Genomic DNA, 144,179 nt, shown 5'->3' on the forward strand with positions numbered 1-144,179 from the left:
GCAGCACTGGTAGTTCAACAGGAAGTCCAGAAAAAAAGGTCGCCGACTATGGAGTGAAGAGTAGCCGACTGACTTGATATAATTTCTGGCAGTCCGGTCACTAAAGGATTGCTTAGTAGTAATAAAAAAAATAGGGCTGTCTTGAGGTAGAGGATGCGTTAAAAATTAAGGGAGTCACGCCTGCAAATTGTAAAGGAAGGTCACTATTTCAAAAGGTATGCATTTCTCTGTGAATATTAGCAAAGTGAAAGATATGTGTGCGAACAGATGGTAGGGTAACTTATTTTTGTGACAATAAGACTGTTGTTCATGTCTTGTGCTTCAAGGCCGGAATTCGCTGCCAGATGGAAACATCAAGGTTCACATGCAGGGGTAGATAAACTAAATTCTTAAAGGGAAGCATATGCAAAGCGATTACTACCGCGTACATTTTGCCGTTTAAAAAGTCATAGTAATTCTCATTACATGAAAAAAAATAACCACTGTTAAAGAATAAGGGAAAAGTCGGCAGTATAGCAGGCACTGTTGTATCTTTGAAAAGACAGGGAACATTACAGCGCTTTTACTTAAATAAGTCATGTGATTGAAAGTGTCTGCATGTGAACGACTAATTACATGTTTGAGTACAGTCATTTCTATAAAGATTTAGGGGCAGATTAACATACTCCGTGCGGCACTTTTGGTTCACTTGTCACATGTTAAAAGTGATGCTAAAGTGGTGTAAGGGGATTGTAAATCTGCCCAATATTTTTTTGCTGTGTCAAAGGCATTTGTAAGTGAAAGGGAGTGAGTTAGTTTTATGGCTATAGGAGGTACTGAGCCGCTGGTATCTATTTATGTGAAGAAATGTATAGAATTTAAAGAGTGACAAAACGGGAAAGGTAGTCTAACTAATTCGTGCATTAGCCCTGTTGCAGTTGTGGCTTCGGATAATAAAAAGGGAAAAGTGTTTAGGCGTTCAATGTGGAGCATTGAAAAAAAACGTGTGTTATGGAAAGGAAACGTGGTTTGGAAAGGAAATGTATATGTTTAAAGCAGGGGTGTCCAAAGCGGTCCTGGAGGGCTAGATGCATGCTAGATTTAAACATTTTTAACATGTTTTTCAATGGGGTTATCCAAAAAATATGGCATGCATCCGGCATTTTAGAACCGGTTTGGAGACTTCTGGTTTAAACAGAGAGGAAGCATTAAGATAGTTTCAGGCCTTTAAGCTGGCTGGGTGTGTTCGAGTTTCAGCACATGCAGTTCCTTAAAGGTAGGCTTGTTGTGTATTGGGCTGCACTTCTGAAGCCAGGCATAGGCAGACTTTTTAGTTAAGATGTGCAGCTATTAATCTGTGTCAAAGGTATTAGTACTTAGTTGCTGTAGGTATGATGTTACGTGTTGTACCATACCTATATGTAAAAAAATAGAGGGCAAAATGTATATATTTTAGTGTGTCTGGCTCGCTCTCTGTTTCTTTGTCTACTGTGCAGTTTTTATGTATGTTGCGTATTCTTTGATTTTTACCGTTGCTGTATCTTATACATTTTCTCTCTATGCAGTTGTTGTTCTCCCTCACATGGGCCTTTAATTATGAAGGCTTACGCCGCTGGTGCATTACTTTTAACATGGGAAAAAGTGATGTACCTGTGGCGCAAGGCTTTCATAAATGAGACGTTTTGTGTGTTATTCTTTTTGTTTCTCTTGGTGTCTTTGTGTTGGTTGAAGTTTTCACTATATTTATTCATTTCTGAGATTGTTTTATTTTTGGCCTGAAAGCACTCTTACCTTCACTGTCCCTTGTGATACCTTTGTCCTTCTCGTGCTCTTTTTGTATGCCTCTCTGTCTTCTGTTCTCAGTGTTCCTCCTAGATTGTCTGTATGGTGGTGTATTTCTCTTTTCCTCTTATTCACTCTTCTTTTCTCCATCTTTTTCTCTCTTCTGCTTTGTTTCTCCATCTCTGTGTTGCTTCTGCTCTCTCTCACCCTGTTGTAGTGTTTAGCTGCTGTCCTCTCTGTGTCTGTACCTCCTGTCTTTTGTCTTCTTTGTTCTTTGTCTGTTATTTCCACTTTGTGACTCCGTCTGTATGGTCATCTTTTTCTGTATTGTACCTTCCCTTTCTTTCTTGAATTTTTAGTGGCGGTGTTATTTTTCTGCTTATCTGTTTGTGCTTTGAATGCTACTTTGTCTCTTTATGTTCCTCTTCCTGCTACTGTCTCTCTCTTTCCTGTAGTCTGTATCTCTACTGTTCTGTATCTATTTTGTACTATATTTGATATTTTATTTTATATTTAGTTATGTCATGTGTTAAATAAACAATTATTTAACTTAGTTAGGCATTAGGATATCTAATAGTAGAGAATCTTGGGGAATTTATCTGTTAGGCTTGTTCTTTGCTACAATGGCTCTATGTTGTGTAATAAATATGTCTGTAATATGTGAATTATATTTTATTATTTTCTTTTTTACAGTGTTTGGTGCTGAAAAGCAAAACCTGCCTTCTACTTGCAGAACTTCAGAAATTATATTCTTTTTTTCAGGTGAGTTGTTATTTTTGAAAGGCAAATTTTTGGGATGCACATTCAAATAATAAAGAAGATTTTTTAAAATGTTTGTAAATTTCGGTTTGGACCATGGTTTTATGTTCTATTTTTCCCATGTCTGTATCTGCTTGTACTAGATATGTCTTTTAAGATATTTCTCCAGTGACAGTTGAAATTATCTATTTATGGACCTGGTGCATGTGTTCTTTTTGATGGAGTTCAGGTTTACCTATCATTTGAGTATAATTTTTTCCGGTTTCTATGAAATAATTCTTGCAAAGTGTTCATTATTTTTGAACTCATGCTGTATTATCTTTGGCAGTATTTTTTCTTTATTTACAGAGGGGTATTATGATATGGTTTTCAGTGTCATGGGCTTCTTTCTTGCATATCTCTGACTGTACTATCTATAGGCACTGTTTTACATATATTTGCAGAGCTGGATTAGGATGTGGTTCTTCATGGTTAGCATGAAATTTTGTATATGCTATGACATTCACATGCTGAGTATGCTGTTTAAATATAAAAGCAACTGTCTCTGTGGGAAGTAGTAATCTGTTAAGTGAATGTTATGGTTTGTACAATGTGAGCCTTCTCTTCAGAGTGTATATAGTTTGCATAGCACTTTGTAGTGGTGAACTCAGAAAATGGATCTCTAAAAATTAATTATAACGTTTATCAATATTTCAGATATCTAGAAAATCTAAAAACAAATTTTACAGTAAAATGTCTTTTTACAGCAGTAATTATTTAATGCAAAAAAAAGAATCAGTGTTAATGTTTAGGTTATACTGCCAATTTGTTTTGAAAACAAGAAGAAGGTGCTATCTTAATATATGTCGTTAATAAGTTAGAAATTATAAAAATATATGTAGTTTAAAAATTAGTAAAGGTACTTTTAAGTTATATATTTATGAAAAAGATATAATTTAGTCTTTATATTTTTTTAAAAGGATACAGAAGAGGAAAAAGAATATAGAGATGGAGAATTCTTCTCAAGAGAAACAAATTCACTTTGAAATTATAAATGAACTAATGGAAGAGATATTAAAATCAGTGTTTGAGGAGGAAATAGCAAATGAAAATGATGATTTTATGGACATTTCCTTGGACTCTGCCTATTTAGAAATGGTGGAAGAGGATGAGGACTATGAATTAGAAGAAGTCCCAGATGAAGTTATGCTGGAAGTTCTATTACATTATGAACTTTTAAACGAATACAATTATTTTTCATAGTAAACCCTATTGAAGACACTCTTCTTGTCGTATTCGTCGTTCATCTGCTTTATGAGACTGATAAGACATGTTCTCATGAACTGTAAAAGAGATTGTAGCAAAAATGATTAAAGCACTAGGATGACCGATAGTTTTTGAAAAAAGTGTACTGTTTGTATGCTTTGAAAAATTTGAATTAGAAAATACGTCTATAATGTTAACACAGCTATGGACTCTCATAAATTTAGAACCAACATTTACTACAGGATTTCCTACTCTATTCAGAGAGTTTTATATGTCTTTATCCTACTTAGAAAATTAATCTGTGGTTTAAATTTGTACATTATATGCAAGTAGCCAACTATAATATGTGTTATGTTTGTGTTTTACAGATCATCATTTTCATCAGATAGGTAGACAACTATGCCGACTAGAAGTGAAAAAAGAAAGCTGTATAAACGGACATACAATTTGAAGAAGAAAGAAATTGAGGAATTATCAAAGCAACAAAGGACGGATAAAAGGAAGAGTGCTCCTGGTAAGAAAACCAAACTTTTTCTAAGAAGAATATGTCAAACAAAAACTGTTATCGATAACGCTTAAAAGGAAAAACAATTGTCAGTATTAAGAACCAGAAATGGGACAAAACATAAAAATGTTTCTGTAATCAACAGAGAGGAAAATCTTTATAGTAAAACTCGGACAAATCAGTTTACACAAATCAGGAAGCGTATGTTTTATAACAGAGTGGTTTCGAATTTATTAAAAAAGGAGAAAGTTTGTAAGCGAAGATCTGCTTTTTATAAGAAAAAAGAACATATAGAGGGTATTGTTCAGCGCGCGTTTGAGACAAAAAGAAAATTATTTATTTTAGTACTTAATAGAATAAATACACTAAATAAGGCAATACGAGTTTTAAAAGCTAAAAGTAAATGGAAGAGACACATAAATAGAAGTAATTTTTGTAAAGTGTTTTCTGGGAAGTGGATGCATACTTCAACTTCTGAGCCATTTTTTAATGAGGAGAGTTACTTTCAAAGTAATGATTTGTTGCATGCAGTTGACACCAGTGGTCGAGCATATGAGGTGAAGGATGGTTCTGTAATTGAGAAAGAGAAAATTGTGGTTAGAAATGCAGAAGAGGTGATGGCTGGTGAAGTTTTAGAGGGACGTTCTAATGTTCCTGTTTACAGTTGGAAATGTAGTAGCATTTGTAGTGTACGACAGGACTCAATTGATTTATTTCGCTATTTCTCACGTAAGTATACTAAGGAAAGTCTTAAAAAAAAGATTGTAATGTTGCAAGAATTAGATCATTGCAGAGTGCGAGAAAAAATAGGTCTGCAAGGCCATTCTCTGGCTTGTCTTTCTAAAAAAATATGCCAGAGTGTGTTTCATCATTTCAGGATGTTAGCAGTACATCATACCAAAATGGGAAAATTAGTGAGAAAGTTGTATTATGCAAAAAGTCCAGCACTTAAACTTAAACAGTTAAATAGTGCTCTTTTGCATGGATGTGAATTAGATGTTAAAAAGATTTGTGGAGAAATTGAGCTAAGTTATTTTGGTCCAGAGGAAGATAATGTAGAAAGTGATATAATAATAGAAGGAAATGTGTCAGAAAATGTTGGAAATTTAAATATTGGACATTTTGAACAGGAAATAACAAAGTTCAAGGTCATTGCAGGTGAGAAACCAAATTTTCCTTGTGTGTGTTGTCGACGCATTCATTACAAAAGTCAAACTAGGTTAATTGATTTATATTTAAAAAGTGAAGATGAAAGTAATAGTCAATGGAAAGATTTTGCAACTTATTTGTTGGTGGAAAACTATTTTGATTTGGGTTTTGAGCAACGTATTTGTAAATATTGTTATAATAAATTAAATGAAAATAGAATGCCTGCTAGAGCTGTACATAATAATCTTGAGTTGATAAATATTCCATCTGAACTGAAGGATTTAAATACTTATGAGACTATTCTGATTCAATGTGTACATCCTTTTCAGGCTATTGTTCGTATGGAGCCTAAGACTGGCAAATTAAATCCTTCAGATTTACAAAGAGGATTAAAGGGTAGAGTTGTATATTTGCCACTTGATTTAAAAAAAATATGGAAACAATTGGTGTTGAAAATGTGGAAGAGGAACCTCTAGTTATTCTAGTTAATAGTGTACCTACAAAGAGTAAGAAAATTTGGCAAGATTTAGTGGATGTTAGAAAAGTCAAAAAGGCAACGTTGTATTTAGTCCAAAATAATAAGTATTATAAAGATGTATACGTAGAAGAAGAAGAAGTAAGTGAAGAAGAGGACAATGATTTGTCTATTGGACAAAATGAAAACGTTGACTTCTCCAGAAGTGAAGAAATTTATGAGCATTACAGTGTTCATCCACTGCATTCCAAAGAAGCAATAGGGAATGCAATTGAATTATTTCAAATGAAAAAAGCAAAAGGAAATCCTATTAGTGTGTGGGAAGAAAGTTTGGAAGGTCGTTGTTTTCCACAGTTATTCCCTACAGGTGAAGGTACACGATATGATGATCGACCAGCATCTGTGTACCGGACAACAAGATTATATGCAGAAGATCCGAGATTTCGCCAATGCATTCCATATTTGTTTCATCTTCTGTTTGAGAGTGACTTGTCTGGTCTGTCTTATGCAGTAAACCATATTTTAAAAAGTGGAGTGCATCTGCAAAATATTTCAGCAAAGGACTTTATGAATAAAGTGCAACAGAAAGACAGTGTTTTGGATTCACATCTAATTAATTTAATGGCTTGTCAGCGTAGTACTAATGAGTACTGGTACCGTCGTCATGGAGATTTGAAGTGCATGCTTAGAAACTTAGGAGCACGTACATAGTTTTTAACTCTAAGCTGTGCAGAATATGCTTGGGAAGATTTACTTGAATTTCTTCGGGAGGCGGATGCAAACATAGAAAATATAAACTACAAGACACCTGGAGAACTGTGTTCGTTAGATCCGGTTAATGTTTGCAGATATTTTAATCATAGATTTGAAGCTATGATGTCTCTTATTACAAACAAGAAAAATCCGCCTCTTGGTGAAGTACTGGATTTCTTTTGGAGAAAAGAATGTCAAGCAAGAGGTGCTCCTCATACTCATATGCTGTTATGGATCAAGGATGCTCCTAAATTTGGAACAGACTCGGATGAGACTGTACTGCCTTTTATTGAACAGTATGCCACTTGTGACATACCTAATAGTACAACTGATAAGGACTTAAGAGGAAAAGTGTTACGCTTTCAGAGTCATCATTGTGGAAAATATTGTCGGCGAAAATTCAAATCAAAGAGTAAATTCTACACCAAATGTCGTTTTGGATTTGCACGACCGGTAATTTCAAAAGGAAGAGTCAACAATTTGATGTCATCTTTGCGACATAACATCAGAAGAAGGTCACCTAAAAATACGTACAATTTAAGAAGAGGTGAAGAATCCAAATATATAAATGACTTTAACCCAGTCATTTTGTCCATGTGGACTGCTAACATGGACATACAATATGTTGCAGACAACTCTATTGCTTTGGCTCGATATGTAAAGTCTTACATCACGAAATCTGAAAAGACGGAACTGAAGGAGATGTGGGAAGACATTTCTCATGAAAAGAGCCTAAGCAAGAAATTGTATACGTACAGTTTGAAGATGTTGTCTCATCGAGAAATTGGAGCATATGAATGTTGTGATCGGTTATCATCAGCAAGTCTTTATGCAAAATCAAGGACTATTCTCTGGGTGAGTTTGGGTCTTGCAGAAACACGAAACCGTGTTCTGAAACCTGTGCAAGAAATTGAATATTTAGCCCAGAAAGACCCAAACAGTACAGACATTCTGAAAACAAATATGTTGGATACATACTATCCAAATAGAAGTTCTCTGCTTGAAAACATTTGTCTGTATGAAATACTTCAAAACTACACTTTTAAAAGGCATATTGCAGAGAATATTGATAAAGGTGTACACGCTGTAATTGGGCATGAAGGATATCTGGTGAAACAAAGAAAAGGACACTTGATTAATCATCGAAAACTGAGTTGCGATACACCTGACAAAAGAGAATTTTACTATTTTGCACTTTTGCAACTCTTTAAACCATGGCGTGGAGAAGAGGAACTACTTGGTCAATTTGATAGTTATGAAGATTCATTCAACGCATCTAAAAGTACTATCGAATGTCCAGTTTTTAGTAATTATCTCCAAATGTTGAATGATGAAATAGAGCAAGAAGCAACAATTGAAGCGGAGATTGCTAGAGATAGTTCACAAGGTAGTCAAAGTTCAGCTTCATTAAGTCAAGATCCACTGGGACAACCAATTATCCAAAATGAAGCAGCCACTGCCATGGATGAGGTGGAAAGAGCAATGCAGCAAGGTCAAGAGGAAGTAATAAACTTAGAAGAATTAAAGAAGCAATTTAATCTTGAGCAAAGACAGATTCATGATGAAGTGACAGAGCACATTGAGCATGGCTTTCGTCATGAGAAAAAAGATTGCTCATGTATGTCGTTTGAACCTATTCGACTATATGTAAGTGGAGAAGCTGGAACTGGTAAAAGTTTCCTAATTAAAGGAATTACTACATATCTACAGCAAATAACTCAGTCAACACTGTCGTGTGTTGTTACTGCTCCAACTGGATTGGCAGCACATAATATTAAAGGTATTACTTTACATCGTTTACTGATGCTGCCAGTTGAACATGAAAATAAATTACAATATCACAAGCTATCTGGAGAAGCTTGTTTTGAAGTTTCTAGAGTCCTTAAAAAAATGAAACTTCTTATTATTGATGAGGTAAGCATGGTATCCAATGTAATGCTTGCTTTTGTGCATTTAAGAATGCAACAGATACTTAAGACAGAGTATGATGTGTTATTTGGAGGTAAACATGTCATAGTTTTTGGAGATCTACTGCCGCTAACTCCTGTCACAGGACAACCTGCATTTGAAACTGTTACGCATGAGGAGACCAGAAAGTGCCTGGGCAGTATTGGAAATGTTAATATATGGTCACATTTCAAATATACTGAACTGATTCAAAATATGCGACAGGCAAAGGATACTAAATATGGAAATATGCTTCAAGATATAAGGATTGGAAAACTAACTGAAGATGGGAAAGATACTCTATCTACGAACACGATTACTTTCCAACCTGTTTCCGAATGAAGATAATGTACCTGAGAAAATATATAGTAAAGAGGTAGCAGATAAGTCAGTCATATGCTTGATGCCAACTCTGAAAGAATGTTCAGTTTTAATGAGAAAATGTTGAATTTAGAAAATCAAGAAATTAAGAAACTGGAAGCTAAAGATAGAATGAGCATGAAGGTAGTACTATTGTTTTGTCTGAAAAGTTGAAGTTAAAATTAGATTCTCTTCAGAAATCTGTATCTAAAACTGCTGGATTCAAGAAAATCTGTATGTATGTTTAAATTGTCGGATAATTTTACGGAGAAATTTACATGTAGAAAAAGGATTGGTAAATGGAGCAATTGGTGATGTTGTAGGTTTTGTCAATTACTCAAATAGAGATGAGATTTAATTTTTAAGAATCAAATTTGATGGAATTGAGGAAATTCAACAAATTAGTCGCTGTTCATCTTGTTTTTTGTTTGTGAAAGACTTATATGTCTGTCGGGAGCAATTTCAAATTTGTTTGGCTTATGCAGTGACTATTCACAAATCTCAAGGTTTAAGTGTAGATTGTGCTTTGGTAAATATTGGAAGCACTGTATTCAAAGAGGGTATGGCGTATGTTGCTTTATCGCGAGTTAGAACTTTATGTGGACTTTATCTAATTGATTTTGTGGTTAATAAAATTACCTGGTACTTAATTTCTATGCGGTAAAGTTCAATAAAATAGCTCAATCAAAATAAGAGACACAGAGTCCGTGGCATCTGAGTTTTAAGGGGTTTTATTCCATAAAATGGAATTGGTCCGGACCAGGTAGCATGATCCATCACCACGAGGGTTCAGGAAGGGAATCATGGACATGTACAATGATTTATTAACAGTACACAGTATATATAGTATCATTACAGTGGTGATGGGTTCAGAAGGCATAACAGCTGAAAGAACCAAGATAAGAAACATGTGCGTAACAATATGTAATCAGAAGGCGTGCACAAGGGTGTACACGGAGGTGGGTGCCAGAAACGTCACATAGAAGAAAAAACATTTCAGCATTTCAGCCACAGAAGTGACGCAAGTGGGTGGATCCCTAGAAGAATCCTACAGTGTCAGCAGAAATATATGGCAGAGATGCGCGCGCAGCAGCATGATGTGTGACTGACGTGGGACTGGAGGGTGAAGGGGACTTGACATTTAGCGCTAGGATTAGAGACAGAAGTCTGGTGGGTCAGATCGACTTGTTCCTAAATCATATCTGGTATTTTGTGTTTGGAGAACTGTATTATCTAGAAGGAAAGGTCTCTCGGGCAGAGGCTATTCTATACTGACTGCTAATGCGTGCATATGTGTCTACGTGTAATGCGAGGGGCCATGGGCCTACCATGGTAACAGGAGCTATGAATTACTTACATGGAGACAGAAAAGCCGGGGCCCTTTACTCTGCAGCTGGGGGAATGTTTACCTAAACTACTGGACAAGAATGTATTTTTGAGGAGCGGAGCAGATAACTTGAAGGCTGAATACAGTTTTGGCAGGCAGTCAGGCAGAGCCGGGCACCACTTGCCGCGCAGGGAGTAAGTCAAAGTTCAGGGAAGCAGATGCTCTGAAAGCTGCAGCTTTCAGAGGCAGATACCGGAAAAGGCTCGATGGCAGAAATCAGGGCCTTCGCCAGAGCCATGAAAACATGAAAGTGCACCATGTAAAGACGGTGGCACGGCATACTTAGGAACTGAATTATTGATCCATTCATGGCGGATCTGAAAGAGGACATGTTAACGTTGGACGCAAATGTATTTGCGTCTTCATAGCTAGTTGTGGAGGGAACATACATGTACTTGAAGCACATACATGGCCGTTGGGGTACGTAGTAGGGGACACAATTGAGCATAAAAATTCATATTACCTCATTCCCTCCTTGTCCCCTACTGACCCTTCATGATATATCAATCTTCATTAATCCATCTATTTGTTCATATAACATCATTTGCTCTTCCTTTTTCTGACGGGAATTTGAACTTGAACTTGAATGGGGAATACATGATGTGGCGCACAAGCCGCATATCGCCGGCCCACATTTGTAGACATAGGCAACAACTGAATACTATGAGAAGGGCTATTCCTAGGAAGGATAGGACTTTCCTTTCCCAGGCTGATAACGTGCTCCAGAACCAACCGGACCAAGTCCAGGTGCCTGGATTCTGGTGTATCTGACTTGCAATCTGGTGAAGACGGGTAATGGCTTTATATACTGAAGGTGCGTTTTGTGGAATGAAAATACAGCAACTCGATCCGATGACTCTACAAGCTCCGCCCCTATCGGCCAGGATGACGTCAAGAACAAGACGATTTTGAAGGACAACAAGTCTCATAGCAGACTGTTCCTCTGTTAAGTTGCCTAGGGCGGAAGTAGTTTCATCTATTACTGCTTCAAGGGTTCTGGTTAAGTGTCGTATCAGTTTACTATTCGATACAGTGCCTAGATAGGGGAAGAAACCTTTATTGAAGTCTGTGTATTGCTCCCATGCCGTTTCAGTATAGTCGACAATCGGGAGTTCTCTCTTGTGTCTAGTATGTACTAGGTGGGAGTTCCTATGATAGTCAGGAGGAGCTAGGAAAACAGGTGGTAGAAGGAATGCAATGTAACAAGTGCCATCCCAATCTAGAGGTAAACGTATGTATGCTGTATGGCCACAAACAAAATAAGAATGACGGGAAGCTTTGAATGTAGACTTGCCTTTATCACTGAACTCGACTACAGTAGTACATTCGCTGTGACCTAGGTGTACTGAACCATTCTTTCTGACACATAGTTCACCCTTAGCTGGTAATACTGACATAGAGGGTAAGTCTGGCTTGATTTCGGACTCGACATTCAGAATCATGAGGTTAAGTGTAAAATTACCTAATCCATATACTTCGTTTTCTAGATCTGTCCCTGTCCTTTTGGGAAAACCCTCCTTGTCAGGGAAACATACTTTGTGCAGAACAGTGTTCAGATTTCCCCATACCCAATTGCCTTGGTAAACTGCAGAATCAGAATCTAAGGAATTAATTAAACTAAACCATGAACCACATGAACCGTTGTGTGTGAACGGGTACGGAAAGAGGGGCAGAACTCCCTTGTACTTCTGATAGGGAGGGAGTCGGCCACATATCCAACAATTGGTAGCATTGCTGGTCTGATGGGAATGGTGTAACATACTAATGAATGTATTGTTGCGCAGCGCAAGTCGGTAAGACAACTCATGCGGGGGCAATTCACTGAAAGTGTGCTCGACAGTGACATTTGAAGAAGAATGTGTACGCTTGAAAATAGGATAGTACATGTTTAACAGTATACTTGCAGTAATAATCATAAGACTCAGAAAAAATATAATCAATAATGTCACTATACAGTGACTGCGGAGAGTTTTACAATATTCATGTTTCTTGAGCTGTTTCTGTCTATCTCTCTCTCTATTGGGGTCTAACGGGTACATGTCAGAATCAGGTTTAACCGATTCACCTAGGGGAGGACTTAAACAATTAAACTGTCTGACTTGCTAGACCTTAGTTTGGATTTATACTCCTCGGACGGAGTTTTCTCTATCAGGGGAAGTTTAGAGTCACTGAAATCTGGGCAGTCCTTAGAGGGGGAGTGCTGAGAGTCTGTAACTGGAAGCAGTCCATGAAATAACTTGACGTGGCTGGAGTGGAGCCACCCTTTGCGGCCCTCGACCTTGATTGCAGTCCTCGTGGTTAGCAGGACAAGTTTCGGCTCCTGCCAACGGGGCTCCAGCGGACTCCTCCGATCAAAGTTCCTGACGAGAACAAAGTCCCCCGGAATGATCCCATGAGGCTTTACATCGGTGTTGTCGGGAAAGGCTGCAGCAACCTGTGAACGACATGATTGTAGTGCAGACATCAAGGAAGCAAGGTAATCTGTCAGCATATTACTATCAACATCTGTGATTTTTCTAGGCAGAGGCGTCCCCCACATATTCGGTGGCCTGCCAAAGACCACCTCATACTGGGATAGCCCTGTTCTCGAGTGCACTACCATCCTCATATAGAAGAGGGCAACGGGTAAGGCTACTATCCAGTCTACGCCCTTTTCTTTACAAATCTTGGCGAGGCGAATTTTCAGAGTCTGATTATGACGTTCCACGAGACCTGCTGCCTCGGGATGTCGGACACAGTGAAACTTCCATTGATAGCCGAGCAGGAGTGATACCTGTTTCATTAACTCGGACGAGAATGGCTGACCGTTATCTGAGTACACGACACGGGGCAAACCGTACCGTGGGAAAAATTCACGTACCAGCTGCTTGGCAGTGGTCGGAGCAGTGTAATCTGGGACTGGATATGCTTCTGTCCAACGGGAAAGTGCACAGACAACTACGAGGACATATTTGAATCCTCGACAACGTTCCATCTGGATATAATCCATCTGGAGGACTTCAAAAGGGTGATCGGGAACATGAAATCCACCTTGCTCTACAGGAATGCCTTTACCTGGGTTGAACTGACAACAGATCATGCAAGTACGCACTTTCTGTTTTGCTGCTGCTCGTAAATGTTTATTGAACCAAAGGTTTTGAATACTGTCTAACATGGCTTTTTCTCCTAAATGTGCAGGACTATGTGCTGTGGTAATAATAACTTGAACCATAGAGTCGGGGAGAAACCATGTGGCTTTTCCCTTCGTCCTCCATCCCTGTTCTGTCTGGATCCCTCCTAGTTCAGTCCATTTCTTGATTTCGTCTGGTGTAGCATGTGTCTGTATGTCAATTACATCTAAGGCGGGATCCCTGACTGTCATGCAATGAGTTGGCGTCGGGACTATTGTCTTTGTCAAGTCAGGTGTGTGAGTCTGTGCTGTAAGCTTGGCTGTTCGGTCTGCCAGGTCATTACCCTGGGAAATGGTGTCAGTAACTTTGATATGTGCTTTACACTTCATAATGGCTATTGCTGTAGGCAAATGTATTGCTTCTAACAGAGCTTGAATGAGAGGACCGTGCTGGATCTTGGCACCGTGTGAAGTTAAAAAACCTTGTTCTTGCCAGAGGACTCCGAAGTCGTGTACAACTCCGAATGCATAACGGGAATCTGTGTATATGTTAACTTTCTTGTTCTTGGCTAGAATACAGGCTTGGGTCAGAGCGATGAGCTCTGCTGCTTGGGCTGACAGGGTGTCAATACGATGTGTTTCTATGACATCAGTTTCTGTTGTTACTGCATATGCAGCCACTAACTCTCCTGTACTTGTTCTCATACATGAACCATCCACATAAAGTGTCAGGTCTGGATCTGGTAATGCGGTGTCTGTCAAGTCTTGTCTGGGTTTCGTCGTAATGGTAACAACTTCAACACAATCATGTGCCAAAGGGTCTGTCATATTTAATGGCAAAAGTGTAGCTGGATTCAATGTGTTACAGCGTCTGATTTCTATGTGTGGCTGAAACAATGTCAATTCATATCCTGTCAGTCGTGCTATAGTCAAATGTTGAGTTTGTGTTCGGTTTAAAAGAACTTCCACGGAATGTGGAACTTGTACTGTCAATTGGTGTCCTAACACTATAGAATCACTTTGTCTGATTGCTAGAGCTGTTGCTGCTACTGATTTCAAGCACGCAGGCAAAGCCTGTGCTACTGGATCTAATGTACTAGAAAAATAGGCACACGGTTTGTGTGAACCTGCTTGGTCTTGAGTGAGGACCGACAATGCAGTGCCTTCACGTTCTGTGACAAAAAGTGTAAAAGGTTTGCTGTAACATGGTGTCGCTAAAACAGGTGCTTGACATAAGGCTTTCTTCAAGTCGTCAAAAGCTTGTGTATGTTCCTGAGTCCAAGGGAGGACAGTCGATGACGCTGCCTCCTGTGTTGTCAACTGTATAAGTGGCTTGGCTAGAAATGCATACTGAGGGATCCATTGTCTGCAGTAAGAAGTGAGGCCTATAAAGGCCCGTACCTCCTTTTGTGTTCTGGGCTGTGACATATTTACAATTAACTGGATACGGTCGGGTGTTAGCTGTCTCCCCCATTTGGACAGCAAGTGTCCAAGGTATACCACTTGCTGAACACAGAATTGTAACTTCGAAGGGGACACCTTGTGTCCCTTATCAGACAGGAAATTTAAGACTGTCAGTGATGCATGTTCACATTCGTGTTCACTTCGAGCGGTGATCAATAGATCATCGACGTACTGGAGTAGGGCAGTGTTGTCAGGCATGTGGATACTGTCAAGTTGTCTTTTCAATGCTTGGCTATAGATGCTGGGGCTTTCTGTGAATCCTTGAGGTGCGCGTGCAAATTTGAAGCTTCGACCATTTAAACAGAATCCGAACAGATATTGGCTATCCGGATCAATGGGGACGCTAAAGAAGGCGTTCTTGAGATCAATTACAGTAAAGAACGTGGCTTCTGGATCAATAGCTGTCAATAATGAGGAGATATCTGGAACCACAGGATACTGTGGCACAATACATTTATTCAATTCGCGCAAATCGATCACTAATCGATAAACTGGTGGTGCACTTGGATCAGTGCGTTTAAGAATCGGAATGATAGGGGAATTACAGATATTGGAGTCGGTCTCTACAACCACTCCTTGGGCAATGAGCTCGTCAATGATTTTCAGTAAAGCCACTACAGCATCTGGGGGTAACTTGTATTGTCGGATTCGGGGTAAAACAACTCCTTGCTTGAGTGTAACTCGATATGGTGTAATATGCATACAACCTACATCTGTGGGGCCTTTTGCCCATAACTGGGCAGGAACATTCTGCAACCTGGGATCAATATCTCTCAACACATAGTGACCTTTAAAGTCACGTAAAAATAGTTGTACTCCCTCCGGAGAACAACATATGACTGCTCCTAGAGCCTTCAGTGTCTTGATACCTAACAAGTTTTCTGGACATGATTTCGTAAGCAATAAGTCTGTAGTTCGTGATAACGGACCAACTGCTAGAGGAACAGGTTTCGAAACTTCATTAATAATAGGTTTTCCTGAAAAACCAAGGGAAACATTCTGTGAGCCTGAGAGGGGTGCCCCTGGAACCTCGTCATGACTGATAGTCGTGCGACTTGCCCCTGTGTCAATTAAAAACTTTCTATCTTTCCCTAATATCTGACTATGTACATAAGGACCCTCTTGATCTACAGGAATCTCAATGAGAGGCAAGCCTACTTCCCTCTCTAGGCTGTTTCATGTGTATCGCTGATACTCGGGATAATCAGTTTGTGCATATTGGTACATCTGCTGAGTTGCATGTTGTGTTGCGGCAATTGGCTGTGGCTGGGGTACCGCTACTGTCTGTTGTGGAGCATGCATAGGCTGTACATTCTGTGGAACTTGTTGCTGGACCTGGTCCTGTCTAGGAGGACGCGGTCTCTCTTTAGTTTTGCCTGTGGCTATATTGTATTTCAAAACAGTGCATTCATTTATGTAGTGACCTGGCTGTTTACAATAGTTGCATGTCCCTTTAACAGGAGCTGCTGAATTATTGGACTGTGTCATGCCCTTTTTCTGACTGTCAGCTGGAACTGACTGAGCAACTAACATTTTCATTTTCGTGTCTTTCATACGTCTTTGTTCGTGATCATGTTCTTCCCTGATTCTGTTCTGGTGGTACTGTAACATTTGTAACATTTGGGAAGGCGTATTTGCTTGCCATGTGCTCTCGACTTTCAATACACAGTTCTTAACTTGAGGCAGGGAATTCTCAACTAGTTTTGTTACAAAAAGATGTGGGTATGACTCGCTACTTGGTTTTAGGCCACTATTAATAATAAAACATTTCTCAAATCTGGAATAAAAATCACTAGTGTCTTCATCGGGTTTCTGTTTGCAGGCTGAGATTGCATCCCAGTCTTCCTTTTTAGTTGACAATAATCTTGGCAAAACCTGTACTAATAATCCTGGTAATGCTTTAGTTTTGTCCCCAAGCCCTAGACCTGGGGTTCGAGTCGTTTCTTCATTCTCTAATGCAGCCCAATCAATCTTTTGCTCTCCCACCTCCCAGTCTTTTTCTTTGAGTTTCTCGTAAATACCAGCAGGCAGTAATACTTTCAATATTTTCATAATGTCGGGATAGGTATAGTCTCCCATAAGTAACATGTCTTTTATTTCACGGTGAAAACCTGCTGGATCTTTATCATGACTAGGTACTATTTTCTTCATTTCCAATAATTCCATTTTCGTTAGGGGTGTGTACACAAATACACGTCTAAGGGTATCATCGGCATTCTGGACTGGATGTACTTCTCGTAAGGGATTCTGTCTATCGAAGTAAAACATTTTCCTTTCTGGGGGTGGGGCTGAAACAAACTGTGGATTCAAGAAAGCACTATATCTGTGTCGTTGTTCAAGAATTACTTTAATTAAATCGGTACCTAGACCTCTCCATTTATTCATGAGTAGTTCTATTAGTACATCAGCTAAGGGACCTGGATCAGAACGTTGGCTTTTATACAACAAAAGAAGATGTTGTATCATGTATATACCAGCTAGTCGCTGTTCGTCTGGGGACAGATTCAAAAAGGTTTGCGCTACTGTGTCATCATTATACATACTAGAATTGTCAGCCCATTGTACAGCTGATCTGGCTAATTCTTGTTCATCCATAGAATTGAGCACATGGTACCCCATTCGATGTTGAAGTACTTTATCGGTAGCCTGGAATAGATGTTCAGGTGTTTTCGGATTCGACATAGCAGAATGGAAAATTCGCTTTCCTTCTGGACGTATCCCTTTATTAAAAGGTCTACCCTTACCTACATAGGCTAGCATGTCTCGACTTGCTAGTTGCGAAGTCTCTATTGTTTTCTCTGTTTCATCCTCTTCCTGGGAGGAGGCTAGATCGTCTGATTCGAGTGGCTCGTCGGTTTCTCGACGAGCATGTATATCTAAGATTTCTTTACGGATCTTTCTAACCATAGTATGTATACTTTTCTCTCTATCATGTTTACCCTCAGCCATGTTCTGACTCCATCTGTTCAATCTATCCATCTCACTTTGTGGAAATCCTGCCTGATCTTGTTCTCTTATCAAACAATTAACCAAAAATCGCATAATTAAACCTTTGTTCTCAACTTTCTGACGTGACATGGCGTCACCAACACTCTCGGGTCCTTCTCCTGTTCTAATAAAGTGATACATTTTGTCTAGATGTTCTGGCATTTCTGGTAACATTATCAGATAATCTGTAACTCGTCTTAAGCGTAAGGATGCTAACAACATGGGTCCTGACGCACCAGGCACAGTGTCGTACCTACAATCTGTAAGCTGTTGTCTAAGCTGTTCTGCTGTGGCACCCTTAGGTGTCCGTGCCATTGCGAAATCTCTCATTGTCACTCGATGTAACTGCGGCGGGGTTCGAAAACCTCCTGATGCGCCTCCTGAGCCGGAGGCTTGACCATAACCTGTCGGTAACTGGGTTGGGACCTGAACTATGCCAGTCCCAAAAGGATTAAGCGGATTAATAGGGGGTACAGGAAGCTGTGTAGGATTCGGGACAGGAGCCGGGGCAGGAGGAATCTGCTGTTGCGGACCCGGGGGCTGCTGATTATGGGGTACAGGTACAGGTACATGTGGGACGGGTACATGAGCAAGTGCATTAGTATAAGCTGGAGCTACATCATCCAAATAGGAAGAAAGGAAAATCTCTGCTACGGTCTTGTGACGTAATTTAGTTGGAACCAATGGAGAGGGCAGATCTTTCGGTACTTCCGGGGTCGCCTTGGGCAGGCCCTCGGCCCGAACTGGATACATGCCATTATTAAGCGTACTTTGTTGCCGGTCTACTTGTTCTGCTCGAACTCGTATACCTTCCTCGACTAGATCGTTTTCTCGAGTCTTTTCTGAGTCTTCTCTATGTTTCTCTGCTTTTCTGAATTCTTTTTCTGTGCGTCTATGTGATTCTTTGCGCCATAATTCTATGGCATCTTTCTGTGACTGTCGGGCTTTCTTTTTCCATAACGCTTCCTCTACTCTCATGATGCACTCGGCATCCCATGTTCCTGAAACAGGCCATCTATATTTCTCGTCTAAGTGCTTGGTGTAATCGACCCACAAGTCTAAGTACAGTATGGCATCTAAGCCATGCTTGTGGTACATAAAGTGCCCTGGAGTGTCCCTAGGTGGAACAGGCACTGCTTCTTCTAGAATCCCCTTTCTAGTTCCTATCTGTCGTAATTTACTGAACAGCGGCATTTTTGAACCTTGATCCTTGATACTTACTCGAACTCGAACACCATAAATACAATATACACAGTAATGCAGATCAAACAATCACTCATACCACGACATTAAAACACATTTAAACATTTCGAACAGAAAACCACATATTAACTAGTAACATTTACTTGATGTACTGCTAAACAGCACAGATACACTGCTAAACAGTGCAGACTGGGTCTGTGTACCCAAACTCGTCTTGACCGGGGCAAACTAATGCACCCGTCTAGATGCGTCCCCAGCAACGGTACTCACCGGGAAGCACGGAATCGGAAGGCCTCGGAAAACTCGACACTGGACTGGACCCTGGACTGGACTCGACTCGCGACGTAGATACTTCGGAACTTCGGAACTGGTGGGCCTCAAGACACCTCGGACCTTGCACTCTCGGCTGGACTCGGGTCGGGATCCTCCGCACTCCTCACCGCCTCGTCTGGGTGTCAATCGCAGTCTCAGTCACCTCCGTTGGCCTGAGGGAGATACAGGAAATCCTGCGGATGTGCATGAGTGTCCGTACGGCTGTGGCAGAGGACTAGGCCTGCAACGCACCGCCGGCGCGTAAGGTGGGGGAGGGTCCCATCTGGGGTGCCAATTTATGTGGTAAATAAAATTACCTGGTACTTAATTTCTATGCGGTAAAGTTCAATAAAATAGCTCAATCAAAATAAGAGACACAGAGTCCGTGGCATCTGAGTTTTAAGGGGTTTTATTCCATAAAATGGAATTGGTCCGGACCAGGTAGCATGATCCATCACCACGAGGGTTCAGGAAGGGAATCATGGACATGTACAATGATTTATTAACAGTACACAGTATATATAGTATCATTACAGTGGTGATGGGTTCAGAAGGCGTAACAGCTGAAAGAACCAAGATAAGAAACATGTGCGTAACAATATGTAATCAGAAGGCATGCACAAGGGTGTACACGGAGGTGGGTGCCAGAAACGTCACATAGAAGAAAAAACATTTCAGCATTTCAGCCACAGACGTGACACAAGTGGGTGGATCCCTAGAAGAATCCTACAGTGTCAGCAGAAATATATGGCAGAGATGCGCGCGCAGCAGCATGACGTGTGACTGACGTGGGACTGGAGGGTGAAGGGGACTTGACATTTAGCGCTAGGATTAGAGACAGAAGTCTGGTGGGTCAGATCGACTTGTTCCTAAATCATATCTGGTATTTTGTGTTTGGAGAACTGTGTTATCTAGAAGGAAAGGTCTCTCGGGCAGAGGCTATTCTATACTGACTGCTAATGCGTGCATATGTGTCTACGTGTAATGCGAGGGGCCATGGGCCTACCATGGTAACAGGAGCTATGAATTACTTACATGGAGACAGAAAAGCCGGGGCCCTTTACTCTGCAGCTGGGGGGATGTTTACCTAAACTACTGGACAAGAATGTATTTTTGAGGAGCGGAGCAGATAACTTGAAGGCTGAATACAGTTTTGGCAGGCAGTCAGGCAGAGCCGGGCACCACTTGCCGCGCAGGGAGTAAGTCAAAGTTCAGGGAAGCAGATGCTCTGAAAGCTGCAGCTTTCAGAGGCAGAAGTCAGGAAAAGGCTCGATGGCAGAAATCAGGGCCTTCGCCAGAGCCATGAAAACATGAAAGTGCACCATGTAAAGACGGTGGCACGGCATACTTAGGAACTGAATTATTGATCCATTCATGGCGGATCTGAAAGAGGACATGTTAACGTTGGAAGCAAATGTATTTGCGTCTTCATAGCTAGTTGTGGAGGGAACATACATGTACTTGAAGCACATACATGGCCATTGGGGTACGTAGTAGGGGACACAATTGAGCATAAAAATTCATATTACCTCAATGAGACAAAGAATAGTGTAGATTTAAATTGTGTCAAGGAGTATAATAGGTTAAGAAGAAAATATGCTCCAAGTTTACCTCAATATCCTTTAATTGAAAGGCGTATGGTTGGTCAGAAAAGGAGAAATGAGGAAAAATGTACTGAAGTAGTCGAGAAACGAAGAAAAAAAGATGTAGCTGTCATTGGTAGGCATAAGACAAAGGTTAGTATTGAAGAGATTGTTAGATTTAAGTTTGAAAATAGGACTGGTGTCAACTGCTATGTAATTGTAGTAGTTAATGTTGTTTTTTTTCTAAAAAATGTTAAGCAACAGATTGTTGAAAATCAGGAGCAAACATTTTGTTCTTCATTACATTCTGTATTTGAAAAATGTAGCAGTGGTGATAGTGAAGTATCAAGTGTTTCAGAACTAAGGAATGTTTTAGACATATGTGCAGGACTAAATCAGTTTTCTCAGAATATTCAGCAAGATTGTCAGGAATTTATTATGTATATGTTTACAGTTTTGGAAGATGAAGGTGTAGATATTGATCGTCTTTTTGGCCTTTCTTATAAATGGGAACATAAGTGTGATAATTGCTCATTTTCAAGTATTACTAATATACACAGTGAAAGATTTATATATTTAACATTACCAGACTGTAAAGAAGTGCCTTTTAATAAACTAGTTAAAGATGCGCATCAGAACATGGTCTGTTGTCAATGTAAGTCTGAAATGTTATCAACTTTATTTATCAGCAGAAATGGAGAATATCTCATTTTAATGTTTCAACGATGCAGAGCTGATGGGAGTAAATTGTCAACTTTAATTAAAAATGTTGTTGCTTCTCAAGTATCTATTTCTAGAAGAACATTTGTAACTGCACCCATTATTTTTCATGAAGGGCCTTCAACATCATCAGGACATTATACAGCTTATTTAAAGTGTGCAACAGGCTGGACGCTTTGCAATGATAGTCAATTGATTTTTAAGAAACGTTTGCCTTTTGACCTATCTAACTCTTATCTGGTATTTTTGCAACCCAAATTTCAGTAAAATGACTTGGTGTAGGAAGATTAATACTGTAAAGATATGAAACTCTGTTGTTTAGAAATATCATGTGACTGAGGGTGTGCAAATCTAGAAATGAAATTTGTATTCGGCATAGTGATAGCATCAGGTACAACTTTACTTAATGTTTGATGGCACAGAACAAGTTACTATTTTTAACTGGTAAGATTGAGAAAAGAAAAGATAAGACTAAGATTAAGAAATTTCAGAAAATAACTACTTAACTCATACTATTTGGCCATGCGGAAAAATATGAGACAAGAAAATGAGTACTTCATATAATTATTTTAGAACATATATGGCCACAAGTTTTTTAAGAGATATTTAAAGGATAACGAGTTAACTTATACCACTTGGCCACGCGGAAAGGTATGATAGAAGAAATTGTGTACTTAAGATAGATTTTTAAAGAAGGTACTTGCACGGGTCTTTGTTGAGATGTATTTAAAAATAGGTGGTATAGTTTAATTACTTTGTAACTGTGGAAGATGTACTGTGCTTACTGAAGAAATTGCGAATTAGAGAAAAACATTTAAGACATGTTTTTCTCAGGTATTTATATTATATATGGAGATGTTGTATGGGTTTTTTTTTCCCCGCTGTTACATGATGATTAATATTGAAATCACTGTTAATAGTGAAAATCAATGTATTCTGAGGACAGCAAAAATAAACCATGTAATATGTTGTTTAAGTTATTTTGTTACATTGGATTTACAAATATGTATTATAACAGATTTTTTTACTGTCTTCCACAGATATTACATTTATAAGGTAAGTACAACTAATAACATCCGAGACTTTTGTCTGCCTCTCTCTTATCCTTATTGTTTTAATCTCCTTCTTTTCTCAGTACTGTTTAGTCACGCTTCTTCTGTTTAACTCATTCACATTTTGTGTTGTTTAATTTTTTCTCCTGTTTCTGTAACATCTTTTCTGCCACTATCTTATTCAGTCTATCTATCTTTTCAGTTTGTTTCTACTGTTGTCTCTTGGTGACTCACCTTTATTGACCTTCCATCACCTTTGTTTGTAGAATCTTAATTTGTTTCTCTTAATCCTTGTGCCACCGATGCATCAATTTTTGACATGTTAAAAGTGACGTATGGGCGGCACAAGGCCTTCATAAATAAGGCCCATACTTTAGTTCTCTTACCCTACTTTATTTCTACTTATATGTGTCTTGCAGTGCTTGTCTATTTGTACTCTGTTTACCTTCTGTTACTGATCCTTTTTCACTCTGTTTCTTTTACTGTTTTTCCTTTATTTTATTTATCTCCTTTAGATATTCCTCTACTCTGAATGTGTTTCTTTAAGAGACTATTTACTTCGTGTACTATCACTCATCATACTTATATTTTCTCGCTCACTTTACTTTCGTTTAGACACTCATTCTTTCAGTCCTATTATGTGTTTCAATTAATTATGTTACTTATTAATTTAGATACTAGACATTCTGTCTCTGTCTCTTTCTTTCTCCCTTAGTTTTTTTTTTCTTTTACTTTCAGTTTCATTCACTCCTACTTTTTTTTGTTTTATGAAATGTACATTATAATCTCATTTTTACTTTTCTTCCACAGATACTATATTTTTAAAAGATTTTTTTTTTTAGTTTGTTACTATTTCTTGGGTAAGTATAAAAAATAAAGAAACTTTTCCATCACTGTGCCATTTCTTTGTCTATCCTTGTTATACCACTGTCATGTTTTATATAAGCAGTTCCACACAGGATTGGGTAGATTGTCATAAGGTGTGCCTTAAAAGTGATTTACTGAAATCAGCGACATTTCACTGAGTGAGTTCAGCAACACTGATATATCAAAACATTGGTGGTAAATAATTTTAAATGTTAAATGGTGTTCTTTTCAGGACTTTAGCTTCTTTGCAGCGGTGGCAATTTCGCTTTAGCATTAGGGGGGCGGGGGTGAGTGGCGTTCACATGCTCATGATGGAGCCACTCCTTCACAAGCCGCGGTTGAGCTGTGCTGATGACAGAGTGGTTCTGTCATGGCCCTGCTCAGTGAATACAACGTGCTGCGCACGCACAAAATCAGTGCTGCGCAAGCGCAGCAGCAGAGCCATGACAGAACCGCTCCGTCATAAGGACAGCTCAGGCGATGCTCATGACGGAGCGGCTCTGTCATGAGCATGAGAGAAGTTAAGAGGTGTTAAAAAAACTGGGGGTTCTCTTCAAACAGAGTGTTGGTTGTAATTTAGAGGGCACTTTAAAACACTGTTTTGAAATATATATTCACTGAAAAAACCATAGGTTTTACACAGGTTATAGTTAGGAAGTAGCATTGCGGGCGCGCAAGTTATAGTTAGCTGAAGTAACTATAACGTGGAATTTCATTGGTTTTATATGAGTAAAATGTGCAGTTAAATATAACATGTGTCAAACCTATGGTTTTTTCAGTGAATTTCATAGGTTTTGTAAATGCTATTTCCTAACTATAACGTATGTAAAACCTTTGGTTTTTTTAGTGAATTTCATAGGTTTTGTAAATGCTATTTCCTAACTATAACGTATGTAAAACCTTTGGTTTTTTTAGTGAATTTCATAGGTTTTGTAAATGCTACTTCCTAACTATAACCTGTGTAAAACCTATGTTTTTTTAAGTGAATAAATATTTCAAAACAGTCTCAGAAACAAACCAATTTTTCTTTAGCAGAGCAAAAGGTATGCACTCCAGAGGCTGCAACCAAGTAAAGGCACAGAAATGCTGATATTCATGACACATATCTCTCTTGTCACCCAATCAAAACTCTTCCCTCACTTTTTTCAAATCAACACCCTTCCCCCCTCTGCCCTTTCTGCCCTTTTTCCATAGCAACCAGCTCCTGACAGACCTCTCATGTTTACAAGTTCACACAACAATGTTTCAAATGAACTCTGAACTCTCAGTACACCTGCTAATCCACTGCAGTGTTTCTTAAAATCATTTTTTAATAACCATTCGAATTACATCTTTCAAAGAACACATCCATGCACCCTAACTTTCTGTTTTCAGCAATAGAAATCCACCAATCACTGCTAATGAATCATTAGCACTCAAACTCCATAGTTTTTTCTTTACAAACTCCTACTGTTCCAACTGCCATTTCATTCACACACTTCATCTGACTGCAACAGAACCTCCTCTCACCATGTTTTCTGTCTGGATCCTTGGACATAGCTACATCCACTGGGCTCACAGATATGCTGATAACAGAAATTTACACAACCTCAATTTACAAAATGTGGAAATTAAATGGATTGGGCAAAGAGGATTGAGATGTCACCAATTGATACCATTGGTGAAAACCTTTTTGCATTTGCCAAAACCTGACCTCATAATAGTGCACTGTGGAGGAAATGATTTGGGCACTTTGACTGGGGTAGGTCTGGAAATGCTCTTAAAGGACACCTTTGAGCAATTGATGGCACGTTTTCCTCAAACTGCCTTGGTATATTCCAATATATGTCAAAGACAAAAATAGAGGTGGTCCAATCAATTTTGTCCACAAATTGAGAAAGCGAGGAAGCATGTAAATAAGTCTGTTTCAGATTACATGAGAGACCATGGAATGGGCTGCATCAACAACAATAACTTGCGTTACTACATGCAAGATATCTACAGAGGAGATGGCGTGCACTTCTCAGATGAGGGGAACAGAGTTTTCATACAAAATTTAAGACTGTGTATTGGTACCTACTTATAAGTACCTAGAACTTACACAGAACCCAAAAGCTCTTTTCAGAGCTACCTTAACTTTAATTACTCTTTATAAAATTTCGAATGTACCTTTTTTCACTAATTTTCACTTATGTTCGCTTCCCGGTTCGCTACCCGGTTCGCGTACCGGCAGCTAAGCGCGCGAAAAATTCTAATATTTTTTCCGACATATATGAGCCTCCTCAACCACCCTCAGAAAACCTAGGGGGTCAGGATACATCTACCGTGCCCCCTTCTACCCATTCTGAACATTATTTACCCTCCATCTTGTATCTCAATTCTACCGAAACACAAAATGGAAGACTCCCGTAACACTGCAGGTTCGCGTACCGGGATACGCACTGACAAGCACTCGCTCAAAAAAGGTGTGAAAGTAATTTACAGAAAAACCACTGGAGACACTTTCACCAAATATACATTAGCTCATACTACATACCAATCCCTACCATTTTCACAAATTTGGTTGGAATTTCATTTAGCCATTTAGCATGTAGACCTCTCTAAATTCCCTGAGGTAAATTACTTCACAAAACACATCGGAAGTGTTGGAATTGACAACCAATTAAAATGTTACTTTCATTTTCTACTTTTTTAACCTAACATTTGATTGATTATTACCTATATATAAAGAAAGAGAGAAAAACACAGCTATTTTGACTACTACTTCCTGAAGTACATTGCAAGAACATTTTCATTAACAACTTAAACTTGTTTTTGAAAGGTAAGAAGTTATTTTAAAAATTTGAAATGAGAACTATGATATGATAATTTGTGAAAACGTTTTCAGATAGTTATATACTGTCCCTCTGTAAGAGTTAGAGATTGACATACGCTTCTCTGTTATAATTATGGATTGAGTTAGGCTTCTATGGTATAATTATGAATTTACTTAGTCTTCATCACAGGCATTTTGTAATACTTCTACTTTCTGCCTGAATTCATACAGTGCCCAAAGATAACTTCACTGTTAAAAACTCACAAGTACCTGCCTTAACTTTAACCCAACAGTAACCTATCTCTACTGATATATTTATTTTTTATGCAATTTACAGCAAAAAAATGGAAGCACAACAGAAAGAAAATAACATTTCCTTTCAAATAAAGATTGAAAACAATCCAAATGAAGAAAATTATGAAAATAACTTTTTGGATGACACATTAGACGAAGAATTAATTGAATGTGTAGAATAAATTGAATCGTGGGATGAAAAGGAGGACATACCTGATGAATTGATGTTACAAATTCTTTTAGATTTTGAAAAATCTGAACAATAAATTAAAATTTTAAAATTAAAAATTGTTTGAGACATTATTCTTTTTTCTATGTAAATTATGAAATAGTACCAAAATAGATATAAAATAAAGTGAGACTTAAAATATACTGTACAACTTGTTTGTGTTACATAGTAAATTTGCTCATAGTTACTTCCTTTCTCCCACTATATTATCTCCAATGTGTATTTAACATCTCTTTATCATCTCCTGCCTCCATATTGTTTCGGCTTTCCAGACAGACTGTGGTATGAATTCCATATACCACAATAACTTCTGAAACAACTTGCAAGATATCTACAAAGGAGACGGCGTTTATTTATTTTTAGACTCTGCATTGGTACCTACATGTTGCTACATAAATAAAAAAAAAAAAAACAACAAAACGAACAATCAATAAACATACAATATTTAAAAAGTCTATCATTCTTGTTTCCTCATAGTACGCTCCCCGGACCACTTTCCGGTGCGCGTACCGGGCGCACCCCACGCAAAAAAAAAATGATATTTTTTTTTTTTGCCCCTCGGGGCCCTTTTAAAGCCTCCACATCAAACCTAGGGGGTCAGGGAGGATCTACTATGCCCCCTTATGGTCATTTCCCCCTTTGTTTTGGCCTCCTCGTGTCTCTCGATCCTACAGAGAGACAAGATGGCAGCCACTCCGGACTGTTTAGAATGTTGACAGACACCGGAGAGCCAATCAGCTTCGCTTCGCAAAGTTCCGTTACGCGAAAAGTACGCGAACCGTAGCGCTACCCGGGACGCTGTCACAGATATATCTGTTTTTTAAAATGTTAATTTCTCAAAATCCACTGGAGCACATATATTGAGACCTAGCAAAGGCACATCGGGCTAACAGTCCCTACAATTTTGCCAAGTTTCGTGCAAATCCATTCAGCCGTTCGAGCTAAAAGTGAGGCCAAATGCCCTATGGAAAACTCAATGTTAAAAACGTGTTTTGGGACCCCCCTTTTTTCTCGGCTCCCCCTTGACGAAACACCCCCAAATTTTCAGGGGCGGCTCGGAAACAAAATGTGCCATTTTCCTGAAAATTTCAGCCGATTCTGTCCACAAACGCCAAAGTTATTAGACATAGAATTTTCAAAAGTCCCATAGAGAAAAAATCCTAACTATATATACCTACTGGCGACCGCCAGTAGGTTATATATATATATATATATATATATATATATATATATATATATATATATATATATATATATATATATATATATATATATATATATATATATATATATATATATACAGACGGAGGGTACTTGGGTAAACCTCACCTCGGAATATTCCTTAAACTTTCCCTATTTAGTTAAACGTAGGAATTTATTCATTGGTGCACATCATTCTTGGTTGTATTATTCGGGGTGCCAAGCGAAGTCATATTTTGTCATCCTGTAATAACCCGTCAAGTTTCTGCTTCAGGCTGCCCTCCCAAGCGCTGGGTTCAGAGAGAGACATAGTCATTGTTTGCTCGTCGTGTATAGGCACCATATTCAAATCCTTTTTCTCATCCCATCGGCCGTTAAGTCATCCCTTTTTCCGTACTTTTATCGACTTTCCGATGTGACCTGCAGAAAAGAGGGAAAAAGAAGGGGCGGGGGCAGCGTTTAAAACACATCAGCGCGCATAAACCTGAAAAGGCTTTTACTTACTGCATACTCGGCCTATCTCCACGGGATGCAGTCCCTACCATCTCGGTGTTTAAGCCCAGGGGGGACCGGTGATGTGGGAGAGATAATTATCGAAGGCCTGTGGATAGCATAGGTCGCCCGAGTGTAGCATTACGGATCGTGTGCAGGGGAGGGTGAAAACAAAGGGCAGTCGGTGTAAAGTGGGGGCGAGCTTGTGCTCTCCTTTGAGGAAGAGAGATAACCTACAGTGGTACGGGGTCGTTTTCGTTCGTACTAGGGGGGCCAGGTGACATTCCTTCGGGGTGGCTTAGGGGCATTTAAAACAACTTCCCTGATACAGGTAGCATATAAAGTAGAGGCTAAATACCAGGATCTTTATCGATTGCTTTATGCTGTACAAAAATGAAAAACACATACAACAAACCTGGACCATTCATATTTGCAATGTTTCTGCGTACTATACTTTTTAACCCTTAACTAATCGAGCTGCTTCATTTCACCTGCTTTTTTTTTTTTTTTTTTAAATCGGAAACAGTGGCCATTTATTCGAAACTTACCAATCTTCGCGTTACAACTATGTTTGCTTTTTCAAAAACCTTTAATAAAAATGTTGGTGTGCAAATACGGGCCTACAACCCTGTGGGCCGGCCACGGAGCAGGCTGGAACTGTAAATGGGTGGGGGGGGTATTTATTTGTGGAAAACATAACAGAGTCAGTGGTCGTTGATTTCATAGTAAAAAGTGCGACAAGTACAACAAAATCATATCGATAATTCATTGTGAGCAAGTATCAAAAGTGTCGACAATTCAAACCTTCAATAAATACAGTAATCAATGATGCATTAGAACCTAATATCAATTCATTGTCCGAACGTGTAATCAGTACCCGTACCATGTCAATTCATTGTTCGAACGTATAATCAATACCCATCCCGGATCAATTCATTGTCCGAACATATAATCAGTAAAAAGTGCGACAAGTGCTACAAAATCATATCGATAATTCATTGTGAGCAAGTACTAAAAGTGTCGACAATTCGAACCTTCAATAAATACAGTAATCAATGATGCATTAGAACTTAATATCAATTCATTGTCCGAACGTGTAATCAGTACCTGTCCCATGTCAATTCATTGTTCGAACGTATAATCCATACCCATCCCGGATCAATTCATTGTCCGAACATATAATCAGTCTTATCCCATATCAATTCATGTGCTAAAAACTGCATACATATCTCATGATATCAAGGCTGAGCAATCGGGGCACAACAAGGAGTTGAGAGTTTCATTTGTACCGGCGCCATTTTGGGTGAGGTCAGGAAGGTCCAAGTATAGTCAAAATGTCTCCACCAACTCGTGGTTGGACCGGGACCTCTTTCGGCAGTCCAAAAGTTTTCGTTGAAAGGTAGCAGAGGGGACTGGCGACATGAACCATTAGTCAAAGTGGGGTGGGAGGCAACAATCTTTCCTACCGGGTCATACTGGTGTCCCACCGGAACTGATCAAGTTGGTAGTCTTGCAGGATTTTGGTCATTTCAAGACTGAGGCCGGCGCCGGCATGAGCGCGCCGACGTCCCGCGGCTACGTCGTGGTCGTTCCGTTGGTGATCAAGGCAGTCATTCCCCATCGGGGGTGTCTACGGGGGTCGGGGGCCCCCGTGGCTCTTATAGAATCTTCAAAGTTGAGGAGAACGTTTCTGGATGCAGGACTCATTTTCTTGTTGAACTCAGAAGCGCTGTTGCACCGCAACAGTGGACGAGACCCCCGCTGGGTGAGCGGAGCATCATTGCCTCGCAATAGTGGACGAGACCTTTTGTTGGGTGAGTGGAGCGTTGGGGGTGCAGCTGAGGAGCCCCCACCTGTGGGGGTGGGAGAGGCTCGTTCGCGCCGCCTCTCCCTCCCAGCGCACCCCACGCCGACACCTGGCGTTGATATCCGTGATGTCCGGACCAGGCGATAACAGGGGGGGGGGTCGGAGGCAGAGGCAAGAATTCCCCCCCGTGGCCTACAGGGCGCCGCTTCAGGACCGAACGGGGAGCTCATATCAAGCCGGGGCCAGACCAGGAGATACGAGGGGAGGGGGGGTGGTGGCATGTGCAAGACATCCCCCCCCGTTGTCGCAGCCAATATTGAAGAAAGAAGAAGAATCCCGTCGGCCTCGGCTCCTCTCCAGGTCCACCTTACGCGACGACCCTTTTGTTGGGTGAGTGGAGCGTTTGGGGTGCAGCTGAGGGGCCCCCACCTGTGGGGGTGGGAGAGGCTCGTTCGCGCCGCCTCTCCCTCCCCGCGCACCCCACCCCGACACCTGGCGTTGATATCCGTGATGTCCGGACCAGGCGATAAGAGGAGGGGGGTCGGTGGCATGTGCAAGACATCCCCCCGTTGTCGCAGCCATTATTGAAGAAAAAAGAAGAGGGGGGGGGTCGGTGGCATGTGCAAGATATCCCCCCGTTGTCGCAGCCATTATTAAAGAGAGAAGAAGAATCCCGTCGGCCTCGGCTCCTCTCCTGGCCCACCTTACGGGATGACCTCGCCGGCCGACGGCTGCCAGCAGGACTCACCCTACACGTGCCGAAGGCCTCGTCTTCCGGATGGGCGTAGCCGCGAACCTGTTGCACTTCGGGAGTTTCTGGAATGGGGGTAGGTATCTGCTGATTTGTATCTATTTCATTTTACCGTTATTGGGCGTGGCGGGCGGTGGGACAGACATGCTTGGCTTCTTTCACCACTTTCATGTTTCTTATTTCTAGTGAAGTCAAAAACTCATCAGTGGCCTACTGATTTTGTTCGATTTCTTTCCCTTCCTTTTCAAGTGTGTTTCATGCTAAAGTTTCTGTTTAACAGGATACAGTGATTACTTCGTATTTTACATATGTCTTCTTTATTAGGGGTACTCTCCGGTTGAGTCAGATGATGTACCTCTAATAAATGGTCCGGGTGGAACTAGTTTCTCATTCAGTGGGGAGTAGATGGGCATGACAGATTACAACGGGGGACAAAGGTCCGCATTACCCACCCTTCACTACTTGCAAAGACTAGACAGAATATTTCTATTCCACGTTATTTGCAAACAAAGAATACCTCGAAAGAACTATTCCTTGAACAATAAATGTCCAGCCAATCAATCAATCAGTGGGGAGAAAAACAGGCATGACGGATTACAACGGGGGACAAAAGTCTGCATTACCTATCCTTCACTATCTGCAAAGGGAGACAGAATAATCCTATTCTTCTCTGTTTGTAGACAGGGAATATCTCAAAGAGCAATAATCGATAAAAAATTAGTAGGATTATAACACTTTAATAACTTAGAAATATATACATCGAATCAAAAACAGTAAACACCTTAAAACATTTTTTATTAAAACAGAAGCAACAATGACAACTAACAGTAGTGATATCCTGGGCGGGTGATGGAACTGGGATTGTTAATGGAAAAAGATCTACAGAGAAAGCTATTGGTGAATTATACTTCTCCGGAAATTTAAAACTCACAAATGTTTTATTTGTGTAATCGTTTCAGGTCAAACGGATTGTGGGACAAATGGAAGAGTCACCAAAAGGCAAAAAGTACACTCATGTATGAACATTTTACTATGATGTCACATATTACATCATTCATGACATGGTCAGTGACATCACTGATGACATCACTGATGACATCTCAAATGACATCACTGATGACATCACTGATGACAACTCAAATTACATCACAGACAACATCACTGATGACATCAATCATGTGATAATACGATTAACCTCTTCAGACTCTAATATAACCTTAGATACACTCATAGTAAACAGACATTCACAGATTGTCACTCATGCATGGAGTTACTCATACACCTAGTCAGTCATGCAAAGAATCAATCACACCTCCGTTTCATCAACTATACAGTTATACACACCTTACCTATTCAAACATATTCTAACACATATTTACTCTCTTATACAATCACTGATACAAGTTTTCAATGATCCATGCAGCCACTCACACATTCACTAGCTCTTATACAGTTATTTATATATGTCAACTCTCACATGTACTATGTTTTACATATGTACTTACTTTGACATGTAGCACTGAGATATCCATTCACTCACCAATACACTCATGCACACAGTCAACCACCCATACAGCTGTTTCCACATGCAGTTTTGAACCCATACATCTAGTGAATCAACTGTTCACACATCTATGCAGAGAGTCACACACCTCCTAGCCACACACACACACATACTCAGTCTCCCATACAAATACTTGGGCAACCAATCAATAACTCATATAGTTACTCATATAGGTACTGATCAACACATGCAGCAGTTTACAGAACAACAGATATAATGATGCACAAATTAAGACAGTTTAGTCACTAACCCATGCACTCAGTGAGACACATTTAATAACTCTCTCATACAGTCAGTCATGCGCCTACTAAATCCTTCATCCAGAGACTTATACATCCACTCATTCTTCAATATGTAAGACATATTTTAACTTTACAGAAACATACAGTCACTGGATGATGTCATCAGTGATGTCATCAGTGATGTCACTGACCATGTCATGAATGATGTAATATGTGACATCATCAGCAGTGGATTGCGGGTGCGCGATATATAGTTATTGCAACTAACTATATATGCGAATTTCTATGGTTTTGTGCGAGTAAATTCTGGTTTTGTAAATGCTAATCCCTAACTATATATGGTCTATAACCTATGGTTTTTTTAGTGAATTTTCAAGGTTTTGTAAATGCTAATCCCTAACTATATATATATATATATATATATATATATATATATATATATATATATATATATATATATATATATATATATACATTACCTACTGGCGGTCGCCAGTAGGTATATATAGTTAGGATTTTTTCTCTATGGGATTTTTGAAAATTCTATGTCTAATAACTTTGGCGTTTGTGGACGGAATTGGCTGAAATTTTCAGGAAAATGGAACATTATGTTTCCGAGCAGCCCCTGACAATTTGGGGGGGTTTCATCAAGGGGGGGCCGAGAAAAAAGGGGGTCTCAAAACGCGTTTTTCCCATGTTAATTTCCATAGGGCGGTTGGCCTCACTTTTAGCTCGAACGGCTGAATGGATTTGCACGAAACTTGGCAAAATTGTAGGGACTGTTAGCCCGATGTGCCTTTGCTAGGTCTCAATATATGTGCTCCAGTGGATTTTGAGTAATTTAGGTTCAAAAAAAGATATATATCTGGGCGGAGCCTAACCACACATCTGATCTGATTGGCTGTCAGCACTTTATCCAAGAAGTGTTGGCAGCCATCTTGGGACCAATATACATGATAGCACCTCATTAAAAAGCATTGTAGTTAATAGAGGGTTTTAAGACTTTAGTTATATTATAAATCATTTGTTGATGGTACCATACTCGTTTTAGGAATTGTGGTGGGTTCTAAGGTGATTTTACCATGTGAAAAAACCTTCTGCTGTGATATCATGAATATTGTTTGAAAGAAAACTAATATCTCATGATTTTCCCACAGTGGTTTGGAAGGGGATCTATAAGCTAAACTGAAAGCATATTTTCTGTAAATTCACATTATCTTTCTCAGTCATGTGAAAATGAAGTCTGACATTCTCAGTAAAACATGTACATCCAACAAGGACAGAGACTGTCAGTTGATTCCTTTGTGTTCTACTGCAGCCTCCTAGAGTGTTCTAAAGAACAACTAGAGCGCTAACAGTCCTACTTATTACAAAGGTATGGCACACCAGAAGCCATCTTGATTGGAATAAAGTGGTAACTCTTAAAACATTTAATTTAAAAAGAAACAACATGAGGGGGTATATTTTGCCATAGAAAGTATGATTAGTGCTGCAGAATGAAAAATTAGGGCACATTTTGAGTGACTTCTCAAATCCTTTTCTATTTCATTAAAACATTCTGACATGCAGTCTCCCAAAATGGCCACCAGAGACAAAAGAGCCCAAATGTAGCCCAAATATCACCCAGATGTAGCCCAAGTATAGCCCAATGACAGAATGTCCCAGAGTGTTCTAAAGAACAACTAGAGCGCTAACAGTCCTACTTATTACAAAGGTATGGCACACCTGAAGCCATCTTGATTGGAATAAAGTGGTAACTCTTAAAACATTTAATTTAAAAAGAAACAACATGAGGGGGTATATTTTGCCATAGAAAGTATGATTAGTGCTGCAGAATGAAAAATTAGGGCACATTTTGAGTGACTTCTCAAATCCTTTTCTATTTCATTAAAACATTCTGACATGCAGTCTCCCAAAATGGCCACCAGAGACAAAAGAGCCCAAATGTAGCCCAAATATCACCCAGATGTAGCCCAAGTATAGCCCAATGACAGAATGTCCCAGAGTGTTCTAAAGAACAACTAGAGCGCTAACAGTCCTACTTATTACAAAGGTATAGCACACCTGGAGCCATCGTGATGGGAATAAAGTGGTAACTCTTAAAACATTTAATTTAAAAAGGAACAAAATGAGGGGGTATATTATGCAATAGAAGGTATTATTAGTGCTGCAGAAAGAAAAATTAGGGCACATTTTGAGTGACTTTTCAAATCCTCTTCTATTTCATTAAAAAATTCTGACATGCAGTCTCCCAAAATGGCCACCAGAGACAAAAGAGCCCAAATGTAGCCCAAATATCACCCAGATGTAGCCCAAGTATAGCCCAATGACAGAATGTCCCAGAGTGTTCTAAAGAACAACTAGAGCGCTAACAGTCCTACTTATTACAAAGGTATGGCACACCTGAAGCCTTCTTGATTGGAATAAAGTGGTAACTCTTAAAACATTTAATTTAAAAAGGAACAAAATGAGGGGGTATATTTTGCCATATGAATTATGATTAGTGCTGCAGAAAGAAAAATTAGGGCACATTTTGAGTGACTTCTCAAACCCTCTTCAATTTCATTAAAAAATTCTGACATACAGTCTCCCAAGATGGCCACCAGAGACAAAAGAGCCTAAATGTAGCCCAAATATCACCCAGATGTACCCCAAGTATAGCCCAATGACAGAATGTCCCAGAGTGTTCTAAAGAACAACTAGAGCGCTAACAGTCTTACTTATGACAAAAGTATGGCACACCAGAAGCCATCTTGATTGGAATGAAGTGGTAAGTCTGAAAACACTCAATTTAAAAAGGAACAACATGAGGGGGTTAATTTTGCCATAGAAAGCATGATTAGTGCTTCAGAAAGAAAAATTAGGGATCATTTTGAGTGACTTCTCAAATCCTCTTCTATTTCATTAAATAAATTGTGACATGCAGACTGAAACATGCACTTTGAATACCAGCAGCAGACGTCCCTGGTGAGCAGTAGCTTTACTACAGTGATCTAATGTGCAACTAGAGTGCTAACATTCAGAATTTATGGCAAATGTGTGACACATCTGAATGCCTTCTTGATGGAACCAAAGTAAACAAGCATTGAAAATGCAATAGATCTCGCCCTCGTTTAAGTTAAAGCCATTCTGTTTGTAATGAGGTGGCTTTTTAGCTTTGCTTTTATTAGTGTTTTTTCAACTTTCATGTAAATAACATGCATCTGTATGCATATAAGTATATGTATGCATGCATTTATGTTTGTATTTATATAGATATACCGATGATATATGTTTATATATGTATGTATATATATATTCACTGAAAAAACCATAGGTTATAGACCATATATAGTTAGGAATTCGCATTTACAAAACCTTATTTTACTCACACAAAACCATTGAAATTCCATATATAGTTAGTTGCACTAACTATATATCGAGCACCCGCAATCCACTGCTGATGATGTCACATATTACATCATTCATGACATGGTCAGTGACATCACTGATGACATCACTGATGACATCTCAAATGACATCACTGATGACATCTCAAATGACATCACTGATGACATCACTGATGACATCTCATTTGACATTACTGATCACATCACTGATGATATCATTCATGTGATAATACGATGAACCTCTTCAGACTCTAATATAACCTTAGATACAATCAGTGTAAACAGACACTCACAGACTGTCACTCATCCATGGAGTTACTCACACACCTAGTCAGTCATGCAAAGAATAAATCACACCTCCATTTCCTCAACTATACAGTTATACAAACTTTACTTATTCAAACATATACTAACACATATTTACTCTCTTATACAATACCTGATACAAGTTCACAATGATCCATACAGCCACTCACACATTCACTGGCTCTTATGCACAGTTATTTATATATGTCAACTCTCACATGTACTGTGTATTACATATGTACTTACTTTGACATGTAGCACTGAGATATCCATTCACTCACCAATACACTCATGCACACAGTCAACCGCCCATACAGCTGTTTCCACATGCATTTTTGAAACCATACATCTAGTGAATCAACTGCTCACACATATATGCACAGAGTCATACACCTCCCAGCCACCCACACACACACTCAGTCTCCCATACAAATACTTGGGCAACCAATCAATAACCCATATAGTTACTCATATAGCTACTTATCAACACATGCAACAGTTTACAGAACAACAGACATAATGATGCACAAATTAAGACAGTTTAGTCACTAACCCATGCACTCAGTGAGACACATTTAATCACTCACTCATACAGTCAGTCATGCACCTACTAAATCCTTCATCCAGACACTTATACATCCACTCATTCTTCAATATGTACATATTTTAACTTTACAGAAACATACAGTCACTGGATGTTGTCATCAGTGATGTCATCAGTGATGTCATTTGAGATGTCATCAGTGATGTCATCAGTGATGTCACTGACCATGTCATGAATGATGTAATATGTGACATCATCAGCAGTGGATTGCGGGTGCGCGATATATAGTTAGTGCAACTAACTATATATGGAATTTCAATGGTTTTGTGTGAGTAAAATAAGGTTTTGTAAATGCGAATTCCTAACGATATATGGTCTATAACCTATGGTTTTTTCAGTGAATATATATATATATATATATATATATATATATATATATATATATATATATATATATATATATATATATATATATATATATATATATATATATATATATATATATATATATTACCTACTGGCGATCGCCAGTAGGCTGTTATAGTTAGGATCTACTTTCCATAGGAAATCCGCAACATTCTATTGGGAATAACTTTGGCGCAGTTGGACGAATCTTTGCGAATTTCTCAAAGAAGATGGCCCGCTCCGCTCCGCTCGTTCCCTGAAAGCTTGAGGGGGATTTGTCAAGCGGGGGCAGAGATAAAAGGGGGGTCCCAAAACGTGTTTTTCCCATGTTAATTTCCATAGGGCGGTCGACCTCACTTTTAGCCCGAACGGCTGAATAGATTTCCACCAAACTCGGCAAAATTGTAGGGACTGGTAGCCCGATGTGCCTTTGCTATGTCTCAAGATATGTGCTCCAGTGGATTTTGAGTAATTTAGGTTAAAAAAAATATATATATCTAAAAGCGCGCCCCGGTACGCGCACCGGGGCGCTAACTAGCTCGCTACGCGAGTTCGCGTGCGGAAAGCTGATTGGCTCTCGGGTGTCTTTCAACATTCCAAACAGTCTGGAGTGGCCGCCATCTTGTCTCTCGGTAGGATCGAGACACAAAGGTGGCAAAATCAAAGGGGGAAATGACCATAAGGGGGCAGAGTAGACCCCCCCTGATCCCCTAGGTTTGATGTGGGGGCTATAAAAGGGCCCCGCGGGGCAAAAACAAAAATATTTTTTTTTTCAATTTGCGCGGGGGGAGCGCCCGGTACGCGCACCGGGGAGCGGACCGGGGAGCGTGCCATGAGGAAAATATGTATTTACAACAAGGGGTGGTGAGGGACAGAGTCTCTGAATTAAGCAGCAAGATCTCACCCAGTCAAGAGATCAGGGCTAGATCCAACACCGTTTTTTAGCTCACTGCACCTTCCCAGTTTCAGAACCTGGCTGTATGCAAATTAGTCTGTTCCTGTCCCAGTGCATGATGGGAACAGGGCAAACCAAACTACAAAAGCCAATTCTTACACTGGGAAGGAAACAAGCTCCCGGGGACCGGTTTCTGGCATTACAGCCGTCTTCGGCCCGGTTTGCTTGAATCCTGATGGTGCAATGAGCAAGGGTCTCACATCTGAGAATACACTTCCACGCTTGGGGTGGACAAAAATATTTACAACAAGGGGTGGTGAGGGACAGAGTCTCTGAATTAAGCAAAAAGCTCTCACCCAGTCAAGAGATCAGGGCTAGATCCAACACCGTTTTTTAGCTCACTGCACCATCCCAGTTTCAGAACCTGGCTGTATGCAAATTAGTCTGTTTCTGTCCCAGTGCATGATGGGAACAGGGCAAACCAAACTACAAAAGCCAATTCTTACACTGGGAAGGAAACAAGCTCCCGGGGACCGGTTTCTGGCATTACAGCCGTCTTCGGCCCGGTTTTCTTGAATCCTGATGGTGCAATGAGCAAGGGTCTCACATCTGAGAATACCCTTCCACGCTTGGGGTGGACAAAAATATTTACAACAAGGGGTGGTGAGGGACAGAGTCTCTGAATTAAGCAGAAAGCTCTCACCCAGTCAAGAGATCAGGGCTAGATCCAACACCGTTTTTTAGCTCACTGCACCATCCCAGTTTCAGAACCTGGCTGTATGCAAATTAGTCTGTTCCTGTCCCAGTGCATGATGGGAACAGGGCAAACCAAACTACAAAAGTCAATTCTTACACTGGGAAGGAAACAAGCTCCCGGGGACCGGTTTCTGGCATTACAGCCGTCTTCGGCCCGGTTTGCTTGAATCCTGATGGTGCAATGAGCAAGGGTCTCACATCTGAGAATACCCTTCCACGCTTGGGGTGGACAAAAATATTTACAACAAGGGGTGGTGAGGGACAGAGTCTCTGAATTAAGCAGAAAGCTCTCACCCAGTCAAGAGATCAGGGCTAGATCCAACACCGTTTTTTAGCTCACTGCTGCATCCCAGTTTCAGAACCTGGCTGTATGCAAATTAGTCTGTTCCTGTCCCAGTGCATGATGGGAACAGGGCAAACCAAACTACAAAAGCCAATTCTTACACTGGGAAGGAAACAAGCTCCCGGGGACCGGTTTCTGGCATTACAGCCGTCTTCGGCCCGGTTTGCTTGAATCCTGATGGTGCAATGAGCAAGGGTCTCACATCTGAGAATACTCTTCCACGCTTGGGGTGGACAAAAATATTTACAACAAGGGGTGGTGAGGGACAGAGTCTCTGAATTAAGCAGAAAGCTCTCACCCAGTCAAGAGATCAGGGTTAGATCCAACACCGTTTTTTAGCTCACTGCACCATCCCAGTTTCAGAACCTGGCTGTATGCAAATTAGTCTGTTCCTGTCCCAGTGCATGATGGGAACAGGGCAAACCAAACTACAAAAGCCAATTCTTACACTGGGAAGGAAACAAGCTCCTGGTGACCGGTTTCTGGCATTACAGCCGTCTTCGGCCCGGATTGCTTGAATCCTGATGGTGCAATGAGCAAGGGTCTCACATCTGAGAATACCCTTCCACGCTTGGGGTGGACAAAAATATTTACAACAAGCGGTGGTGAGGGACAGAGTCTCTGAATTAAGCAGAAAGCTCTCACCCAGTCAAGAGATCCGGGCTAGATCCAACACCGTTTTTTAGCTCACTGCACCATCCCAGTTTCAGAACTTGGCTGTATGCAAATTAGTCTGTTCCTGTCCCAGTGCATGATGGGAACAGGGCAAACCAATTTACAAAAGCCAATTCTTACACTGGGAAGGAAACAAGCTCCCGGGGACCGGTTTCTGGCATTACAGCCGTCTTCGGCCCGGTTTGCTTGAATCCTGATGGTGCAATGAGCAAGGGTCTCACATCTGAGAATACCCTTCCACGCTTGGGGTGGACAAAAATATTTACAACAAGGGGTGGTGAGGGACAGAGTCTCTGAATTAAGCAGAAAGCTCTCACCCAGTCAAGAGATCAGGGCTAGATCCAACACCGTTTTTTAGCTCACTGCACCATCCCAGTTTCAGAACCTGGCTGTATGCAAATTAGTCTGTTCCTGTCCCAGTGCATGATGGGAACAGTGCAAACCAAACTACAAAAGCCAATTCTTACACTGGGAAGGAAACAAGCTCCCGGGGACCGGTTTCTGGCATTACAGCCGTCTTCGGCCCGGTTTGCTTGAATCCTGATGGTGCAATGAGCAAGGGTCTCACATCTGAGAAAACCCTTGCACGCTTGGGGTGGACAAAAATATTTACAACAAGGGGTGGTGAGGGACAGAGTCTCTGAATTAAGCAGAAAGCTCTCACCCAGTCAAGAGATCAGGGCTAGATCCAACACCGTTTTTTAGCTCACTGCACCATCCCAGTTTCAGAACATGGCTGTATGCAAATTAGTCTGTTCCTGTCCCAGTGCATGATGGGAACAGGGCAAACCAAACTACAAAAGCCAATTCTTACACTGGGAAGGAAACAAGCTCCCGGGGACCGGTTTCTGGCATTACAGCCGTCTTCGGCCCGGTTTGCTTGAATCCTGATGGTGCAATGAGCAAGGGTCTCACATCTGAGAAAACCCTTCCACGCTTGGGGTGGACAAAAATATTTACAACAAGGGGTGGTGAGGGACAGAGTCTCTGAATTAAGCAGAAAGCTCTCACCCAGTCAAGAGATCAGGGCTAGATCCAACACCGTTTTTTAGCTCACTGCTGCATCCCAGTTTCAGAACCTGGCTGTATGCAAATTAGTCTGTTCCTGTCCCAGTGCATGATGGGAACAGGGCAAACCAAACTACAAAAGCCAATTCTTACACTGGGAAGGAAACAAGCTCCCGGGAACCGGTTTCTGGCAATACAGCCGTCTTCGGCCCGGTTTGCTTGAATTCTGATGGTGCAATGAGCAAGGGTCTCACATCTGAGAAAACCCTTCCACGCTTGGGGTGGACAAAAATATTTACAACAAGGGGTGGTGAGGGACAGAGTCTCTGAATTAAGCAGAAAGCTCTCACCCAGTCAAGAGATCAGGGCTAGATCCAACACCGTTTTTTAGCTCACTGCACCATCCCAGTTTCAGAACCTGGCTGTATGCAAATTAGTCTGTTCCTGTCCCAGTGCATGATGGGAACAGGGCAAACCAAACTACAAAAGCCAATTCTTACACTGGGAAGGAAACAAGCTCCTGGTGACCGGTTTCTGGCATTACAGCCGTCTTCGGCCCGGTTTGCTTGAATCCTGATGGTGCAATGAGCAAGGGTCTCACATCTGAGAATACCCTTCCACGCTTGGGGTGGACAAAAATATTTACAACAAGCGGTGGTGAGGGACAGAGTCTCTGAATTAAGCAGAAAGCTCTCACCCAGTCAAGAGATCAGGGCTAGATCCAACACCGTTTTTTAGCTCACTGCACCATCCCAGTTTCAGAACCTGGCTGTATGCAAATTAGTCTGTTCCTGTCCCAGTGCATGATGGGAACAGGGCAAACCAATTTACAAAAGCCAATTCTTACACTGGGAAGGAAACAAGCTCCCGGGGACCGGTTTCTGGCATTACAGCCGTCTTCGGCCCGGTTTGCTTGAATCCTGATGGTGCAATGAGCAAGGGTCTCACATCTGAGAATACCCTTCCACGCTTGGGGTGGACAAAAATATTTACAACAAGGGGTGGTGAGGGACAGAGTCTCTGAATTAAGCAGAAAGCTCTCACCCAGTCAAGAGATCAGGGCTAGATCCAACACCGTTTTTTAGCTCACTGCACCATCCCAGTTTCAGAACCTGGCTGTATGCAAATTAGTCTGTTCCTGTCCCAGTGCATGATGGGAACAGTGCAAACCAAACTACAAAAGCCAATTCTTACACTGGGAAGGAAACAAGCTCCCGGGGACCGGTTTCTGGCATTACAGCCGTCTTCGGCCCGGTTTGCTTGAATCCTGATGGTGCAATGAGCAAGGGTCTCACATCTGAGAAAACCCTTCCACGCTTGGGGTGGACAAAAATATTTACAACAAGGGGTGGTGAGGGACAGAGTCTCTGAATTAAGCAGAAAGCTCTCACCCAGTCAAGAGATCAGGGCTAGATCCAACACCGTTTTTTAGCTCACTGCACCATCCCAGTTTCAGAACCTGGCTGTATGCAAATTAGTCTGTTCCTGTCCCAGTGCATGATGGGAACAGGGCAAACCAAACTACAAAAGCCAATTCTTACACTGGGAAGGAAACAAGCTCCCGGGGACCGGTTTCTGGCATTACAGCCGTCTTCGGCCCAGTTTTGCTTGAATCCTGATGGTGCAATGAGCAAGGGTCTCACATCTGAGAATACCCTTCCACGCTTGGGGTGGACAAAAATATTTACAACAAGGGGTGGTGAGGGACAGAGTCTCTGAATTAAGCAGAAAGCTCTCACCCAGTCAAGAGATCAGGGCTAGATCCAACACCGTTTTTTAGCTCACTGCACCATCCCAGTTTCAGAACCTGGCTGTATGCAAATTAGTCTGTTCCTGTCCCAGTGCATGATGGGAACAGGGAAAACCAAACTACAAAAGCCAATTCTTACACTGGGAAGGAAACAAGCTCCCGGGGACCGGTTTCTGGCATTACAGCCGTCTTCGGCCCGGTTTGCTTGAATCCTGATGGTGCAATGAGCAAGGGTCTCACATCTGAGCATACCCTTCCACGCTTGGGGTGGACAAAAATATTTACAACAAGGGGTGGTGAGGGACAGAGTCTCTGAATTAAGCAGAAAGCTCTCACCCAGTCAAGAGATCAGGGCTAGATCCAACACTGTTTTTTAGCTCACTGCACCATCCCAGTTTCAGAACCTGGCTGTATGCAAATTAGTCTGTTCCTGTCCCAGTGCATGATGGGAACAGGGCAAACCAAACTACAAAAGCCAATTCTTACACTGGGAAGGAAACAAGCTCCAGACTGATTTGCATATAGCCAGGTTCTGAGCTGGGATGGGGCAGTGAGATAAATAACGGTGATGGATCAAGCCCTGATCTTTGGACTGGGTAAGAGTGGTCTGTTTAACTCAGACACTCAGTTCATCACCACCCCCCTTTTCTAAATCGTTTTTGGCCACTATAGGTGTGGCAGGGTATACTCAGACATGAGTCCTTTTCTCACTGCTCCATCAGAATTCAAGCAAGCCGGGCCGAAGAAGGCTGAAATGCCAGAAACCGGTCCCCGGTAGCTTGTCTCCTTTCTGGTGAAGAATTGGCTTGGTAGTTTAGTCTGCCCTGTTCCCATGATGCACTGGGCCAGGGACAGACTGATTTGCATATAGCCAGGTTCTGAGCTGGGATGGGGCAGTGAGATAAATAACGGTGATGGATCAAGCCCTGATCTTTGGACTGGGTAAGAGTGGTCTGTTTAACTCAGACACTCTGTTCATCACCACCCCATTTTCTAAATCGTTTTTGGCCACTATAGGTGTGGCAGGGTATACTCAGACATGAGTCCCTTTCTCACTGCTCCATCAGGATTCAAGCAAGCCGGGCCGAAGAAGGCTGAAATGCCAGAAACCGGTCCCCGGTAGCTTGTCTCCTTTCTGGTGAAGAATTGGCTTGGTAGTTTAGTCTGCCCTGTTCCCATGATGCACTGGGCCAGGGACAGACTGATTTGCATATAGCCAGGTTCTGAGCTGGGATGGGGCAGTGAGATAAATAACGGTGATGGATCAAGCCCTGATCTTTGGACTGGGTAAGAGTGGTCTGTTTAACTCAGACACTCTGTTCATCACCACCCCATTTTCTAAATCGTTTTTGGCCACTATAGGTGTGGCAGGGTATACTCAGACATGAGTCCCTTTCTCACTGCTCCATCAGGATTCAAGCAAGCCGGGCCGAAGAAGGCTGAAATGCCAGAAACCGGTCCCCGGTAGCTTGTCTCCTTTCTGGTGAAGAATTGGCTTGGTAGTTTAGTCTGCCCTGTTCCCATGATGCACTGGGCCAGGGACAGACTGATTTGCATATAGCCAGGTTCTGAGCTGCAATGGGGCAGTGAGATAAATAACGGTGATGGATCAAGCCCTGATCTTTGGACTGGGTAAGAGTGGTCTGTTTAACTCAGACACTCTGTTCATCACCACCCCCTTTTCTAAATCGTTTTTGGCCACTTTAGGTGTGGCAGGGTATACTCAGACATGAGCCCCTTTCTCACTGCTCCATCAGGATTCAAGCAAGCCGGGCCAAAGAAGGCTGAAATGCCAGAAACCGGTCCCCGGTAGCTTGTCTCCTTTCTGGTGAAGAATTGGCTTGGTAGTTTAGTCTGCCCTGTTCCCATGATGCACTGGGCCAGGGACAGACTGATTTGCATATAGCCAGGTTCTGAGCTGGGATGGGGCAGTGAGATAAATAAAGGTGATGGATCAAGCCCTGATCTTTGGACTGGGTAAGAGTGGTCTGTTTATCTCAGACACTCTCTTCATCACCACCCCCTTTTCTAAAATGAGGAAAATATGTAGCCTTTTTTTATAAATTGGAGGTAGTTCTAAAAAGAACTGTTTTTTTCTTCTTTTTGTTGTTTTGTATTATTTTTAATGTTTTATTGAACATTTTGTACTTTTTTTGGCTTTTATGGACTATTTTATATATTTTTTTGATATTTTTATGGGGAGAAACAAAAAACAGGGAATTGTAAACGGCTCAACTGGAGCATAAAAAAATCAGGAAAAAATTATGTTTTTTTGGGGCAATTGTGGTTGTCACCAGCAAGGTTGATGAGCTTTATGCTCTGCTCACCATAGGTGATGGTCTTACCACAAAAAATACATGTGATCCTGAATTCACCAAACTGTGGTTGTATGCAAGGGACCATCTCCCTTGTCTCTGGTCCCGATGGAGTGGGTTGCTTTCTTTTGGAGGTGCTGGGTGAAGATTGGGGAGGGTTACTGGCCAGTTCTCTCACCTCTGCGGCAGCATAGTTGTTTGGATGCTTGCGCTGCATGTGCCGAATCATGGTGTTATTGCCAAATGAATATTTCTTATTAGGGTTCCCCCTTGAAAGTTCAATGCCACAGATTTGGCAAGTCACCTTTGGCGCATTCACTTTCTTCTTGCCCTCTGGGATGGAAAAAAACTCCCATACAACGTGCTGCTTTGGCCTATATGGGGTATTGTCTTCTGGCAGCCACCTTCTCCCCTCCTCCTCCTCCTCTTCCTCCTCCTCTTCTTCTTGACCACCAATGTGATGTTGTGGTGGTCCTCTTGGTGGTGGTGGTGGTGGTGGTGGTGCAGATGCTCCAGCTGCTGCTGCTACTGTAGCCATTTTAAAGTACAAAATATTAGTGACAGATCTCCAAACAGGTCTTCCTCAGTCAAAGGAACAAAGTCAGAATAAGGAAAAAAGGTGGGGGCTTTCATCATTTGGAAAACAAAACTGTCCTGGACCAATGAAAAGTGTTATTTTCAGGTCACATGACCCGGGTTTTCATCATTTGGAAACCAAAACTGTTCTGCACCAATAAAAAGTGTTATTTTAAGGTCACATGACCCGACGCGCTTACGCTACGCACCCCCAGGTGCGTTGCGTAAGCGCGTTGGATGCTTACGTTGCGCGATCGTATGCGCTCGAGTGCTTCCGGGTGCGCTTACGTGGCTACGCAATACGTCACGATGATGTTTTCGGTCGCGGCAATAGCGCTAACGGGACGCTCACCGGGACGCACACCGGGAGCGCTCCAGGGCAAAAAAACCCCCCATAAATAAAATAGTATTATATAAATATACAATATAGGATTCATTATAAAAAATATTACATTTCATAGGTTTGAGGCCCTATATAAAGTTAGGAATTAGCATTTAAAAAACCTATGAAATTCACTGAAAAAACCATAGGTTTCACACCAGTTATAGTTAGGAATTAGCATTTAAAAAACCTAAGAAATTCACTGAAAAAACCATAGGTTTCACACCAGTTATAGTAAGGAATTAGCATTTAAAAAACCTAGTAAATTCACTGAAAAAAACATAGGTTTCACACCAGTTATAGTTAGCTGGAAATTTCACTGACATAAAACCATTCAAATTCCACGTTATAGTTAGTTGGACTCACTATAACTTGCGCGCCTGCAATGCACTGCTGATGACGTCACATATTACATCACTCATGACATGGTCAGTGACATCACTCATGACATCACTGATGACACCATCCAGTGAATGTGTGTCTTTCTGAAAAATCAATATGTTTTATATATGTATTTGTAAAGGTAGATGGACAAATAAATGATAGTGTCCTGCTGTGAGCCCCCTGAGCACTCGGCGCGCCCTTCTCTTAATGCGCCGCCTGGCGAGTTGTTGACTATTATTTTTTTTTTACTGATTTGTAGAGCGCATGGCTGCCCGTGAGCGTCCCAGCGCTAAGTGACAAAAACCAACTGAAGGTGAATCTCACCGGAATAACCATGTTTTAAGTGCTCTGCGGAATGAGAGAGGGTTGGGTTGGGCTCGGAGGTTTGGGGGTAGAGTGTTCCATAATTTGGAAGCATTGTATGAGAATAGTCGACCGCCAGAGCGAGCTTTCTTAATTCTAGGTATAGAGGCTAAATTGCAGTTGGAGGATCGAAGCGTTCTTGTGGTGGTGTGAGGTGAGATGGGGTTTTGTAGTATAGGGGGGGCCTTAACGTGCAGAATTTTGTAGGTAGTGCAGAGAGCCTTGAATTGTATTCTTTCCTGGACGGGGAGCCAGTGTAAGGCGTTCAGAGCGGGTTTGGCTGAACAGCGGCGATGGGTTCCTGTGAGAATGTGGCCTGCGGCGTTTTGTACTGTCTGGAGTTTTGACAGTACTTTTTTGGGGGCCCCCAGGTACAGGGCATTACCGTAGTCCAGGCGGGACAGCACAAGGCCATGATCTAGGAGTTTGCGGGATTGTGCCGGGAGTAGGGGTAGGATTTTCCTTGATGACCGTAGGAGGCCGTGGCATGTTGCCGCTGTTTTCCTTGCCTGGGCCGAGAAATTAAGGCCTTCGTCTAACCATATACCCAGGCTCTTAATTTCTTGTTTCGGAGCGGGGGGAGGACCCATGACGGATGGCCATAGGGATGTGGAATGATAGAGGGATTTATTGCCTAGAATCATTATCTCTGTTTTATCGTTGTTCAGCTTGAGGTGGGAGAGGTTCATCCACTTTGTTATTTTGATAAGACAGGTTTGGAGGTTGGGGAGGGAATGGTCTTGCTGGCTTAAGGATACCACCAGTTGAGTGTCGTCGGCGTAGATTAGAAGCTTGATCCAAAAAGGGGTGACGACTTTCTCAAGGGGGGCATATAAACATTTAAAAGGGTCGGGCTCAGGGATGAGCCCTGAGGGACTCCGCAGCTGATGGCCGTGGGCCTGGACGTGAAGTTGCCATCTGCCACCTGGAAGGATCTATTCTCAAGGAAGGATTCAAGCCAGGCCAGGGCCGTTCCTGCAAAACCAAGGTCACTGAGCCTGTGGACCAGTATTGAGTGGTTTCGAAGGCAGCGCTTAGGTCCAGGAGGATCACTGCCATGAATTGCCTCTTCGACTACCACCAATATTGCAGTTTCTGTGCTCTGGCCTGGCCTGAATCCCGTTTGAGAAGGTTCCAGTAGTCAGGATGATGGGATAGGCTGTAGTTGACATGCTTCTCGGCTATTTTGCTAATGCCTTGGAGCAGGGAGATCAGCCTGTAGTTGGCTAGTTCTAGTGGGTCTAGATGTGGTTTTTTGATCAGTGCTTTCGCCATTGCTTTTTTCCAGCTAGGGGGGACGATGCCAAGGGTGAGTGAGTTGTTGATTAGTTTGGTCAGATAGGGGATAATGGTGGGCGCAACTAGTTTCAGGATGTTGAGTGGAGCGGGGTCAGTAGGGCAACCACTTTTGATAGAGTTGAGTATGGGAAGAATAGTGTCAGTTGTCAGTTGAGTGAAAACTGACAACTGACCAGCTGTTGCTATTTGTGGGTGAGAGGGCTGATCGGCAGCGGAGGAGGCGGAGTAAGCGTCCAAAGTAGTTGGAGGAAGGGATTTGATAATGTTAATGATTTTCAGATTAAAGAATTCTGCAAGTTCATTGCAACGGGTGGCTGAGAGTTCTACCAGTGGAGGGAGCTCCGGCACTTTGAGAAGTTTCTTGGCTATTTGAAACGTTTCCCCTGATGAGTTGGTAGATGATCTTATTTTCTCCTCGAAGTAATTGACTTGCGCAGTTTTAAGTGCTTTTTTGTAATTGAGGAGGGTTTTTTTATATTCAATTTTTTTTGTGGGATCAAAGTTTTTCCTCCAGTCTCTTTCTGATCCCTTGCAAGCTTTTTTTTAGAATCTGCATTTCACACGTGAACCAAGGGGAGGTAGCTTTACCCCGAGGATTACTGGAGATTTTTTTGGAAGAGTTTTGTCCATTGTATCTCCTATCCAAGTTTAGAATTCTGCGTCCGCGCGAATGGGGTTAATATCGAGTTCAGGAGGGGAGCTCTCTAGATGATGTTTCCAATTTTCTACATCTAATTTGGACCAGGAGCGCGTAGGCTTATTAGGTGGGGCAGTAGGACGTGGAGTGCGAGTTAACTGCCAGTTTATTGGGACTAGGAGATGGTCAGTCCAAGGTACCGGGATAGGGTCAAGGACGGTGAGATCGTTAATGTTGGTAAATACCGGATCCAGCAAGTGTCCCAGTGAGTGGGTAGGAAGACGGCCTAGTAACTTTAGTTGGAGAGTTTCGAGATCTGCTATCAGGTCAGCAGCTGGTTTGGCTTCCTTTTTATCAAAATGGATATTCAGGTCACCTAGGATCATACAGGTGGGGTGCGTAGCGGGCAGTGTATATGTATACTCCATAAGAGATTCACAGAATTGACCTAGGGGTCCTGGAGGGCGGTAGATGAGAAAGCCCGATATGGATTTACATGGGGAAACCTGAATTGAAGACATGGCGTTTTCACAGTCTAGGAGAGGACTGCCTTGTAAACGGCATGAGAGATGGTCTTTGTAGATTATGGCGATACCCCCAACTTTTCCCTTGGGGCGGTCCATGTGATGGATAAGGAAGCCCGGGGGTAAGGAGTTTACAATGTCGGGGTCAGAGTCCGGTCCTAGCCATGTTTCCGTTAGGAAGAGAGCGTCAAGGTCGTGATTTTCCAGTAGTTGGTATGGTAGATTTCCAGTGAGTGCTTGGGAAGGGATCTACAGTTGATTAGGGCCATGTGCATAGGGATGGGGGGTGAGTTTTCAGGTCCAGTGAGGGTAAATTTGTACGGGCAATGGGAGCATCGGTTGAGGGGGTGATCCCCGGGTACGGAGTGTAGGCAGGGATCCTGTAACTTTTTGTTAGGATGTAGTGGAGCGTCCCTTGCGTATCTGCGCGTCTGGTCGGTGGTATTAATTATAGAGTCTGGATCTGCACTTTGCCAAGCGCGGACGAGCGCAGACGAGCTTGCCTTAAGCGCGCCTTCGGCGCGCCATCGTCGCGCCCGCTGCGCTCGTCCGCTGCGCTTCCTGCAAAGACACATGATTTATAGGTGGTGTTCTGGGCGTTGGAGGGGGGGGTGTGGCCAACAGAGGTGGGCGTGTCTCGTGGCTCCTCGATGCAGGTAATGGCGGCAGGAGAACAATTTCTACCCGTAACAGCGTTCAATCTGCTGTTCGGGCAATGCTAAGTGAGTGCTGGGGGATCGGTGCAGGATGCTAAAACAAAGTATCACACAAGTTTTTTAAATTAATGCAGCAGCGCGACTCCCGGCTTTCCGCCTCAGGAGGTTCGTGTACAATGCAGCGCTAGTGTTCAGCCTGCACTGTTTATACCTGGCGAGGGTGGGCGTGGCCTACAGAGGTGGGCGTGTCTCGTGGCTCCTCGATGCAGGTAATGGCGGCAGGAGAACAATTTCTACCCGTAACAGCGTTCAATCTGCTGTTCGGGCAATGCTAAGTGAGTGCTGGGGGATCGGTGCAGGATGCTAAAACAAAGTATCACACAAGTTTTTAAAATTAATTCAGCAGCGCGACTCCCGGCTTTCCGCCTCAGGAGGTTCGTGTACAATGCAGCGCTAGTGTTCAGCATGCACTGTTTATACCTGGCGAGGGTGGGCGTGGCCAACAGAGGTGGGGTGTCTCGTGGCTCCTCGATGCAGGTAATGGCGGCAGGAGAACAATTTCTACCAGTAACAGCGTTCAATCTGCTGTTTTGGCAATGCTAAGTGAGTGCTGGGGGATCGGTGCAGGATGCTAAAACAAGGTATCACACAAGTTTTTAAAATTAATTCAGCAGCGATGTTGCTCTGGCTGCGCCTGACCCGGGGCTGCTGGGAGTTGTGGTTTGGCCCGTTAATGAGACTGGCGTGCTTGTCTCTGGGCCGTTTCCCTCACGTCACGGTGCGCGATGATGGAGGATTAGCCGTTGCCCTCACGGCAGGAGAGGAAATGAAAGTGCAGGTATGACAGCCGTTCCCCTCACGGCGCGATAGTGTCCTGCTGTGAGCCCCCTGAGCGCTCGGCACGCCATTCTCTTAATGCGCCGCCGGGCGCGTTGTTGACATTGCTCCCACTGCGCCTGACCCGGGGCTGCTGGGAGTTGTGGTGCGGCCCGTTAATGGGACCAGCGTGCTTGTCTCTGGGCCGTTTCCCTCACGTCACGGTGCGCGATGATGGAGGATAAGCCGTTGCCCTCACGGCAGGAGAGGAAATGAAAGTGCAGTTATGACAGCTGTTCCCCTCACAGCGCGATAGTGTCCTGCTGTGAGCCCCCTGAGCGCTCGGCGCGCCCTTCTCTTAATGCGCCGCCGGGTGCGTTGTTGACATTGCTCCCGCTGCGCATGACCCGGGGCTGCTGGGAGTTGTGGTTCGGCCCGTTAATGGGACCGGCGTGCTTGTCTCTGGGCCGTTTCCCTCACGGCACAGTGCGCGATGATGTAGGATAAGCCGTTGCCTTCACGGCAGGAGAGGAAATGAAAGTGCAGGTATGACAGCCGTTCCCCTCACGGCGCAATAGTGTCCTGCTGTGAGCCCCCAGTGAATTTCAAAGGTTTTAAAAAATGCTAATTTCAGTATCAATATTTAAAATTTTTATATATTTATTTTTCAACAAACTGCCCTTGCATATTGTAATACATTGACTGTATCCTATAATATGCAACGGCACAGCTAGTTTTTATGACTTGTATAAAGTTGAATTGTATAGTCTACATCTTCAATCAAAATATAAACAGTCATATTTGTCAATTAATTTTTTTTTTAAATTCCCAAAGTGTGCGCACCGTGCGCGCACCTCGCAGTTTTTTTTTTTAAATGTTTTTTTGGGCCCTTCAGGGTACTTCAGGGACCCTCTGAGAAAGCCTAGGGGGTCAGGGAGTCTCTACCCTGCCCCTTTTCCACGTTCTCCAGTATTGTTTTTCACACTCTTGTGCCTCGGGGGTGCGAGCACCGTGCGCGCACCTCATGACTTTTTTTTTTTATTGGTTTTTTTTTTTGCCCTTTGGGGGTCCTTCAGGGATCCCATGAGAAGGCCTAGGGGGTCATGGAGTCTCTTCCCTGCCTCCCTTTCAAAATTGTATAATCGTCATTTATATGCGACGGTGCGCACAGTGCGCGCACCCATGCGCACAAGTAATGTCATGTGATTTGAAAACAACACTTTTGATTGGTTTATATAAGTTTCTGTTCCAGAATCTTCCAAAACCCCACCCACTTCCCTCACTATCTCTTTCACTTGCTTGGGAGAAGGACCTTTGCTGCTTTGTTACAGCTTTGGAGTTTATTGCAGGATTTCTTTGGAAAAGATGGCACAGAGACAGCATCACAGGATTCCTCCTTTTCTGACTCCGATGTGGAGCAACCACAACCACCTGCCAAGAAATCAAAGGATTCCTTCATATGGAAGTTTTTCACTTTTCCTGAGGGGCAGAAAAAGGTGAATGCGCCAAAAGTATCCTGCACCATCTGTGGGAGTGTGCTGTCGAGGGGAACCCTCAGAAAAAAATACTCATTTAGCATACACACCATGCTGTGGCATGTGAGGAATGTGCATCCTCACCAATATGCACAGGCTTCTACAAGAGCCCTGGCAACACAACTACCACCTGCTGTCCCCAGCACTTCATCTGGAGGAGCAACTCCTTCTACATCATCTGTTAATATCAGGTCACTTCTCACCAAGGTCCACCTCCGTTGCAACATGTGCAATGAAATTCTTTGCTATGGTGGGCAAGATGGCGGCTGCTTAGCAGTGGCTGAAAGCAGCCGAGCAATGAGGACGCATTGAAGCCATAGAACGGCGAAAGCACGAATTCGGCAGCCAAGAGAGAACCACGCATGAAATGAGGATGTAAAACGAGTAAAGAAGAATGATGTTCCTGCTTACCTGTCGCAGATCGGCAAAGTGTTTGCTCCGGGCTCTGGCGCTAGCCGCTGCTGTCCTCTCCCCTGCAGCTGGCAACCCGCGTTCACGTTCGCTGGTGGGCGGGGCTTGCAGGCAACGCTGCGGAGTGGAGCGTAAGACCGAGGATCGGAGGCGAAGCTGGAAACGGCGGTGGCGGCCGAGTGGAAGGCATTTTCTGGGATCAGAGGAGTGGAAGAAGAAGAGGTTGGCAACGTCAGAGAGGAGCAATGGCCCCGAAAATAAACTCTTCGAAAACGGCAACACTAAAGAAGAAAAACAGGGCTGAAGGGGTGCCAGTGGCAATAGTGGTAGAGGAAGGGGAGTCCCGATTGAAATCTCAATCACCCTCAGCAAGGAAGCAACAGCTGACGGTCAAGACACGGCAAGCAACTGCATCAATTGCCGATATGTTCATAAAAAGCAGCAAGGAGAAAGGTGCAAAGGAGGTCATATGTCAATGCGGGGTCGGGGTAACCCAAGGATTGGGGGGTCAAGCTAAGTTGCCTTTCCAACAAAAGAGTGAAAAAGAGAACAGCGGGAACAGCGGGAAAGGGAGCAGTTCGCACTCGGCCAGTGAAGAGCTTCCCAGTTTGCAAGTACCCGAAGATACCCCACCTGCTATTGAGCAAGCGTTCATAACAACCAGCCCTGTAAACACCGCAAGCCCGGGTCCCGCAGCAGTAGGAACAGGAGAGGGTCCAGAAATCCATGATGTTGTGACGTGTGCCTCTATCCAGGTAGGCCAACTTGCCAGCTGTCCCCCTCTAGGAAAGGGGAGCGAGCATACTGAGGTGGGTGCGACTCTGGGTGTTGATAGTCCAGTTGTAGATATCAGCAGCGCCACCGCAGAGGTAGTTTCCGGGGGCATGTTGGAGAAAGAGAAAGTCCCTAGCGAAAGCTTTTTCTCGGTATCTGAGAATGCAGAATGGTCCGACGGGGATGAACATAGCTCCTTCCAGGAGGATAGTATTCCAGACTCTGAGAGCGATATAGAGCATGAACCCCCCGCCACCGCAGTCAGGCCCTTAGCTATATCAAAGGGGCAAGAGTACTGTGAGTTAAACTGGGATCACTCATCGGCTATGCCATTACTGGGTAGTCCCAACACTGAGTCTTCCCAGATGTCGCTCCTTGAGGTAATACACCAGGAAATCATTGCCCATAGAGAGGAGACACGCCAAGACAGTAGGAAATCGCAAGCCGCGATGAGAAAAATGCAGGGGGTTGTGAGGAAACTGTCCAAGGCATGTACGAACTTGGGTGATAGAGTATCAAACCTGGAGGAGAGAGTCGACTCAACGGAGGCAGAGGCTGTAGCAGCCACGAGTAAAGTTGACGCTCACTGTTCGCAAGTGGTAGATATTCAATGGAAACTTGAGGACATGGAGAATAGACTCAGGCGGAACAATATTAGGGTCCTTGGGATACCGGAGGGGGCCGAAGGTTCGGACATCAGAGCATTTACCATCAAGCTGTTTGAACAGTCATTTCCTGAGATCTCCAGTTGGAACTGGCCATGCGAAATTCAGAGGGTACATCGTACCCTGTTAAAAGTCCGGAAAAATGCAAGGGAAGGAGATAAGCCCAGGGCAATTTTAATCTTCCTGGGCAACTTTGTATTAAGGCAAACCATTGCAGAGAAGGCAAGACCAGATGCTAGGAGGACTTGCGAGGGGGTTTCATTTTTTGTCCGTTCAGACTTCTGCCATGTCACCGTGGAAAGGAGATAGAGGTTAAGGCAGCTGATCAAACCCTTTCAAGAGAAGAAGATGCAGGCTTACTTGATCAATCCTGCCCAGCTAAAGATAATTAACGAGGGGAGGACATTATACTTTGCCTCAGAGATTAAAGCAAAGGAGTACTTGGACTCATTGGGCAACTAATCATGTATTAGTCTTGTATTAGGTCCTTCAGGGCTTTGTTTACTGGTTTTCCTTTTCTCCTTCTTTAGGTATAAGTGTGGTCTTGTGGTGCTGCCATTCGCTGTAAATTGAAGAGTATTTAGGGCACATTTACTGGATATTATGGTTTTTCACTTATTATTCCTCATTGCGTCTGCTGTGATCCATCACATGCACAGACTAGGTCTGAGTGCCTCACTAGGGTGAGTGCAGGGAGGGGTATGGGGGGGTCAGGGGGGTCAGCAGTGGGAGTTGAGGGAGGGCAAGGGGGGAGCAGAGGAGAGGGAGGATTGGGGAGTAGGGGCTGGGGAGGGGGGGAAAGAAAAATGAGATAAACTGGTGTTGTAGAGAACTTTTTCGCTTTAAGAGTGGCATGAGTAGCGCTGTAATGATGATAATGAAGATTCTGAGACAAATTTGTCAGAAAAGGGTAAGGGCTGATAGAAAACACCATAATGTCGAACATTAGAATTTGCACAGTCAATGTGAGCGGGCTGAATGATTGGAAAAAACGCCAAAGATTGGATCACTTTGTAAATATAATGGGATTGACATACTTTGTCTCCAAGAGACCCACCTGCCTTGGGCAAAACGCAAACTGCTATATATAAGAGGTTTTGAGCCGATAGCATGTACATCTCAGACGTCAACAACTAGGGGGGTCGCAATTTTAGCTAGTTCATCTTTAGGGGGGCTAAGCGAGTAAAAACTGACAGTCTGGGCAGATGGGCAATAGTAGATCTTTGCGTGGGGTATAGAATCTGCTCAATATACCGGCCAGACTCTGATGATCCTGCTGTTTTTGATTTTCTTGAAGGAGAATTGGCTGGCTTGCCCACTCCCATGATAGTATGTCGTGATCTAAATATATCCACTGACTGGCATAATCTTAATACGTACTCAGGACGGAAACCAAGGGTGTTTCGTGCCTTGACCACCCTAACGAGCTCACATGGGTTAAAGGATGTATGGAGGGAGAAGGAGCCACAGAACCCTGGGTTCACATATTTCTCGAACCCCTTTCAAAAGTATTCTAAATTAGACTACTTCTTCATTACAACGTCTGAATTGAATAAAGTTTGCATCAAAAAAATCCCACGAGTAATCTCGGATCATAATCCTCTTATTTTATCTTGTAGAATAGAAAAAGCAGCGAAAAAACACGCCAACTGGACTTTTGAAAGGAGGTTATTAACTGATCAAAGATTCTTGGAACACCTCAAAAAGTTGACGGGAATTTTTTGATGCAAACAGATACAGCACATCTAGGAATGGCGTTTGGGAATCCTTTAAGGTGGCTATAAGAGGGGAAACCATAAGTTGTTCGGCGAGACTAAGAAAGAAGGATAGGGTAGAGTTAGATAGACTTATGGGGTAACTAGCGAAGGCTGACGAATTACATATAAGGGATATTGGACAGGTTACAGATGGGGCAGAGAGCCAAAGGAATCTGTTGATTATTAAAGCAGAGCTTCAAAAAATGGTCACACAGAAAGCGATAGGAGAATACCAGTCTTCCAGAGCGAAACGATATGAAACAGGAGAACAGGCAGGCAGAGCTCTGGCGCTCTGGATTAGACAGGATAGAACTAAAAATGTAATATCCCGCATACCGGAGGATGGTAAAAACCATACAGAGTCTAAGGAAATTGTACAGGTCTTTAAAAACTTTTATCAAAAATTGTATGATGAAGAGAATTGTCAGCAGATTGAGGAGAGCGGGGATAAAGGCCCAAGATTGGACGAACAATCTAGAGAAGAGCTGGCTAGGGACCTGTCCATTAGTGAGATTATAGGTGCCTTACGGGAGCTAGCAGCCGGTAAGGCAGCAGGTCCAGACAGGATCCCCCTGGAAGTGTATAAAAGCATTGAGTTTGAGATTGCTCCAATATTGCTGGACCTCTTTAATGGCATATTGTGTTCAGGGAATATACCCGAGACCTGGAAGGAAACTAATATTATTATCTTCCACTAAGCATGGGCGAATTTTGCGAATCTCGCGTTCGCGAATTTTGCGGATTTGCGAACTCGCAATCCGCAAAATCCGCGAATTCTCACGAATTTGCAGATTTTTTTTTTGTGTGTTTGCTCGGGTTTCTGCCAGTTCGCGAGGGTTTTGTACAATTTCGCAAACGCGAACTTACCTGTCGGGTCGCAAGTTTTGCGAACTTGTTGTTTCTACGTGTCCAGCCTGTTTGGGACACTCTTCTTCATCACTGCCACTCTCTGTCACCACTGCCACTCTCTGACTACTCATGCCACCCTCTGGCCCACCCATGCCACCCTCTGTTTCATCACAGCACCCTCTGGTTGTCCAGTCAGTGTACATTATTGTGGCAAAGCAAAGCACACCTTCCCTGCCTCAAGTGACCTGAATTAATTTGGGGCTGATTAATGTGTCACAGAATATTTTTTTAGCTGGCACCTGCTTCCTTAGTGCTTCCTGATTAGTGATCTTTTGCACTTGCTAAGTGCTTTCATTGTTGCAAAATTAGTTACAACACCTGCCCTGCCCCAACTGACAATAATGAATTAGGGGCTGATTAATGGATTTGAACTTCCAGCCTGGCTCCTGCTTGTCTCCCTTAGCTGAAATTCAGGACCTTTGTGGCATATGTGTAACTATTCTGAGGTTCAGAGCAGGGTCACATAATAGTTGCAAGTAGGCAACTGAACTCTGGAGGGGCCCCTCAGGAAGCACTACAGGAAATGGCTACTAATGATGAGCCTGAACTTTTGAACCTGGTAAGTAGTTTCAGTTGTACTGGGAAGCCGCGAACTCACGCGAACAGTGCGAGCAAGCCATAAAATCCGCTGCTCACGGATTTGCGGATTTTGTGGGAGATTCCCGAATCTCACGGATTGCGAATTTACCGAAAATCCGCAAAATCCGCGAGCGAAACGGATTTTCCGCCCATACTTATCTTCCACAAGAAGGGCAAAACTTAGGAGAACCCGGTCTCATATCGCCCAATATCTCTCATTAATGCAGATAGAAAACTGTATTCTGAAATTTGGGCCAAGAGACTGGGTAGGATCATTGGCGATCTCGTCTCTCCATGGCAGCATGGGTCTGTGCCTGGGCGAGGCACTATGGACCACACTCGTCAAGCTATTACTTTATTTGATGCCCATGCTGCCGCGGGGGGGATATGGCCATGATCCTCCTCGACGAGGAGAAGCTTTCGACCGCGTGGTCTGGGACTATCTGTGGGGTATCCTTGTAGGTAGGGGATTTGGACCCAATGTTATTAGAGCTCGAAGAGCGATGTATAAAGATCCGATAGCCCTGTTGTCAGTAATGGGAGAGAGTTCGGAGACTCTAGTAATCAAAAGGGGGACGCAACAGGGTTGCCCCTGTTCTCCGATTCTCTTTGCGTTATATATAGACCCCCTGATCCAAAAAATCCTGGGCTGCCCCCAGATTAATCCAGTGACGCTTAATGGTTATTCAAACAAACTGTTAGCATACGCCAATGACCTGGCAGTTCTGACTATCGATCCACAGCAGGCGATGCCCATTGTGACTGATCTGGCTAAGGATTTTGGAAGTAACTCCGGATCTCCGACAGACCCCTGCCCTCACCACGTCTTCAACAAGGCCGACGCTGTCATCGCACCCCACCTGCGGGACATCATCAACACCTCCTTCGACATCGCCACCTTCCCGGAGAGCTGGAAGCACGCCGAACTCAGCGCTCTACTCAAGAAACCATCAGCCGACCCCACCGACCTCAAGAACTACCGCCCCATCTCGCAGCTCCCGTTTCCGGCAAAAGTCATCGAGAAGACCGTCAACAAGCAACTGGCCGCCTTCCTCGAGATGAACGGTTCCCTCGACCTCTCAGAGTCTGGCTTCCGAGCCAACAACAGCACCGAGACCGCCCTGATTGCAGCTACCGATGACATCCGAGCCCTGCTCGACAATGGAGAAACAGCGGCCCTCATCCTCCTGGACCTCTCCGCGGCCTTCGACACTGTCTACCACCGTACCCTAGTACAGCACCTCAGCAACGTCGGAATCCAGGAGAAGGCACTGGAGTGGATCATTTCCTTCCTCGCCGGAAGGACACAGAGAGTCCGCCTCCCCTCGTTCAGATCGGAGGCCACCGAAGTCATCTGCGGCGTTCCTCAATGCTCCTCGCTCAGCCCAACACTCTTCAACGTCTACATGAGCCCCCTCAACATCATCTCCTACGCCGACGACACCCAGCTGATCCTCTCCCTCACCAACGACCCCACCACCGCCAGAGCCAACCTGCACGAAGGGATGACAGACGTAGCCAAATGGATGTCGAACAGCCGCCTGAAACTGAACTCGGACAAGACGGAAGTCCTCATCCTAGGATCCTCACCCTCCGCCTGGGACGACTCCTGGTGGCCCCCCGCCCTGGCCAGTGCACCCAAACCAACAGACCACGCACGCAACCTGGGCTTCATCCTGGACTCCTCCCTCTCCATGACCAGACAAGTCAACGCCGTCTCCTCGTCGTGCTTCAACATCCTGCTCATGCTACGCAAGATCTTCCGATGGATCCCCACAGAGACCAGGAAGACGGTCACCAAGGCCCTCGTCACCAGCCGTCTGGACTACGGCAACTCCCTCTACGCCGGAACCACCGCCAAACTCCAGAAGAGACTCCAGCGGATCCAGAACACCTCAGCACGACTCATCCTGGACATCCCCCGCCACAGCCACATCTCCGGACACCTGAGAGACCTACACTGGCTCCCGGTCAACAAGAGAATCACCTTCCGGCTCCTCACCCACACACACAAAGCCCTACACAACCAAGTCCCAGGATACCTCAACAGCCGCCTCAACTTCTATGCTCCCAAACGCCAGCTTCGATCGACCAGCCACGCCCTCGCCGCCGTCCCCCGCATCCGAAGAGCCACCACAGGAGGAAGGTCCTTCTCCTACCTGGCCGCCAAGACTTGGAACTCCCTTCCGACCCACCTTCGCCTCACCCAAGACCACCCAAGACCACCTCGCCTTCAGGAAGCAGCTCAAGACCTGGCTGTAGCGGACCCTCTCCCCCAGCGCCTTGAGACCCTCTGGGTGAGTAGTGCGCTATATAAATGCTATGATTGATTGATTGATTGATTGATATCTGCTAAATGCGGAAAAGACTCAAATAATCTGCACCAAAAACATCCGAAAGGTAGACAGCAGATATGTAGACTCAGCAGTCTATCTAGGGGTACGAATTAATGCCTCAGTGGATAAGATCATCACAGATAACTACCTCCCCCTTATGGGTTCGATTGAAGCTGAATTGAAGAGATTAGATGTCCTGCACGTCTCCATGATAGGCAGGGTAAATGTCCTCAAAATGACGATGTTCCCGAAAGTTTTATATCTGTTTCGGGCCATCCCATTAATGCTTGGAGACAAACTAAATAAAAATCTGGAATCAATCTTCAATAGGTTTATCTGGCAGTATGGGAAGACTAGGCGTTCTATGAACCTTATGTCGCTCCCATTTGAAAGGGGGGGCTTGGCCTTGCCAAACCTCCGCCTATATCACTGGACGTGTCTCTTGGCACAAATGACTGTGCTTTTTCAATCGGGCCCTAGCTCCACTGCTGTTCCTGGAGATAGGCAGAATCCTCCTTCTATTTTTGAACTATTATTGGGGAAAAAGGCTATTGGTCTTCTGCTGCGTGAAGTAGATCGCAGATATTATAAGAAGGTCCGGTATAAGATTCTGGACGGGGCATGGGGGATCTGGAAAGCTACTCAAAAGTTGTTGGATATACCAAAAATTAATGTGCACCTCCACCTCTGGAACTCTAGCCTTTTTCCCCACTTAGGTACAGACAGGAACTGCATGTTCTGGAGAGAACATGGAATAAACACCATAGGGGATATCATGGAGGGGCATGACATCCTTAGGTTTGAAGAAATACAGCGGAAGCATGGGATTCCACCCAATCATTGGTTTCTGTATGGGCAGCTAGCCCGAACTTTGACGTCCTTTAGACCTAGGATCTCCATAACAACCTGTATCCCCATGATTGATTACCTAAGTAAGGGGGGTAATAAAATAAAAATAGTATATAGCCAGCTAATGTTGGGTCTGCAAGACGATCTGGAGAACACTGAATCAACACTTGCAGAGAAGCTAGGAGATCCAGATATTGATCTAGATCTAGCCCTTATACTAAATAAGAGACTTTTTCGATCTTCATATCTGAGGGCACAGCACTACAAAACACTGTTTAATTTATATCATACCCCGGCGAAACTGTTCGCTGGGGTATGAGGGGTAACGACAAATGCCCTAGGTGTGATGCGGGTCCCGCAGACTTACTCCACATGTTCCACCATTGTGATAAGTTAACTTTAATACGTAGGGAAATCACTAATTTTTTGGAGGGGCTGCTAGATTGTAGAATCATTCTATCCCCTTCCCTGATGCTACTTGGCTCAGATAGTAAACTAAACCTCGGTGGTGATGCAGGGGCTTTGGTTTTTATGTCTGTGGCAGTCCTTCGCATTCTTATCTCAGCAGGTTGGAAAGACACCACCCCCCCCTCCTTTCAAATGTGGATGGCAACGCTGCTCGGAATGCACAACATAGAGTCCTGTCTATATGAGCTAAAGGGTAAAAAATCTAGGGAACTAGGCAGAAACATCTGGGCTACACTTGCCAAATGAAGAAGTTTTAGACTGTAATTAAATGTTTACTTTTTTAAGAAAATTTATCTTAAAGGAAATGTTGCAATATTTTAACAGTCTGGATTTTATAATCTTTGCGATTATTTGTTATTTATATATCTGCTAATGAATTTAATGGAATTTGACATCTGCTCTTTCTGCACTGTTTAAAGGATTAATGGAATAATGTAATTTTATTCATCCTTTTTGTATGACATCAGTAAATCTCAATAAAAAAAAAGAAAAAAAAGAAATTCTTTGCTATGGTGAGCAAAGTCTAAATTTAATGGAGCTGAGAATCAGCCAGCACCAATGTCCCTGCAAATAATTTTTTTCATTTAACATTTTTTTGTTCCTGTTGAGCAGTTTTTTGTTACCTGTTTTGAATTTTTGTTCTAAAAAATACAAAAAAATATAAAATTGTTAAAAAACGACAAAAAAACTACAAAACAAAAAAGACAAAAAAAACCAGTTCTTTTCAGAACTCACTTCACTTCTCCACGAAGAGCTATTTCTCTTATATACTGTGTCATACTTTTTTTGAATGAATGTGTAGAGTATAAATGAATGACTGAAATGACTAAGTGTAGGGGAGGAAGGGACTGATGGAATGAGTGAGGAAAGGGTAGTATGGTGAGTGAGGAAAGGGGAGTCAAAGAGTGACTGAAAGAAGGGGACTAAGGGTAGGGGAGTGAGGTAAGTGGAGAGAAAGAGTAAAGAAAGGGGAGTAAGGAAAGGAAAGTTAGGGAGGAAGAGTGAGAAAAGGGGAGCATAGAACAGAGACAAGGAAGGGAAGTAAGAGATGGAAAGGGAGAAGTAGAGCCGAGTAAAGGGAGTGAAGGTAAGAGAAGTGGAGTGAAGGTGAGGGAAGGGGTATGAGGATGACAAAAGGGGAGTAAGGGAAAGTGAGAGATGGGGAGTGAGGGACAGAGAAGTGAGGTGAGGGGATGCAGGGAGTTAGTAAAGGGAAGTGAGAGAAGGGGAGTAAGGAATAGAGTGTGGGAAAGAGAGCGAGGGGGAGTGAGGAAAAGGTAATGGGAAAGTAAAAGGGTGAGAAATACAGACAGGAGGAAGTGGAGAGGGGGAAGGGTGTGATGGTGAGTGAACGGCAGTGACAGTTAGGGAAGGAGTATAAAGGTGAGGGAAGATGAATGAGAAAGAATGAACAAAATTAAGAGAGAGGGAAAATGAGTAAGGAAGAGAAAAGGTGTGATAAAAAGAGAGAGGAAAGGAGTTTAAGGGCAAGGGAGAGAGAGGTACAGCATGAGAGCGAGGGAGAGCAAGGAACTGAGAAGGAGTGAGGCAGTTAGAGTGAATGAGACAGAGAGAGACAGGGAGAGAAACATGGATGAAAAAAAGTGAGTGAGGGAGTAAACAAATGGGAGTGAGGGAAAGTACTAAGGGTGAGTGAAAGGCAGTAACAGTGAGAGAATTGGTATGAGGGTGACAAAAGGGGAATGAGAGAGAAGAAAGGAGATTAAGAGAGAGGAAAGGGGACTGAGGGATAAAGCAGGAGTGAAGGAAACAGAAAGAAAAAGACAGGAAGTGTGAGGGAGAGAAAGAGAGAGAGAGAGAGTGAGAGAGAAAGAGAGGGAGAGCAAGTGACTGAGAGGGAGTAAGGCGGTTAGACTGAGTGAGATAAAGGGAGAGAGGGAGCGAGAAATGGAGTGAAGGGGAGTGTGGGACTAAAGGAATGGGAGTTAGCAAAAGTGAATGAGGAAAGAGGAGTAAGGGAAAGGGACTGACGGATGGAGTGAGGGAAAGAGAGTGAGGGGGAGTGAGAGTAGTGGAGTGAGTGAAAGAGAGTGAGGGATGATATGAAGGAAAAAGAGTAAGGGGAGAGTGAGAAGAGACTGAGTGATACAACAAAACAAGGGTAGTGATGGGGGAAGATAGGAAAGAGAAGTGAGGGACAGAGAGGGAAAAGACAGAGTTGGACAAGGTGAGTGAGGGTGAAGGAAGAGTACTGATAGTGTGAGAAGGAGTGTAAAGGTGAATGAAGGGGAGTAAGGAGAATGAGGAAAGGGGAGTAAGATGAAGAAAAGGAAGGTGAGTAAAAGAGAGAGTGAAGAAAGGGAATGAGAGAAAGACAAATAATGGAGTGATGAAAAAGTATTTTTGTTTGTCATACTTACCTTATAAATAATGACAAGTTATTTGAACTTTTTATTATAAATAAAGTATCTGTGGGAGACAAGAAAAAATGGTGTTGTAATATATAATTCACAATACAAAAGAAAGTAGAAGTGAAAGAAACAGAAAGGGAAAGAAAGGAAGGGTGAGGGAGAGAGAGAGAGGGAAAGAGTGAGAGAGAAAGAGAGGGAGAGCAAGTGAGTGACAGGGAGTGAAGTGGTTAGACTGAGTGAGACAGAGGGAGAGAGAAAAGGAGTGAAGGGGAGTGAGAGACTAAAGGAATGAGAGTTATCAAAAGGGAATGAGGAAAGGGGAATAAGTGAAGAGTATTGTCGGATGGAGTAAGTGGAAGAGAGTGAGGGTGAGTGAGGGAATGGAAGCAAGAGAAAGGGAATGGGACTGATGCACAGTTAGGAGAACATGAAGTGGGGGAAGAAGACTCAGATTGAATGAAGGGCAGTGACAGTGAGGGAATGGATATACGATTGAGGGAAAGGGAGTGATTGAAAAAGAAGCATATTTATAGAATGAGAGAGAAAATAAAAGGAAGAGTAGTGAAGAGAGAGGGAGACAGTGAAAGAGACAAGCAGAAGGAGAGTGAGGGATTGTGAAGGAGTAAATCAGTTATAGTGACTGAGACAGAGGAAGAGATTTAGAGACAGATGGAAGAAAGAGGAGTGAGGGAGGGAATAAAGGAAGGGAACTGAGCGAAAGAGAGTGAGGGAGTGAGAGAAGTGGAGTGAGTGAAGGTGAGTGAGGGATGATGTTATGGAAAGAGAGTAAGGGAGGAGTGAGAAGTGAGAAGAGACTAAGCGATAGAGCAACACAAGGGTAGTAATGGGGGAAGATAGGAAAGAGAAGTGAGAGACAGACAGGGGAAAGAGGGAGTTGGACAAGGTGAGTGAGGTTGAAGAGAGAGTACTGAATGTGACAGAAAGACTGTAAAAGTAAATGAAGGGCAGTAATGAGAATGAGAAAAGGAGACTAAGATGAGTAGAGGAAGGGGAGTAAGAGAGATTAAAGAATGAGAAAGAGAGAAAGAGAAGTAAGAGAGTGAAGAAAAAGTATTTTCTGTTTGTCATACTTACATTATAAATAATGACAACTTATTAGAAAATGTTTGTATAAATATAGTATCTATGAAAGACAAGAAAACATTTAGTTATAATATATATTTCATAATACAAAAGAAAGTAGAAGTAAAAAAACAGAAAGGGGAAGAAAGAAAGGGAGAGAGTGAGAGAGAAAGAGAGGGAGAGCGAGTGACTGAGAGGAAATGAAGTGGTTAGACTGAGTGAGACAGAGGGAGAGAGGGAGAGAGAAATGGAGTAAAATGAGTGAGAGACTAAAGGAATGAGAGTTACCAAAAGGGATTGAGGAAAGGGGAATAAGGGAAGGGATGAGTGAAGTAGTGTGGCTCACTGGTTAGAGGCGGCAGACCCGAGAGCAGAGGACGGCCCGGGACCACGGTTCGATTCCCGGCGCGGCAGGTTTCTGGACCAGGGTCAGCGGACTCGATAATTCTCTCGCCTCGGTGCCCACTCTGATCAGCGATCACACTCGGCAACTCTGGGCATTAGCTTGCCTCATCCTCACTAACGGCCCCACCAGACCGCCGGGGATGCCTGGTCTCACCCTGGAGATACCCATTAAGGGACCATCTCTCAGGGAAGCCAGGAAGGGTTTCGCAGTGGTCGAAGCGCCTTGGGACCCTACGGGTAAGTAGTGCGCTATATAAATGCCAATACATTTACACAGGGGATTGACGGATGGAGTGAGCGAAAGAGTGTGAGGGAGAGTGATGGAATGGGTGCAGGAAAAATGGAATGAGAGTGATGCAGAGAGAAGAGAACATGAAGTGGAGGAAGAGGACTCAGATTGAATGAAGGGCAATGACAGTGAGGGAAGGGATATAAGGGTGAGGGAAGGGGAGTGATGGAAAAAGAAGCATATTAAGAGAAAAGAAAAAGAAGTAAGTGAGAAAGAAGGATTTATGGAAAGAGAGAGAAAAGAAAAGGAAGACTGGTGGAGAGAGAGGGAGACAGTAAAAGAGACAAACAGAGGGAGAGTGACAGACTGTGAGGGAGTAAATCAGTTATAGTGACTGACACAGAGGAAAAGACTTAGAGACAGATGGAGGAAAGGGGAGTGAGCGAATGGGAGTGAGGAAGTGAAAGAAGTGGAGTGAGTGAAGGTCACTGAGAGATGATGTGAAGGAAAGAGAGTAAGGGGGCAGTGAGAAGAGACTGATCGATACAGCAAGACAAGGGTAGTGATGGAGGAAGATAGGAAAGACAAGTGAGGGACAGACAGAGGGAGTTAGAAAAGATGAGTGAGGGTGAAGGAAGAGTACGGATGGTGAGAGAAGGAGTGTAAAGGTGAATGAAGGGGAGTAAGTAGAATGAGGGAAGAGGAGTAAGAAGAGGAAAGGTAAAGGAGTAAGAGAGAGAGTGAAGAAAGGATAGAGAGAAAGAGAAGTAAGAAAGTGATGAAAACGTTTTTTTTGTTTGCCGTACTTACCTTATAAATATAATATCTGTGGAAGAGAATAAACAATTGAGTTATAATATATATTTCACAATACAAAATACAAAATAATTTGTACAATATGTTATATATTTTATTTTGGTGTTCTCAGAATATATTGAATTTCACTAAAAACAGTGAGTTCAATACTACTCATCATATGACAGCGGGCAAAAAAAACACAATCAAAAAGATTGTGTTTAAAAAAAAACATACAACGTTTCAATAAATAATGTAAAAATTAGAAAACAACACATCTTTAATGTGTTCTTCCAAACACCAATTTCTTACGTAAATATCAACAATCACAAAGTAATAAAACATTATTACTTATTTTTTATACTCTCTAAGTAAAGTTATGTACAAACATATATTAACAACATTTGCCCGAAATACTAATTTTTAATTGACATACTTTTCCACATGGCCAAATAGTATATGGAAAGTCCTTTGTTTGGAAGTTACTTAATAGTACTCTTAAACTTCCTTTTCCCGACCTTCTGAATCAAAAGCTTCAACGTCTTTTCTATCATCTAACAATAGGTATATCTCCACCCAATGCTATTTATCATGTACATAGAACCTTAAACAACCAGTAAGCTATCAGAATCTCAACTTCATGTGGTATGCTGATGACACTCTGCTCATCCTTTATCTTAGCAAGGAGCTGTATACCATTAAAATAAACTTCTTTAAGAGAATCAAAAATGTCAACAACATCTACAACAACTATAACTAATCTAAAACACCTCTGCCTCACTCATGATCATTATTTCCTGTAATACTCATATCACTCACTATGTGATACACTTACACTACCTCTATGACAAGTAGAAGTTTTTTTATCCTGATCACCCTCACTCACAAAGTATTTCTCAACAACAGACTAACCTTTTTTAACAGCACCAATCTTCCTAGGACAATTATTTTCCCTAAAATTTGGGTTGTAAAAACACTAGGTAAGAATTTGGTAAGTCAAAAGGCAAACGTTGTTTAAAAGTCAATTGAGTATCATTACAAAGTGTCCAGCCTTTTGGACATTTTAAATAAGCTGTGTAATGTCCTGATGTTGTAGAAGGACCATCATGGAAAATAATTCCTACAGATACAAAAGTTCTTCCAGAAATTGATAATTGAGAAGCCGCAACATTTTTAATGAAAGTTGTCAATTTTGTTCCATCAGGTCTGCATCATTGGAGCATTACAATTACATACTGTCCATATCTTTGTATAAATAATGTTGATAACATTTGTGAGTTACATTGGGTACAGACCATGTTTTGATTTGCTTCTCTAACTAGATTATTAAAAGACACTGATTTGCAGTCTGGTAACGTCAAATATATAAATCTTTCAGTGTCTATTTCAGAACTACTTGAAAACGAACAATTGTCACAGTCATGTTGCCATTTATAAGAAAGGCCAATAAGATTTTCAATATCTATACCTTCATCTTGCAATACAACAAGCATATACATAAGAAATTCCTGACAATCTTGCTGAATATTCTGTGAAAATTGATTTAGACCAGAACATATGTCTAAAACATTTTGAATATCAGAAACACTTTCTATTTTTGTTTTATCACTGCTACATATCTCAAAGACAGAATTCAACAAACAACAAAATCTTTGATCCCGATTTTCAACAATCTGTTGTTGTAAAGTTTGAAGAAAAAAAACAACATTAACCACTACATTAGCATAGCAGTTGACACCAGAACTGTTTTCAAACTGAAATCCAACAACCTCTTCAATACTATCCTTTTTCTGTTTGCTTATAATTACTGGTTCACCTAGTTTTTTTCTTTTCTTTACAACCTCGCTACAGTTTTTCTCATATCTTCTTTTTCGACCTACCACAAGTTTTTCGAATAAAGGATATTGAGGTAAATTTGGAGCATATTGTCTTCTTAACCTATTATACTCTTTCACACAATTTAGATCTGCACTAATCTGTGTCTCATCGAAATCAATCAAGTATAATCCAGATAAAGTTCTGACTCGTGATAAAGCAACATATGCCATACCCTCCTTGAACACAGGACTTCCAATGTTCACCAAAGCACTATCTACACTTTAACCTTGACATTTATGAATAGTCACTGCATATGCCAAACAAACAGGAAACTGTTTTCGGCGGACATATAAATCTTTTACAAGCAAAAATCGAGTCGAACAACGACTCAATTGTTGTACTTCTTCAATTTCATCAAATTTGATTTTCAAAAATTCAATGTCATCTCTGTTTGGGTAATTCACAAAATCAACAACATGACCCATTGCTCCATTTACTAAACCTCTTTCCACATGTAAGTTACGTCATGAAATTATCCGACAATTTAAACATGCATACATATTCTTTTCTAAACTAGCCATTTTAGATATTGATTTGTCTAAAGAATTCAATTTTGACTTCAACTTTTCTGACAAAATAATAGTAGCTCCTTCATGCTCTATTCTATCAATAGCTTCCAGTTTTATAATTTTTTGATTTTCTAACTTTAACATTTTTTCATTGTAGATTGAACATTCTTGCAGAGTTGGCATCAAGCATATCACTGATTTTTTTTCAGCAATTTTTCTATATATATTCTCTGGGAGAATATTTTCGTTTGGAAACAAATTTGAAAGTAATCGTGCCTGTAAAGCTTCTTTGCCATGTTCATTCACTTTTCCATTTCTTATATCTTGAAGAATACTTTTATAATCAGCATCCTTTGCCTGTCGCATATTTTGAATGAGTTCTGTGTATTTGAAATATAACCATATATTAACATTTCCAAAGCTTCCCAGGCACTTCCTGGTATCGTCATGTGTAAGGGTTTTAAACACTGGTTGTCCTTTCACAGGAGTTAGCTGTAGTATATCTCCAAAAACAATGACGTGTTTGCCTCCAAATAACACATCATACTCTGTTTTAAGAATATGTTGCATTCCTAAATGCACAAAAGCAAGCATCATTGAAATTTGATACCATGCTTACCTCATCAATAATGAGAAGTTTATTTTTTTTCAGGATTCTGGAAACTTCACAACAAGCTTCTCCAGATAGCTTGTGGTATTCTAATTTATTTTTGTGCTCTACTGGCAGCATCAATAAACTATGTAAAGTAACCCCTTTAATGTTATGTGCTACCAACCCAGTTGGAGCGGTAACAACACAAGAGAGTGACGACTCAGTTCTTTTCTGTGGAAAAGTTGCAATTTCTTTAATTAGAAAACTGTTTTCCAGTTCCTGATTCTCCACTCACATACAGTCGGACAGGTTTAAATGACATATGTGAGCACTCTTTTTTCTCATGACATAAACCATGCACAATCTGCTCTGTCACTTCATCATATATTTGTTTTTGCTCAACATTTAGTTGTTTTTCCAATTCTTCTAAGTTTATTTCATCCTCCTGAGCTTGTTCCATTGCATCTTTCCACCTCATCCATGGCAGTGGCTGCTTCATTTTGGATAATTGGTCCTCTTAGTGGATCCTGACTCAACCAAGCAGAACTTTGACTTTCTTGAGAACTGTCTCTAGTAATGTCTGCTGCAATTGTAGCTTCTTGCTGTATTTCGTTGTTCAACATTTATAGATAATTAGTCAAAACAGGACATTTTATAGTATTTTTGGTTGCATTGAATGAATCTTCATAACTGAACAAATCTCCAAGTAGTTTCTTTTCTGTACGCCATGGCTTAAAGAGTTGCAAAAGAGCTAAATAGTAAAATTCCATTTTGTCAGGAGTTTCGCAACTCAGTTTTCGATGATTAATCAAATGTCCATTTCTTTGTTTCACCAGACATCCTTTAGATCGAATCACAGCATATACACCTTTATTGATATCTTCTGTAATATTCCTCTTAAAAGTATAGCTTTGCAGTACTTCATAGAGACAAACATTTTCAAGATGATTACTTCTATTTCGATAGTATGTATCCAACATATTTGTCTTCAAAATATCTGTACTGTTTGGTTCTCTCTCTGCTAAATACTCCATTTCTTGTACAGATTTCAAAACTCAGTTTCGTGATCTTGCAAGACCTAAACTCACCCAAATGATTGTTCTAGATTTGGCATATAGACTTGCAGATGATAAGCGATCTGAACATTCATATGCTCCAATTTCTCGATGAGACAACATCTTCAAACTGTAGCTGTACAATTTCTTACTTAGGCTCTTTTCATGAGAAATTTCCTCCCACATTTCCTTTAGTTCTTTCTTTTCAGATTTCGTAATGTAAGACGTTACATATTGAGCCACAGCAATGGAGTTGTCTGCAACATATTGAATACCCATGTTAGCAATCCACATGGACAAAATGACTGGGTTATAGTCATTTATGTATTTTGACTCTTCATTTCTTCTTAAGTTGTAAGTATTTTTCAGTGATTTTCTTGTGACAGTATGTTGCAAAGATGACATAAAATTGTTCACTCTTCCTTTTGATATTACTGGTCATGGAAATCCAAAACAACATTTTGTGTAGAACTTGTCCTTAGATTTGAACTTTAGACGACCGTATTTTCCACAACGATGGGTTTGAAACCGTAAGACTTGATGTCCTAAATTATTTTGTTCTGTACTTTTTGGTACAGCACATGTAGAATATTGTTCAATAAAACTCATCACTGTGTCATCCGAATCTGTTCCAAATTTGGGGGCATCTTAGATCCATAGCAGCATTTGTATGTGAGGAGCACCTCTTGCTTGATACTCCTTTCTCCAAAAGAAATCCAGAACCTCTCCAAGAGTAGGATTTTTTTTGTTTGTGATAAAAGACATCATAGCTTCAAATCTATGATGGAAATACCTACATACATTAACTGGATCCAAAGACCACAGTTCACCAGGTGTCCTGTATTCTATATTTTCAATGTTTGCATTTGCCTCTTGAATAAATTAAAGTAAATTTTCCCAACCATACTCAGCACAGCTTAGAGTAAGGAACCATGTAGGAGTTCCTAAGTTTCTTAGCATACATTTCAAATCCCCATGACGACGGTACCAATACTCGTTAGTACCACGCTGAAATGCCATGAGATTAATTAGCTGAGATTCCAAAACAGTGTCTTTCTGTTGGACTTTATCCATAAAGTCCCTTGCCGAAACATTTTGCAGATGTACTCCACTTTTTAGTATATGGTTCACTGCATAAGAAAGTCCTGACAAGTCACTCTCAAACAGAAGATGAAACAAATATGGAATACATTGTCGAAACCTTGGATCTTCTGCATATAATATTGATGCCCGTAATTCAGATGCAGGAATCTGCACAGGTCGGTCATCATATCGTCCACCTTGACCTGTTGGAAATAACTGAGGAAAACAACGAGCTTCCAATCTTTCTTCCCATACACTAATGGGACTTCCTTTTGCTTCTTTCATTTGGAATAACTCGATAGCATTCCCCATTACTTCTTTGGAATGCAGTTGATGAACACTATAATGTTCATAAATTTGTTCACTTCTGGACACATCCACTTTTTCAATTTGTCCAACTGACAAATCACTGTCCTCTTCTACAGGTGTTTCCTCTTCTCCTACATATACATTTTTGTAGTATTGATTGTTTTTTACCAAATACAACATTGCCTTTTTCACTTTCCTAACATCCACTAATTCTTGCCAGATGTTCTTACTCTTTGTAGGAATGCCATTAACTAGAATAACTAGAGGTTCCTCTTCCACTTTTTCTACACCAATTGTTTCAATATTTTTCTTTAAAACTAGAGGCAAATAGACAACTCTTCCCTTTAATCCTCTGAAGGAGGCAATTTCCCTGTCTTAGGCTCCATGCGAAAAATAGCCTGAAATGGATGCACACATTGAATCAGAATAGACTCATAGGTATTTAAGTCCATCAGTTCAGAAGGAATATTTACCAACTCAAGATTATTATGTACAGCTCTAGCAGGCATGTTGTTATCATTTAATGTATTATAACAATATTTACAAATACGTTGATCAGAACCTAAATCAAAATAATTCTCTACCAACAAATAAGTTGCAAAATCCTTACACTCATTATTATTTTCCTTTTCACTTTTTACATATAAATCCACTACCCTAGTCCGATTCTTATAATGAGTTCATCGACAACACACACAAGAAAAGTTTGGCCTTTCACCTGAAATGACCTTAAACCTTGTAATTTCTTGGTCAACATTTTCTGTACTAAAAATCTGTTCATTTTCTTCCACATTTCCTTCTATTACTGTATCAGTTTCTGCACTGTCCTCTTTTTCACAAAAGTGACTAATCTCAATTTCTTCACAAATTTTCTTTACATCTAATACAGATCCATACAAAAGAGCACTGTTTAACTGTTTTAGCTTAAGTGCTGGAATTTTTGCATAATACAACCTTCTCACTAATTTCCTCACTTCAGTATGATGCACTGCTAACATCCTAAAATGGTGAAAAACACTCTGGCATACTTTTCTAGAAAGGCAAGCCAGAGAATGCCCTTGCAAACCCACTTTTTCTCTCAGTCTGCAAGGGTATAATTCTTGCAACAACTTAATCTTTTGTTTAAGACTTTTGTTAGTATACTTACGTAAGAAATTGCGAAACAAATCAATTGAATTCTGTCGTACACTACAAATACTACTACAATTCCAAGTGTACACTGGAGCCTTAGGACGTCTCCCTAAAACTTCATCAGCTTACACCTCTTCTGCATTTCTAGGCACAATTTTCTCTTTTTCAATCGGACAACCATCCTTCACCTCATATGCTCGACCACTGGTGTCAACTGCTTGCAACAAATCATTAGTCTGAAAGTAATTCTCTTCATTAAAAAATGGCTCACAACTTGAACTATGCTTCCATTCTCCTGAAAAAAGCATTACAAAAATTAGTTCTATTAATTAGTCTTTTCCACTTACTTTTCGCTTTCAAAACATTGATTGCCTTGTCTAGTGTACAAATTCTATTGATTACTAAAATATACATCTTTTTTATTTCAAAAGCCTGATCAACAATACTCTCAATGTTTTTCTTTTTCTTATAGAAAGCTCTCTTCTTTTTACAAATCTTTAAATTTTTAATACATTTAAAACTACTCTGTTATAAAATATTCTCTTGCGAATTTGAACAAACTGATTTTTTCGTCTATTACTATAGACAATTTGATCGCCACATACTTTTCCAACATTTTTTTTTTGGGGCTGTTTTTACAGATAAAAAAAAAATCTTTTGCACATTATCCACACTTTTTTTTACTTTGGGTTAATTTCCTTATAAAATCCTTATTGTCTTACCAGGAGCATTCTTCTTTTTCTCCGTACATTGTTGTTTAGATAAATCTTGAAATTGTGTTTTCTTGGAAAAGTAAACCTGTTTATATTTTTTTCTTTTCGCATTCTAAGTAGGCATGTTGTTTTTTCGTTTGTAGATAATTACAATTTCTTGTGAAGAAAAAAAAACATGTTATAGACCACTACTAACATACTACATAGCAATTAGAACCACTAAATGATATAAACACTGGTTTACTTCATAAGTAAGTTTAAGGCACAGCAACAGTGTCTGAGCAGAGTAGGAAATCGTGCAGTGAGTGCTGTTTCTGAGTTTATGGCAGTGCAGTGGTGTTTCAACATTATAGGGGCATTTGCTGAGAATGGTGTTTCAGGGTTCAGAACAATGCAGTGGTGTTCAGGGAGTGTAGGGGTTCGTGGTGGGATTGATATTTCTGACTTTAGAGCAATATAGTTGTGTGTAGGCAGTGTATGGAATCATGCAAGGGCTACGAGTAAAAATCACTGGATGTCCTAAAGCCTAACTCACTCCATGAATACATGTATTCCCATGTCTTCAAACAGATACACCGAGCAAGTGAGTCTGTCACAATATTTAAAAAAGACACTGACTTGCATTCTGAACGAAAACAGATGTAATTATGCCTTGCAATTCACTGAAATGATTCCTACATGTTACAGAGAGAGTTATTATGGCATTTCTAAAGCACAGCCAGGATCTTCAGTACACAGCATGGAGACTATTTGTGAAATAAGAGGCCTGACAGACGTACTGCGTAGCAGTTTCTAGCACTACATATCCCAAAGCCTAATTCACTTCATCAGAACATGTATTCCCATATTTTTAAACACATCAACTAAGCAAATTATTACAATTGTAAAAAAAGACTCTCTTGAATCATTTTTAATTCAAAATCATAAATGTATTCTTTAAACATTTCATACTGTAATGAAACATCCAGCATGATTTCATCTTGAATTTCATTTGCCTTGTCCTCAACTTCAAAATTTGCAACTTGAAATTCAATGTCGTCTACTGCTTCCATCAAGTCATTGTCCAAACTTTGATAAAAAAAATCACTGCTTAAATCTCCTTCTCCATTATCCTGTTTATCAATATTATCCTCAAAAGGTACATTTAAGTCCTCTATGACATCGATGGAAATTTCAAAATTGACTTGAAAGTTGTCCTGATTTTGATCCATTATATATAGTAGAATGTTGCAGGACCTTGCAAAAAAATATAAACACTTAATTATATCATTTTCACTAATAGATAATACAAAACTAGCTTTATCAATGTCAGAACTCTAACTTACTCTTGACTCCTCAACTACTGCACAGGAACAGAGATGCTAGAACCCAAGTCCCTCTCAGCAATGCTGGAAGGTCTTTACGCAGAACCCTCCATCATTACCTTAAGGGACGGGGGAATTGGATAAAACAATAAACAGAGAAGAGACTGGTCCTGCGTTGGCCTCCTCAGTCAGCTACCCTCGGTGCTGTCTTGTAGATGGAAACCTAAAAACAATAACACATCATTATAATCCTAACCTCCTACTCCCTCTATTGTAATCTACTCAGTATTTATTTCTCACCAACCATTATGCTGCTGGACCTTAGCTTATCTTCTTATGAGTGTAGTTATTCTGTTCTCCTCTACAGTTGTCACTAGTGAGAAAGAAGGGACATATTATATATTTCTTTCCTACTCTAGGACTCCCTAACTAATTTATCTAATATTAGTTGTGAGTGCACTTACTTCACTATAGTGGAGTCTTCGTTCTAATTAGGGGGTTCTAATATTTTCAGTGTTCTGTGAGAAGCCTTTTTTGTTTCTCTCTCTAACCTCGCCTCCTTCTTGTCTTTTGGCAGATTGGCAGAGTGGTTGAATGCTCCTTGGCTCCTTGGTAAGTTTTCTCACACAAGCTTATAGTATATACATTTTCACTTGCAGCATTAGTACTGTCCTCTTTTAACCATTTGTATTTTTCTGTATTTTCCTTACAGGTATGTCTCTTAAATGAATTCCTTTTCAACGGAAAGTATTTGAACAAGACACAACAATTGAAACGGCTATTAAATTTTACAAGTTCTTATCTGAAAGGTCTGTATTCCAGCGATATCTCCTCTCCTCGGAAAACGTCACTCGGCCTTTTCCTTTTCCGAGTTCTTCGATGTTAAACATTCCTGCTTTCTTTCTCCGCACGACGAATATTGACACCAAGCTCCGGTGTTCACTCGTTGCGGAAATCTTCACTTGACGCTCTCCTGATATATTCTGCAACCCGCGCTTGAATCACGCGCCGGGTTCCGAATCAAATTTACTTCAATTTAATGTCAGGGCAAGACTGCAACTCGGTAAAAGAAAAACTTCTTCTCAGAGTCAGGATTCAAGGAATTTATCATCTCACGAACTTCTCCAGTCAGGGTTTCTCAGTGAAGTGCGCATTTCTTCCAGCGCTCGTGCTTCACATGGGGTCCACAGGAGCTGGGATCCTGAGAGACTAGCGCACCTACTGATCACCAGTCATGGCAACAGCGGCGGCCATCTTGAGTCTCCAGGACCGCACCTTCCTTGACCAGGTATCTTGTCCAGTGTGCTTCACGGTTGGATTGTAGAGGATGGAGCCCAGGGTTCGGGTCCTGACAATCAACTTCATAAATACATGCATTCCCATATTTATAAACACATCAACCAAGCAAATTATTCTGCCACATTCTTCCGAAATGAAAACTGACTCACACTGTGATCTTAGACACATAACACTATCCCTTGAAATTCAGTAAAATGATTACTACAGTAAAAGGGGGTCTTGCTGGGAGTATTCTTTCAGGGTTTACAGCACTGCAGTAGTGTTGAAAGAGTTTAGAATATTTTTCTAGGGTTGGAGTTTCAGGGTTTAGGACAAGGAAGTGGTGTTCAAGCAGTGTAGAGAGTCACGGTGGGACTGAGAATGTTCTAATGAAAATTCACTGAAATGATTACTACATGCTACAGAGACAGTTGCTTTTGCATTTCAACAGCACACCCAGCATCTAAATTGCACAGCATAAACACAATTTGGGAATTAGGAGGCCTGAGACACATACTGCATAGGACTTTCTACAACTACATCTCCTAATTCATGACTCACTTCATGATTTATGTGATTTAGCACACAGAGGGAGAGAAAGTACAAACAAAGACAACATTTTACAGGCAGAGGGTGCGAGACTACAGGCAGAGAGAGGAAAGATTTAATATGATAGCGCTGTCTAATACACACTAGCAGCTATATCATAATAGGCCTCTGCAGATGTACATGAGAGGGTGAAGGCAGAGGGTGCAGGCTGAGCAAGAGGGATGGTACAGACAGAAAATGAGATAATGCAGGCAGAGACTAAACTGGTACAGGCAGAGGATAGATGGTGCAGGGCTGCAGGCAGAGGGACAGATGGTGCAGTCAGAGAAAACATGTTGCCGAGAGAGAGTGAGATGGTTCAAGCAGAGACACAGATAGTGCAAGCAGACACAGACGTGGTACACACAGAGGATAAAATGGTACGACAGAGAAGAAATGCTGGAAACAGTGAGACAAATGCTACATGCAGAGGCAAATTGGAGTACACAGAGGGGGAGATTGTGAAGACAGAGATAAAATGGAACAAGCAGAGGGTGCGAGACTACAGGCAGAGAAGGAAAAGATTAAACATGGTAGCGTTGTCTAATACACACCAGCAGCCATATCATAATAGGCCTCTGCAGATGTACATGAGAGGGTGCAGGCAAAGGGAGAGGGATGGTGCAGACAGAAAATGAGATAATGCACGCAGAGACTAAACTGGTACAGGCAGAGGATAGATGGTGCAGGGCTGCACACAGAGGGACAGATGGTGCAGTCAGAGAAAACATGGTGCAGAGAGAGGGTGAGATGGTTCAAGTGGAGACAGAGATACTGCAAGCAGACACAGACATGGTACACATAGAGGATAAAATGGTACAACAGAGAAGAAATTCTGGAAACAGTGAGACAAATGTTACATGCAGAGGCAAATTGGAGTACACAGAGGGGGGGATAGTGAAGACAGAGATAAAATGGTACACGCAGAGGGTGCGAGACTATAGGCAGAGAAGGAAAAGATTTAACATGGTAGCGCTGTCTAATACACACCAGCAGCCATATCATAATAGGCCTCTAAAGTGGACATGAGAGGGTACAGGCAGAGGGTACAGACAGAGGGAGAGGGATGGTACAGACAGAAAATGAGATAATGCACGCAGAGACTAAACTAGTACAAAAAGAGGATAGATGGTGCAGGGCTGCAGGCAGAGGACAGATGGTGCAGTCAGAGAAAACATGCTGCAGAGAGAGAGTGAGATGGTTCAAGCAGAGACACAGATAGTACAAGCAGACACAGACGTGGTACACACAGAGGATAAAATGGTACGACAGAGAAGAAATGCTGGAAACAGTGAGACAAATGCTACATGCAGAGGCAAATTGGAGTACACAGAGGGGGAGATTGTGAAGACAGAGATAAAATGGAACAAGCAGAGGGTGCGAGACTACAGGCAGAGAAGGAAAAGATTAAACATGGTAGCGCTGTCTAATACACACCAGCAGCCATATCATAATAGGCCTCTGCAGATGTACATGAGAGGGAGCAGGCAAAGGGAGAGGGATGGTGCAGACAGAAAATGAGATAATGCACGCAGAGACTAAACTGATACAGGCAGAGGATAGATGGTGCAGGGCTGCACACAGAGGGACAGATGGTGCAGTCAGAGAAAACATGGTGCAGAGAGAGGGTGAGATGGTTCAAGCAGAGACAGAGATACTGCAAGCAGACACAGACATGGTACACATAGAGGATAAAATGGTACAACAGAGAAGAAATGCTGGAAACAGTGAGAGAAATGTTACATGCAGAGGCTAATTGGAGCACACAGAGGGGGAGATAGTGAAGACAGAGATAAAATGGTACACGCAGAGGGTGCAAGAATACAGGCAGAGAAGGAAAAGATTAAACATGGTAGCGCTGTCTAATACACACCAGCAGCCATATCATAATAGGCCTCTGCAGATGAACATGAGAGGGTGCAGACAGAGGGTGCAGGCAGAGGGAGAGGGTTGGTGCAGACAGAAAATGAGATAATGCAGGAAGAGACTAAACTGGTACAGGCAGAGGATAGATGGTGCAGGGCTGCAGGCGAAGGGACAGATGGTGCAGTCAGAGAAAACATGGTGCAGAGAGAGGGTGTGATGGTTCAAGCAGAGACACAGATAGTGCAAGCAGACACAGACATGGTACACACAAAGGATAAAATGGTACAACAGAGACAAAACCCTGGAAACAGTGAGAGAAATGTTACATGCAGAGGCTAATTGGAGCACGCAGAGGGGGAGATAGTGAAGACAGAGATAAAATGGTACACGCAGAGGGAGCGAGACTACAGGCAGAGAAGGAAAAGATTTAACATGGTAGTGCTGTCTAATACACACCAGCAGTCATATCATAATAGGCCTCTGCAGATGCACATGAGAGGGTGCAGGCAGAGGGTGCAGGTAGAGGGAGAGGGTTGGTGCAGACAGAAATTGAGATAATGCAGGCAGAGACTAACTGGTATAGGCGGAGGATAGATGGTGCAGGTTTGCAGGCAGAGGGACAGATGGTGCAGTCAGAGAAAAGATGGTGCAGAGAGAGGGGAGATGGTTCAAGCAGAGACACAGATAGTGCAAGCACACACAGACATGGTACACACAGAGGAAAAAATGGTACAGCAGAGAAGAAATGCTGGAAACAGTGAGAGAAATGTTACATACAGAGGCTAATTAGAGCACACAGAGGGGGAGATAGTGAATACAGAGATAAAATGGTCTAAGCAGAGGATGTGAGACTACAGGCAGAGAAGGAAAATATTTAACATGGTACTGCTGTCTAATACACACCAGCAGCCATATCATAATAGGCATCTAAAGATGCACATGAGAGGGTGCAGGCAGAGGGTGCAGGCAGAGGGAGAGGGATAGTGCAGACAGAAAATACATTTCCAATTTACAGCACAATTTCTATACCAGCATTTAATCAAAACATGAGACACAATATCAAAATAAAGAGTACCCTATAAGCAGAGAGATGCAAACTGTGAGGAGACACAGGTGACATTATAGAAAAAGGTACAAAAATAAATCTTTATTTTACACAGACACTCAGAGTGATCCTAGTCAAAAATGTTAAAACTATCCATTTTACCAAAACATATATACCACAGTAAATCGTTTAAGAGACAGAACACAGCCCATGTATATCAGCACTACATTACAGTGCAGAAACCTAACTCATTTCCAAAATGCATTTCCAATATGCACCATTAGTTTTTTGCCAGCATTACATCCAAACATGAGACACAATGCAAGAAGAAAGAGGCCCAATATGCTTGTAAATCTGCCCAAGAGTGTATACAGCACTCAATCTATATTAAGTGGGTCATTGCTAAGAGGAGGTCTAATAAAACAGAGAGTATTATGAAGAAAGCAGAGGGGGGAGTATAAAAAGAAATGGGAACATTAAGGGACAGTAAAGACAACCACAACAGAGGGAACACAAGAAACAGTTTTTAAAAAAAAGCACTCTCAAGAAAGACAAGAAAAAATAAGGAAAGAGTGGAAATTTCAGAAAACAAAGGACAGTATAAGCATAGAGAGGAAGACTGTGAGGACAGACAGGGGAGATTGTAGAAAAAGATCAAAATTTAATTCTTTCATGTAGACAGGCACTCAGTGTGATCCTGGACGAAAAATTTAAAACCATACATTTTACCAAAACACAGTTCCCATCCTAAAACATTTAACTGACTAAAAACATTCAATGCATATGAACACTACATTTCAATTAACAATCCTAAGTTAATTTTCAAATATATTCTAAATTTACTGCAATATTTTTTTCCCAACATTACAACCAAAAGCAATATATGGTGCAGGGCTGCAGGCAGAGGAGAGTTGCTGCAGACAGAGGGCAGATAAAACAGGACAGGGTAATATGGTTCACACAGAGAGACAAATGGTGCACAAAGACACAGAGATAATGTACACAAAGGGATGACATGGTACAGCAAGAAATAAATGCTGCAAACAGAGAAAGAAATGTTACATGCAGAGGGGAGATGAAACTCACAGAGAGGGAGATAATACATACAGAGAGAAAATGGTACAGCAAGAGGGTGAAAATCTACAAGCAGAAAGAGAAAGGTAAATTATTCTGCCAGAATCTTCTGAAATGAATACCGACTCACACTGTGATCTTAGACACATAACTGAAATCCTTGCAATTCAGTCAAATGATTACTACAGTGAAGGGGGGTCTTGCTAGTAGTGTTGTATAAAGAGAGCAAAGTTGAGGGAGAGAGAACGAGGGAGACAATGAGAGGGAAGGAATACACAAAAGGAAGTAAATCTGATGGAGAGAGGGAGTTAGAAAAGAGGAGTAAAGGAAAGGGATAATGACAGTGAGGAAAGAGATATGAGGGTGAGGAAAGGAGAGTGAGAGAAAAAAAAGCATAATAAGAAAAAGGAAAAAGGAGTAGGTGAAACAGAAGGATCTATAGAAAAAGAGAGGAAGGAAAAAGAACAGTGGTGGAGAGAAAGGAAGACAGTGAGAGAGAGTGAAAGAGAGGGAGAGGGAGTAACTTCCACTTTAGAACACATTTGTATTATTAACTTAAAGTGCACAACATATATCCCCTTACAAATTAATAACTCACTTTTAAAAATGCTTTTGAAGATTTAGAACAGTGTCAATCACACACCAGATTTTCTTAAGCAGAATCTCTGAAATGTACCTCAGACACTGCAACCACAAAATGGCCCTGATTCCCTCTCATTTTTCACACATATCCATGTACATAACCAATGAAATTTCTTCCCACACAAATTCAAAACCAAACTAACATTTTAATTGGTTGTACATTTCAACACTTTCAAACTCACATAATGTTCAACCTTCCCCCACTGCTCTCTCTGCCTGTTACCATGGTAACTCTCCATAGAACACCTATCTGAACTCAAAAGGTGAAAAGTTCATCACTCAATGTTGCAAACCAAACCAGCAAGTGTGTTTGACTTCTCAATATACCAGCTTATCCTGTGCAATGTTCTTTTCAATGACTTTTCCTAAACCAATAGTATTATTCCTTTTAAAAAACAGTGGCATGCACCCTAGTTTTCAATGTTAAATTATCAGAAACCACCAATCATTTCTTTTTTTTCACGTGCACTGAATGTCATCCACATTTTTTTCTAAACTCCTATTTTTCAAACTGCCATTTCATTTCCAGAGCCCATCTGAGTACAACCAGATCTGCCTTCAAGATGCTTAGAGTGTGGATTGTAGGACAGAGTTTTATTTTCTGGAGTGAAAGGTATGCAGCAAATAGATGCTTTTTCAACCTTGATTTACCAAATGTGGATATGATGTGGATTGGACAGAGAGGATTGAGATGTCACCAATTGATGCAATTGGTAAAATCGTTTTTGCATCTCCCACACCCTGACCTCATAATTGTGCATTGTGGTGGAAATGACCTGTGCACTTTGACTGGGGTAGGTCTGGAAATGCTTTTAAAGGACACCTCTGGGCAATTGATGTCACTTTTTTAACAAACAGCCTTTGTATATTCTAATATATGCCAAAGGCAAAAAGGGAACTGGTCCAACCAATATTGTCTGCAGATTGAGAAAGCAAGGAAACATGTGAATAAGTCTATTTCTGCTTTCCTCAGAGACTATGGTATGGGTTCTATATACCACAACAACTTGCGTTACAACATGCAAGACATCTATAGGAGAGATGGTGTACATTTCACAGATGATGGGAACAGAGCCTTCCTTTTAAACTTTAGTCTCTGCATCGGTACTTACTTGTCGGTACGAAAAATACTCAATGAACACAACGGCTCTTTTTAGAGCCAACCAACATCTAAACACTCAAACTTGTTATTTATTTGTCTTTTTGTTGTTGTTTTTTTTCCACCGTGCGCGCACTGTGCGCACACCTCGCGATTCTTTTATAAATAAATACATATATTTTGGCCTTTGGAGTCCTCCAGGGACCCCCTGAGAAAGCCTAGGGGGTCAGGGACTCTCTACCCTCCCCCTTTTATGTTCTTCACTTTTATTTTGCCCTCTTTTCAGCCTCACACTGACAAAATGGCGGCCAACACTTCCTAGTTACCACCGAATCGAATGTTCACAGACGTCTAACAGCAAATCAGAATTCCGCTCATGCGCACCATGCGCACACGGGTGCACGCACGGTGCACGCTTTTAGAGATATACATTTTTTTTCAAATTTGATTTTCTCAACGACTACTGGAGGGATTTACACCATTGAAACAAAAGGGCGATCTGCGAATCAGACTCTACCATTTTGCCAAATTTCTTGTAATTCCGTTCAGCCGTTTGGGCTGTAGCTGTGTCTAATCGACCTATGGAAAATAACATGGGGAAAACACGTTTTGGGACCCCCTTTTTTCTTAGCCCCCACTTCACGAATCCCCCAAAAACTTTCAGAGAAGGAGCAGAGCGGAGCGGGCCATCTTCTTTGAGAAATTCACAAAAGATTCAACAACCGGCGCCAAAATTATTCCCAATAGAATGTTGTGGATTTCCTATGGAAACTAGGTCCTAACTATAACTACCTACTGGCAACCGCTAGTAGGCCATATATATATATATATATATATATATATATATATATATGTACAAACACACACACACATATAAATATATGTTGCATGTTGAATAGTTTATGTATTTGTACAGAAGTCGCCAATGTAATTATATATTTATTTATTTATTTAATGATCATGTGAGTTTAGGGTCGTTAAGTTGATGTGTCGTAGTCAGTATCAAGTTGCATAGTGTTTCCTTTCCCTTTCATGCAGACATTATTTCAAGACCTTACTAAAATTTAACATTTTATTATGCAAGATTGAGTGAAATTTAGGTGCCCCTTGCACTTAGTCTGAACAAGACAATGCGTTAGAATGCATTTTTTTTACAAATTGGAAATCTATTTATAAATATATGCTTCTATACATAGTGCATGGATTCAAAGCTAGCGTGTATTCAACAAGGACCCCCTGTAAGTTTGGATACAATGGTTCCTAGGTCAGGGAAAGCAGAACTTTTGACAGAAAACAACCTAGGCAACTAGTGTTTTAAGACATCTAACAATGTAGTATACATAAGGACAATTGGCTACAAATTATTATAAAAATACGTGTTTTATTATAGATTTTTGAACATTTAAAAAACAAATGGCATAAATGTAATAAAAAAGACAATGAACACAATTTTAGTCACATATCATACAATATCAATAAAATTCATATATTCATAACATTTTATGTAAACAAAGATTAAAAAATTATCAGTGGCAGAATTGGTCTCTACGCGCGTTTCGGCGAACCAGCGCCTTCTTCTGGAGTAGCCACATAAACTAAGCAACAATGAAAATACACCGAAAGTTGATAGCGAATCAGTTTGATGCCCGGGTATTTTCTACGTTGATGAGATATTGTAAGTGCTGATTCGATGCAGCTTATCAATTTAATTCCCGCCAGCCGGAGACTTGTTATAAGCTAGTCGCTTTTCATAGTTTGGTATCCTCTTCTTCTATACAACCGATTTATCATAGGATTTAAGGAAGATGCTCCAAGGTTCATAAACAGTGAATGTGAGGCGATTATTTAAAAGATCTCCCTGCCCGAGATATTCGGCAGGGCTCATTGTGTTGATTGTTTAAAAGGTCTCCCTGCCCGAAGATTTTCGGTAGAGCTCCAAATGTCCGGTGGCGGACTGTTTATGAACCTTGGAGCATCTTCCTTAAATGAAAAGCGACTAGCTTATAACAAGTCTCCGGCTGGCGGGAATTACATTGATAAGCTGCATCGAATCAGCACTTACAATATCTCATCAACGTAGAAAATACCCGGGCATCAAACTGATTCGCTATCAACTTTCGGTGTATTTTCATTGTTGCTTAGTTTATGTGGCTACTCCAGAAGAAGGCGCTGGTTCGCCGAAACGCGCGTAGAGACCAATTCTGCCACTGATAATTTTTTAATCTTTGTTTACATAAAATGTTATGAATATATGAATTTTATTGATATTGTATGATATGTGACTAAAATTGTGTTCATTGTCTTTTTTATTACATTTATGCCATTTGTTTTTTAAATGTTCAAAAATCTATAATAAAACACGTATTTTTATAATAATTTGTAGCCAATTGTCCTTATGGATTCAAAGCTTGCATCGCTCAGGTACACCCAGCATGTAATGAAAGTTCAAGTCATCTTCGGAAATAAGTAGTCAGGGCTAACCAGTTTTGGGAAACAGGTTGATAAGAAACCCACTCTGCACTGTTTATTTGTAGTGTTGAATTGTCTACAGGTTTGCACTCATTTATTCGCTGGTGCTGCATACTAATGAAGTGTCTTGTTCTCCGTGTCTGGGTTGGGTGTACAGGCCCCCTTCAATACTCATCTCCGACCCTCTAATGAATGTAACATTTGAAATACGGCTCCGGGTAACAACAAGGTTGCTGGCCAGGGAGAGGAGAGATGTCTCCATCTGTAACCTGAGAAGAATTAAAATTCAGGTGGGCTGTTTGTATGTCAGAGTGGGGCAGTGGAATTGATTCCCTCCGGGAAGTGGCACAACTAGACCCGAGTTTTGGGGGGGACTCGTCAGTGGGGTGGGACAAGCATTTTTGAGCAATATAAGAATAGATATCCTTGCAGCCAATATGAGGGAAAGAAGTGCCAAACTGCAGTTTAAATGTATTAGACAAATTTTCTTTATCCGTAGATTCCTCACTTAGGTTGAGTTGTTGGTTGCAGGCCTACTTGCTGAGGCCATATAGTTGATGAGTGATGTTTGATCGATTTACGGCATATGGATATTTCGATGTGGGATGTGTTTGTTTTAGTGTGATTAGATATCATCCATTATTTGACTTTGAGATATTGTCTGATGAATAAAAGTCAGATGAGTTTTCATACTTAAGTAGGATTTGTTTATTTCTGCTAAACAATAACACTTGAAAATGAAGTAGCAGACTTGGTTCAATAAAGAGCAAAGGTAAATGTGAATGAGGGGATACAAATATTTGCTACATCTTCTGAATTTAATTAATGGAGCTGACATGAAGGGAGCCATGAGATGATGATCTGTCTGCTTGAAAAGATGCAATCTCACTCAGTCATGCGCACTGCACTCTAATGTCAAATCTCTGTAGAAGCCAGTGATGATGAACAATTTTAAATGCAAGAAAGAGTTCCAGTAAAAGATGTGCCTTCAGTTTTACTCCCCTGTTATTTTATAATCATCTCCTGTGGAAATCACTGCTGCTTCTGTGCCTCAGCCGTACTAGAATCTATTTTAGAATTCTTAAAGCAGGTAATTTTGTTTGAATGTAGGTAGATTTTTGAGGCAGTTTGGTTTTGAAAAGCGTGTATGCAAGGCACTTAGAGTAAGCCTGGGCAGAGTTCATGGAGTTCTGCTACGTGGAATCATGGTAAACGCCACCATGCACAGCACAAGCGGCTTCTTTTCTGCCGCTTGAGTAGATGTTTACGCAAGCAGAAGCTTTCTCAAAGGGAACAGACAGTTTCTCAATGTGAGCAGTTGCTCACGCTCGCCAACTTGATGTTGATGATTCCGAATGAGGAAAAATCTCGCAGGAGGTGGATTTTCCTCATTGCACTCACCAACTTGACGTTGATGAACACGAGGGAAAAAAACTCTGCTCCACTAAGCGGAGCAGAGTATAATAGAACTCCACGAGCTCTGTGTAACACGGAGTGCATAAAACTCCACAAACTGCAATCGTATTAGAGTTTACCACCCAGACTTAACTTAGAGTTCCTTTGCGAAAATAACTATACTAAATGAGTAGATTGTTCTGACTGGATTGGCTGCAGAGCTAGTCATTGATATGGGTCTGCAGGCAATCCTGCTGGCCTACAGGCCTACATCATTGATTAAGGATTGTTGAATTCTTGATGAAATTACAGGTGAGTGAATGTAGATGTTTTTCAGTTTTGTTATCTGATAAATCTTATTGAGCCTCTGGAATTATGATTGAGCAGAGGGTAGGGATGCAAGGAGAGTGAAATTGGTCGATGAGACGCAATGCAGGTTTGAGCATGGGGTAGTATTGCGGAGGCCTTCAGTTGTACTGCCAAGGAATCAGGATTTTATAAGGTACTACCACCGCAGATGTTACGGCTGACAGATCCTTTTTCCTCTGAAATCTTCAATGGCTAAAACCAATTTGTCTACAGCTAGGAATTTTAAATGTATATACTTTCCTCCATGCACTTTATAGCCCACCTAATGAAATGTTTTGCTACAGAATTTTTAACTTTTTTAAATGCTTTTTAGATATTTATTAATAATGCACGCAGAATGGCTGAGGACTGCGAGACTAATGACTGTATGTTCTACATCGCTTTTTCTAGACTGTAAGGTGTTATTTTGTTGACTCTTTTATGTGATGTATATTGTATGCTTTATTTTATGTGGCCCTCATTGAGAGCCAAAAACATAATAAACTTTGAATTGAATTGAATTGAAATCTTCTAGCAGGCCTGTCATTTATGACCTTGAGGCCTCTCATCGGGTCTAAATGCCTCTAACCTTCTATCTCTCTATTCACATTTTCTGCCTCATGTTAAGTGTTTATGGCTACTCTCAACTCTGCAGCCTGTAGGTAAGCTCTCCCAAAAATATTGCAGGTACCCCTTGACATAGGTAGGTACCTGGTCACAAGGAGCGCTAACTTTACATGCTACAGTCAGCTTTTCTTGCTACCAACTCATCATTTGTGTGAAGAAAAGAAAACAAGACATACAAGCTACTCAATATTTAGAGGGTGCGGAAAAGCTATTCCTGCATGTGTGCACTCTGTATAGATGGATAATGATCGGAAATAATGTATATTTACATCAATGATTATACACAAATATGCACCTGTTTAGTACCCACAATATAGCATATTTATTAAAGTCAAGTAAACAAATATGTAGGGAAAAGACGTTAAGATAGCCATATTAATTTAGGAAAAACATCATATTGTCTGTGCATCTAGGACTAAGAATGTTCCATGTGCGGTGTGCAGTTATGTTGTCATGTTCTGAGTGCTTGACTCTGACTTATATCTAAATGTTTGATATTGGCTCTAGTCTCACGCTGATATCACATGTGCTTAGGCCTACTACTGTCCCTGACACAAATGAAGTCTTGCAACTGTCCTGTGACCTGGAGGGATACACAAATTGTGTTCTTATTTTGCTGACAGTGGATTACCACCACAGTCATGGGTTTAGCATTTACATTGGTGGTGGCAGCATAATATGTTTTGTGAATCCACAATTGTGATCAGACCTTCTATCTGTGAAGACTCCCCCAGTTGTGTAAAGTTCTGCATCAATGTGTAACCTACATCCTAGTATTAACATTCAATCAGATTGTGTGTGTTTGTGGCTAGTGTAGTGCATGCAGTATGTGCATGAGTGAGCCAGAGTAATGGAGGCCTTCAGATCCTATTTTAGAAGGCCGTAGCCTTTGAACAAGATAGGTGAGGTTGTTTTCACAGACAGTAGAAGAGTAATGCCATCATTACTGAAAATGAAGGCAAGTGACATGGCTCCTTTAAAAATCACTTAAGCAACTCCTGCAGAGTGGAGCTGCTGATTATTTTTCCTGTGGTACTGGTCTTTGGTAGGTATTCTGGATGGGACTCTCATCTTTGTTGTTCCGGGTGAGAGAGATATTTTAGGTTTAACCAACTTTTTGTCTTCAACCTGATCACTGTTTAGTGTGGCTCGTGAAAATCCAGTTGCAGAAACAGGATGACTCTTTGGGCTTCTGCTGTGAGTACTTGAGGCTGGAGACTAACCTGCTCTGAAGAGCATCACTCTCCATAAAGGCTCTGTCTGGCAAATAGCCTATAGAGGACACTTGACAGAAGAACCAGCCCAAATCTGTTTTGAGACTGCAGACTTAGAATCCATATTCATTATCTGCTTTGACTGCGTACAAGTGAGAGCAACCTACATCATTGTTACTCCAGTTCCAAGTCCTTTCAGCAAGGAAGGGAGCATTCTTTAGCATATTTTGAGGACTGCTGTAAAAAAGCCAGCACTTATGTCTGTGAGAGAGCCAACTTCCCAGAGGAAAGGGTACATCAACTGCAGTATTTACATGCTGGAAGAGTTTTACTCCTGACCTGAAGCACCTGTTAGCCAGCTTGCCTGATAAGCGACTGAAAGTGCCTGTCAAGCTGCAGGAGGTGTGACTGTCCAGGTAGTGCCAGAATGTGCCAGACATGTGTGGAGGATCTGCCAGGAGAAGGAAGACTACAGAAATGTATCTGCATGTCCAAACAGGGTAGTTGAAGTCTCTCTAGAAGTGCAGTTCCAAGAGGGAATCACAAGCAGGCAGCCAACATTGCAAAAGGAACAATCATGGTTGACCTTGTTGCTTAAATGAAGAGCTATTCCTATGGTGAATGTAGCCACTGAAACCTAGATCTATTCCTGTGGCTGTTGTTACCACAGAAGTCAAAACCCATGTCCATGGTGTACGTCTCTATCATAGCCAAGACTTGTACACATGATGGTCACCGCTACATTATTTACTAAGTGCATTCCATGGCTGCTGAGGTGCTGTTGTGACACTTGCGTAAATGATGGTCAGTCTGCTACACAGTGATGCAGAAGCAGATCGTATGCCTTCCTTGAGTCCTCACTGGCTTCCATTTCCTGCCTTCAATGTAGAACTCACAGCTTCAGCCATGGCTGCCTCATCCTCCAGCAGCCTATGCAAACCCAGGGACACTCCTGCAACCAAGCCGTCCCATCCTGGAAATGGGCGAGATCGGAGACGCAAGATGGTGAAATACATACAGATCTGCATTGTGGTGTGGCTGTATCCAGGAGACTGTACTGAACTGAGCACAACCATAATTATAATGGGGTACCTGCACCTGCGCCTTGAATAATGTCTCACAAAAATGACCAAACGGGGACCTGCCTAGACTCACAAGAGGAGCAACTCATGTGAAAGAGAGTAGAGGAAGACAGTAAAGACAGCATCCCAACCTTCAGTCGCCTAAGTGGCGGTGCATATTATTGTACCTGCGGCAGTATACCATATAAAGCTTGTCTATTAAAGTACATTATTTATCAAAATAGAGCACTGGATTGGACAGATATTGCTTTGCTGGGTGATTTGGGTTCTGAGTTGCATACCCCTACACTAAATCCCTGAGAACTGTGTGCCTCCTATATTGTTCTACCACTGAGAGTCATGTGGTGAGAGTTTGTATATGGCCGAGTTCGATAAACCACCCTAATAGGACCGACTCTGTGTTATCTGAGGTGAACTACCCCTGCCCTGACAGCTGAGGCTCAATAGCCCCTACTTGCTCCGGGCCCCCTGAACTGGATCTGGCACATGCCTTCTGCCAGAAAAGGATATGTATTCAGAGTGACCAATTATACACTGTATGGCACTTAAGTCTAGTGGCCTTCACTTAATGCTATGTTTCCAATGGGAGTCAAGGACTGATCGGGCTCAGTTAGAAATGGAGCAAGAGTCACTAAATGCACTGAAGGAAATGAATGAAACCAAAGAATATTTTTAATAGAACAAATACTGTTGTAAAAAACACCTTTGGATAAACACCAGTATTCCACAGCAAATGACATAACTCCTTGTCTTATTCTTTTTGTGTTAATGCACATAAGTTAATGTATAGTGTTATAATGTGATTTTTTTTAAGCACCATTTTTAATTTATTATTTATTTGATAAATTTGTAAGGCGCTCAGCTACCCAAGAAGGGTTTCCCGGTGTCAGGACGGAACAATGGCAGTAAGGCAGGACCTTCCGTACGTGTAACTGATCAAACAACCAGGTTTTGAGTTTTTTTCGGAAACGCATGTAATTAGTTTCTTTGCGGATGGAAGTAGGAAGAGAATTCCAGATGGAGGGGCCTAGATAGGAAAAATATTTACAACAAGGGGTGGTGAGGGACAGAGTCTCTGAATTAAACAGAATACTCTCACCCAGTCAAGAGATCAGGGCTAGATCCAACACCGTTTTTTAGCTCACTGCACCATCCCAGTTTCAGAACCTGACTGTATGCAAATTAGTCTGTTCCTGTCCCAGTGCATGATGGGAACAGGGCAAACCAAACTACAAAAGCCAATTCTTACACTGGGAAGGAAACAAGCTACCGGGGACCGGTTTCTGGCATTTCAGCCTCTTCGGCCCGGCTTGCTTGAATCCTGATGGTGCAATGAGCAAGGGACTCACATCTGAGTATACCCTTCCACGCTTAGGGTGGACAAAAATATAGATAGGAAAAAGACCTCCCTCCCATTCTGGAAAGTTTAAACCTGGGCACACAGAAGTTTGCCGAAGTTTCAGATCGTAAATGGCGGGCAGGTATGTAAGGACGTACTAGTGCTTGGAGATATTTGGGAGAAGTACCAGCTTTTATCCTAAACATATAGTTCAGGGCTTTGAATTTGATGCGATTTTCCACCCTGAGCCAATGTAGGTCACGTAGGTATCCCGAAATGCTGGAGGTCTTTGGAATCCTACAAAGCAACCTGGAAGCGGAATTCTGGAATAGCTGTAGTCTACGTACCATGGCTTTGTTTGAGCCAAGATAGAGAAAGTTGCCGTAGTCAAGTCTTGATGTAATAAGAGCATTGACTACGGTCTTTTGGGAGGAAACGGGCAACATCCATAAAATCTTCTTGAGCCATTTTAAAGTGATGAAACATAGTGCAGCTACCTTAACAGTTTGTTGGTGCATGGACAGTGTGTTGTCTACAATAACACCCAAGTTCCGAACATGGCTGGTAGGTTCAGGGAGATTGCCCATTTGTGTAGGCCAGTGGGAAGACTTCCAAAGGTCTTTTTGTTTACCTAAGATAAGAACCTCCATCTTATCACCATTTAGTTTTAGCTGGTTGTTGGTCATCCAGTTAGAAATGTTGGTGAGACCCTGTTTGAGATGGGACGGAGCTAACAGGTTAGAGTCAGAAAGGGACAAGATGATTTGGGCATCATCTGCATACGTAAACAGAGTTAGTCCTGCTTGATCTGCCATATCCGCTGAAGGTCTAACATAAAGGTTAAATAGCAGTGGACTAAGAATTGAGCCCTGGGGTACTCCATGAGGTGAGGTATAGATTTTAGAGCAGGCTGAAGTTGACGTGATTTGGAACGTACGATTTTCTAGAAAAGAACAGATCCACTCCAATGTCGCACCGCATATACCAGTGTTTTTAAGCGTAATTATTAGCCTTTTGAGCGAGATGGTATCAAAAACCGCACTAAGGTCTGATAAAATAAGTGTGACTGTTTGACCTTCATCTAGAAGCTTACGGATCTTTTCGGTAACACCTAGTAATGCTGTCTCCGTGGAGTAACCAGCCCGAAAACCAGATAGCGAAGGATAGCGAAAGTTGTTGTTTCCAATGAAATGTGTTAAAAGTGAGTGAACATGTCTTTCCAGGATTTTTGAAAAGATTGGTAAGAGGGAAATGGGTCTATAGTTTGACAGTACCTCAGAATCAGCCATTATTTTTTTTAGAAGGGGGGTCACCATTGCCTGTTTCCAGAGCGCAGGTACAATGGACTGAAGAAGTCAAGTATTAAGAGTATTGAGAATCACCTTCAAATGCGGATCATGAAGTTGTTTCAAGATATTAATGGGAACTGGATCATTTGGTGATCCTGATTTAATACTATCAAGGATAGTTTTAAAATGGTCCATACTAATGGGAGGCCAACAGTCTAAAGTGCCCATAGAGGCAAGGAGAATTACAGTGTCCTCTTGATTCGTGGACATGGTGGTGTCAGAGTTGGAGCTATTCATTTCCAGGATTATATTTTCAATTTTCCCTGTGAAAAATTGTGCGAGATTATCGCATTGTAACTCGTTTAAATGCAGTTGCAACTGTTTTGGATCCCGCCAGTTCTTTGACCATATTAAACAGAGTTTTTAAACGGTTGGTGGCTTCGGTGATAGTTTTAGAAACATAGGTGGCTTTCGTTTTTATACACAAGGTATGATAATTATTTCCAGTCTTAGTATATATCAGTTTTTTCTCAGGTAAATAGTGTTTGCGCCATTGCCTTTCTAGTACTTTACATTTGGTCTTTTCAATTTTGAGTAAATCATTATACCATGGGGCTGGAGGGCAATGATTGCTAAATTTTTTGTGAGGTGTGGGCAGACATGAATCAACGGCTTCAGAAAGCCAGGTTTGTGTGGTCTTAGCTGCAATTTCCATTTCAAGGCCATCGGGGGGGAATTACCACAGAGAGCTTTATTTAAGGCTGAGATGTCAAGTTTTTGTCCAGTTCCTTCTCGATGCTATCTGGAAGGAGAAAAAAGGGGTAATAGGAACGGATAGCCCAAGAGTGAATTTAGATAGAAAGTGATCTGACCAACATATTGGAATGGCAGGATAGCATACATATCGGAGATGCTAGAGAATGTAGGATCTAATAGATGTCCTGCTTTGTGTGTAGGGCCGGAGTTCAGAAGCTTGATGTTAAGGGCTGCAAGATCCTCTATTAGGTTATTGCAAATATTGTTGGAAAGATCTTCTAAGTGAAGATTGAAATCTCCAATGAGAGAGAAGTTCTTAGAACCAAGATGAAGCGGAGTAATGTAATTTGCGAAGGTGGTAGCCCACTGTGTTGGGTTTCCTGGAGGACGATAAATCAACATGCCTGATAGAGTGAAATTAGGGGTCAAAGTTCATTTAAAAGTGGCTACTTCACAATCCGGGATGTTCAAGGGGTCGAAACTACATTTCAGGTGATTTTTAAAAATAATGGCAATGCCACCTCCTGTTTTCAGTGCTCTATCTCGCCGCATGATGGCTTAATTAGCGGGGAGAGCTGTGGCTATATCTGGCTGTTTTTCCCAAATAATATTAAAGATGTCAAGTTTATGTTTGGGAAGTGAGCGACAATTTAAACTGAAAAACAGAAAGTTGTCAGTGACGGGAGCAGTATGCGGGGTATGCGACATGCAGTTTTTAGTAGTAGGGGGATAAGGTTGGAGGTTCAAGAGAGAAAAGTTACAGTTAGGACATGTAACGCTCCCTGTGTGTTTAGCCTTTAGTGTTATACAACCTTTAGGTCTAGGGGGACGGAGTGCCCACAGTTGTTCAGATGAAAATACCTGTATGTTTGGGGTTGTTGGCTCATCTTCGGCGCAACGGTGGTGCGACCACTGCGCACGTCCACTGCGCGGGTTGCCTGACATATGATTAAAGAAGAGGACGAGCTCTAGGTCAGGTGACTGTTGGGGCTCCGCCTCTACTTTCTGACCCAATTGCGTAGGTCCCCTGGACAAACAGACACCGCCCTACGCAAAAATCAAGCCTAGCACTTGCGGTGGACCGTGGTGTTTGAGGCGAGGAGATAGCGCTGCCAGTGAGTTTTCACAATTTAAAAAATTAAGTGCTGGAAAGTGTATTAAAAACAGTAAAACACAAATTGCAGGTCAAAACTTACAGGTCGTGCTTTAGAAATGCGCGCATTTAATGTGTTTCATGACTTCTGAGACATACTTTTTAGGTACGGCCATCTCATACCTTATGTGGTCAACAGAAAAAAGATTTAAGAAATGCAACTGTCAGAGAGACTTTGGGTTCTCCCACATATTCACCTTATTACAGTATTTGATTGGCCAGAACTTGTTTGGTGCTGCTGAGAAAGAGTGCAGTGCTTCTTACACTTCTATTGACCCTGAGTGATGTCCCCTCGCCTAACATGGCTACCCCATTAAAACACAATAACATGGCAGTGTGCGAGAAGAAGACCTCTCCACAATGATGCGATAGTTTTGGCTTGGAACATTACTCTGTGAGCCAACAGCAGTATAACTGGTACAAGTATTGGTGAACAGAACTTCCCAACAAGAGATTTCTCCCATCCATAATGGCTGCTTTGTCCAGCGTGATGACGCAGTAGCATATGAGCCTGGTTGCTATTTCTTCTCCATTTACATTAGTGACATTCAAAACAAAAAAAGTTGTTTTGCCCAAACTTCCTTGCACTCCAGTAGTTCTTCTCACTGCAACCTTAGCCTGCAGTCATTTGTCAAAATAGAATCATCCCAGTCCTTCGTCCTACACCAACCGACAACCTTACTTCACTCTCCTCAACTTCACTGCCCCCCACGGACACTCCCTTCTCACACACCAGCTGGAGCCCCAGCACACTCTCCCCTCCCATCCCCTGCAGAGCACTGCAGACCAACAGGGCCTATAAGGTGCTCGGCATAATTTCTTCAGTAGCAGCAAAAACAGCACGTCTGGTCATTGATGACCCTCCAACCTCCTGCACAGTGGATTGTATGAAGGCCAATGGAGCTCAGAGCAGCACCAATGAGTACGTCTTGAGCTGTAAATTCTTCCCCAACCTGCACCACAGATGCACCCTTAGCCTTCAGGACCAGTCACACGGCCACACCATATCACAACAACAGTTGCAGGGCTTCATCCTTAGCCTGTTGTGCTGCTGCCTTTGCCTGCTTTCACCACTCTCTCTTGTCTGATGCCTACAGCCTAAGACTGATCTGGGTTCCCACACCAGCCCCCACAGCCCAATCTCAATCTCCTTTCCTGTACCATCCCACAGTCTTAGTACACTCTCCCCTCTTGCATTGCACCTGTGTTAAGGATGGAACTGACTAAGCATCGGGCACTGTGGGAAGGATAGGTATATTTATTTGTAGACATACATGTTCAGTAGTTTAGTGTGTGCTGTGAGCAATAGCAGCAGCCATCAGTTCAGGACACATGGGTCAGCAAGAGAGGACAACGGCCTCTCATCAAATGCAGCTACTGGTCCAGCTCTGTCCATGCACCCCGTTCACAAGAGGAGGTATCATTAGATATTCTCTAGTGAAGACTTGGAACAGACAGATGAAGCTCAGCCTGCCTCCCGCCGGTCCTCCTCACACTCAACCTACAACTGGTGTCTGGCTGTGCAGGTCCCTTTTGTAGTGAATCCACCTCTATGCTTTAAGTTCCATTGTTTTTTTCTAAGCAGATTATCTCTCTTTGTTTATTAGATGCCTCTTTGTGGGTAAATGTGCTAGTTGTCCCCCAGATTTGCCAAGCATAGTTTTCCTGCACGGAACTTAAATCAGCTTATTGGAGCATCCCAAGGAAAAGAAATGGCCTACCTGGGTGGCATCAAATGGCAAATATCAGGAAAATAATTTACAGAATAAGAAGCATGCATTTTTAGTTTTATCAGTTTTTTATCACATCTTCTGGAGACACACAGGTCAAGAAATAGAGAGAGCAACGTGGATCCGGGGATAGAGAAGCACATGAGAGCGAGTGCATTACTGACCAGGGCAGATCGTTTATCCCCTGCCTAAGGGCCATACCAGTCCAAAATGCATTGGGATGGGATAAAAAAAAATGCATGTTTCTTATTCTGGAAATTTGCCATTCCAAATTTGATGGTATGAAGAACACCTAATACCACCGCTGAAAATAAATTTAGATTTAACTCATCTATGACTTGTTGATTTACAGTCATGAACTTGATACAAGACCTTCTATTGGGACACAAGGCAGTGCAACAGGAGACGTTCCACAGTTGGGGCACACTATGGGCCCGATTCACAGAACTAACTTAAGACAAAATCCTAAACGTACTACCATTTTGGTATTCACAGAAGGCACTTACTCATTTTGGTATTCACAAAAGGCACTTACTCATTTTGGTATTCACAGAAGGCACTTACTCATTTCGGTATTCACAGAAGTTAGGACTCCTAACTTTAGGACTCCTAAATGCCTTCTGTGAATACCGAAAGTCTTAGAGTTAGGATATTTCTCAGTTTAGGAGTAGTAAAGTTAGGACTCCTAACTTTCGGACTCCTAAATGCCTTCTGTGTATACCGAAAGTCTTAAAGTTAGGATATTTCTCAGTTTAGGAGTAGTAAAGTTAGGACTCCTAACTTTCGGATTCCTAAATGCCTTCTGTGAATACCGAAAGTCTTAAAGTTAGGATTTTTCTCAGTTTAGGAGTAGTAAAGTTAGGACCCCTAACTTTAGGACTCCTAAATGCCTTCTGTGAATACCAAAAGTCTTAAAGTTAGGATTTTTCTCAGTTTAGGAGTCCTAAAGTCTTTAAAGTTGAAGGGAGGAGCATGAGTGATAAAGGGAGCAAGGGGAAAATATTAGCTCAATGGTGTAATGAAGAGGGAGCATGAGTGATAGCGGGAACAGAGGGTAACATGAGCTAAAACGTTAGAGAGGAGAGTGATTGATACAAGATGAGGTTGTCAACACGAGCTGAAAGATTGTGGAGGTGAATGAGTGAAAAAGGGAGCAGAGGATAACACAAATTAAAATGTGGAAAGTGGAGTGTAGGTGATAGAGGGAGGACATGATAAAATAAGCTAACATTTTTGGAGCGGAGAGTCAGTGAGAGGGAGAAGAGTTAACATGAGCTAAAAGGCATAGAGAGGAGAGTGAGTGAGGGGGTGGAAGGATAACGTCAGCTAGAAGGTGTAGAAAGCGCAGTGAGTGAAAGAGATGGTGATAGCATAACATGAACAAAGGAGTAGGGAGAGAGTGACTGATAGAGAGGATGAGAGGATAACATGAGGCAAAAGGTGTAGAGAGAGGAGTGAGTGATAGGGAAGGAGTGAATGACAGCAACTAAAAGTTGTGGAGAGAAGAGTGAGCTAAAGAGGGACGGGAGCATAATCCAAACTAAAAGGCTTAGAGAGGACAGTTTGAAATAGACGGAGGGGAGGGTAAAATCAGTTTAAAAGGTTTAGAGAGGAAATTGAGGGATAGAGGGGGTCAGTGGATAACTGGAACTAAAAGATGGGAAGAGGAGAGTGAGTGACAAAGAGAGGATGAGGACAACATGAGCTAAAAGTTAGAAAGGAGAGTGACTGACAGAGGGGGTGATAATAACATTAACTAAAAGTTGTAGAGAGAGGAGTGAGTGTTAGAGGAGATGAGAGGATAGCATGAATTAAAAGGTATAGAGAGAAGAGTGAGTAACAAAGTGAGCAAGAAGATTACATGAACTTAAAGGTTTAGCAAGGATTGATAGAGGTGTGAGAGGATAACATGCACTAAGAGCCGTGTAGAGGAAAGTGAGTGATGGAGAAAAGGTTAACATGAGCTGTAGGGTATATAGGAGAGGGAGAGATAGAGGGAGGAGAGGATAGCATGAGCTAAAAGATGTCGAGAGTGAGTGAGTGATAGAGGAGAGGGTAGTATGAGATAAAAAGCTATAGAAGAAAGTGAGTGATAAAAGGGGAAAGGAAAACACAAACTAAAAATGGTAGAGGAGATTGAATGATAGAGGGAGGAGAGGATAACACAAACTAAAGGGTATAGAAAGGAGAGTGAATGATAGAGGAAGCAGTGAATGATAGACTGAGGAGGTGATAAAATGAGATCAAATATGTGGAGTGCAGAGTGAGTGATAGAGGGAGCAGACGGTAACATACGCCAAAAGGTGTGAATAGTGAGTGACAGAGATAATGAGAGGATAACATGAACAAAAATATGTAGGCATGAGAGTGAGTGAAAAGGTGAGCAAAAAGATAACATGAGCTAAAAGGTAAGGCGAGAGTGAGTGATAGAGGAAGTGAGTGGATAACTGAGCACAGTAAAAAGGTCAGTTAAGAGGGCAGGTGCCAAACAAAACAGTTTTCAACTGTATCATCAATCATTTTATGAGGAAGAGTAAATATATTCTGGAGAAAAATGTAAATTTGGAAATGCAATATTGGCTTATGATTGTCTACTAAAGCAGGAAGGAGGGTGTATTTGTCCGTCTAGTAGCACATATCACCATCTTTTAGTTTATTTCCTTTGTACAACAATTTGTAGCACTTTCTGGATTGTGCATGTAAACGTTTAGTTTATTCCTCCACTTCACTAATCCTTCAGAAGAAGTTTCCTTTTGTTAATAAAATATTTTTCCATTATTCATCTAGTATTCAAACACATAAAAACTTTTTCAAAGTGATGCTCTAGTAACAGACACCCATATGAACACAAGCAGCCATCTGTCTCAGATATAATACATACGTGTACTTATCAATGAAGGAAGGTTTTGTTTCAAAGTCAGGTACAGGATATTTAGCATCATTTCCAAACTGCATCACTGCACCCAGGATCAGGTTCCCATCTCTTCTTGTTGCTGGATTATCGGTTGTTTCTAAGACACAGTTGTGGCTTACGGTTTCACGAGCTTCACCTGCGTCAATAAACATGATCAGCAGCACAGGAGTGAGGTATATAAAATATAAGTCACTGAGCACCAACAAGGTCCAACTGTACATTGTTCTTAGACAGGACTTCATGAAAATAAAATGTAATCTGGCTTAAAATCAATTTATCATTCATTGAGGATTCAAGCAACCGGCTGAGGGCAGGAAACAACAACACACAGTGAGAAAGGTATATTAAAAGTTTGAAGACTTGAAATGAATGTTTCACTCTGATTTGTTCCTTGTTTTTCCTCATAGACTTTGTGTTGTGGTCGTTTTCAAAAATTATTTTTTATTAGAATCGGCACACTGTGGCTCTGGTGCCTATTTATGAAGTGATTCAGTGCTGTCCCAACTCCTCCTAATAAAGACACTCTGCATGCACATAAACCCCCCAGGACTTTCATGTGCCGATTTAAGGGCCACTTGTTAGGTTGCTCAGTCTCTTAGTGGTAACAAACTACAGGAGACAAATAACAAGTGTAATGTTTATTATTAAATGGTTTGGCCATCAACTGAAAGCCGAAAGGCACCAGTGGATACAGAGATGATCACTTCTAAATGTGGACGTCTCAAGAGGATCCAGGACAAGAACACAGATTCACAACACCTGCAGGGGTCATTGTTTGCAAGGCAGAAATTCTGAACCAAGTTACACTGTGAAAGTTGACTAAATACATGTGTGATCTCCATGTGGCAGGACAGTAGTGTTGGGGTCCATGGGATATTGATCACCCCAGGGTCGGATTCATAGTTGCACTCACCATACAACAGGCCAGACTATGCCAATTAATGAAGAGGTCAGCAAGCACAGAGACTGACATCTTCACAAAAATGCTGTAGTTTGTTAAGCATCTAGGGGCATATTACCAACAACTAGTGATAATTATCGCTATGTTGGTTTAGCGGCAATATTTTTATCGCCGAGCTGCGGCGATTTTTATCGCGTAGGAACAATGCTATTATCAAGGTATATCTCCTAAGCGATAAAAATCGGCCGAAATGCATGAATATCGCTGAAAAGTCCGCGATATTCATGCATGACCGAGCTATTGCTCTTAGCCATGTTATCCACCTACCATTGGATAACATGGCTAAGAACTGCTCAGGGGCAGGTGTTAGCTTTTGGAGATATTCACGCTTAGCGCGAATATCTCCAAAAGTTGGTAATAGGAGATAGCGATGTTAGCGACTGTTTCCAGTCGCTAACATCTTGGCACGCCCACTTTGCATGTCATTAGTGATAAATATCACTGACATGCAAAGTGGGGCCCAAGATGGTCGCTATCTCCTACTAGCTGTCGCTAACTGGTGTTAGCGACAGCTAGGTAATAGGGAGATCATTTTATCTCCACTTTCTTGCCTTTTAAAGCCAAAAAAGAGGAGATAAACCCCCTTGATAATATGCCCCCTAGAGTTTAATTTATGGGTCAAGGATAATGGCCAGACAGAAAGCAAAATCAAGTACAAAATGTTCATCACACATGTCTTAATTAACAACTCCAGCAGAAAGCACAAACATGAAGTTCCTCTGAGTGACCAGTATTTATGATATGTGACCTCACAGGATACATGGAAGTCATCCATAATGTTTCATATTTATTTTCTGGGTAACACATAAATACTTGTTTTGGTATTTTATCAGGCAGAGGCACCATTAGTAAAGTCCACAACTGGATCCACTGATAATAGTAGAGTTAGACCACACTACAATATCATCCCAAATAACAACTTTAAGGGGTCCCTAATCATGGCAGTTGAACCCATTTGAATCACTAACTGTGTTTGTTGCAGTGTCAAGGTTTTCCCTGCACTACAGTTCCTAACAACTGGTTCCTTCACAGGACAAATGTTATTACTTTAGACAAGTTGCAACACATCCTGCTCGGATGCCTGAGTCTATGTTCTGCAAAGTCTATACAACTGTGTGCACTATTGTCATTGTGCTGCACAAACTGTATGGCAGAGAACAAATGACACAGAAATGTCTTTCATTAGGGCCTTTTACAAGGTGCACTTTGAGCTGTTGGCTGTGCACAAGTGGCTTCACATCTCTTTGCCAGACTCTACATCTGTATCACAATAACCGCCACTGGCACTCCACAAATGTACCAGCTGTATGAACTGGCAGAGGGTATTCCAAAAATGTGTAAGTCTGGGCATAAAAGCTTCATCTTTCTTTCCTCTGCAATTCCAGTGCAACTGCATGCTTATACAATGGAGCAGTGGTGCTGGAACAATTTTCAGAGTGGGGAGTTCTGCCATCAATGTCACATCACTGAAGTCATAGGGATTGCAAAACATCAAAGTGTCACACAAAAGTGAAGCGAATGAGCCATTCCCATTCAGGAGGAGAAAATGACAATAACATTTGCAATGATATGCAGTTTTACATAGACAACTGTATAGCACACCAATTTCAATATTGGTGACATTCAGTGGCGTCATGGGTAAAAAAAATGAGATAACTGCGGAAGAGGTCAAAACAATTGGAAAAGCCTTTTTTCAAAGTTTGATCCTGTCCTTTGAAGAAATGGAAGAGAGTTGATATCATTTCTGAGTCCTGATGAGAACCTCACAATAACAAAGGTTTGAAATCCGTTGAAACATCTTTGGTGAATAAGTGCACAACAATATTAAGTGTTGAGACCTACGGCAGATGGTATTGAATATCAACAGAGTCACTCCTTTGTTTCCAATCAGCTCAGTACTGTGAGGCTAATAGACCTAGTGGGGAGGAATTTACATACTTGTGGTAGATGCTTACAAAGAGTATTTCCTCTCAGGCATCCAAATTCAGAATAGTTTTAGAATGTATATGATGTTTTCTAATATACATGATTGTAAATGAAATAGTTTTTTGTGGGGTGGGAGATATATTTTGTAATGTATAATTGTGATATGTTCATATTTTTTTCTGTGAAACATTGGAATAATATTTAGTTGACTGATGTATGAAATAATAAATGGTGATCACTGCTATTTAGTACATTGGACTGTAGTGTAGTTCCTAGTTTCCCACTAGGCCCTGCGCATTGGAATAACATAAACAGTAGTATCGACGTGGAACTGCTTATATTCCAGGCCTCCACTGACTATGCTAAACTTAATTGGGTTGTGTTACCAACTAGCTCAGAGGTCACTGGAAACTTTCTTCTCTGCATGGGAAGTGATCAGCTTCCTTGGCACAGACAAGAAGGGATTCAGCTTTCCAACAACCGTGCAACATGACAACTTTGCTCCTCAGATCAAGAGTCGATCTCTAGGGTCGTGTGAAACAATAGACATGTATTTCACTCAGTCAGTCTAGTGCAGTTTACTTTCACGAGATGTAGAGAATAGAGAGACAGGCGTTTGTTTAAAGGGTTAACATTTATTGAACAATCTTTCTTCTCGTACAAGAGAAATGTATTGCCACAATTACAAGAATTGTTATTATGAAAAGTACGTACAGTAAGATAAGTATTGCGAAATAGAACTGTAAAAGCATTGATATGGTTTCTTAGCCATACAATGGTTTAAAAGTAATAAAACATATATACAGTCATATATACATTAGGCTAACATACTCAACTGGTGCTTCTAACTAAGCCTACCCCAGTGTGCCTGACCTAAGCCTAACACGTGGAAGGGGAGTAAGTAAGTAGATTTAAGTTAAGTTGGTTTTGCCAAGGTTTGTTTCAAGAATTCTCATCTAAGGGTTTAGTCAACACCATACCTCTGAATAGAATGATGGAGGATTGGTATCTCCTTCAGGGGTCACTCTCGATATCCCAGTCACCCGCGAGGGCAGACCGGAAACGCCGGAGCTGGGTTTCTCTGCACGAGAAAGGCAGCGGGTCTCTTCAGCGCGTCGAGGAAGGAGGGGGGACAGCGTCCGCGGGCTGCTGGAATCTGCTGGATGTCTTCGCAGAGGGACCACTGTTCAGCTCCTAAGCGTACTGTACCATCGTTCGCGCTTTAGCAGCGATAATGGTATCAGCAGCTTCACCACCGAGGAACAGCAGGCTGCAGCGACAGGGTGCTAGCTTCACCAACACGGGGTCATGCAGACAGCTTGCATCAGTAGCTCGTACAACAGCAGGCAACAGCAATTGCTTAAGGCAACGTTGGTAATATTTATACCTGACAGGTGCCGGGTTTGACGCAAGTTTGCTGGACATAAGACGTCAATTAAAGATGTCACTAGGAAGTGATAGCTATCAGTTGCTCATTAGAGTTCCATTACTAATCAAAACATAGCAAGCGGGGATTTCCAGGTTTGCTGAGTTTTTATCTTGTTGAAGAACTCGGAGTGTTATCTAGGAATATCAGATAGTGACTACTGCTCTGTCATTGCACTAATTGGTCGCAAAGGAAGTGGCAGAGAGAACTATGCTGGAATGTGGCTCTGTTCGTGTGAGGCCAGAGATGACTTTTCAGAAAATCGCACTTGAACGGTTATGCCAATATAGGGAATAAATGGATTTATAGCCGAATAGGGGCATAAGGTCACAGTATCGATCAGGAACCTAGATAAACACGCAACACCCACTCCACGGGTTAATGTCCATCAAAATTACTAAAACTAAAGCAATTAGATGCATGTGTAACATTGCCCACCCCAAAATACACAAATGCATTCGAAATAGGCGTACTTGAAATACATGAAATGTAGGTACTGTACGTTTTTTAAAGCATAGTAATCATTCAAAAAATTATTGCATATGAAATCATTGAACGATTATGCAAAAAGAATTTACACATGAAGTATCTCTGACAGAAGAAAAGCGAGATAAATCATCACATAAAAATGCATTGTAATAACATGTGTGCTAGAGGCTGGTGTAATATTGTTATGTCTCTAGATGTGTTTAGAAATAGAAGTGTGAAGCTTCTGTTCTCTAAGAATAGTTTTTACGTTAAGCAAAGATTTGTTCGTGCCAAAAAATGGTCAATATTAAAAATGTCCAATTCAAAAGAATTAATGCTTGAACGGGGAAACATAGAGTTCCAAAGCTTATTGCAGTCTTTGTTGATCAAAACTGAAGGCCGAATTCAGAGTTCATGGGAACGCTGTGTGTCGGAAAAGCTTCTAAAAGTTATTGTTTCTCTACGGGTGAGAACATCGTATCAGACAGGCTCTCAAAAAACTGGTCTACAAATTCAGGTGACAGTTCAACCAAGTTCGATAGCGTTGTAACTTGGCAGGTGTGAGAATGATTGCTGTCATCGTAGTCAGGAGCAGCAATGCTCACAGATGGCTGTACCTGGGTGATGCTGCTTTTGTCGCTTGCTCCACTGTTACCACCTAGTCGTAGCACAGGAGTCTCCACAAATGCCGTCATCAGGATTGGTAGCCGCTGGGGACAACACAATGTGTGAGCCGTTATTGGACTGAGCAAAGTATCGACGTCCATTGGTACTGCTGATGGAAGTGAAAGACAGATGTCCACCACGCATTCATCGCCGCAAAGCATACACCGTAGCACAGGTAAAATGCAATTTTGCCATATCGGTCTGAATGAAAGGAACCAGGTCATGTTTAGATCTCTCAGCCTGGCCAATCCGAGGACGTTAGTTATCCTGTCCCGGTAGGGCATTGCTAGGATTGTCTCTTCCATTCCCATGGGAGCTATGTCTGAGTTTCGGCTTGCCATAACGAAGCAGGAGGGTCAAAAATAAAATCCCTGCTACAAGTCCCAAAATTAATGGTATGCCGCAAAAAATGGAGTGCACAAAATTAGGAACGATTCCCAAAATTGCCTGGAAGGGTGTTAGCAGTCCCGTACAGACTGTCTTAAATATGCCTGGGATGCTTGTTGCACTAGACATGTTAAGGAGTTGGTCGAGCATTTGTTCGAAATGCACGGGGCAATTTGTTGATAAAAGGTCATGAACTTCAGTAGCTGTCCTTGCAACTAGAAAATCATACGTCTCTTTAGATGACGTTATAGGCACTGTTGTCTGTAAAAGTACAGATTTCATTTTGCTTAATGTATCAATTCGTATAGAATAGAGATTCAGACGAGGCCAGATGGGAGTCACTGTGTCTGAAGGCCCACTCGGAAACAATGCTTGCATACAGCATTTGACCATGGATGTTACTTCTACTAGATAACTTTTCCCTGGCACGAGGCCACAACATCTGTGATCCGTTCTAAGAATGTAACTCCCGTTCGCGAGTTGCATAAAGAAGGGCTCTATCTGAGTTGCAGGTGTGACTAGCTGGTGGCATGAAAGGTTGTTAGAATTTCCATCACATGCTCCGTGTAAATTAATACCCTGACACAAAAGTATACCGCTTAGTGAATGTTTACAGTTCTCACCACTAAGAAATACATTTTTGTCGCTGTCACTATAGCAAGAATGAGTGTATGGTAATTTCCATTCAGATTTTACATATCCTTTACCCAATTGTTCATATTGGCCAGCAGGTATGTATTCAAGGCACTTTTTAAATTGGAAAGTTGTTATCGGAATTGTGATAATTCCGTGTATTATCCATTCAATGACAGGACTCTCTGACATTGTCAATGGTAATCTCTCGAGTTTTTCGATGCTCAGGATTGTATAGTCTGCTCCTTTCTGTGCCAAACTGATCTGTTCATCAGTAAGGTTAAAACTGGAAAATAATGACGTTGTGTTGATTAAACGCCAAGGCACATAGCCTGAACAAAGATTTTGCAGCGTCCAGCCTAGTTCTATAATAGAGCGTAATTGAGATTGGCCATGTTGTAACATTAGCAAATCTCTGTCTATCACATCAAAGGCAGAGGATACAATATTGTCCAACGAATATGAAATGGAATGGAAGACAGAGTCATTAACCCATTGTCTACCACAGAAAGTGATTTTTCCAAATTAATACGATCAATTTCTCGTATTTTTTCAGCAGTTTCAATTTGTTTGACTTTCCAAGCCTCGTTGTAAGCAGCATAGATGCTGGTCGCTATGAAACGCTTCTGACGCTGTTTGCGTGGTCCAAGAATGAAATTGCGCAAATCAGCACCATCTTTTAGTAAAGACAAGTGTTGCTTAATTTCAGCCAATGTGGATGTAGTTAGCCATTCAAGGCAGAGTTTCCCTACACTGTATGTTGTTATAATCCCTGGATGTTGTCTCTGGGAATATCTCGAGTCTAATCTGGTCATTTTCAAACCCTGTGTTTTATTCAGGAATCTATCTTGACAGCTATTTGTGTCTGTAGGCCAGATTAACCACTTTTTCCAATCAGGATGTGTTCTGTTGAAATGTAAAATTTGTGACACGTCTAACTCAATATCTGTAGTTGCATTTTCAGGTATTGGCTTTGGTATAGACGGTGTTTTAAGGTCTCTGATCTTAGCTAGGCCAAGACAAGATGTTTGGTGTATTGTGTCATTTAAAAACAACATTTGTTCTGGTATCATGCAGGTTCTAAATAGTGCTTCAATGCCTTGCACCTGCCAATCTTTTGTACCCCAAATTGTTTTCGTTTCAATATTATTTTTCCAATAATCAAAACCAAATGTCATCATTTTGTCATAAAATGCTTCTGAATATATCAATTTTGAATTTGTCAGCATTGTTTTCATTCCTGCTTTATCTAACAGTTTGTAATAAAACGTTTCTGCATCACTGGTGTTAAACCCTGAAAAATATTTGAATTTCTCAAAAAACGCTTTAGAACTGCTTTTAGGTGGTGTAGAACAATGTTCCCTTTGATTATACATAAAAACATTTCTAGGCTGTGCAGATTTATGCAAGTAATGATCCCCATAGTGGGTGTAACAGAATAACTGCTCATAACTAGATGAACCTTGTAAATAATCATGATCTGTGAATCTAGCTGACATTACTAAATCAGATATCATGTCATTAATACTGTTAAAGTCCCAATCATCAGAGAATGTACTAGGTGTAACAAAGTCACTTAAGGAAACCTTTAGTTGATGAGGATACTTCAGGATTTCGACCGGACCATATATCTCATAGTCTGTTTTCTCCCAAACTACCCCACCAGGTATTGGAATTGCTGTGACATTTAATGTTGACAGTTCTCTTTTCTTCACGTGGGATGATCTGTGTGGTTTCAGGACTAGGTTGATGTTCTGACTTGCTGTGTCCATTGTAATATATTTTCCTTCAATTAATTTTCCCAAACATAGTACCATGATGAGCCAAAGCAGGAGGAAAAATACACCTAGACCGAACCAGAACTCTAGCCAAGGGGAAATAAGGTAGATTTCCTTTAGTTGATGAAAGAGTTCCGTTGCTTTTTCTTTAAAAGACTTTTTTTGTTTCTGGCATCACTTCGGGGTCATTTTGATCTTCAGAGAAGTTGTCGAAGTTGATGAAATAACCAGAGGAAGTTCTGTCAGTTGATGGGATTGTTCTTTCAATCTGTCTTTCGGTAGCACTTTCTGATGCCACATTAGTGTAGACTGGTGTTGTTTCTTGACGAACTGTTTCAATCTGTGTTTCAAGAGGCACGAGTTCCATGGCATTATTGCATAGTCCTTCATTGTGCACTGCAGGCTGATCGAATGTGATTAGTCTTTCAGTTTGAACCTCTTGGATTGTTGCAAGTTTGGGTATTCTGTTGTTTCTTGGGAGTCCACTGGGCCTACTGTTGATTATAGGCCACATGCTTGTGGTTTTACCAGGTCGATGGACACAACTCTGTTCTCCTTTTTACCAGCAAGGGGCGGTAGCACAACTGATCTTGTTCCGGTGACTGCTAAGACAGGTACTGCTTTTCTGTAAGAAGGCCCAAATTCCTTCTTCACCGCGATCTTTTCTCTGACTAGATCCCCAATCTTTGGAATCCAGACAGGCCTTGCTGGGGCTGTTGCTGGTGGTGCCTCGTCAGTGGTACTTGGCTGTTGCTTTAACTTTATGTTGCTTAAGGATTTTCTTGTTTCATTCAGTTCCTGTAAAACAGCCAAATGATCTTTGATGTCAAAGTTTGTTGCTTTTTCTTGTACCACTGACATCTGACTATCGAGGTCCTGAACGCGCATTCTAATTCCGAACAATAGTTCGTATGGGCTGAAACCTTTTAGAGAATTTCTTGGCATGTTGTTAAGACTAGTCTGGACACTTATTAAATGTTTGACCCACCCAGCGCCTGAACCTAATACCTTCGCTGTTATAGATTGCTTTATGTCCCGGTTTTTTCTTTCTACCACACTATTCCCTTTCGGGGTGCGACGGACAAGAATACCGCAACCCAATTCCCATGCTAGCCATGGCCTCCTTATAGGCTCGAGAGCTGAAAGCAGGACCCTGGTCAGAATGGAACGTGGTAATTGCGTATATGCCGATATGGACTTGCAAATCTTTTTTAACCGTTCTAGCGTCAGCCGAGCGCTGGAGGCCTCATTCTTTAAGTGCTTTTCGTCTTAATGGTGTACACTGGGACGCGCTTCTCTTCTTTGATTGCGCAGATAGACCGCCTTATGCTGTCTAGAAGGGATCCTGAAACTACACTGGCCTGTTCATTACTGCGATCTCTGTTGCAGTCTTTACAATTTTGAGCAAAACATTGAATATCTATACTCATTCCTGGCCACCAGTACTCTGATTGTAATTCTTTCAGAGAGGCTTTGATTGTTTGGTGTTTCAGTCCCAACCCCATGTGTGCTTCCAGTAAAAGGAAGCCCCTCCTGCTCCTGTTTGGAATTACTCTGTCCCCCACTCCAGGGATTCGAGCAAAAGGAACGGAGTTTGCATCGATTATGTATGCATAATTGAGTGGATAGTTCACGGGTAGTGCTGAACAGTCGCCTTTTACGGTCGTTTTTACTGCCAGCATGGTTTCCCCGTCTATGTATTTATCTGTACGCTTTTTTGTGGCTAGGGAGGCCGGTTTAGTTGCTTCCGCAGTGGCTGTATTAGCCAATGAATTCCCTGCAACGTGAACGCCATCACGTTGAAGACTCTGTGCGTGAATCACGTGAGTCTTTTGTAGTTCTTTGTGTAAAAGAGCTACTTGTTTCCAGAGCAATTTATGCTTTATTGTGGCACCTGTGTCATCTTTGTAGTCGTTCTCGATCCAACTCTGCAGTTTATTGTTGTAAGAGTTGACGCAAAAATGAGAATCGCACACGATAAGTGTCGGGAATTCGCGTTCTGCATTTTCGAGCGCCATCTTTAAACATCTGATTTCAGTTCTCTGAACCAAACAGTTTCTTACAGATTCAGTTTTTGTTACTTTCGGTCTGAATTTACCGCACAGCCAACGACCTTTAATGATCGCACATGCTGCATTGTAGGATTTACTCTCTACATTAAAATGCTGTACAAAACTATCTGTATAGATTATACATGCGTATTGTGGGAGAGGCAGAATTTCGATTGGCAGAGGATATTCTTCTTCATATTCTAAATCATTCAGTTCTTCAAATTGCGGGGCGAAATAGTATTTCACGTCTTCCGCTCCTAGAGAATCTATACACTGTATCCATTTCGTATCCAGTGACACTGTAGGCAGGTTTACTGGGCTGAATAGCGCTTCGAAGGCGGATTCCGCTGTAAGGATATTAATCTGTTTGCCGTGTGCTAGTTCTCTTTCATTTGCTAATGCGATTTGCACTGCGTTCACAGTTCTTTCTGTGTGACTTAATGTTTTTTCTGCTTGTGTGTACAAGTGAGATTTAATTGAAATAGGCACCTTTTCTCCCTCATTAGAGGTCAGGTACATGAATCCGCATCTTCCTGGGATGACTCGGATTACAAGATCGATCGTGTTGTCACGTGTATCTAATTTTGTTTTTGTTAACATGTCTGTTTGCAGTGATCTCAAAATTTCTGTGTGTTTTTGAGTCCAATTGATTTGTTTAAAATCAGGCTTAATTAGTTCGTAGAGAGGTTTAACCCTCTCTGCGTAATTTAGAATGTAAGTTCTTCCGAAATTCAGAAAACCTAGAATGGATTGTAAATTCTTCAGCGTTTTTGGAGCTTGGAGTACAGCGCACTTCTCTAAGAAGTTGTCCGCTAGGCTTTTCCCTTCACTTGATAACTCGTACCCCAAGAATAGTACTGTCAGATGGGCAATTTGGGACTTTTTAAAGTTGAATTTGTAACCCTCTGCTGTGAACCCAAGTATGATGGTGTTCACTCTTTTCAAGTGAGTATCCAAGTCGTCGTCTGTGAGATAGATATCATCTACGTAAGATAATGCCTCATCATCATAGATTTGTAGTAACTCTGTTACCCTAGCTGAGAATAGTCCTGGGCTGTTCTTGAACCCCTGTGGGAGTCGACAGAATTTTTCCTGCGACCCAAATGCAGAGAAAGCGGTCAAATATCTGCTTTCTGGTGCAATGTTTTGACAAAAGAAACCATTTGATATGTCTAACGTCGTTTTATATTTTTTCCTAACTATGTTATTCATTAGGGCTGCACTATGCGAGTTTTGTACTGCAAAAGTTTTGCAACATGTATTAAGATGTCTGTAGTCCAAAACTAGACGATATGAATTGTCTGGCTTGGAGACAGGAAACAAAGGATTGTTCATTTGAGAGGTGCATGTTTCAATCACCCCCTGGTACTCAAGTTGATCTAAGATCTCCCTGACTTGTTTTTTAGCTTCTTGCTTTATGGGATACTGCCGTTGGGCAGTTTGTTCACTTTTTAATTGGATTTTGTGAGGAGTTGAATCCTCATCCCATCCTACATGATTTTTATATAATGCAGGTGCCTGGGCCACTGCCCATTTCCTTGCATATGTATATTTTTTGTGAATCGGAATGTGATTCGAGAAGGCAGGCATAATCACTTCTTCGCCACGAGGGCACTCCCTGACAAACTCTGGGGGCCAATCTTTTTCAGCTAACAGAATATCATAGCCTTTTGAGAGCTTATCCCAAAATAGACCCTTAATTTTCCTAGTCTTATCACCCTCTATACGCAATGTTATTTCGTATATTTTATGGGGCTCGCTAAGTCTGGTGTCGGCAGTTTCAACCTGAATGTATTCATTCGTGTCCACTGTCTCCAGATGACTCATCAAGATATTGCGCGCTATACTGATTTCTGCTGCACTGTCCAACATTGTCAATGCCCACTCCCCGTTTTTCAACTGTGTCCTCAGTATTCTCGGCATGGTTGATTACTCTAATACTGGCTACCTTCTTTTTCTGAAATTGAGATTTTTTACTCTGAGCAGGTTCCTTGTCTTTGGACTTGGTGTGCTCTCCTGGGTCTGACCGCCCTCTTCTTTTCGAATTCTGTGGAAGAGATCGAGAGGGACGTGTATCAATACTTTGATATCTATCAGGTTTTTTCAGATTATCCCTATTTCTAAGGTTATATCTTTTCTCAGAGGGCTCCCTCTGGGGAGACTGGCGTTCTCGAGTCGGAGTTCTTTCCCTCCGTCGAGGAGACCTTCCTCTGGACTGGAAAACTTTTTCCTTGGGAGTGGATTGTTTATTTCCATCCCAGCTCTTTTTAGAAGTGTTTGAATTATTTTTAATAAATAATTTTTCAGGATTTTCGAGCAGTTGGGGCTTTACCGGTTTCCCTCCCAAGCTGTCTCTACCTAATTCTTCATAGCACTTTTCTATGATTTTTGCAAGCTCAACAGGATCTTTTATATCTGTTTCCTTCAACTTCTGGCGGATCGCCACAGATGCTGCTTCTCCTCTTATATTGGCTAATAATATAGCCGAGACCTGCTTGAAGTCTTTCAGTAATTTCATACCTAGATTTAAAGCGGGCTCTGGACCGAATTCATTTTGAATCTGTTTTAGCACTTCTGGTATTACCGCCATAGACGGAACACCGTGTGTTTTTGTGTAAATGGAAGCAAAGACTGTACCCCAAGTGTAGCAGTCCTCCATGTGTGGTGCGATTCCCATTGGAAGGCAGATGGTCAAGATTCTGTGTTTCTCAATAGGGGTAGTATCAGGAAATACTGCCTCTATTTGAGTGATTTTCTGTGCTAACCAGAAAGGAATTTGTTCCCGTTTTACGGGTGTTTTACCAAGACATGACTGTATGTTCTGTGGTGTGATTTTATTAGTATTCCCCTGATGAGGGGTCAGCTGTGGTGTATTAACAGCTGGCTGGACCGTTGCAATCCGCATTACATATTGGACTAATTGCCTATGTATTTTTATTAATGTGTTTAGCTGTACTAACAGCTCATCTCTATACATTTTTACAATGTCTGGATGTGGTGTGTAGCTGGCTAGAACCGGCCACGTTGCTCCTGGTCTACCTAGTGGACCGAGCCTAGTTATGTGATCATTGTGTTTTAGGGCGCCATTAAACCAGAGCAGGTGCTATTGAAATTTAAGTGGAATTTCAATCTCCTCGAAAGGAGCGTACTCTTCCGGAGGTTTCTCTATTTTGTAATAGTGAAACTCTTTTGTTATTGCGTTTACCACTGGAAAGTTTATCCATGAATAGAATACCTCTGTCTGCCGATACTCGTGAGCCTCTATCACGAAAATTACTGTACCACCTTGAGGTGTCAGTCCGTTTTCTATAAGTTTTAAAGTTATAGATCTTCTTAAGTGGACCGGGATGATAATAGCATCCGGGTCTGTGTATTCGGGACTTTGCTGAGTCGCATCTGCTGCGGCCCCAGTGGTTCCGTTATTTTCTGGCATTGTAAAAATGCAAGGTTTGCAGAGTAGGTCTCCAAGGAGACAAAGATTAGGTGCACAATATTTTGGAACACTGTATCCTTCAACGTTGAATAAACCAGACCTTTACATAGGAATCTCTTCCTACTAAGGTCGGGCGGATTTTAACCTTTCACCCACTCCAGACGTCCATTGGAGTATTTACGGGAGAAAGGGGTGTGAAATATGCACGACTGAGTTACTCTAACTGTCTTGCGTTAGTTTATCGCCTTACCAAACGTTGGGCGCCATGTAGTGTAGTTCCTAGTTTCCCACTAGGCCCTGCGCATTGGAATAACATAAACAGTAGTATCGACGTGGAACTGCTTATATTCCAGGCCTCCACTGACTATGCTAAACTTAATTGGGTTGTGTTACCAACTAGCTCAGAGGTCACTGGAAACTTTCTTCTCTGCATGGGAAGTGATCAGCTTCCTTGGCACAGACAAGAAGGGATTCAGCTTTCCAACAACCGTGCAACATGACAACTTTGCTCCTCAGATCAAGAGTCGATCTCTAGGGTTGTGTGAAACAATAGACATGTATTTCACTCAGTCAGTCTAGTGCAGGTTACTTTCACGAGATGTAGAGAATAGAGAGACAGGCGTTTGTCAATAAAGGGTTAACATTTATTGAACAATCTTTCTTCTCGTACAAGAGAAATGTATTGCCACAATTACAAGAATTGTTATTATGAAAAGTACGTACAGTAAGATAAGTATTGCGAAATAGAACTGTAAAAGCATTGATATGGTTTCTTAGCCATACAATGGTTTAAAAGTAATAAAACATATATACAGTCATATATACATTAGGCTAACATACTCAACTGGTGCTTCTAACTAAGCCTACCCCAGTGTGCCTGACCTAAGCCTAACACGTGGAAGGGGAGTAAGTAAGTAGCTTTAAGTTAAGTTGGTTTTGCCAAGGTTTGTTTCAAGAATTCTCATCTAAGGGTTTAGTCAACACCATACCTCTGAATAGAATGATGGAGGATTGGTATCTCCTTCAGGGGTCACTCTCGATATCCCAGTCACCCGCGAGGGCAGACCGGAAACGCCGGAGCTGGATTTCTCTGCACGAGAAAGGCAGCGGGTCTCTTCAGCGCGTCGAGGAAGGAGGGGGGACAGCGTCCGCGGGCAGCTGGAATCTGCTGGATGTCTTCGCAGAGGGACGGCTGTTCAGCTCCTAAGCGTACTGTGCCATCGTTCGCGCTTTAGCAGCGATAATGGTATCAGCAGCTTCACCACCGAGGGACAGCAGGCTGCAGCGACAGGGTGCTAGCTTCACCAACACGGGGTCATGCAGACAGCTTGCATCAGTAGCTCGTACAACAGCAGGCAACAGCAATTGCTTAAGGCAACGTTGGTAATATTTATACCTGACAGGTGCCGGGTTTGACGCAAGTTTGCTGGACATAAGACGTCAATTAAAGATGTCACTAGGAAGTGATAGTTATCAGTTGCTCATTAGAGTTCCATTATTAATCAAAACATAGCAAGCGGGGATTTCCAGGTTTGCTGAGTTTTTATCTTGTTGAAGAACTCGGAGTGTTATCTAGGAATATCAGATAGTGACTACTGCTCTGTCATTGCACTAATTGGTCGCAAAGGAAGTGGCAGAGAGAACTATGCTGGAATGTGGCTCTGTTCGTGTGAGGCCAGAGATGACTTTTCAGAAAATCGCACTTGAACGGTTATGCCAATATAGGGAATAAATGGATTTATAGCCGAATAGGGGCATAAGGTCACAGTATCGATCAGGAACCTAGATAAACACGCAACAGGACATGAATAAAAACAAAGGTATACAGTAATAGAGTCAGTGCTGGCAATTGATGTGGTGTTTTAAGCTGTATAAAAGTGGCATCTCCCAAATTGTAGTTTAAAATTCAACTTCACTTTAAGTTAGGATTTTTTAATAGTAATCCAGAGATGCCAGAATTCCTGATTTTATTTCTTCCCAATTGAAATTTAAATATATAAAATGTAAAAAGGTAATCCTAATTCTATCCTATCGGAGCGATAGTTCTTGCAGGAGTGAAAAACGACTTTTAGGTTTTTTCACTACCAAGACATGTACAACTTAAATGTATATGTCCTGCCTCCTAAATACATTGCACCCTGACCTTTGGATTGTCCAGGGACTACTTTAGAGGAAACTTATATGTATCAAAAGGAAAAGGTTGGGCCTGCCAAAAGGGTTACTTTGCCAGGGTGACATGGCAGTGTGAACTGCACACACAAAGTATGCAGTGGCAGGCCTGAGATATGGCTAAAGGACTACTTTAGTGGGTGACACAATAAATGCTGCAGACCCGCAAGTAGCATTTAATTTACATGCCCAGGTTAGAGGGCATACCTCTTTACTAGGGACTTACAAGTTAATGTCAGTTGGTGTGAACTAATATTACCACAAGCACTTTAGTCTTGGTTAGAAGTGGTGAAGTGCGGAGTGTCCTAGTACTAGTAAATACCAAGTCAGAAAAAAGGAGAAGGCAGGCAAAAAATTTGGAGAGAAGACCAACCTAAGGCTGCCAGGTCTGACATCTTTCTTATGTTACTTCTGCACATTTCTGTTCCAGAAGAGTTCAGGAGAACATTTCTCTATTTTAGCTCTTGAGGACAATCAACATTCCTGAAGAATGCATACCTCTCCATTCTGATATTTGACCCTCACCAGAAATTCCTCCAGTTTGTGTGAGTTGATCAATGGTACAGATTCGAGGTGCTCCCATTTGACCTGTCTTCTGCACCTTGGTCTTTTACTAAGGTCATTCACCCAGTAGTTGAGAGTCTCCACTCCAGAGGTGTTTGTCTGATTATCTACCTAGAACTCATTCTGTTAAGGGCCCAAGATGAATAATTGTTGGTACATCATTTGAGCTAGTCATGCAAGCTACTTCAAGACTTAGGCTTCATCATCATTTAAAATAAATATATCCTTATTTCCTCTCATTGCATGGAACTCCTGGGGTTCCAAATCGACTGCCTATCTTCTTAGCTATCCCTTCCACCATAGAAGTTACACACAGTCCGAAAGGAGATCCGGTCCAACCTTCACAAAGATAAAGTGTCCTTGACGGTGCTGGCGAGGATAGTAGGGCTTCTACCATCCTCTTCAGTACAGAGTGCTCCAGTGATTAAAGATCCACCTTTTTCAGAAGAGAGTAACTTTTTATTGATTGTTCTAACTATGAAGACAAGAACCGGCTTCAATGGTAGTTGGACTACAGGATTGCTTGAAAAGGCGGAGCCATATTCAGTTTCCAGCCATACGTTATTCTAGAATCAGATGCTAGTCTGTATGGGTAGGGAGTAGGCCTGGGGGTAAAACTCAGCTCATGGAGTTTACAGAATGTGGGCACCCCGTGAAGGAAAGTGGAATTCCTGTATTCAGCCTTTCATGTGTGAAGCAGAGTTTTTTCCTGTTCATGACCTCGAGTTTTGTTTTGCACTCACTCACAAGTGCCAAGACACTATTAGGCTGCTTGAGAGTCCATGCAAGACTTCTTGCACTACTAGTGCCCTCCTGTAAGACTTCACGCTCACTTGCATAGCTTCCTGCTGTGACGGCGCTAATCTAGTGCCGATCGTGATTGCAAACTGAGCGCTTTAACAGCTTTTGTGCTTGAGATGCACCTGAGAAGCTTTTGGAGTGGATTTTCTTCTCAAAAAGGCCATTGGAGTTGTTTATTTTTGTGTGAGAAGCCTTTTGTTTTTCCTTTTTTACAAGCAGGAAGGAAGTGCCCAAAAGACTCAGCTTACTGTTCTTGCCCAGCATACTCCTCCCAGTTATATGTCCCTCTCCTGGTAATTTTTTTGTGGAATTTTGAGCTGGAAGTATCACTCTCCTTGTCTGATGCATTAATACCATTGGATGTAAGGGATTTGTTTTTGGGATATCATAAGTAATTTGAAAAACTGGTGTCTAAGGCTGTTTGTTGTTAGACTAGGGGCATGCACCTGGATGTATTTGTACTTTTATTCAATTTTTAAAATGTATTGTGGTGGGTGGACTGCAGTTTTAGTAGGAGCCTCGTTTATTTGTGCATGAAATTATCTTGTTTTGTAAAGGAATAATGTTGCAGTTCAGTACATTGTTTTGAAAAGGAATAATGTTGCTGTTCAGTACATTGTCTTCTCCATGTTTTTTAATAAGTTTGCAATATTGATTAAATTCACTATATGGCCTAGTCTGCCAATAGGCCTTCCAACCCGTAGGCCCAGTACTAGTCATTGGTGCATGAAACAACTGTTGCTGTGTTGTCTGTTGAATTGAAACATCATTTAGGCCATGGATGGCATTGAATTACATTGCAAAAGGTGTTTTTTGGGTATTTCATGTTTTTTTTCTGGAAACATGACATAGGCGGGGTCATTACAGTTCATGCCTTCAAAGTGTATGTGTTTTTGCAAAATTTCTCAGCCTAGTTATTTTCGGTTTTTGGCATTGCTGAACTAATGCTCTTTTTTATGTGTTACCAGTCCATACCTTCTTTGTCTGGCCAATGTGTGTTAATGTTTGCCAATGGCCACCATTTGTCTTTGTTCCCCTTATCATGTGGCCAGGGGCCATATTTTATAGTCAGTGTACATAAGTTTACATATGTTCTTTGATTTCTAGGCCTCCTGCATGTTCTTGTGGCCATGTGGCTGGTGATCATTTTGTGTAGCCAGCCTGTGTGCTTTTGCCATAGGCCTGCATGTCTTCTTTGTTGTGGCCATGCCTTCTTGTTGATTGTTGTGACCATATGGCTGATGGGCATTTTGTGTAAATAGTCATTGTGCTTTTGCCATAGGCCTGCATGTGTTCTTTGTTTTCCAAGACTCCTTCTTGTTCTTTTCTACATGTTGCTGGTGGCCATGTTGTGTAGGCAGACAGTTTGCTTTTGCCATAGGCTTGAATAACTTCTTTGATTGTGGCCATGCCTGCTTGCTGGTTTTCTGGTTGTTGGCGACCATGTGGCACTAGATGAAAGCAATTTCTGTGCATGCAACTTTTCTTATTTTGTACAGGAAAAATGTTGCACAGTTAAGTAAATTTTCTCTATGTTTTTAATACATGTGCAATATTGATTTAATTCACTATGTGGCCTAGTCTGCCAATGGTCCTTTCAGGCAGTAACCCCTGTACTAGGTATTGGTGCAAAAAAAAACTGTTTATGTGTTGTCTGTTGAACTTAAACATCGTTTAGTCCATGGATGGTAGTAGATAAAAATACAAAATGTTTTTTAGTGGTATTTCACAATTTTTTCATGCAATAGTGCATAGGTGGGGTAATGCCTACGGAGCATGTGTGTTGTTATAAAAAATGTTACCCCTGTTAATTTTCACTTTTGGAATTGCTGAATTAATGCTGTGTTCGATTTGTTACCATGTCTCCTTTGGCTGGCCAGTTTGGGAGTGTGTTTGTCATAGACCACCATTTGTCTTTGATCTCCATGCCAAGTGGCCAGAGGCCATTTTGTATTGTCAGCATAAATAGGCCACCATATGTTTTTTGTTTTCCAGGCATCCTGCTTGTTGTTGTGACCAAGTGGCTGGAGGCCATGTTGTATAGCTAGCCAGTGTGCTTTAGCCAAAGACCTTTATGTTTTCTTATTACCCCATCCCTTCTTGCTTTTTGCTGTTGCCATTTGACTGGATGCCATTTTCTGTAGGCAGCTAGTATGCACTGGCATAGGCCTGCATGTGTTCTTTATTGTGGCTCTGCCTCCTGCTTGCTGTTTCACCATGCGGTTGGTGGCCATTTAGTATAGGCAGCCTTTGTGCTTTTGTAAATGGCCTGCATGTCTTCTTTGTACCCCATCCCTTCTTGCTTGTTGCTGGTACCATGTGACTGGCAGCCGTTTTCTGTGGGTAGCCAGTGTGCATTGCTATAGGCCTGCATGTGTTCTTTATTGTGGCCAAGGCTCCTTGCTTACTGTTTCACCCTTTGTGATTGGTTGCCATTTTGTGTAGGCAACCAGTGTGCTTTTGCCCTAGGCCTGCATGTCTTCTTGGTCCCCAATGCCTTCTTGCTCCGTGTTGTTATTATTGATATGTGGCACTGGCTGGCTGTCATTTTGTGTGTCCAGCCAATGTGACCATTTGCCATAGGCTTGCATCAATGGTTGAGATAGTGGTTTAATAAATTACATGCTTGAGAATAATTTAACTTATATATATATATATATATATATATATATATATATATATATATATATTCACTGAAAAAACCATAGGTTTCACACAAGTTAAAGTTAGCTGGTAATTTTACTGACATAAAACCATTGAAATTCCCACGTTATAGTTAGTTGGACTCACTATAACTTGCGCGCCTGCAATGCACTGCTGATGATGTCACATATTACATCACTCATGACATGGTCAGTGACATCACTCATGACATCACTGATGACACCATCCAGTGAATGTGTGTCTTTCTGAAAAATAAATATGTTTTATATATGTATATGTAAAGGACGCTGGAAAAATAAATGTTTAAATAAGTGTCTAAAAGGATGTTTTAAAAAAAATTGATTGGTTAACTGGCTTATTAAGTGTATCTTAGTGAATACATATATTAGCGAGTAATGTTTAAATATTTAAATATATGTATCAGTGTTTCACTTTGTGTATAAGGGGCTGCATGGGTTGGTGAGTAGCTAAATGTGTGTGTATATGGGTTATTAGATTTTTTTTAGTATCAGTATCTGTATGGTTTGGTGAGGGTATTACTTAGCACATAGATGCATCAATGACTGACTCACTGTTTGTATGTGTTTTGAAGACAGCATATGTGCAGGACTGTATGGGTGGATGAGTGTGTATATGTGTGTGTTAGTGAGTGAATGACTGTCTCACTCGTGTCTTTATCAGTAACAACATATGTTTTAATCTAGTATATGTGAGTATTGATGTATATAAGTGAGTATATGTGAGAGTGAGAGATTGTAAGAGTTCCTGTTTAAATAAGTATGTGTTTCTATAAGTGATTGTTTAAGAGAGTAAGTATGTTTAGGTTTCCTTAGAAGTAAGGTGGTAGTGTGTGTATTGTTGTGTATGCAAATAAATGGATGTTCAATAGTTTATTTGCATGTGTGAGTATGTGTGTGAGTAACTTTTGGATGACTATCAGTGTGTAACAGGATGTATAGGTGTATCTCTACATATGATGAGTGAGTATATGTATGAGTGACTATATAGATCTGTTGGTGAATGTGTATATAGATGGTGGAATTACTGAATTGGTTGTTGTAACTGGTATGGTATCTCCATTTTTTTGAAAATGTTAGTTTCTATTTTTGAATGTGTTTCAAGGGTTACATTACACTGAAAGGAGGTCTGTCACTCTGTCACAAGGATGGTGTCATCAGTGATGTCATGAGTGATGTCACTGACCATGTCATGAGTGATTTAATATGTGACGTCATCAGCAGTCCATTGCAGGCGCGCAAGTTATAGTGAGACCAACTAACTATAATGTGGGAATTTCAATGGTTTTATGTCAGTAAAATTTCCAGCTAACTATAACTGGTGTGAAACCTATGTTTTTTTCAGTGAATTTAAAAGGTTTTTTAAATGCTAATTCCTAATTTTAACTGGTGTGAAACCTATGGTTTTTTCAGTGAATTTCGCAGGTATTTTAAATGCTAATTCCTAACTATATATAGGGCCTCAAACCTATGAAATGTAATATTTTTTATAATGAATCCTATATTGTATATTTATATAATACTATTTTATTTATGTATATTGTTCATGTTTTTTTTTTTTGGCCCTGGATCGCTCCCGGTGCGCGTACCGGTGAGCGCACCGGTAAGCGCAGTCTTCTGGCGCGCACCGGTAAGCGCAGTCTTCCGGCGCGTACCGAGGAGCGTCCAGTTAGCGCTATTTCCGCGAACTAAAACATCATCGAGACGTTTCGCGTAGCCGCGTCCGCGTGATAGGCATGGCGTAAGCGCACCCGGAAGCACCCATGCGCAGGTTTTTTAATAACAAATTTCTATAACTATAAAATCTAATATTTTTTATAATTATTCCCATATTGTTTATTTATGTAATACTATTTTCTTTATGTATATTGTTTTTTTTTTTGCCCTGGAGCGCTCCCGGTGCGCGTACCGGGGAGCGCACCGGTCAGCGCAATGTTGCAGCGCGCCCCTGTGCGCATACCGGGGAGCGTCCCGTTAGCGCTAATGCCTCGAACGAAAACATCATCGTGACGATTTGCGTAGCCGCGTCCGCGTGATACGCATGGCGATAAGCGCACCAGAAGAACCCACGAGCATACGAACGCGCTACGTAAGCACCTCCGGGCCCTGAAAATAACACTTTTCATTTGCTCAGAATAGTTTTGGTTTCCAAATGATGAAAGCCTGGCTCATGTGACTTGAAAATAACACTTTTCATTGGTACTATCCAGGGGGAACCCTGCAAAAAAATATTCATTTGGGAATCACACAATGATTCGGCACATGCAACGATTGCACCCCAATAACTATTCTGCAGCAGAGGTGAAAGAACTATGCAGAAACCTTCCACAATCGTCTGCCAGCACCTCAACAACCAAAGAACCCACTCCATCGGGTCCAGAGGCAAGGCAGATGGTTCCAAACATACAAACTAAGTTTGGTGGATACAAAATCGTTTGTATATATTGTGGCAAAACCATTACTTATGGTGAGAAGAGTATTAGCCTCACCAACGTTGCTGGTGATAACCACAAGTGCACGAAGAAACACAAATTTTTTTCAGATTTTTTTTTGCTCCAGTTGAGCCGTTTATAATTCCCTGTTTTTTGTTTCTCCCCATAAAAAATACAAAAAAAATATGAAACTGTTCAGAAAAGCCAAAAAAGTAAAAAAAATTCAAAAAAACAATAAAAAAAATATAAAACAACAAAAAGAATTAAAAAAAACTGTTCTTTTTAGAACTACCTCCAATTTATAAAAAAATGCTACTTTTAAAAAAAAATCTGTCATTCTTTTTTTCCCATGGTACGCTCCCCGGTGCGCGTACCGGGCACTTCCCCCGCGCAAAACGAAATTTTTTTTGTATTCTTTTTTTGCCCTGCGGGGCCCTTTTATGGTCCCCACATCAAACCTAGGGGGTCTACCCTGCCCCCTTTTGGACATTTCCCCCTTTGTTTTTGCCACCTCTTGTGTCTCGATCCTACCGAGACACAAGATGGCGGCCGCTCCGGACTGTTTGGAATGTTTACAGACACCCGAGAGCCAATCAGCTTTCCGCGCGCGAAGTCGCGTAGCGCGCTGGATCGCGCCCCGGTGCGCGTACCGGGGCGCGCTTACAGATATATATATTTTTTTTAACCTAAATGACTCAAAATCCACTGGAGCACATATCTTGAGACATAGCAAAGGCACATCGGGCTACCAGTCCCTCCAATTTTGCCAAGTTTGGTGGAAATCCATTCAGCCGTTCGGGCTAAAAGTGAGGTCGACCGCCCTATGGAAATTAACATGGGGAAAACACGTTTTGGGACCCCCCTTTTTTCTCGGTTCCCGCTTGACGAATCCCCCCAAACTTTCAGGAAAGGACCGGAGCGCCGCGAGGCAAATTTGAGTAAAATTTCAGGCAGATTCCTTAACTGGCGCCAAAGTTATTCACAATAGAATTTTGTGATTTCCCTATTCAAAATAATCCTAACTATAACTACCTACTGGCGACCGCCAGTAGGTAATATATATATATATATATATATATATATATATATATATATATATATATATATATATATATATATATATATATATATATATATATATATATATATATATATTACCTACTGGCAGTCGCCAGTAGGTAGTTATAGTTAGGATTTTTTCCCTATGGGATTTCTGAAAATTCTATGTCTAATAACTTTGGCGTTTGTGGACGGAATCGGCTGAAATTTTCAGGAAAATGACACATTTTGTTTCTGAGCAGCTCCTGGAAATTTGGGGGGGTTCGTCAAGGGGGGGCCGAGAAAAAAGGGGGGTCCCAAAACGCGTTTTTCTCATGTTAATTTCCATAGGGCGGTTGGACTCGTTTTTAGCCCGAACGGCTGAATGGATTTCCACGAAACTTGGCAAAATTGTAGGGACTGTTAGCCCGATGTGCCTTTGCTAGGTCTCAATATATGTGCTTCAGTGGATTTTGAGAAATTAACGTTTAAATCAAGATATATATCTGTAACAGCGCTCCGGGCAGCGATCCGGTTCGCGTACTTTTCGCGTTTCGGAACTTTGCGCACGGAAAGCTGATTGGCTTTTCGGTGTCTGTCAACATTCTAAACAGTCCGGTGCGGCCGCCATCTTGTCTCTCGGTAGGATCGAGAGACAAGAGGAGGCCAAAACAAAGAGGGAAATTTCGATAAGGGGGCATAGTAGATCCTCCTTGACCCCCTAGGTTTTATGTGGAGGTTGTAAAAGGTCCCTGCAGGGCAAAAAAAAAAAATATATATATATATTTTTGCGTGGTGAGCGCCTAGTACGCGAACCGGGAAGCGTTCTGGGCAGCGTACTATAAGGATAAAAGAATGATAGACTTTTCTAATACTGTATGTTAATTATTTGTTGTTTTTGTTGGGTTTTTTTTGTTTTCTTTATTTTTAAATTTTTTTTTATTATGATTGTGTTTCATACTTTCTTAAACTTTCTAACATTTCATTGTCAGAAATGTCAAAATTGAATATAGGGTGTAACTTTTTTTCATTTTGAAGCAGGTTGTCCACTGCTTCAACACATTGTAGTGGTCTCTACTTTCATCCATAAAGTCATCAATTTTGTCTTGGCTGCTCTCCTTCAGTTCAATTGAAAATGTAACTTGTTGTTCGCCTTCCATTTTGCCTGAAATTTTGAATAAAAAAATATATATTAGTAGAGATTGGGTACAGTTGGGATTAATTTTAGATAGGCAGTTTTTATCAGTGAATTTTTCTTTTGGCAGTGTATAGTATCAGAGTGGAAATATGACTATAAAAAAGTGTATGTAATTTAACGAAGAGAAGCCTAATTCCATTCATAACTATAACAGAGAAGTCTATCTAAATCCATAACTACTACAGAGGGATAGTGTATATCTATCAGAAAAAGTCTACCATATCAAGTTATAGTGCACAATATACTTCAGTTTTAAAAATAACAACTTACCTTCAGAAACAAGTTGAAGTCTTAGGTAAGTATTGAAATGTGATGTACAACAAGAAGTAGTAGTCAAAATGGCTGTGTTTTCTTCTCTTCCTTTATATATATTCAGGTATATAACCAATCAAATATCAGGTAATAAAAGTAGAAAATGAAAGTAACATTTTCATTGGTTGTCAATTCCAACACTTCAGATGTGTTTTGTGAAGTAATTTACCTCAAGGTATTTAGAGAGGTCTACAGGCTTAATGGCTAAATGGAATTTCAATCAAATTTGTGAAAATGAAAGGGATTGTTATGTAGTATAAGCTAATCTATATTTGGTGAGAGTGTCTCCAGTCCTTTTTTTGTGAATTACTTTCCCACCTTTTTTTTGGACCGCTTCCCGGGAAGCGGTTTAGTCCGCGAACTAGAAGCGTAACGGGAGTCCACCATTTTGTGTTTCGTTCGAATTAAGATATAAAATGGAGGTTAAATAATGTTCAGAAAGGGTAGAAGGGGACACGGTACAAGTATTTTGACCCCCCAGGTTTTCTGAGGGTGGCTGAGGAGGACCATATGTGCGGAGAAAAAACATTTTTTAAATAACTTTGGGCGGTTAGCTTCCAGTTCGCGTACCGGGTAGCGCTCTTTGAGCGTAGTTTGTTGAAAATTACAGAAATAAGTTAGAGAAAAGTATTAATTGTGAGTGATCAGATGAAGGGTAGCTCTGAGAAGAGCTTTTGGGTTTATGGTACATTTAGGTACTTATAAGTAGGTACCAATGCACAGTCTTAAATTCAGAATGAAAATTCTGTTGCCCTCATCTGAGAAGTGAACTCCATCTCCTCTGTAGATATCTTGCATGTAGTAACGCAAGTTATTATTGTACAGGGAGCCCATTCCATGGTCTCTCATGAAAGCTGAAACAGATTTGTTTACATGCTTCCTCGCTTTCTCAATTTGTGGACCAAATTGGTTGGACCACCTCCATTTCTGTCTTTGGCATATATTGGAATATACCAAGGCAGGTTGAGGAAAAAGTGCCATTAATTGCTCAAAGGTGTCCTTTAAAAGCATTTCCAGACCTACTCCTGTTAAAGTGCCCAAATCATTACCTCCACAATGCACTATTAACAGGTCAGGTTTTGGCAAATGCATAAAGGTTTTCACCAATGGTATCAATTGGTGACATTTTAATCCTCTTTGGCCCAACCATTTAATTTCCACATCTTGTAAATTGAGGTTGTGTAAATTTCTGTTGTCAGCATACCTTTGAGCCCAGTGGATGTAACTATGTCCAACAATCCAGACCTTAAACATGGTGGGAGAAGGTTGGGCTGCAGTCAGATGAAGTGTGGTAATGAAAGGGCAGTTGAAACAGTAGGAGTTTGTAAAGAAAAAAAACTGTGGATTTCCAATGCTAATGATTAATTAGCAGTGATTGGTGCATTTCCATTTCTGAAAACAGAAAGTTAGGGTGCATGGATGTGTTCTTTGAAAGATGTAATTTGAATGGTCAAGGAAGAAACTTTTAATGAAAGATTGCACTGGATACGCAGGTGCACTGAGAGTTCAGAGTTCAATTGGAACATTGTTGTGTGAATTTGCAAACATGAGAGGTCTTCCAGGAGGTCGTTGCTATGGAAAAAAGGCAGAGAGGGCAGAGGGGGGAAGGGTTTTGATTTGAAAAAAGTGAGGGAAGAGTTATGATTGGCTAATATGAGAGATATGTGAAATGAATATCTGTATTTCTGTGCTTTCAATAGCTGCAGCCTCTGGAGTGCATCCTTTTTCTTCTGCTGAAGACAATTTGGTGTATTTCTGAGACTGTTTTCAAAACTCAAAAAGTATTTGCTAAGGTGAGAAAAGATGTATTTATTTTAGATAGAGAATAGTATGATTTAAGGAGAAAATGATGAAGAAAGCTGTGTTTTAAAACTGTGGCTTTGTCTGTAGTGATATAGAAATAGATTTTGTTACTTTGAGAAATTGTAATTGCATATTCGGTGTAGCATTCTGGTATGCAGTAACTCAAGTTATTGTTGTATATGAAGCCCATTCCATGGTCTCTTATGTAAGCTGAAACAGATATGTTGTTTTTAAAAACCATTTTTGAAATCAATTACATTTCTGGATATGTACTGCTAGAGCTTCATAGGTTGTTTTGGGTCATATTTATAAGGCATTTGAGTGTCTTTGATGTTATTTTTTCCTTTTTAAATGGAAAGCATTCCTCATGGGGCAAGTGTCTTGTAAATACGCTCCCATCTGCGCTTGGCAAATTTAGATTTTGATTATGGGAGTTACATAGCCATGTTAATAATGTCGAAAAAATGGTGCTAGGGCATTCCAGAAAACGCTTTCATGTGTCTCAAGGACATTTTCAGTCATTTCCTCTTGAATGCAGGTATACAATTGATTTATATGCTGTGTTTAAAATCGATTCTTTTCTATGATGTTATTTTTTCCTTTTTAAATGGAAAGCGTTCCTCATGGGGCCCTGAGCAGTTCTTAGTCATGTTATTTAATGGGAGGTGGATAACATGGCTAAGAGCATTTGCTGGATAATGCATGAATATCGCTGACTTTTCAGCGTGATATTCATCCATTGCGGCCGTTTTTTATCGCATTTGCGATAAACCTTGCTAAGGAGAAAATGATGAAGAAAGCTGTGTTTTTAAACTGTGGCTTTGTCTGTAGTGATATAGAAATAGATTTTGTTACTTTGCGAAATTGTAATTGCATATTCGGTGTAGCATTCTGGCATGCAGTAACACAAGTGTGCTTGGCAAATTTAGATTTTGAATATGAGTGTTACATAGCCATGTTAATAATGTCCAAAAAATGGTGCTGAGGAGTCTTAGCCATGTTATCCAATGGGAGGTGGATAACATGGTTAAGAGCATTTGCTGGATAATGCATGAATATCGCTGACTTTTCAGCGATATTCATGCATTGTGGCCGTTTTTTATCGCATTTGCGATAAACCTTGCTAATAGCAATGTTTATCTACGATAAAAATCGCAGATGTGCGGCGATAAATTTTGTCTCTAAACAAGTTATTGCTAGTTGTTGGTAATATGCCCCCGGGTTTTTGTTTGCAGGAATCGGGATGCGGGAGAGTAGCACTGAAATCAGTAGTCTGACACCTGAATCGGGAGGGTTGGCATGTCTTGATTCTCTACAGCTAGGGCCATAAACTACGGGGCATATTATCAAGCCTGTGCACTAAAATTATCGTTGCTTTATCGGCCGAAAACGGCTGATAAAGCGGCGATAATGGGCTTGATAATATGCTCTGTGGAATTCCAATCGAAGCCCATGCTAGATGTGAAGACATCTAAAATGGGCTTCGATTGGAATTCCACAGAGCATATTATCAAGCCCATTATCGCCGCTTTATCGGCCGTTTTGGTGGTCAACACTTCCTGATTTCCTTCGAATCGAACGTTAACAGACGTCACGCAGCAAAAAAAAAAAAAGCTCACGCACAGCCGCTGGAACACATGTATCAACATATATGAGACTCCTCAGCCACCCTCAGAAAATATAAGGGATTAGCATACGTCTCCCGCACCTCCTTATACCTAGTAATTTAATTAAAACGAAGCACAAAATGGCGTATTCCCGTGCAGTTTGCGGCCCAGTTCGGTGTTTGGGAAGCGCTTCTACCGTGAAAAATATTTTTTTTTTATTTTCCCCAGGGGACCCTTTAAAAATCCCAACAACATTCCTAGGGGGTCAACAGGGGTATACCTTGCCCCCTTTCATTAAATTCCCCCTTCGTTTTTCACCTCTTCTTCTCTCTCGATCCTACCGAGAGATAAGATGACGGCCGCTCCGGACTGTTCAGAATGTTGACAGACACCGGGAACCCAATCAGCTTCGCATTGCAAAGTTCCGTTTCGCAGGTGGGAGCGTATTTACAAGAAACTTGCACCATGAAGAACGCTTTCCATTTAAAAAAGAAAAATAACATCATACACACTCATATGCCTTATAAATATGACCAAAAACAACCTAAGAAGCTTTAGCAGTACATATCCAGAAATGTAATTGATTTCAAATAATGACTTACTTCATTGGTAGGCCTTCACATGTATTATTTCCTTTGTTTTCTTAAGTGAAAATCTTATCTGCAACCATGTGTTGGCCTCACCTCAAATAAACAAAACAGGCGATGGACTGAATGAGGATCAATGATACACTTTCACCCCAGTCAAAAGATCTGGGCCTAAATAAACCTGTAGATAGGCCACACCTTATCGTTATTCTGAATTAATCATTTAAAATATTAGGGAGAGATTTATGACTGTTGTATGCCTGTTTTGTAGCACTGTGTGTCATTTTTATGATGCAGTGCTGGTGCAAAAGATTTGCTATGTTAAATAATAAGTAGGGCATTAAGTTTTTGATGACTGTTATTCATTTACTGTTTGGTAATAGTGGTTATTAACATTTTTTATTATATTTTTCAACAGATTCAACTGCAGATTCTTTCATAGTTTGGAAAATGCCTACAAAAAATAGAATTAGAAAGGCTAGAAAACGTCAAAGACAGCACGGTGATGTTTTATTGCAGCAGTCCTCTTCCCTAAATACCAAGAAAGCTCCGGGTGAGAGCACAAAATCTTTCTTAAAAAATATTTGTAGTAAAAAAAGTATTTATCGCCAAAATGTTTCAGTTCAGAAAAAGAAGAGTAATTTAAATGCAAAGGAAAGACCCATGAAAAATGTTACTGGTAGAGGAAGAGATAACTCTGTGCATGATAGTAGAAGGAAAGAACAGTTTAGGGAGATTCGAAAACGAATGTTCCGTAATAGGATAATAGTTAATTTAATAAAAAATATTAAGAAATGCAAACAGAAAGCGGCATTTTATAAGAAGAAGAAAAATGTAGAGAAAATTATTGATCATGCTTTTGAAATTAAGCGAAAGTTGTTTATTTTGGTAATCAATAGAATTAGGAAACTAAGCAAGGTAATTTCTGATTTCAAAACAAACAGTAGATGGAAGAGAGTAGTAAATCGTAGCAACTTTTGTGAAGTTTTTTCCGGAGAATGGATGCATAGTTCAAGTTCTGAGGCATTTTTTAATGAGGAGAGTTATTTTCAGGATAATGATTTGGTGCATGCAGTTGACACCAGTGGTCGAGCTTATGAAGTGAAGGATGGTTGTGCAGTTGAAAAAGAAAAACTTGTGACAACAGAGACAGAAGAGGCGCTAAGTGATGAGGTTTTAGGAAGACGTCCTAAGGGTCCTGTGTACATTTGGAAGTGTAGTTCTATTTGCAGTGTGCAACAGGTTTCCATCAAATTGCTTTGTGATTTTATACGGACATTTAATAAGAAAAGTTTGAAGCAGAAAATGAAGTTGTTGAAAGATTTAGATCCTTGCAGAGTGAGACAAATGACAGGTTTGCGTGGTCATTCACTGGCTTGTCTTTCCAGGAGAGTATGCCAGAGTGTTTTTCATCATTTCAGGATGCTAGCAGTGCATCATAATAAAGTGAGAAAATTAGTGAGAATGTTGTATTATGCAAAGAGTCCAGCAATTATGCTTAAACAATTATGTGCTGCTCTTTTGCATGGTTCTGAAATAGATGTGAAGAATATTTGTGAAGAAATTGAGTTTTGTTACTTTAGTAGTAAAGATGAGAATGTTCAAATTGACCCTGAAGTAGAGAGTAATGTTGAAGATAATGTACAGGTTTACAGTACAGATAATTTTCAGAAAGAAATTGCCACGTTTCAGATGAAATCAAGTGAGAGGCCTAATTTCACTTGTGTATGTTGTCGACGCACTTACTATAAGAATCAGACTAAGGTAGTGGATTTATATGCAAAAAGTGAAAGGGAAAATAATAGTGAATGGAAGGATTTTGCCACATACGTGATGGTAGAAAATTATTTTGATTTGGGATCGGATCAACGTGTGTGTACTTATTGTTGTAATAAATTAAACCAAAACCAGATGCCTGCTAGGGCAGTTCATAATAATCTGGAATTGGTTGAGATTCCTTCTGAATTGAAGGATTTAAATACTTCTAAATCTATTTTGATTCAAAGTATCCATCCCTTTCAGGCTATTGTAAGAATGGAGCCAAAGACAGGGAAGTTGCCTCCAGCAGATTTACAGAGAGGATTAAAGGGAAGAGTTGTTTATTTGCCTCTAGATTTGAATAAAAACATTAACACAATTGGAGTAGAAGAAGTGGAAGAGGAACCTCTGGTTATCTTGGTTAATGGGGTTCCGACAAAGAATAAGAAAATATGGCAAGATTTAGTGGATGTTAGGAAAGTGAAAAAGGCAACAGTGTATTTGAAGAAAAATAATAAGTATTATAAGAATGTGTATGTTGCAGAAGAGGAAGTAAGTGATGAAGAGGATAGCGATTTGTGTGCTGGCCAAATTGAGAAAGTAGAGGCCTCTAAAAGTGAAGAAATATATGAACATTATAGTGTTCATCCTTTGCATTCCAAGGAAGTCATGGGGAATGCTATTGAGTTGTTTCAAATGAAACAAGCCAAAGGGAGTCCCATTAGTGTTTGGGAGGAAAGTTTGGAAGCTCAGTGTTTCCCACACCTATTTCCCACAGGTCGAGGAGGAAGATATGATGAGCGATCTCATCAAATTCCCTCGTCTGAATACCGGACTTTACGATTGTATGCAGAAGATCCTAGATTTCGTCAATGCATTCCCTATTTGTTTCATCTCCTGTTTGAAAGCGATCTGTCTGGACTGTCATATGCAGTGAACCACATCTTAAAAAGTGGTATACAGATGCGAAATATCTCGGCAAGGGACTTTATGCATAAAGTCAATGTCCAAGATAGTATTTTGGATTCTCACTTAATTAATCTCATGGCGTGTCAGCGTGGTACTAATGAGTACTGGTACCATCGTCATGGTGATTTAAAATGTATGCTGAGGAACTTAGGAACTCCGACATGGTTCCTCACTCTGAGCTGTGCCGAGTATGGCTGGGAAGACTTACTTGAATTTCTACGAGAAGCAAATGGAAATATTGAAAACATTGAATTCAAGACACCTGGAGAACTGTGTTCTTTGGATCCTGTGAATGTATGCAGGTACTTCAATCATAAATTTGAAGCTATGATGTCTTTCATCACAAATAAGAAGAATCCACCTCTTGGAGAGGTGTTGGATTTATTCTGGAGAAAGGAGTACCAAGCAAGAGGTGCTCCTCATATACATATGTTGTTGTGGATCAAGGATGCACCTAAATTTGGAACAGATCCGGATCACTTAGTGATGAATTTCATAGAACAGTATTCTACGTGTGCTGTTCCAAATGCAACGGAGAAGAAAAGCCTAAGAGAACAAGTTCTACGTTTCCAAAGCCATCGTTGTGGAAAGTACTGTCGTCGTAAATTCAGAAACAAGGACAAGTTCTACACCAAATGTCGTTTCAACTTTCCACGACCGGTGATTTCTAAAGGAAAAGTGAACAGTTTGATGTCTGCACTACGACATAATGTGACGAGGAAATCACCCAAAAATACATACAATTTGAAAAGGAACGAAGAGTCCAAGTACATCAACGACTACAACCCAGTGATTTTGTCCATGTGGAATGCTAACATGGATATACAGTTTGTGGGTGACAACTGTATGGCTGTGGCTCGGTATGTGACATCTTACATCACCAAAAAAGAAAAGACAGAACTGAAGGATATGTGGGAGGACATTTCCCATGAAAAGAGCCTCAGCAAGAAGTTGTACAGTTTCAGTCTGAAGATGTTGTCGCATCGAGCGATCGGAGCTTACGAATGTTCAGATCGATTGTCTTCAGCAAGTCTCTATGCCAAATCCAGGAGTATTGTTTGGGCGAGTCTTGGTCTTGCTGCAACGCAAAATCGGGTTCTAAAACCTGTCCGGGAAATTGAATATTTGGCAGAAAAGGAACCAAACAGTACCGACATTTTGAAGACCAACATGTTGGATACATATTATCCAAATCGAAGCAGTCACCTTTAGAATGTTTGTCTATATGAGGTTCTTCAAAATTATATATTCAAGAGGAACATCAAAGAAGATATTGAGAAAGGAGTGTATGCTGTAATTGGAAGTGAGGGATGCCTGGTCAAGCAAAGAAAATGCCAATTAGTAAACCATCGAAAATTGAGTGGCGAATCTCCAGAAAAAAAGGAGTTTTTCTATTTAGCACTTTTGCAACTTTTCAAGCCTTGGCGTGCAGAAGAGGAACTGCTTGGAGATTTCCTCTGTTACGAAGACTCTTTCACTGCTGCTAAGGAGACCATAGAATGTCCTGCTTTTCACAAATATCAAGAAATGCTAACTTTGGAAATTGAGCAGGAAGCAACGATTGCAGCCGAGACTGCCAGAGACAGTTCTCAGGACAGTCAGAGTTCTGTTTCATTGAGTCAAGATCCACTTGGAGGACCTATTATCGAAAATGAAGCTGCCACTGCTATGAATGAAGTGGAAAGAGCCATGGCACATGCTCAGGAGGATTCAGTTAAGTTAGAAGACTTGGAAAAACAACTCAACGTTGAGCAGAGGAAAATATATGATGAAGTTACCAAGCAAATTGAGCATGGATTAAGTCATGAGAAGAAAGAGTGCTCATGTACATCGTTGAAGCCTGTCCGACTGTATGTGAGTGGAGAAGCGGGAACTGGAAAAAGTTTCCTCATTAAAGCAATTTCATGCTATCTGCAGGAAAGGACTGAGTCATCGCTGTCTTGTGTTGTCACCGCTCCTACTGGACTTGCAGCACATAACATTAAAGGTATTACTTTGCATCGTCTACTGATGCTGCCGGTGGAGCATGACAACAAATTACAATACAACAAGTTATCTGGGGATGCTTGCTGTGAAGTTTCAAGAGTCTTGAGGAAAATGAAGCTACTTATCATTGACGAAGTAAGCATGGTTTCCAATGTCATGCTTGCCTTTGTGCATTTGAGAATGCAAGAAGTACTTAAAACTGAATATGATGTGTTATTTGGTGGCAAACACATCATTGTTTTCGGAGATCTGCTGCAGCTGACACCAGTAAAAGGACAACCTGTGTTCAAAATACTCACGCATGAAGATACCTGGAAGTGCTTAGGGAGCATTGGCAACGTCAATATATGGTTAAACTTCAATTATGCTGAACTGCATGAAAATATGCGTCAGGCAAAAGATGAAGATTACAAGAATATTCTACAAGATATTAGAATTGGAAAAGTGACCGAGCATGGAAAAGAAGCTTTAAATGCACAATTACTTTCAAATTTATATCCCGGACAAGAGATTGTGGCAGAGAATATCTTTCAGAAAATTACTGAGAAGAAATCCGGAATATGTTTGATGCCAACTCTTGCAGAATGTGCCATCTTCAACAACAAAATGTTGAATTTAGAAAAGCAAGAGATTGTGAAACTTGAAGCTATTGACAAAATAGAGCATATGGGATCAACAATTATTTTGTCAGAGAATTTGAAATCAAAATTGGATTCATTAGAGAAGACTATATCTAAAACAGCGGGTTTTGAAAAGACTCTGAATGTGTGTTTAAATTGCCGAATCATTTTGAGAAGGAATTTACATGTTGAAAGAGGTCTGGTAAATGGATCAATGGGTAATGTTGTTGATTTTGAGAAATACAAAAGTAGAGATGGAATTGAATTTTTAAAAATTAAATTTGATGGCATTGAGGAAGTACAGGTAATTGGTCGTTGTTCTGCTAGGTTTTTGCTTGTTAAAGACTTATATGTTCGCCGTAAACAGTTTCCTGTTTGCTTGGCATATGCGGTAACAATCCATAAATCGCAAGGTTTAAGTGTAGACAGTGCATTGGTGAATATTGGCAGTTCTGTGTTCAAGGAGGGTATGGCATATGTGGCATTGTCACGAGTTAGAACTTTATCGGGATTGTACTTGATTGACTGTGATGTCACAAACATTTGTGCGGATCTAGATTGTGTTAAGGAATACAATAGGTTAAGAAGAGAGTATGCACCACATTTGCCTCAATATCCTTTGTTTGAGAAACGTGTGGTAGGCCGGAAACGTAGAAATATCAGTAATAGTAGGGAGGTTGTAGCAAAAAGACCAAAAGTCGATGAACCGAAAATTGTTAGCAGAAAGAAAGTGGATTCTGTTGAAGATGTTGTCGGTTTTCAATTTGAAAACAGTTCTGGTGTCAACTGCTATGCAAATGTAGTGGTTAATGTTCTCTTTTCACTAGAGAGTTTAAAAGAACAGATTCTGTTGAATTCAGAACAAATTTTATGCTGTTTGTTGAATTCTGTTTTCGAGAAATGTAGCACTGATCGTACAAAAGTAGAAAGTGTGTCTGAAGTTCGTTATCTGTTAGATGAATGTTCAGGTCAAACAGACTTCTCTGAAAATAATCAGCAAGATTGTCAGGAGTTTTTAATGTATATGCTTGATGTATTGCAAGATGAGGGTGTAGATGTAGATCACCTGTTTGGGGTTTCTTATCAATGGCAGCATGACTGCGAGAACTGTATGGTATCAAGTACTACTAGTGTAGACTCAGAAAGATTTATATATTTAACTTTGCCAGACAGTAAATCAGTCTCCTTTAATAAGCTAGTAAATGCAGCGGATCACAACATGGAGTGTAGCCAATGTAAATCTGAAATGATGTCAACATTATTTATACGTAGATATGGACAGTATGTCATTTTAATGATCCAACGATGTAGGCCTGATGGGTCAAAATTGTCAACTTTAATAAAAAAATTTGTGGCTTCTCAGCTTTCAATATCAGGAAGGACTTTTGTAACTCTAGCAATTATCTATCACGATGGTCCTTCAACAACATCAGGACATTATACAGCTTATTTAAAGGCTCGAAACGGCTGGTCATTCTGCAATGATTCCGTTGTAACTTTCAAAAAAAAATTGCCGTTTGACCTTAAAAATTCTTACCTGTTGTTTTTAAAACCAAAATTTTAATGAAAGAATCTCGGGATTTCCTGTGAAGAATTGCAAAAGATTCATGAAGTAGAGGGAATGTAAGTCTGCAATGCTGTCTAGATTATTGGTGCAAAAGTTTTAATTATAATGTCAATTTAAAAATCCAACTATATAAACCTGATGCAAGTAAGTCTGCTTCATAGTAAGCAGTATCAGTGTCATAGGAAAAGGAGAACATGAGTGACAAAGAAGGGTAAGATATTATTAGTCCTGGATTGTGAAAATAATCTTAAATGTTTTCTTTTTGAAAGTTGCGAAAACAGAAAATGTCGGGATTTGATTGGAAGAATTACAAGACTTGCGAATCGCGGCAACATGATGTGGCCTAGTGGAAACATGTGATAGAATGAGAGAAGTCTTTTCTTGTATGTAACATATTTTTTGAATCGATCGAGGTTTTCTTTCAGAAAGTGGCGGTCTGAAAATATTTATAGCACAACAGAGTGGAAGCTGTTCATAGGAGATCCTTTGACGTCATTGAAAGTAAGTTAATTTTAAGGAGTTTTGAATTCAGATTTCTTAGGTTGTATGGGTTTTTTAAACACAATCATTTTGATTGTGTTTTTTTTTCCCCGCTGTTACATGATGAATACCTTCAAGTCACTGATTTAAGTGAAATTTGATACATTCTAAGAACAGCAAAAATAAACCATTTAACATGTATAATTAATATTCTGCTTTTTGTACTTATGAATACATTTAGAAATGTGAGGTAGATATGGAGAAACTGAGTCTTCTGTAAGTGTCAATTTTAATGCTTACAGTGCTGTACTTCTGTGTACTGTTTTTTTTTAAAACTGAATAGGCCTCACCTTAAAGAAACCTCTTGAAAGGACACATCTTATTTGCATCCTGAAACAATCATTTAAAATGTTAGACACAATTTTATGATAGCTTTACATCTCTTTTGTGCTGCTATTGCATCACTATTGTGAGACATTAGCAATGCAAAAGAAGCACCATGTTCCAAAATAGGCCTCATTTCTTCAGCATGAAGATACTGTTACTTTAAAATATATATCTTTAGGATTGTGTACGGGGCGTAGAGATGCAGAGGCTTCTGTCAGTGTCAAAGTTGTTTAAAAACTGTTTCTTCTTGATCCTTTTCCCTTCTTTTTTCTAATTTTTAAATACATGTTCTAATTTTTTTGGAAATGTTTGTTCTCTCTTTTACAGATTGAAAGTATGAAAAATTTTCTTTTACAGTTAACAAGAATTATAAGGTAAATGTTTTGTACTTTTTTAACCTGCATTCCACTGCTGATGATGTCACTGACTATGTTATGAATGATGTAAGAAGTGGGCATGTTTTACTACAATGGTAGGTCTTGACAGCTATTATATCCTCTGTATTCTTCAACAAGCATTAATTTTGATATGCAACCCTGAGTACGGTTCACTTTAAACAAACTTTTAGAGAGGACACACCTTATCGTGACCCTCAATCAATCATTTAGTCTATCACATTTAACATCTATCAGTTCTCCTGCTTCATTTCTTTAATCTTTACTTTCCTGTGTTTGCTACTTCTCTCATTCCTTTCTCTATTACTTAATTATTCTACTCCTTCCAGTATTTTTTTCACTCCCTCTCTTCTCATACTTCTTCATTATTATTCACTAATTCTGTCTCTATTAATGTTACTGTTTCTGAATGATCTCCAAAATTTTTTAAAACAAGAACAGTAAGTATAAGGATAGGAAACAGACATTTATGTTACAAGAAAGACAGCTTGACATGATCAGAAGTGAATTGCGGGTAACAGTATGTTTTCTTTACTCCCTATAGCTGTCTTTTTTGTAACATAACTGTCTGTTTCCTTTCCTTATACTTACTGTTCTTTTTTTAAAAATTTTTTTGGGTTCGCTTATAGTTCGCGTACCGGAGTGCGAACTAGGAGCGAACTAAAAGAAATAGAGCTTGGCAGAGTTCAAAGACTTCTACCAATTTTTTTTTATAATGGGAAGGTAGTTCTGAAAAGAACTTTTTTTTGGCTTTTTGTTATTTTAATTTTTTTTTATTCTTTTTCTGAACATTTATTATATTTTTTTGATTTTTTCAGAACATTTTGTTTTTTTTTATTTTTTGGGGGGAGGGGGGAAACAAAAATGATTCATCGAAGAGGGCTCAACAGGAGCAACAAAAAAAAGAAGAATTTATTTTTGGGGGCGTTTTGGACATACATGATTTTTGATTGCTCTCATTATAAGGGTTATGCTACTTTCTCGGTAGCATAATATTTGATTGCACCACACGCACATTTGTTTCACTTCCCCCATGTCCATTTGAATATTCGGGATCAACTCCCTTGCTTCTGGTCCCGAAACTTCTGGCACGACCGATCTTCTGGCTATTGCTGGGGAATTTTGTTGTTCGTCCCGAAGCTGAGCAGCACTATAATTATTTGGGTGCCACCTACTCATGTGCCTGTGCATTGTAAAATTCCCAAAACTATATTTTTTGTCCGTCCCCCTTGAAAGGCGATCATCACAGATACGGCAGAAGACATATCTGGCGTTCACTTTCTTTTGCCCTGGTGGAATTTTAAAAAATTGCCAGATGAAATTTTCCTTCCTATTGTATCTCCTGGGCTCCTCTGGCAAATATTCAGGGTCTTCCTCCTCTTCCTGATCTTCCTCTTCTTGAAAGATTGGTTGAGTAGGTGGTCCTTTTTTTCCATGAGGAGGTGGAGGTGGTGGTGGGGGAACACTACCAGAAGCAACAACTGAAGCCATTTCTCTGGAATGTACAAGGGTCTTTCTCTCACCAAGATGAAAGTCAGAGTGAGGAAAGAAGGAGGGGTTTTCATCATTTGGGAAAAGCCAAAGTTCTAAACCAATGAAAAGTGTTAATTTTAGATCACATGACCTAGTATTACATCATTAGGAAACCAAAAGTGAAATGAACTAATGAAAAGTGTTATTACCGAGTCACATGACCTGCTGTCTTTACGTTTCGCGCTTTGCGCCGCTATCCAATCCGCTTCCGGGTCCGCTAACTTGGCGCGTCAGATAACGTATTACGCGACAACGCAAAACGTCATGATAACGTAACAGTTAAGCTTAAGGAACGATTACCGGCTCGCGCACCAAGTCACGGCTTTGAATTGAGCTAACGGGAAGCTGACCGGTTCGCGGACTAGGAGCGGAACAATATTTTTTTTTTTTTAAAAATGTATAAAAGACATGTACAATATATTTTATGATTTAAAGAAGAATACATTTTACAGATACAAATATTAGCTTTCAAAAAACCATTGAAATTCAATGAAAAAACCATAGGTTATAGTCCATATATAGTTAGGAATTTTCATTTACAAAACCTTATTTTACTCGCATAAAACCATTGAAATTCCATATATAGTTAGATGCGCTAACTATATATCGCGCACCCGCAATCCACTGCTGATGATGTCACATATTACATCATTCATGACATGGTCAGTGACATCACTGATGACATCACTGATGACATCTCAAATGACATCACTCATGACATCTCAAATGACATCACTGATGACATCACTGATGACATCTCAAATGACATCACTGATGACATCACTGATGACATCTCAAATGAAATCACTGGTGACATCACTCATGATATCATTCATGTGCTAATACAATGAACCTCTTCAGACTCTAATATAACCTTAGATACAATCAGTGTAAACAGACACTCACAGACTGTCACTCATCCATGGAGTTACTCACACAACTAGTCAGTCATGCAAAGAATCAATCACACCTCCATTTCCCCAACTATACAGTTATACACACCTTACTTATTCAAACATATAGTAACACATATTTACTCTCTTATACAATCCCTGATACAAGTTCACAATGATCCATACAGCCACTCACACATTCACTGGCTCTTATGCACAGTTATTTATATATGTCAACTCTCACATGTACTGTGTTTTACATATGTACTTACTTTGACATGTAGCACTGAGATATCCATTCACTCACCAATACACTCATGCACACAGTCAACTGCCCATGCAGCTGTTTCCACATGCACTTTTGAACCCATACATCTAGTGAATCAACTGCTCACACATCTATGCACAGAGTCATACACCTCCCAGCCACTCACACACATACTCAGTCTCCCATACAAATACTTGGGCAACCAATCAATAACCCATATAGTTACTCATATAGCTACTGATGAACACATGCAGCAGTTTACAGAACAACAGACATAATAATGCACAAATTAAGACAGTTTAGTCACTAACCCATGCACTCAGTGAGACACATTTAATCACTCACTCATACAGTCAGTCATGCACCTACTAAATCCTTCATCCAGACACTTATACATCCACTCATTCTTCAATATGTAAGACATATTTTAACTTTACAGAAACATGCAGTCACTGGATGTTGTCATCAGTGATGTCATCAGTGATGTCATTTGAGATGTCATCAGTGATGTCATCAGTGATGTCACTGACCATGTCATGAATGATGTAATATGTGACATCATCAGCAGTGGATTGCGGGTGCGCGATATATAGTTAGCGCATCTAACTATATATGGAATTTCAATGGTTTTATGCGAGTAAAATAAGGTTTTGTAAATGAAAATTCCTAACTATATATGGACTATAACCTATGGTTTTTTCATTGAATATATATATATATATATATATATATATATATAATTTTTGATTTTTAAATTTAAATTTTTTACGTTACATTTTTTATTGAAATATTTTTAATTGTGGGTTTTTAACATTTTTATTTGATAATTGTTTCAATTTTTTAATGTACTTTTTTTACATTTTCCTAACATCCGGCATCGTTCCCATGTCTGCTGTATGTGCACAAGAGCATTCATTGTCTAAGGATTAATCCATTCTGAGCTCTACCTCCCTGAGTGCCACATTGCAATGTGATGCATATAAGGCAAACAGTTACAACTGTATGTTGTTGTTTTTGCTCTTCCTTATCCTTCCTTTCATGGTTTATGAGTGTACACCATGCACGTTTATGTTGGTGTGGCTTTATGAATAGATAGTACACTGTATTGCTAATTATTTGTAATATCTTAAGTAACCACACTAAATGATAATGTTTGTTTGTACTAATAATTGAACTACAACAATGCTATGTTTCACTGATGTTCTTCTTGCTTTCTTGCTTTTAGGTGCACAAGAGAAGAAACATCACCCACAGTCATGCCAGACAGAAGGTCTGTGCACAATCTGATGCGTGACTGATTATGAAAAACAAATACATCTATTTAGCATATGAAGATAAGTGCCACTGTGAACTGACAGCTTCAAGATTGGCCCAAAAAAATGTGTTGCCAATAAAGTGGCCAGTGGGAAGGAGAAGAAGCTGATTTTTACCACTGGCATGCCGACCAGTACCTTTTTAGGCAAACTTGTGCCTGCCTCACTGGCCTCCGATAAGCAAACTGATAACACCACTCCTGAATCATGAGCACCACCTCTATAACCTAAATTCAAGACCATGTCTATCAGTAATTCAGCCATTGCAATCATGCCAATGAGTAGTGATATTGAATCAAATGAGTCCTTTTCGCAAAGTAGTACACAATTGTTTCAGGAAACAGAGCAAAGTGGACAGCAGCCACAGCCAGCAATGCCACCTTTGCCTGTTGTTGGAGCAGAGCATGAAGTTGAGCTTCCTTCGGAGCAAGAACCCCCTATTTTAGAATCATTGGCTCCTCATCATGATAGAGAAATGAGTGGCCCTCAGCAGAGTCGAGGAGACAACATGACAGGCAAGGGAAAAGAAAAGTTTATGAAATAGACTTATGAAAGGGGATGATGATGAAATTGATGATGATGACTAGGCATTCAAAGTGGAAGGTGACACAGAGGAGTCTGACATTGCTATTAAACCTGTGGTATGTGGTACAGGTAGCACCACCACCAGCTCCCATTTTTACAAAACCTCAGCTGAGACCTGCACCAATCCTTACCCCCCGAGAATCAGAGAGGCAATCAACTCCCACCTACCTCTAGTTCTTTTCCAGGCATTGGTAGTGGCACAGTAAAAAAGTATTCCTCCCCAGTATGGGACTTTTTTACAGTTAGTAAAGAGGGGAGCACATTGCAGTATGCATCATTTGCAGCACAAGTGTCTGTCGAAGAAAGCCTGGTACACATTATGGTACTGGAGACCTAATGATCCATGTGAAAAACCATCACACAATCCAGTGGAAGGAGCCCCTTAAAAATACGCTGAGCATGGTTGTGGTGGTGAGGAGAGCCGGAAAACATCAGCTACAAGCCCAATGATGGTGGAAGATGATGATGAGGAAGAAGAAAGCAGCCCTGTCCCCAGCAGTTTGGAGGCAGAATCATCCACTTTGCAACTTTACAATGGCACATGAAGACTCTGAGTGAAGTAGAGACACCACAGCATACTGTGACTGCACCACCACAATGAACATTTAGTCTGCCACCACCATCTACTTCTTGAAAGATGCCTGTGTCAGCGGCCCCAGAATAAAACAAAATCCAGGCTAGAATTAGGGGAATGAGTAGGTAGGAGGAACCCTATGTGCCGAACGATGCAACCGCCCATTTGTACAATGAAAAGCTGGCAAAAATGGTAGCAATGGACCTCCTCTTCTTTTCTTTTGTGGAAGGAGTGTGATTATTAAAACATGTGGCAGCCATCTGCCCAAAATGGAAGGTACCAGGTCAGACCTATTTTGCTAGAGTTGCTGTTCCAGTGCTGTATCATGATGTGCTGCAGTTGGCTGGACAAGCTTTTCAGCAAAGTGTTGTTCACTCTATCTACCTGACAACAAACAAGTCGTCCGGTTGTCAGGTGACTGACTATATTTGCATCACTACAGGCTAGATCATTTTTGTGTTTGTAAAACAAAAAATATCTGCAGGTTTTGGTCCTGAAGAAAGTTGTAAGAGTGTTTGGCTGCATGCAACAGTGACCATTTTCTCCATGGAGAAATCACATCTGGCTGTAAACATCTTGCAAAAATTTGACAGCAGGGTGTATAAATGGCTGCATTCCAGAGCTCTCAGGATTAGATTTTTTGCCACGGGCAATGGCAGTAACATAATCAAGGCCAAGTCAGATGGAGGCTATTTCAGGGTCCTATGTATGGCCCATTGCATCAACTTGTTGTTGATAGATTTTCCTCAAAAAATAAGCCACAGTTAGCAACATGTTAACCACCTGCAGGAGAATCTATATTAATTCCAGCACTTCTTTTAAAGCCCAGATGCAGATTATTCAGGGTAATAAAAGAGCACCAGTCAAATTCCTGCAACAGGAGGTGCCAACACGTTCAAAGTCAAACTTTTACATGTAGCAACATCTGTTCAAGCATGTCATTCAAAGAGGAGGGGATGCAGTTGGAAAAGCTATGACCATGGATGCAGACAAATGGAGCCTAGTCAAACACCTGACACAGTTGCAACTCCCTTTTGCAGTTTTCACACAGGACTTTCACAAGGAGGACAGCACGATGGTCCAAGCTATCCCATTGTTTCATCTCCTAGTGGACCAGGTAAAGAAGGTGCCTGGAAGGTTTGCCTCCGCAGGTTTAAATGAAAACACAGAAGCACATGCCTTGATTGAGACCTTATTCCTTCACAAGGCTTGTAATATTTGGCTGCAACGTCACCTCATCATATCTAAAGAGTACATCTGTGCCACACTACTTGATTCACGGTACAAACAAATTCTACCCATTTTCATTCCTTTTTCTGAAGGGGATGTTTTACAATACAAGAGGTGCATTGTAGAGCAAGCTGGAGAAATGGAAGAAAACAGCTAGAACTTCAAGTCCCACCCACAGTTCTGGGGTGCAGCCTTCATCTTTGAGAGAGGGTGGTCTTGTCTCACAATAGCCAACAACACCATCAACCAGAACACCAGCAACAACAACAACAGAATGACTGAACCCAACTTCTGCATTTTATTGGTTTCAATTGGCAGGTCTCAAGTCCAGCAGCAATGGCAAAACAGGTTGAGCCTGAAAGATTGGCTGGTTCCCCCGGTTCCACATCACACCAGACCAAATAAGAAGCCCTCTGCCCGATGGTAATCACCAGCCCTGACAAAATTGCGAAGCCATGTCAGGTCACTAGAACGGAGATGTTGCCGAAATTATGATGAGATAGAGCTAAACAATTTTGAAGCAGCCCTCAGGAAATATCAAGCTCTGATTAAAACCACCAAAAAAGCCTATTATACCGAGGCAATCAAAACCACCAATGCAAACCATAAAGTGATCTTCAAGATAGTCAATCAATTTACGATCCCTAAAAGTTTACAAGCGATTCCCCAGAGTCTTTGTAATGATATTGCAGAATTCTTTGAAGAGAAAGTTCATACACTACAAAAAGATATTCCCCCTCCTATTCTTTCCTTGATTAATAATGATTTGTCTGCAGGTCTGGACAGAGTCTGTATGCAAATTTTCAAACCAATTTCCTTGGAAGAATCGTGCCTGGTGATTCTGGTTATTAAATCTGGTTCCCCTTTTGATCCCTGTCCCCCAATATTATTATACACTCACATTGATATTGTGAACCCCAATATAAACAATATAATAAATTCCTCTCTTCCTCAAGCCAAGATTCCGGCAGACGGAAAAATTGCTGCTGTAAAGCCTCTCCAAAAGAAAAAAATTGCAGATCCAGCCACTCTGGCCAATCTGCACCCCATCTCTCTCCTACCAAGTCTGTATAAGATGACAGACACATTTGCAAATAAGCAACTTACTACATATTTGGAGAAAGCAAATCTGCTTCACTCCAATCAGAATGGCATTAGATCCCAACACTTCACAGAATCTGCATTATTGTATACAGCTGAAACCCTTAAAGCAGCTATGGATCAGGGAAAAAGAACAGTATTGCTACTGTTAGACCTGTTGGCTGCTTTCGACATGGTCTCACATGCCATCCTTTTAGACCTCCTCGCATCCTTTGGCATCTCTGGTATTGTTCTGGTGTGGATAAAGAACTTCCTGCAGGATCGCAAGCAAGTGATCACACTTGGTCAATACAAGTCACAAGAAAAAGCACTTCTCTCAGGGATCAAGTCTTAGTCAGACCCTCTTTAATGCTTATATGGCCCCACTGATCAAGCTGATATCGTCCTTTAATATAGATCCCATCTCATATGCGGATGATACGCAGCTAATCTTGGTGCTGGAGAATAACACCACACAGGCAGAAGAAAACCTCCACAAATGCCTTACTGCGACTTTTTCAGTTGGATGAATACTAACCACCTGCAATGTAATTGTTATGTTATGTTATATGTTATGTTATAAACCGTTTTGTAGCGCGCTCTGCTACTTGTGAGTATCCTGGCGCGGGGAGGGATCAAAGTGGCATAAAACAAGACAGAGAGAGCATCCTCCTAACCTGCATTCAGACAAAAAGGTGGGTTTTCAGATGTTTTTTAAAAGCAGTCACTGTCGGTATGGAGCGAAGATGGAGAGGGAGGGCATTCCAGGCCCGAGCCGCCACCACCGACAGTGACATACCACCCAGTCTGGCGCGTTTGAAGCGGGGAAGAGACATTTTGAACAATGAGGCAGATCTCAGGGTGCGTGCCGGGATGTACTTGGTGAATCTTCTCTTCAGATAGGAGGGGCCTTGGTCATGAATTGCGCGAAACGCC

This window comes from Lissotriton vulgaris, chromosome 10 (assembly GCF_964263255.1).
Source record: "Lissotriton vulgaris chromosome 10, aLisVul1.2, whole genome shotgun sequence".
NCBI lineage: Eukaryota > Metazoa > Chordata > Amphibia > Caudata > Salamandridae > Lissotriton > Lissotriton vulgaris.